At 43.9% G+C, this 144,179-nt stretch overlaps 1 protein-coding gene across 1 annotated transcript; it reads left to right on the top strand.

The window, feature by feature from the left end:
• Positions 1-74,302: 74,302 nt before the first annotated feature.
• On the top strand, positions 74,303-133,894 carry LOC130487682 (sodium channel protein type 2 subunit alpha-like). The gene is made up of 26 exons (XM_056861182.1): positions 74,303-74,572; positions 75,791-75,909; positions 76,265-76,354; positions 78,757-78,885; positions 79,482-79,573; positions 80,548-80,775; positions 83,693-83,756; positions 83,968-84,109; positions 85,301-85,507; positions 86,748-87,014; positions 88,614-88,946; positions 90,881-91,007; positions 92,761-92,999; positions 96,305-96,478; positions 97,824-98,180; positions 99,076-99,525; positions 107,050-107,167; positions 109,884-110,038; positions 112,201-112,374; positions 121,292-121,414; positions 122,941-123,219; positions 127,266-127,319; positions 129,268-129,405; positions 131,758-131,862; positions 132,049-132,319; positions 132,717-133,894. The coding sequence occupies exons 1-26, from the start codon at positions 74,303-74,305 to the stop codon at positions 133,892-133,894; spliced, it is 5,883 nt and encodes a 1,960-aa protein (XP_056717160.1).
• Positions 133,895-144,179: the final 10,285 nt, after the last annotated feature.

Raw genomic sequence — 144,179 nt, 5'->3', positions numbered from 1 at the left:
GATTAGAATTTACAAACTGAATAGAAGAATGCTTCCATTTGCTTTTTGATCTTAGAGCACGGCTCTATGAAAAGTCTTTAAGTGTTTCGCTTTCAGCGCCCATTTAGGACTATGCGGCAGGATGTAAATACTGAAATATCTGTTTGGCTTGTTCTCATCTTGTCACAGGCAATGGTATATATTCCGCTAAAGATGTATGTGTGATTCATGAATGAGCTCTTTGCTTTTCTGGGGGGATGCTGAGTGATCCATCACAATGTTGCCTGAGTTCCTAGGGATATAGAATAGGTCCTGCAGCTTGTATCTTGGCTTGATTCCTGGATTCTTGCTTTTCCTTTATGGCCCACTGATGAACATTTGGTTAGACAAATAGCATTTGAGCAGTTTGATCATTGTAGGTCCTTTATGCCTGGAAGTTTTACCTGAGGTTTGTTGCTCGCTGGACCCACACTTTCCAGTTGGGAATCTACGCACCAGCAGTCTCCAAGCTCAAATCAAGTTCCCGCCCCTTTAAATGCTTCTTTGTAACTGGCTTACTTTGTAGTGTTTACTGTGAGCGAAAATCTCCCCCCCCCCAAAAAAACCCCACCCAATTGCCAAATAAAAAAGCATTTTAAGAAGAAAAAACAAAAAACTGAGCAATCTGAAAGGGGGGAGAGAGAAATCCAAACCTTATTTTTAAAAAGCCTTTCTTCTGCTCAGAAAGAGTTCCCAGGAAGCATTTGAATCCCCGCCTCTTTACATGCCGCTTTGTCATTGGCTGCATGCTTTCTGTGATGGAAACCAAGCTTGGGTGTCCCGCGGTTTGCATTATGCATGGGAATTTCACCTGGGCTGAGCTCAGGGGAGAGGGAAGAATCAGGTTGACAAAGGAATGGGAAGTCCCGGGATTTGTGAGGGCTGGCAGCAAGGTCATCTCTAATGGATGGAAAATTCATGCTTAACTCCAAGGAACAACTGAGACAGACAAGGGGCGAACGTGAGTGAAAGTACCCATGCATAGATGACCGTAGATTCTGATACAGGGTGTGTTGATCTGCTCTAGCTCTAGGGGGCAATGTGAAGTATGCTTTCTAACTGTTCAGAGATCATTGAAGAAAAAGAGGAGTTGGTTTTTATATGCTGACTTCCTCTACCTTTTAAGGATAATCAAACTGGTTTACAATCACCTTCCCTCCCTCTCCCCACAACATACACCATATGAGGTAGGTGAGGCTGAGAGAGCTCTAAGACAACTGTGACTAGCCCAAGGCGACTTCATGTGTAGGAGTGGGGAAACTAACCTGGTTCTCCACATTAGAGTCCACCGCTCTTAACCACTGCACCACGCTGGCTCTCTATTGAACGCTTCTCTTGTTCTAGAATAGATCCAGGAGCTGAATGCCTCTGCCTTCTACTTCAAATAAAATTACATTTCTCAGTAGCCCCAGCAACAGACCTGGAGTTGAAAGTTTTGTGGTATACTTTCCTGCTTGTTCCAGGCCAGTGATATTGAGTCTGGCTGGCACTTGTGCTGTAGGGAGGGCGATATCAGGTTCAGGTCTCTTGTGCTGGATGAATTGCCTGAGCCTGCTGGAAGTAAGTAGATAAGGTGTGAGAGGCAGAAGGTCCTCAGCCACACCGAGACTCAGTTCTGGAGGGGGTGATGTCTTACAGAAAAAACAAACTCAGGTAAAAAAGCCTAGGAATTGTACATTTCCCAGCGTCTCTGCCCTCTATCTCTGTTGACTTCTATGCCCAAATAGGTACTAGTTCCAGAGAAGCAGTTATGTTAGTCTGTTGCAGCAAAAATAAATAGGACACATCACATTTTAAAGATGACCAAGTTTTTTAAAAATTCTAGCATAAGCTTTTGTGGACTGGGTAGAGCCCATTTTGTCCCCAAACTGAGGTTCTGATGCCTGGTTAGGGTATAATTAGCAGAATCTTCATTTGAAATCATAATGTGGGTTATTGGGCCGTAGACACTGCTGAAAGGCACCCAATACATCAGGGACCATTTTCTCTATTGTGCAGCGATTTTGTAAATTTATTAATCTTTTAAAGGTATCCTACTAGGGCCAGAATTCATTGATACAGCAGCGGTGGGGGAGGAGAGGGCTGCATGGATTGTGGCCAGAATGGCTCTCTCCACATACAATCATAGAGGGGAAAATGTAAAGAGCAGAATTAAAAGACGATCAGACGGTTCCTGAGCCATGCCGGCATCCAGGGCGAAAGGCCTTTAGGAGGCAGGGCAGGGCCCGTGCCGGCGTCTGGCCCCCCCACACCAGTGCCCGAGCAAGTAACACCAGCGTTAGTAGCCCGCACGCCGGTAGCCTGCCACTACCATGGCAGCGCTGCCCTGGGATGCTGACGGGGTCTTCTGGCAGCCTCCTAAGCCGTCTCAGCCTGGGAATGCCCCCCCTTTTTTTGCCGTGTATCTCCCGTGCAACCCTATGAGGGTTGCACATATTATTTGCACCGGGAGGAGGTTTCGGCAGGGCCAAAACCTCCTTTGGAGGCAGCACAGCCACATTACCTCCTAAGCCCGGCACAGGCCTTCCGCTCAGGAATGCACTGTTGGAAATGCAAGTAGCACAGTCTGTGACTATATCTATGTAAAAGTTAACTATGGTCACAAGTTATTGCTGTTGCAGCTGGGCACTATGTCAACGCTATGTCAATATGTATATTGACTGTTTGGTCTAGGGATACTCCAACCTCACTAAAACTTTCTCCTACTGTGTTTTCTTTTCAGGCTCAAGAACCTGTTGCTTGTATTTCTCACATTTCCCCACGGAATACAAAAATACCAGATACCAGTAGAGGGGAAAGTGATGCAAATACCAAAATGTTTTCTGAATGTGTTTCAGGTAAGATACACAGTTTCCATTGTATTTGAAGTATGGATTTCAGATATCTGAAAGTTGAATACTGTCCGGTTTGGGCTGTTTGCGACACTGAAGGTAAATACTGTGCTCAAGATTGTGTAGACTGTCAGTTAATATGGCCTAAGCTATATACATATTGATTGCCTTCTTTAGAAGCTAACCAACATTTGCAGTCAAGGAATGAAAACTGGAACTCCGGGAGGCATTGTTAAGAAAGCCTAAGATAAGAGAAACACATTCCTTGTAACATGAGCTCATTGTGTAAGCCCTACTTAGGATCAAGACCGGGCATGTTTTTTTTAACACATCTTGTGAATAATTCATGACTTACTGCAGATATAAAATGTGTCGTAATTGCTAGGCTGACAATATTAAATGATGCATTCGTTCATTCCCAGCATTTAAGTAAATGGATAGACACTTTGTGACGATGAAAATGTATAATCTCTGACAACTTATACTGCCACTGCTGATCTTGTTAATGTTGTCGTCAGTAACAGATATACTGGCAGTAATTACCCTGCAAGTCACAACTAATGATCTTGTCAAATATGAGTTTCATGGCTCCGAACTGACCTTGGGAATACCTTTATGCAGGTTTGGATTCAAAATTATGATTTGTCTAACACCGGGAACATCTGGGTTAAAACAGTAAGCATACCAGTACCAAAACACATTTCGGTTATTGAAACTGTTGAGAAGTTTGCAATTAATCTGTGTAGCTGCCATGTTTAGGTGGAGTAACATGACAACACGTTTAGGTGAAATAACATCACAACAAAGCAAAACAAAAATTGAATAAATTGTAGTGTTTTACAAAAATATAGCAATGTCATTTATTTGCCAATAGCCTGACAAACAAGAGTTACCTTATCAGCACAGACTGTCTTTGACACCCAGAAACATTCTCCATAAAATTTCCAGGCACCTGGTTATTCAGTGGGTTTTGTCTAATACATGGATGCCCTCTTGTGGATGTTACCAATAAAACTTTCCAATTTCCTTATTCTGGCTGAAATAAACAGAGCAGAGTTATGCCTTTCTATACCAACTTGACTTTAATGGACTCAGAAGGGCAGCACTCTGCTTAGGACCGCGCTGCAAAACATGTTCAAATTGTTACCAGTGTAACTAGGCAGTCCAGCCAGTGTTCAAAGTATGAAAAATACAGATTATCTGAATATCCAGGAATTCAAGGAAGATAAGGGAGCCTAAACAATTAAAATGTAATTTGGAGTGGTGGAGTCTGATCTGGAGAACCGGGTTCGATTCCCCACTCCTCCACATAAGCAGCGGAGGCTTATCTGGTGAACTGTTTTTGTTTCCCCCACTTCTACACATGAAGCCAGCTGGGTGACCTTGGGCAAGTCACAGAGCTTTCTCAGCCCCACCTACCTCACAGGGTGTCTGTTGTGGGGAGGGGAAGGGAAGGTGATTGTAAGCCGGTTTGATTCTCCCTTAAGTGGCAGAGAAAGTCGGCATATAAAAACCAACTCTTCTTAAAAACTAAAAACAGTAGCACAGCTAAAAGAAGCTATTAATCCATCACCATCGTGTCCCTGACTCGTTCAAATATTTAAATATGAAGGGTTAAGAATAAATGGGGCTGGTGTAGCTTTGTAAGTAGCCAAGTCCATTAAATACACAACAACTCATAGTGGTAAGGTATTCATGCAAAGAGGGTACCCGCACATTTAATATGTGAGCCGTGAGCCAGAAAGCCTTCAGATGAATTCTCACCTTCCTTAGCCATAAGCCTTGAGGGGTCTTCAGCAGCCCTGTTCTCATGTTACAGTGAACAGATGATCCCTGTACATTTGGCCCTGCTGCACACTGGCTGAATGCATGGCCCTTGCCCCTACCTCCACACCATCAGTGTGTCATCCACAGAGTGTGGAGGAAGTGTCCATGTACATGCTTTCTCCCTAAGGTTGCCAACCTCCAGGTTGGAGGGGCTGTGGCTCAGTGGTAGAGCATCTGCTTGGCATGCAGAAGGTCCCAGGTTCAATCCCCAGCATCTCCAGTTAAAGGGACTAGTCAAGGAGGTGATGTGAAAGACCTCTGCCTGAGATCCTGGAGAGCCGCTGCCGATCTGAGCAGACAATACTGACTTTGATGGACCAAGGGTCTAATTCATTATAAGGCAGCTTCATGTGTTCAGGAAATAGCTGGAGATCTCCCACTATTGCAACTGATCTCCAGCAGATAGAGATCAGTTCACCTGGAGAAAATGGCTGCTTTGGCAATTGGACTCTATGGCATTGAATTCCCTCCCCTCCCCAATCCCCGCCATCCTCAGGCTCCGCCCCCAAAATCTCTAGGTATTTCCCAACCCGGAGCTGGCAACCCTATTACTCCCTGTGACCGGAGACTGCTTTCCAACTGTTGCAAATCATGTGGAGTGAGAATATGTGCAGTGACACTTTCTCTGCACGTAGGCACTGCGTTCAAAACCTGGCTATCATCCCGAGACAGGATGCAGGATCAGCACACTGGTGCTTACTCTGCCTTTCTGCGTGTTCGGTTAACATGTAGAGTGGCCATGTGCACACGGCTACATCCAACCTGTGTACAGTGTACATGTGTGTGTGGGGAGGGTCTGGGATGTGTGCACTGAGTAATTCTTGTGTTACATTTAATGTGTGTACAGCTGATATTTGACCCCTGCTTTTATCCAGGTGCTAGTCCCAATTTTATTTTTGAACTGAAAACATGTGGGCTGCTTCTTATAAACAGATGTGCATGCAGGATCTACATGCACTCACTGTTAACATGTGAATGGGGCTCATGTCAAGCCTTCTTTGACCATCTGCAGTAAGAAAAGTGGTGATAATAATGGGCTATATTGCATAGACCTGTTTTGAGTACTGCTGAGATAATGTATGTAAAACAATTTGGTCACTAGCAAAGTACAATAAATGTTCCATATTATCCATTCCTTGTTAGTGTCTGCATTTCCAGCCATTGTGGATGCGAATATGGAGATACACATGAAACTGGAGGTAAACATAGTAAATTAATAGTCCTATCCTAAACAGGATTGGTTTTACAAAACTGTGGCTTTGTTTAGGATTGCTCTGTAAAAGACCTGAACTGCGGTATGACGAATGGGCACAGCATGATGTAGTGGTTAAGAGTGGTGGTTTGGGGCAGTGGACACTAATCTGGTGAACCAGGTTTGATTCCCCACTGCTCCACATGAGCGGCAGACTCTAATCTGGTGAACCAGGTTGGTTTCCCCACTCCTACATATGAAGCCAGCTGGGTGACCTTGGGCTAGTCTCAGCTCTCTTAGAGCTCTCTGAGCTCCACCTACCTCACAAGGTGTCTGTTGTGGGGAGGGGAGGGGAAGGTGATTGTAAGCTGGTTTGATTCTTCCTTAAGTGATAGAGAAAGTTGGCATATAATAACCAACTCTTCTTCATCTTCTTCTTTCTGTCTATATACTTATCTTAGTCTATTTTGTTCAACTGTATGTTTTCTATGTTTTCTATGTAGGAAGTATTAACATAGGGGAACATTCCAAAGTATAAGTCTCCACAAGGTGTTCAAAGTGGTACGTACTGGTTCCTGTGAATCCCCAGCTTTCATTTTTTTTAAAAAATTGTTTCTAGCCCTTTTCATTGTAGAGGTATAAGGGGAAAGGTGTGTATTTGCTATGAAAGGACTAAAAACTAACTTTTAAAACAATGAAAGCTGGAGATTCATAGAAACCAGTAAGCTGTGATACTAGATCATTATAACACTGTAGCGATGTAGCAATGATCAATGTTGTTAAAAGTCTGGAAAATAGTCCTGGAAAATAGTGGGGCACATGGCAGCCCCAGAGAGCTGAGGGAAGGGTACTGTTGCCTGTGTGGGTGATACTTGGATAATGCTTGCCATGGTTGAAGGAGGAACATGTGTGAATGTCCCACAAAGGCACCATTTCTTCTCTGCTTATGATAAACCTAATGTTGCAAATTAAAAGTCATACTGACTGCATTGAAAGGGACCTGGCCTTTGTATTAGGATCACTGCAAGAAAAAAGCATTGGCCTAGGATTCCCCTAGATTACTTTATTTTCACCTCCAAAAGATTACTTTATTTTCACCTCCAAAAGAAATGACCGTAGCTGGTATAAGATGGATGTACACCATCTGCTGCCAAACCCCCAGGCACCCCAGCAATGCTTCATGACTGACAACGTCAAAGCACTTTGGTCCTATTGGTCTGTAATGGCTCCTCTGCTCTAGGGGAAATGTGCATTAGCACAGCAAGCTCCATTTCTTCCCTTTACATGCACAAAGGCTAAATACATCTGTAGGAGGAATGCTTTATTTCCCCCCCCCAAAAAAAGGTCGGCTCATGGCAACCTTGAAAATCTGGCCTAGAAAGGAGAGGTTAAAAGGTCATAAAATAATTAGTAAGTCCTTGAACAGGGATGTATTTTGGGGGCATTGTCCAACTCCGGGGAAGGCAATTATTGCAAGAGGGATGGTTGTTGGCAGCCAGATGTGTCGAGCAGGGTTGATGTGAGGATTTCTGAAGCACTGAGAGCATTTTTGATATTCTGGAAAATGTGCCAGATACATGCTTATTAATATTATTATGTACTTTTTAAAAGCGTCTCTTTCTCAAAATCCTTCAAGAGCTTTGCCTGAAGAGGAATATCCAAATTCATTTTAAGTTTAACTTCTGTTACGCATTTCAGTGGCAACTCTAAATTTGCTTTTACAGTAACAAAATTTGATAGCTTCTTAGGGCACATCTGGTTAATATTTGGAAGAGTTCTTTCATCACTCATGCTTCGGCCTTCGCATTTCATTAATGAAAAAACATTCACTGATATTTAACTTGTGAGAGAGAAAAAGTTTCCATTAATAACTCTTGCCATTGTGCTGAGAATAGTATGGCATCAATTGACTGGTCAAATATTGTCAATCAATCCCAAAGCTCCCTTGTATTCCAGACAGAGAGATGCAGCAGCTGCAGCAGTTCCCACCTGAACACATGAAGCTGCCTTCTATTGAATCAGATTCCTGGTCCATCAAAGTCAGTATTGTCTACTCAGACCGGTAGCGGCTCTCCAGGGCCTCAAGTGGAGGTCTTTCACATCACCTACCTGCCTAGTCCCTTTAACTGGAGATGCTGGGGGTTGAACCTGGGGCCTTCTGCATGCCAAGCAGATGCTCTACCACTGAGCCACGGCCCCTCCCCATTATGCACCTGGCTGTGCATAATGATTCTTCATCTCCTGTACTGTGTCAAAGCCTGATATCTGCCACATAGCAGGTATGGGAGAAAGCAGATGACAAGACTGTACAGCGGCAGGTCTGAGGGCCAGAGGTTGTCTCTAGGTTCAGGTTCCAAGCAGCAGTACCAAAAGCATAGTCCAAACAAGGGGACAGGGTCCACTTTCCATAGTCTCAGAAGCAGCCAGAGTTCACAGTCAACACAGAGTGGTATCAACAAGCTATTCCCACAATGAGTCAGCCACAGTGGCCTGCTTGAATAGCTCTGAAGTGCCACCATATTGTATGTGTGTGTAAAGTGCCATCAAAATGCAGCCGACTTATGGAAACCATGTGGCGTTTTCAAGGCAAGAGACTAACAGAGGTGGCTGGTCTTTGCCTGCATCTGCATAGCGATTCTGGGGAATCATACCCGGTTCTCCAGATCAGAGTCCACCGCTCCAAACCACTGCTCTTAGCCACTACACCACTACACCACGCTGGCTCTACCACCATGTAAGACCTTTTATTAGGACCAACCAAATTAACACAACACATTGTGCAAGCTTCCAAGTTTACCAGGCCTCTGCATTAGGCTGGAAGTTACAAATTTACAAAGAGACAAAGATATTTCAAGCCATCATGCTGCAACCTGATATTGCAGGCATCCCTGGTGAGATGAAAGCAGGCAATTCGCTTAACTTAACTGCGGAGGTATCAATTTACAGCAGGCAGGGGAACCCTTCTATCACCAGTGACCCCTTCCTGCCTAGAGTTGCTGTCCAGCACACAGGCATGCTAGTTATTCATTTTAGCTAGCAGAGTGAGTAAGAACCTCCCCTCTCCAATTCATGCAATACTACATATGAACACTAAGGGGTGGTGGACAATTATTTTTGTGACTATCGCTAGTTCTTCTTGCACAGATTTGATTCCTGACTCTTTAAATGAGAAAAAAAAAAACACGATATTTCATTTTGTGCTCCATGAACCATATCATCTCGCTGGACTTAGTCGTTAATTATTAAATTATCCTTTGCCTTGCATGAGTTCACCTCTATCGGCACAAATTGTCTGAATCTCTAATGATGAAAAACATGTTTGTTTGTTTTGAACAGAACAGACCTCTGTAGTTAGCAGGGGAACAAAAATTAATTGGCTCTATTGTTTTGAAACTCTCAAATGTGGCTGTATCGACGAAAAATAATTTGTATCCATGAGATTTTTCTAGGGGGATATTTACTTCAGCCTTGTTTTACAATGTATTCACGAATTCCAGGGTGGAGACACACTACACGTGTGAAAACTACATATTAACCTTTTCCTATAAGCCATTCATAAGGTTACAGTGATAATTGATGCTTTTACATATAAGAACATAAGAAAGGCCCTGCTGGATCAGACCAAGGCCCATCAAGTCCAGCAGTCTGTTCACACAGTGGTAGATGCTATGGCGTGCAATTGGGTTGGAACATTCGGCCTGGTGGAACTCCCTCCCCAATGAGATCAGGGCCCTGCAGGACCTTAAATAATTCTGCAGGGCCTGTAAAACAGAGTTATTCTGCCAGGCCTACAATTGAGGGCAGCTACGGGTTTTCAGCGCTGGCCTCCCCACTCTTCTCCTCTGTTTAGCTGTTGCCAACTAAAGTATGGGGGCCCCTGTCTTATCAGAAGAAGAAGAAGAGTTAGTTTTTATATGCCGACTTTCTCTACCACTTAAGGGAGACTCAAACCGGCTTACAATCACCTTCCCTTCCTCTCCCATAACAGACACCCTGTGAGGTAGGTGAAGCTGAGTATGACTTGCTCAAGATCACCCAGCTGGCTTCATGTGTAGGAGTGGGGAAACAAATCCAGTTCACCAGATCAGACTCCACCACTCCAAACCATGCCTATTATTTTGGGTGCGGTGGAACACAGGCAGGATGGTGCCGCTGCACTTGTCTTGTTTGTGGCTTCCTAGAGGCACCTGGTTGCTGTGTGAACAGACTGCTGGACTTGATGGGCCTTGGTCTGATCCAGCAGGGCCTTTCTTATGTTCTTATGAGAAGGGAATCAAACCCGGTTCTCCAGATCAGACTCTACTGCTGGAGTCCTGCAGTGGTCTGTATGTCTCAATAAGGAGCGCCAGTTATCTGTTTTGTTTAATTCATTGTTTTATGGGGCTGTTTAATTACCTTTTATTCTTCAATATTGCAATTTTATTGTATTGAATGTCATGTTGTAAGCCGCCCTGAGCATGGCCTTGGCTGGAGAGTGATGGCGGGATAAAAATCAAAATGAATAAAATAAATAAATTCTGGTAATCTTTATGGACTGGGAAGCAAGTCCTACCACATTCAGTGGAGCTGACTCACTACTAAGCGCACATAAGATTGCAAGCACAGAATGACAACCCATTGCCCAGTGTTTCTCTAACAGCATTTATTAAAAGATGGGGAGCCTAAGAACATGTGTGTGTTAAGTGCCGTCAAGTCACTTCCGACTCATGGTGACCCTATGAATGAAAGTCCTCCAAAATGTCCTATCTTTGACAGCCTTGCTCTGATCTTGCAAATTGAAGGCTGTGGCTTCCTTTATTGAGTCAATCCATCTCTTGTTGGGTCTTCCTCTTTTCCTGCTGCCCTCAACTTTTCCTAGCATGACTGTCTTTTCCAGTGACTCTTGTCGTCTCATGACAGGACCAAAATACGACAGCCTCAGAACATACATGAAGCATAAAACGTGACCAATAAATTGCATACATGGCTTATCCTCGCTGGAAGGAGAACCTGTATCATCCTTCCAAGACTGTTCTTTTTCTCAGAAGCCAAGGCTAATATTATCCTGAAAGTTACCTCTTGGAGGACAGAGGGATAAAGTATGTCCAGGTAATGCAGAAATGCAGAATAGGCCATAATTAATTTGTGTAAGCGTTTCCTAGAAGGCACTGCTAGAGACAGTAGCCATTAATTGACTTCCTGCGAAGACAATGAGGTGCACGTTGCTTCAGAGCACAATCTGCAATTTGTAAACCACAAAGTAATCAGGGTTCAAAAATAAATATTGACTGAAGGTACCTTTATATGACTGCCTCAGGCTTCCCTGCTCCCTCTTCCCCTTGCATTCTCCAGTTCATTTAGTTACTTCCTGCTTAGTGCAAAACCACTGTTTGCCTCTACAAGTTGATGATTTGTATTCCCACATCAAGCAAGGCCGGTTACCCAGCTTCAAACCATGGTGTGTGAAAGGCAACCAGAAACCACAGTTTGACATCATTGAGGTAACGGCAAAGATGAATCAATTAAAGCCCTGTGCAGATGACTCTTCCACAGGTTAAGTCACTCTGCTGAGCGGGAGATCAGGCACAGGTGTGCTGGCCTTGTCCCCCACCCCCCACCTCTGCACGATTGCCAAGCCATCTGCACATTGCAAGAGCCCATGCCTATGCCCCACTCCTTGATCAATGACACTGGTGTACTGGCCGGGCAGGCTGGTGGGGGCTGCTACTGCAGCATGGTGCAGAGGGAGCTGAGAGGGGGTGTGTGGCAGGAAGCAGTGGAGGGTACAGAAGCCAAGGCTTCTGCAGCCTGGGCGGCTGCACAGAAATAGCTGGGTCAGCAGTGGTAAGGCAAAGTCTAGGAAGCAGTACAAGAAATCAGGCCAGGGTCTCTTACGTATCATGGGCTAGGCAACAAGGGTCGTCGTTAATCAGTCCAAGGTCTGGGTCACAGGCAAGGCGGTAGGCGTCATCTTTAAACAGTCCAAGGTAGTTCTCTGGCAAGATAGCAAACAGAGTGGAGCTTGGCTGAAACTGGAATTCAGCATTGCTTCCATGCCTAGGCTGATTTTCACTGCTCCTTAAATCTGGCCAGTTATCAGAGTGAGGTTGGTCCTGTCATCACTCACTGTCATTCTCTACAGCTGGAATGCCTCTCCGGCTTTGTAGCCGAGCCGATCATCTTTTTTCATTCAGCAGAATTCGGAGTGTCTGTCTTCGGTGAACCATGGGGGAGGATTCTTCTTCTGAGTCTCTGGCTGGCTCTGGCAGTCGGGCCTCCAAGGGGGACTGGGATTCCTCAGCCTGGCTAGACGTAGAAGGGTCTGATGGCCCCTTTAATTCATCATCTGGTTCAGAAGGCTCTTCGGCTGCATTCCCAGGAGGGTCAGCTGCCGATGGGACGGCCAACTGCTCCAGTTCTGCATCTGAGGCCTCAGACTCAGCCACAGGGGGGCCATGACAGTGGTTTCCAAACATTGCTGTTCACAGGGAAGGAGCATGCGCAAGGTCTGCATGCCTGCACTGTGCAGATGACTTGGCAGTTGCAACGAGCCAGCATGGAGACAGGCCATCTGCGCAAGGCATAATCGAATCAGAGAAGAATCATGGAAGTCCTGATCAGTCACATAATGTCAAATCATTATTTGGTATTATATGTGAGCAAATACACAGGGATGGATCCAACCATCCTCCTGGGAGCCTTCTTCCAGCCTAAGGAGCCCTCCTTCAACTTCTCGAAGAAACAATCGCTTAAGTTGGAGGAAGACTCCTTGAGCCGGAGGAAGGCTTCCAACTTTGCCTAACGGACTGGTCAGAGCAGGGTAGGATCCACCTCAGGGTCTCTAAAACAAGAATGTTGGAAGCACAGACATCCATTAATTGCTGTTTGTGTTGTAAGAACCACTGACCAACAACCCATACTAAGAAAATATGGTTTTATGAATATCTGTCTCATACGCTGGCAAAGTATTGGATAATACCAGTTGCTGTAATATGAAAAAAACAGCCCTTTCCCTCTGGTACAGTCTGTCTGGTATGATGCATTTTTTCCATAGGGAGATGTACAGCGCATTCCTGAAAGGAATGCTTGCACCGGGCTTAGGAGGCAAACTAGCGGCGTTGCCTCCTAAGGAGGTTTCGACACTTCCGCCCGGTGGAAAAAACTCATGCAGCCCTCATAGGGTTGCACAGGAGATATGCCAGCAAAAAGCTGGCGTATCTTGCCTCCCCAAAAAAGGGGCGTTCCCGAGCCGAAACGGCTCACAGCTCACTGCCGCGGCCTGTGCTGGCGGCTGGAGGCCAGTGGTACGCTGTGGCAGCATCCTGGCCCAGTGCTGCTGAGGCGGCAGACGGGGACCGGTGGCTGGGCCTGCACACCAGCACTGGGGCCACTCACACCAGTGTGCACCTTCCGGGCGCCGGCAGTGTGGGCCCCTGTGCCGGCGGAGGCCTTTGTCAGCCTCCTAATGCCTTTGGGTCAGGCTGCCGGTGCATTTGAGGAATGTGCTGTTAGAAATGCAACTTTTCTACAACCTGCAGTTTGAAATGATTCAGTCCTTTCTATTTCATCAGAACTCCATCATCTCATTACCACCACCATCTCCATTGCATTTCTCTTGTGGCAATGACTTCTCTGTTACCGATTGGCTGAGCTGTTCTGTGAAAAGGGATTACATTTGCCTGGGGTGACAACTTCATAAAAGGCTGTCTAGAGGGACAGTTGTGTGCGGCCAACTAAAGCTTAAAAAGCTCATGGGAATAAGGCCCCAGGGTGTGTGTGTCTGTGTGCTGTCAAGTCTCTTCCAACTCATGGCGACCCTATGAATTAATGTCCTCCAAAATGTCCTGTCATTAACAGCCTTGCTCAGGTCTTGCAGACTGAGGGCCATGGCTTCCTTTATAGAGTCAATCCATGTCATGTTGGGTCTTCCTCTTTTCCTGCCACCTTTAACTTTTCCTTGCATTGTTGTCTTTTCCAGTGACTTGTCTTGACCAAGGTATGACAACCTCACTTTAGTGGTCCCAGGTATAGGGTGACCAAAGGAACGTTTTGAGGTGAAGCCATAGCTCAGTGGTAGAGCATCTGCTCAGCATGCAGATGGTTCCAGGTTCAATCCTCAGCACCTCCAGGAATAGGTACTTGGTGATGTGGAGACTGGAGACTTGCTACCAATCAGAGAAGACAAAACTGACCTTGACAGACCAATGGACTGACCCAGTATAAGGCCAGTTCACGTGATAGGGGCAGAGGATACCGCGGAGTGCTGATACATAAGAGAGCAGGTAGAAGAAACAAATATCTGAGGAAAATGTCTGGAGACTGTTGAGCGCCAGCATGGTGTAGTAGTTAAGAGCGGTGGTTTGAAGTGGTGGACTCTGATCTGAAGAACCGAGTTTGATTCCCCACTCCTTTATATGAGCGGCGGACGCTAATCTGGTGAACTGGATTTGTTTCCCCACTCCTACACACGAAGCCAGCTGGGTGACCTTGGGCCAGTCACACTCTCTCAGCCCCACCCACTTCACAGGGTGTCTGTTGTGGGGAGGGGAAGGGAAGGTGATTGTAAGCTGGTTTGAGTCTCCCTTAAGTGGTAGAGAAAGTTGGCATGTAAAAACCAACTCTTCTTCTTCTTAAGGGAGGGCCTTAGAGTTGTGAGATTTAGACTCTCTGAAAGCACTTATGTCTTTAAGAGTTGCACAGACAGATCATTCTTACAGTTGTTCCTATGGCCATGCCCCAGTAATCTTAAGGGGTCAATGAGATTGAAGCATTGATGTGGCTGGTTTCTCAATCTGACACCTTGTTTTGAACTAACCAGCCAATAGTACCCTGCTGGATCTCCTAGAATTGTTAAATGTAGCAGGTTCACCAAATCAGGAGCAAGTGACTGAATGCATAAGGGTTTAGTATTTTGATCCAAAGATGAACAAAATTATCCTGATTATAGGCAGCCTGCCCTAACAGGTGTTCTTTCATTGTGTTTTTATTTGCTTTTAACCACACTAGCAACAATAGAAACTCACCGCAAAGAGCAGGATTGTATGGCTCCAGCCCCAGCACATCGGCTTGCAGGTGCTCCTTACAAAAGAAGAATATACCCTGTCCTTGACAAAGCATGAGAATGTGGAAGAAGCCAGCTCTGAAAAGATATAATGAAGATAACAGAGGAGAGCAACATCTTTGAATCTGCCGTTTTTTAGAGGACACTTTCAAATTAACCATGTCGCAACAGAGTAGTCATCAAAAAGTCCATTCCATGCTAGGAGAATTTATAGGACTGATAACAGGACATGGCGTGGTATAGTGGTTAAGAGCAGCGGACTCTGGGGAACTGAGTTCAATTCTTCATGCCTCCATATGAAGTCTGCTGGGTGACTTTGGGCTCTTTCGGCCCACACAGAGGCAGACAATGGCCAACCACATTTGAACATCTTTGGCCTTGATCTCTGTCCCCTGGAGATCAGTTGTAATAGCGGGAGATCTCCAGCCACCACCTGGAGGTTGGCAACCCTACGCATCATAAGTGCATCACCCTCAACTCCTATTTTGTTTGAAAGGCAGGCAGTGTCTGTAGATTCTTCCCTTGTGGAGGCTGCACCTGTACCAGGTGCAAAGGACCCTGCAGCACAGAAAAATGTTTACCCAGGATTTGCTTAGAGAGGAGGGACTGTTTGAACAAAGGCATGCTATTGAAGAAACTAAAACAGAACGGTATACATTGTAGTTTCCCCTATTCAGTCTATTTTCCGGGCGTTTGGTTTTCTGCACGCAAGTCTGGCCCCCTCCCATTTTCCCCCACTCTCTTGTCACCTGTCACTGATAAGTAGGGTTGCCAACCTCCAGGTGGGCCCTGAAGATCTAGCGGAATTGCAACATCTCCAGGTGACAGAGAACAGTTCCCAGGGAGGAAATGACTGGTTTGGAGGGTGGGCTCTAGGGCATCACATCCCTGACGAACTACCTTCCCTCCCCAAACTCTACGTTTCCTAGACTCTGACCCCGAATCTGCAGGAATTTTCCAGCCTGGATTGGGCAACCCTACAGCTAAGAGCCTCCTTCGGGCATCCTCTCCATAATATTGCATCACCCTCTGCCTTGACCATTGCCCCGCAGGAAGAATAGGGTTGCCAACTAAAAAATATTTAGTTCTCAAAAATGTTCTTTTCTTAAAAAATGTTTATGCTTAAAAAATTGCCTAGTGCTTCAAGCATTAGAGTTGATAACATGGATGTATTATATGTATTATTTGTGTTTATTTAAATACGGGGAATGGCATCACTGTAAATATCTATATATCTCATAGAAACAGCACCTATTCAACTGGCATAATGAATTTCCAAGACTGATGAAGCAGCAAAGCGAAATGGGACAATACCAGAAGCTAGTCTCTGCTTAAGCCTTGGATTCCATTGTCATTGTGACTGCTACAGACAAAATCAAATGGTGCTATATCTGTTTTGATGGAATATTGAATTTCATGTACGAAAAACATTGTACGTCTGATAATTGTGCATAAGCAACTGGCATCACAGAATGCATGAGCAACTGTAGGCTGCAAGTTTGTATGTTATATGCTTCCAGAATATAACTACATTGAAAAGCACTTGTTTTTGGTCATATGTGCTGATAATTTTGTAATAACCTCCAGGTACTAGCCGGAGATCTGCTATTGTAACTGATCTCCAGCAGATAGAGATCAGTCGACCTGGAGAAAACGGCCACTTTGGCAATTGGAGTCTATGGCATTGAAGTCCCTCCCTTCTCCAAACCCCACCCTCCTCAGGCTCCGCCCCCAAAACCTCCCGCTGATGGCAACGAGGGTCCTCCTAGCAACCCTAAGCAAGAACCCCCACACACCTCCAGCCCCCGTCTGCAGCCAGCTCTCTGATCCCCGCGCTGACTTTATGCAAAGTTAGCAGATTTGAAACGACTACTGCTGAAAGTTAAAAGAGAAAGTGCCAAAGCAGGACTACAGCTGAACATCAAGAAAACAAAAGTAATGACTACAGGAGAATTACACAACTTTAAGGTTGACAATGAGGAAACTGAAATTGTTCAAGACTTTCTATTCCTTGGCTCCACCATCAACCAAAAGGGAGACTGCAGCCAAGAAATCAGAAGGAGATTGAGACTGGGAAGGGCAGCCATGAAGGAGCTAAAAAATATTGTGAAGTGTAAGGATGTGTCACTGGCCACCAAGACTAGATTAATTCATGCCATCGCATTCCCTATTACTATGTATGGGTGTGAAAGCTGGACAGTGAAGAAAGCTGATAGGAAGAAAGTAGATTCCTTTGAACTGTGGTGTTTGAGGAGAGGGTTACGGAGTCTGTGGACTGCCAAAAAACAACAACAAATCAGTGGGTTATAGATCAAATCAAGCCTGAACTGACCCTAGAAGCTAAAATGACTAAACTGAGGCTGTCGTATTTTGGTCATGTCACGAGACGACAAGAGTCACTGGAAAAGACAGTCATGCTAGGAAAAGTTGAGGGCAGCAGGAAAAGAGGAAGACCCAACAAGAGATGGATGGACTCAATAAAGGAAGCCACGGCCTTCAATTTGCAAGATCTGAGCAAGGCTGTCAAAGATAGGACATTTTGGAGGACTTTCATTCATAGGGTCGCCATGAGTTGGAGGCGACTTGATGGCACTTAACACACACACAGGGTAGATTCACGTTTTCTGGGTTCCCAGGGGGGGATTTTTTCCCCAGATCACAGGAGATGCTGCTGCTGCTGCCTTTCAGAGCACAGCTCAATCTAGCACTCTGCTGTCTGTCCTGGCTGGCCGCCTCTCTCCAGAGTCTCACTGGTCTTTCCTGGCCCTTCAGAACAAGAATTCTCTTAGCTCTCTCCTTCTCAAACGTTTGGAAGTGAGACCCCCTGTACTGGAGAGCCAGGGTGGTTTGGTGGCTGAGAGCGGTGGTTTGGAGCAGGAGACGCTAATCTGGTGAACCGGGTTTGATTCCCCATTCCTCCACGTGTGTGGCGGACATTAATCTGGTGAACCCAGTTGCTTTCCCCACTCCTCCACATGACGCCTGCTGGGTGATCTTGGGCTAGTCAAAGTTTTCTCTGAACTCTCACAGTCCCACCTACCTCACAAGGTGTCTGTTGCAGGGAGGGGAAGGGATGGTGATTGTAAGCTGGTTTGATTCTGCCTTAAGTGGTAGAGAAATTGGCATATAAAAACCAACTCTTCTTCTTCATCATCTCCATCCTGGGAAAAGTTGTGTGTGTGTTAAGTGCTGTCAAGTCGCTTCCGACTCATGGTGACCCTATGAATCAATGTCCTCCAAAACGTTGTATCTTTAACAGCCTTGCTCAGGTCTTCCAAACTGAGGGCTGTGGCTTCCTTTACTGAGTCAATCCATCTGTTGGGTCTTCCTCTTTTCCTGCTGCCCTCAACTTTTCCCAGCATGGCTGTCTTTTCCAGTGACTCTTGCCTTCTCATAAGAAAAGTTACATGGGCTGAATAGGTCTTCCTATCATGCTGCCGTTAAGGTTTATAAAATTATGCATGCGGTGGAGGAAGCTGTCAGAGCTTTTTCTCCCTTTCCCAAAATACTAGAACTCAGCAGCATCCAATGAAGCAAATACTGCACAGCAAGTGATTAAAATGTGGAATTCACTGTAGAGGAATTCACTATGCCACAGGTGTAGACAGCTTTAAAAGGAGATTTGACAGATTCATGGAGTATAGGTCTATCAGTGTCTACTAACTGTGGTGGTTAAAGGGAACCTCCCCGTTCAGAGGCAGTAAACCTCTGAATACCAGTGCTAGGGGGCAACATCAGGGGAAGGCCTGTGTGGGGTAGGAAGATCCTATTGGCAATGTCATTGTTTTTACAGGCATAAAGTGTGGCACTGTAGACAGATTCTCAGCATGGAAGCACAACATTTCAGGGACCTTCATCTTCAAATAACCCTTAGACGAATGTGAGAAGTTGTTCTTTCAGATTGGTACATCTGATGTTATGTGAGACAGAACCTTCATGGTTGTCTTCCTATGGCTGTGAAATTCCCTCCTCACGTCTACCCATCTTATATCAAGTCTTCTAAGGTCCCAGCGCTAGATCAAAACATATTTATTCTCCCAGGCATGTGGTTGATTTTTCTTTCATTTCCCCTCGTTTTTGTCTACCTTGGGTTTTTTTGTTATATTGTGTATGTGTAGGGTTGCCAACCTCCAGGTACTAGCGGGAGATCTCCTGCTGTTACAACTGATCTTCAGCCAATAGAGATCAGTTCACCTGGAGAAACTGGCCGCTTTGGCAATTGGACTCTATGGCATTAAAGTCCCTCCCCAAGCCCAACCCTCCTCAGGCTCCACCCCAAAAACCTCCTGCCAGTGGTGAAGAGGGACCAGGCAACCTTATATATTTGGTCTGCTGTCCCCTCCTTATATTTTATTTGTTCTTGATACTGCCTGGATATTATTATTGCTTTACTGTTTCAAGATAATAGGATGGATCCTATGCGCGGCCGGCATAAAGCTGTGGGCAGAAGTAAATCCCTCACTCCTCCTTCCCTAGCAGTCCCGTGTTAGTCCTCGAAAGGCAGTGCTGAGGATTGTATGACTGAAGTCATGTAATTTGGGTGGCCACAGTGAGGAGGAGGGTGGTGAAATTGCCTCTGTTTTGTGTTGTGTTCCATTAGTGGTGCTTCTGGCACAAGAAGCTTTATTGGCATAAGAAGCAAAGAGAGGAACCACAGTCCTTCCCCCCACCTCCTGACTAACCACCTGCCTTTCATGGCTTTTTGTCAACGCCGATCACCCAGTTCCTGGCATCACCTTTTTTGGCACTCACAGTAGGCTGCTAGGGAAATGGAAAGGCAGGAAAGATCCCGCCTATTTTTAGTGTGTAATGGTTAGGAGATCCGAGTTCAAATCCACAACTCCGCCAGGGGACCTTGGGCTACTCAGTCTTTTCCACCCTAAAGTATTTCACAGGGCAAAATGTTGTGACGGCAAATGCAGAATGGGAAAACCTCTGCCCACCACCCTGAGCTCCTTGGGCGCAAGCACAGAATGGCTGTTGCAGGAGGCAGAGCCAGACCCAAATGACCAGGAGGGAGGCCATAAAAAAACTCTAATATTAACTCTTTCACATTTCAGGCAGAGCTCTGTTTAACAGGATGGCTTTTAAAATCAACATATTGTTTAAAAATATTTTCTTGTGTACACACAGGTTACCTTCGTTCATGCAGTGAAGATCCGTGTGCTGTGGTGGCAGCTTCTGCCAAATGTACTTTTTAAAAAACACAGTGGGTAGCCGTGTTAGTCTGTCTGCAGAAGTAGAAAAGGGCAAGAGTCCAGTAGCACCTTAAAGACTAACAAAAATATTTTCTGGTAGGGTATGAGCATCTGAAGAAGTGAGCTGTGGCTCACAAAAGCTCATACCCTACCAGAAAATATTTTTGTTAGTCTTTAAGGTGCTACTGGACTCTTGCCCTTTTCTACTTTTAAAAAACAGCCAATCTTATCTCCAATAGCCAATCAGAAGTCCTGCTGGGCAGAGGCTTCACCTAGCCCTGCCTACTTTCTAAAAACACTTGGCAGGTGCCAGGAAAGGAGTAGGTGGGTACTATGGTGCCCTCTAGCACCATACTGGGGACCTCAGTTTATTGTTACCTGATTTCATCACATCTTCTGGTTCTGTTAAAAGATTTTGAAGTGTAATTCAGAGTTTTTAGAGTGCTGCTTGTTTTAAGTATACTAAACTCTTTGGCTGTTGTTGTTGTTTAATTGCTAAATTTTATGTTTTATTTCATTGAGCTGTTTTTTTTTTTTATTTATGAACCCTGCTGTAAGCCACCTCGGGAACCATAATTGATTGAGGGCACAAAGTATAAATATTTTAAATAAGGAAATAAATGAATTGTGTCTCTCCAAAGCTGGAGAAAACCATGAAGGAGTTTGGTAGTGTTTGATATTCTGAAGTTGTCAACCTGGACATGCATATCCCTTGTTTGTGGGTCAGCTAGATCACCCATATCTGGCCCATCCACGCAATCTGAAAATTCTTTGTAGAATTCATAACAAAAAACACAAACCCATCAAATCCAGGCACAGAAAACATATTGTCAACATACATATTGTTTCCATTCTTTGAATAACTTAATCTGGCTTTCCATGTTGCTTGGATATTGCCGCAAACAACAATCAAGACGGATGGACACAACACGGCTACCAAAACGTGTGTCCACTCCTCTAAACATAAACTTGTGTTGGAATAGGTAAGGCTGCCTCCATAACTGTACCCATGCATGTAAAAAGAGAGTTGGTTTCACGCATCGACTGAGCTATGAATAATTCAGCCCCAGGTTCAAATCTCCCCACTCTGCCAGGGATGCTTCAGGCCAGTCACTCTCACAGCTTAACCTTGCCTCACAGGGTTGTCATGAGAACAAACTGGGGGAGGGGAGGATGCTGTTGAAAACCTCTTTTGGTCCCCACGGGGTGGGAGGGGGGGGAGAAAAGTGGAATATAAAGAAATAAACACTGCTGTTGCCAGGAACTCATTGGGTGACTTTAGACAAGCGGCATTGTCTTAGCCACTTTCCCTTTCCCTGCTGGCCCAGTCTGCAATGGTAAAAACACCTATTTTATAATGTGGCCGCATGGATTAAAAGAAGAAAGGAAAACTTGCTGGAAAACCTGCTTTGTGGAGCTCTGGGGACAGCTTTATTGAGTCCTCAACAGCCTGATAGGTTTGTTGGGTATTCTGTGGCTAAAATGTTTTGCATTTGATATGGTCTGGATGCAACTATGGATGCTGTATAATTGCCAGTTGCCCCCATAGCTCTGGATTTAACCCTTTGGCTTGGATGAGTTTCAGCAGTTGCAGCCCAAGGATGTTGACGAAGTGCTTGGGAGAGGTTCAGCCTGCCAGTCGGCTTGGTCTACCCTTCTCCTTGGTTGATTTTTTGCCAAAGGAGGAGGACCAGTTGGGTCCGCGAGGAGGTATAAATGTCTCCTTGAGAGACAGAATTGCCCTGACTACCTTGAAGGAGGCAATTGCGAGTCCGCTTCTAAAGAGACTCTTCCTGGATCCTGATAATTGTTTAGACTGTCAAGCCATCTCCAGCCATTCTCCTCAGCTCATGCAAACTGGGAGCCTGCCTGCTGCATGTATCAAGAGTGTGATATGTGCGCGCACCATATTTTGTGAACTGGGTAACTTGCTACAGTGTTGACATGACAGTGACCACATACATCAAGAGTCCAATATGCTCAGCTGGTGGGCTACTGGTTTGCACATAAAGAACGGAACATTGGCAGAGGGTTTCAGGAAGCCAGCATGGTGTAGTGGTTAAAGCGGTGGGTTGGAATGGTGGACTCTAAATCTGGAGAACCGGGTTTGATTCCCCACTCCTCCACGAGTGGTGGATGCTAATCTGGTGAACCGGTTTGGTTTCCCCACTCCTCCACAGGAAGCCAGCTGGGTGACCTTGAGCTAGTTGCAGCTCTCTTAGAGCTCTCTCAACCCCACCTACCTCACAGGGTGTCCGTTGTAGGGAGAGGAAGGTGATTGTAAGCCGGTTTGGTTCTTCCTTAAATGGTAGAGAAAGTCGGCATATAAAAACCAACTCTTCTTCCTTTTGTAGGCAAGGTGTTTGAGTGACAGGAGTTCTAGGTGTCACAGGCCAGCTATTTTTGGCTGCAACAGACTACCTTTTTGTTAAGAAAAAGAAAACACAGTTGCTGGTTTTTACGGTGTAGGCCAAGTTGGTTCCCCCACCACCACCACCAAGAAAAGTGGGTGATCTTACATGTGCTTATACGCTGCAAGTATGTACAGAACAGAAATAAAAACCACTTGTATGCATAACCTTTTTTGAGGAGGATCGTGGTAAGATGGTTAAGAGCGGCGGACTCTAATCTGGTGAACTGGTTCCATTCCCCACTCCTCCATATGAAAGGCGGACTCTAATCTGATGAACCAAGTTTGTTTTCCCACTCCTACACACGAAGCCAGCTGGGTGACCTGGGGCTAGTCACAGCTCTCTTAGAGCTGTCTCAGCCCCACCTACCTCATAGGGTGTCTGTTGTAGGGAGAGGAAGGGAAGGAGATTATAAACCGGTTTGATTCTCCTTCAAGGGACAAAAACGCATGGGAGGTTTTGCCTTGGATTTGCCGCTCTCTAGATGCACATTTTCCCCAACCAAATTCTCAAAACTCAAAGATAAGCCCCCATGCAGAGTTTTGAGACTTTAGACGGGGGGAAATGCACAGCTAGAGAGCGGCAAATCCAAGGCAAAACTTCCCATGCGTTTTAAAAACAGTAGCGAAAATCGGTATACAAAAACCCTCTCTTCTTTTGGTATCATCTTCCTTTAGGATAAATAGGGGTGCAGAAGTTCTTGGGCAAAAACTGCAAGAACGGAAGTGATTTACTCTTTTCTTTAGAGTCCTCACACCGATTTCCTGGGGAGTCAAGCCCACCCAAACCCCAGCGCCTCCTCGAACGCGCAACGAGCGCGCGTCTCCGATCCTGGCTGAGTCCTGGCTGAAACAGGGATTAAAGGAGGATAAAGCGACCATGCGTTTTCGCCCCAAAACTCTTGCAAGCGCGTTTATGCACGGGAGGTTTTGCCTTGGGTTGGCCGCTCTCTTGATGCGCATTTCCCCCATCCGAGTTCTCTAAACTCTACAGGGGGGGGGGGGGGTTCCTGTTGAGTTTTGGGAATTGGGCTGTGGGCAACGTGCATCTAGAGAGCGGCCCACCCAAAGCAAAACCTCCCCTGCATAAAGGGCCCCAACGGCGAAGGGGAAACTTTCTTTTCTTTTTTATAATTTTTTTTAATTTTTATAACATTAAACAAAACAAACAAATACAAACAAATACAATCATCATCATAATAAAAAATAAGAAATAAAAAGAAAATACAAAAGAGTATCAATCATATGCTCTCATTAATACAGTCATAATTACAAAATTGTAAAGTTCAGAAAACAAAAAAAAATGCCCTCTTTTTTATTAAATATTTTTATTGATCTATAATATTAAATAGGGATGCAGGAAAAAAAGAAAAATGCCCTCTTGACCCTCCACCCACCTTAAAAAGCGACCCCTCGCCGGACTTCCGAAGAAGCGCCTGAACAGTTTTTAAAAATTCCCATTAACAGTATAATAATAATAATAATAAAGTAATAAAACTTGTTTCTATAACTCACTAACTAAAACAGTAAAATCCATTTTTTTTTTGGGTGCCAAAAACAGTAAGATCCATTTTTGCCCGTTTAAGCGAAGGAGCGCTTTCAACAGGCGCCTGGCAGAGCGGGAGGGCGGCCGCCGCCCCTTTCCCTCCCCCGCGCCATGACCCTCCCTCCGGCCGCCGCCCCTTCCCGGCCGCTCGCCGCCCCTCCCTGCCTGCCTGCCTCCCTCCGCGCCGAGCCCGCTCTCTCCCGGGCAGCCTGCCTCCCTGCCTCCCGACGGCGCCGCCGCTCCCCTCCGCGCTCCTCCGCCGGCGCGCCCTGCACGGGGAGCGCCGCCGAGCCGCGCAGCGCTGCCGAGCCGCGCCCTGCCCGCCGCCCGGGGGCTGCCCGGCTCCCCAGAGCCCCGCAGGGGGCCGCGATTGGCTCACGTCGGGCAGCCGGAGGCGAGGCTGTCGGGCCGCCCTGCAGCCGGGCTCGCCTCTCTCGCCCAGAGCCAGCCGCCGCCCCGGCCCCACTCGCTCTCCGGAGAAGGAGGGGCTGGAGGGGCAGGAAAGGGACCCGCACCGGGGCAGAAGCTTCGGGTGGGGGCAGTGTTGGAAAAGTCCACCTGCGGGCCATGGGGGCAAGTACGTGCTATTATTATTATTATTATTATTATTATTATTATTATTATTATTATCATCATCATCATCATCATCATCATTATTATCATCATCTTTATCATTATCATCAGCATCATCATTATTATTATTAAAGATTTTTAATAAATGCTTTCATAAGTGCTTTTCTGTGGCTCTTGGGGCGGGGGGGGGGAGAATCGTTTGCAGCGGGACGCTTGCTTGTGCCTCTGGAGAAGACGCTTTCAACTCAACCGCCTGCTCAGCGGTAGAGCACCTGCTTGGCACGCGGAAGGTCCCGGGTTCAACCCCCGGCGTCTCCGGTTCAAGGGGCTGGGCAAGGAGGTGACGGGAAAGTCCTCTGCCTGAGACCTTGGAGAGCCGCTGCCGGTCTGAGTAGACAATACTGACTTGGATGGGCCAAAGGTCTGATTCAGAGGCCGCTTGATGTGTTGATGTGTGATTCTGAGGCCGCTTGATGTGTTCATGTGAAACTTTTGGGGAGGGGCTGTGGCTCAGTGGTAGAGCATCTGCATGGCACGCAGAAGGTCCCAGGTTCAACCCCTGGCGTCTCCAGTTCAAGGGACTAGGCAAGTAGGTGATGTGAAAAACCCCTGTCTGAGACCCCGGAGGGCCGCTGCCGGTTGGAGTAGACAATACTGACTTTGATGGACCAAGGGTCTGATTCAGTATAAGGCAGCTTCATGTGTATATGTGCTTTGGCTGATGCATCCTTCTCACTTCAGTACATCTTCCGTGGACATTTGGGGATGAATCCGGGTCTGAGCAGCTGTGAGGACAAGGCTTGGCTTCATTAGGATGTTTCAAAGTTCGAGATCCGGCTGATGGATTACCCAGCAAGGACTGAGAAAGCCAAAGTCAGCCTAATTTTTTGGTTTGGGGTGGGGGGAAGAGAACTAGTCCTGCTATCTCCCCACTTCGAAAGGAAACAAAACAAAGTTTCCTTAAAATGTTTTCCCATTTGTGATTTGCCAGTCTCTGCCTGCTACCTCCTTCCCCGGTAGCTTGGGTAGATTTAGATTGGAAACGGGAAGTGGAAAGACTGAAAGTTTTAAGGAATTAATTTTGTTAAAAGGGGCGGGGGACCAGGAGAGCCGATCATGGAGCCTCCGCGTCAGGTCTGGTTTGGTATCCTAGGGAGAGGTAGAGAGGATGGCTGTGGCTTCTCATCCTCCCTCTCTGGTTGCTAAGCACTAGAGACTATGTTTCCTGGAAGACCTGGGGACACAGGCAAAAAAGGACAGCAACACATGAGAGAGAGAGAAAGAGGAGGCAGGGCTTAACCTCCCTCCATCTCTCCTTCTCCCCCACCTATCTTTACCAGTAAGTTACAAGTGTGAAATGCAATTTCTTTATTTCAGATGAAATCCACACTAAGATAGTTGCAGCGATGCACAAGTGTATATGTCAGGCAACGATCTTTGCTGTCTCCTTCCTCTTGCTGGGAGGGAAGGGGGGTTGATTTTACCAGTAAGTTACAAGTGTGAAATGCAATTTCTTTATTTCAGATGAAATCCACACTAAGATAGTTGTGGCGATGCACAAGTGTGTATGTCAGGCAACGATCTTTGCTGTCTCCTTCCTCTTGCTGGGAGGGAAGGGGGGGTTGATTTTACCAGTAAGTTACAAGTGTGAAATGCAATTTCTTTATTTCAGATGAAATCCACACTAAGATAGTTGCAACGATGCACAAGTGTGTATGTCAGGCAACTATCTTTGCTGTCTCCTTCCTCTTGCTGGGAGGGAAGGGGGGTTGATTAGCTGTTGAAGGAGAGTTCAGGTAAAACACCGTAAAAAAGCATGCGTATGACTTCGTGTTTACAACTTTGTCCTACTCAAGGAGTTGCTCTGTTTCTGCTTTGCTAGGTTTCCCTAGTGGTCAACACTGTATTTTGTTTTCTTTGATAGCTTTTGTTCGGTGCTGTGTTTGCAGTGGCATTTATGGACGCTACCTATTCCTGAGCCTTTCACATAACTTGAGGCTTCTGTAGTTATACCAGTATACAGTTTATTGGAACAGTCCATGACCAGTAAAATATCCATCACATAGCTTCTGTAGTTCTGTAAGCCTTGCCCCTTTCCACACGCTCATCCCCAAAATCCATGTATCCAGTGGAATGTTTCACAGGATCGTATGTGTGTCGTAGTGCTTCTGAGCAAACATTGCACTACACATGAGATCATTCAAAGAGTAGGGAGATAGGGCCTGCCTCCACAATAGAAACCCCCCCCCGACACACACTTCAAGGGGGGATATCTGCTCATCTGTAATACAGTATTAGCTGATCTTATTACACTTATGTCTTTTCAGAATTTTATCGGCAAATGTATTGGATTGATGTCTCAAGTTTAACAACTCTTTATTTGCGATGCACGAGCCATACAATATAGCACGCTCAAAACTCAGTTTAGTCCGAATGGAACTAAAACCGTAATCCAATTTATGCTTGCTTAATATGAGTAAGCATGCAGAGACTCCGAGCACGATTGCAGTCTCATCTGTCATTTTTGTTAAATTGCGCCCTTCCTTCGAGGAGCTCATGACAACATACAGAATTCCCCCCTCCTCCATTTTACGTTCACAACAGTCTTGCAAGATAGGCTATGCTGAAGTCACCCCGGTGAGCTTCATGGCAATTGGGGGATTTAAACCTGGCCTTCCCCAGTTCTAAAGAAACACTGCCTCATGCTAGGTCTTTTGCATTGTAATTATATGTGCTGTCAAGTTGCAACCAATTTATGGTGACTTCATGAATTGTCAAGGTTTTCAAGGCAAGAGGCAACCAGAGGTGGTTTGCCATTGCCTGCCTTCCTCTGCGTAGTATTACTCTGCTGGTCATTGGTGATCTCCCATCCAAGGACTGACCAAGGCTGACCTTGCTTCGTTTCCAGACTCTGACAAGCTTCGGCTAGGCTGGGCTATTTAGACTGTCTGTATCTTTTGCATACTAAATTTCAGTAAACTTGCTGAGTATTTCTTGTGCGTAAACATAGGCTTGGCCTGTCATCTGGCTCAATTGTAGAAATGATAGATAGTTTGATGGGGAGATCAGTAAAGCTATGCTACCCCCGCAGAATCAGATGGGCTTTTAATCTAATTTGTCTTGATCCGTTCTTTCCGTCACCGGTAAGGAGCAAGGACTGTAAGTAATTTGCATTGTGCATGGAAGTCAGGGATGGTGACAGAGAGCTTGGTCTCAGCTAATGGCCATAGGTTGTTTATATTAGTTTTTTCAATATTTGTACTCTAGAGTGGCTCTTACAATGTCATTGGTCCCCTCTTCATTTTTATCCTCACAAGGTTGTGTAGAGAGAACGACTGGCCCAAAGTCCACCTGCGAGCATCCGTGGCAGAGTTGGGATTTGAACCCAGGTCGCCTGGACCCTAGTTCAGGAGTCTGCTACATGGCACCTCTTACGCGGGGCCGGGTGTGGCTTCCAATTGGCCACTGGACAACTGATTGGTTGTGCAGATTTTTAGAAAGTTTTTCAGCAACAGTTGCCACCACATCACAAGAATCTTCATTGCAATACTGTGCGTGCGTGCGAGGAAACGTTTTTGAACAATATGTTCTTTTTAAAAGGCAGGCTGCGGAACAGAGCTTCTGTCTGTAATGTTGATCAGTTGCTATTACAGTTTATATATATATAAAGTTCCTAATATTTTTGTGGTTGGCTCCACTTTTTGTAGCAGCCATTTTGTCCTCGTGCAAAAGGTTGGGGACCCCTGCTCTAGTTCAACACTGACTGCTACCCCACACATCTGACAATTAGATGCAAGCATCTTGTCAGGACACCACACAGATCTCAATAGAGGACCTCACTGTTGCTTTCTGTTTTTTGGGTGGGGTTCACATGAACACATGAAGCTGCCTCATACTGAATCAGACCCTTGGTCCATCAAAGTCAGTATTGTCTACTCCTACCGGCAGCAGCTCTCCAGGGTCTCAGGCAGAGGTCTTTCACATCACCTACTTTCTTAGTCCCTTTAACTGGAGATGCCAGGGATTGAACCTGGGACCTTCTGCATGCCAAGCAGAGGCTCTACCACTGAGCCACAGCCCCTCCCCAACTAACGATATTTCTTGATTCAGACAAAACATAAAGCCATGGTTCATCCTAACTGTAGTTTATTAGTGAAATTAGGATTCAATTCACAGGTGACTATTTGGTTCCTGGTTTGCCTAACAAATGCTTATTTCTTTGATCAGGGAAACTTCTAGATAGAGTCAGGGAAAGGCAAGAAAATCATCCACTCTCTGGGTTTTCCCTTGCTTTCCCAAATCTGGTTTGATATCGATTTAGAAAGATTGCAGTCAAATCATATTTGCATGCCATGCGGGCAGGGGCTGGGTGGAGGTGTGCATTTTTTAAAAGATCCCACCTAAATTGGTGCCATTTTTCTTGCCTGAACTGCTACCCCCTCCCCACCACTGGAGGATGTTTTTGGGATTTGTCAGCATTTCCCAGAGTAGTGGGCTGCAGCAGGAGAGGAGAGGCTAGAAAGTCCAGTTTGATTTATTATTTAAAAATCCCTTATCCTCTGCTATGAAGAAGAAGAGTTGGTTTTTATATTCCGACTTTCTCTACCACTTAAGGAAGAATCAAACCAGCTTACAATCACCTTCCCTTCCCCCACCCACAACAAACACCTTGTGAGGTAGGTGGGGCTGAGAGAGCGCAACTAGTCCAAGGTCACCCAGCTGGCTTCATGTGGAGGAGTGGGGAAACAAATTCAGTTCACCAGATTAGCCTCCGCCACTCATGGAGGAGTGGGGAATCAAACCCAGTTCTCCAGATCAGAGTTCACCGCTCCAAACCACCGCTCTTAACCACGCTGGCTATGACAAGGATCCACCATTCTTCAAAGAAAACCCTCTCGCATAGCCATATTTATGAATTCATACCAAAAAGTACAGCAATGTAAAATGCAACTCTCCCATCTACCAAACTCTAGCCAACAAGTTCTTATGTTGGGGCAGATCCAAACACCTTTTCCATTCAGTGTTTGTCTTATATGGCTTCTGTCTATGCAGCCCCCATAATCTGCAGCATATCCTTTGTGGGATTGTCAGGTGGGACCCTTCCTCCCTTTTTCATTAGTGGGAAAGCTGGTTGGATCCACTCCAATGATTCCAATAGAACCTCATGCTCAGGTTTTGGCAGATATCCAGAAAAAGACTTATACTGTAGGGGAGGGCCCAGTGATGGAGCATCTAGCTTGCATGCAGAACATCTCAGGTTCAACCCACAGTATCTCCAGTTATAGGATTTAACTAGTATTTTATTTTCTTAATTATTTATAACCCCCTCCCTCCTCCCATGGGCCAGGCCCCTAAAGCAGTTTACATCATCATTTCCCCCTCCACAATTTTAACTTCTCAACAACTGCCCTGTGTGATAGGTTAGGTTGAGAGAGAGAGAGTGACATGCCCAAGGTCACTTAGTGAGCCTCAGAGGCAGAAAGGGGATTTAAAACTAGGTTTTCTGGATTCTGGTGCAACCCTCTAAAGACTTCACCATGCTGTATTTCAGGGGGGGCCCAACCTTTTTGAGCCCACGGGCACATTTGGAATTCTGACATGGCACAGTGGGCGCAGGAACAAAATGGCTGCCACAGGAGGCGGAGCCAGCCACAAAATGATTGACACAGCTTAACTTTAGTAGCTCAGTGCAGATCCTGTGCTATGGTGACAGCTTCTGCCAAAGCAACATTTTTTAAAAATTGCCCTAAAAACACTCGGCTGGCACCAGAAAAGGTGTTGGCAGGCACCATGGCACCCACGGCTACCGTGTTTCGGACCCTTGCTGTATTTCTTGTGTTTCTTTCCTTGTTGAGTTCTATATTTGGATGAAGGCATGGTGATGTGTGTTGGCATTGGCATCATTAACTGGCTATCTCCATATATGGCTGGTAGGGCACTGTCGTACCTGTCTGATTGGTGGATGTCAGCATAATTACTAATGATTCTAGTGCAGTTACTACAGGAGGGGCCATGGCTCATTTGCCAAGTGTCTGCTTTGCATGCAGAAGGTCCCATCATCTCCAGTTAGAACAAGGAGGTAGTAGGTGATATGAAAGATCTCCACCTGGGGCCCTGGTTTAGAACTGCTGCCATTCAGAGTAGGCAACACTGATCTTGATACAGCAGTGGTTTGGCTGAACCTAAGTCACCTTCATATGACTTCACAGGTATAGACCCATCTCCTGGAATGGTGCCCCAGCAGAATTGTTAAGGTATAGGAAACTAGTGCTAACTTTGCCATACTTAATGAACTCAAAGCAGCCCCCTTTGTCAGCTGGTAGGCCATTGTGGTCAAGGATGGTTTGATGCAAATTACCTGCAGAATTCCTCCAGTTTAACCCCATGGGTTTAGACTGGCATTACTCTATATAGGATTGTACTGTTAGTGACTTAAAAAAATTGATTTCTTGAACAAGCACGGTTGCTAAAGCAATTAGAATATGTTGCGTCCAACTAAACAAAGTCGTTTTGCTATCTAAGAGCATATGCCAAAATCTTTGATTTTCCATTACAGGATTGTATCTGCTTAAGACACAAGAGAACAATTTTGAAATGAATAGATTTATGTTTGGCTCTTTTTATGCATATGCATGGGCAATAAGCAAAGCACTTTATTTGAAGAGAAATACCAGAAGTTGGGTGAGACTTGTTCCATGAGCTGGAGACAAATTTCAGTATTGGGGTGGGTTGCCCTGCAGTGACCACAGTGCCTTTCTAAAACAGAAGGAAGTTTCAAAGTAGATTTTTATATTTCATGATTATCAGTGGGCTAGTGGAAACCAGAGTTACCAACTTCCAGATAGAGCTCAGGAGTCCTCCAAGAATTACAACTGACCTTCAGACTGCTCAGATCAGTTCCCCTGGAGGAAATGGCAGCTTCAGAAGGTGCGCTCTGTGGCATTACATCCACTGTGAGCTCCCTCCCCTCCCCAAATTCCACCCTTCCCAGGCACCACCCCCAAATCTCCAGGAATTTCCCAAGCTAGATTCGGCAACCATAATAGAAACAGTTCTTTGGATCCTAACTTCAGTAAGAACATAAGAAAAGCCATGCTGGATCAGACCAAGTCCCATCAAGGCTAGCAGTCTGTTCACACAGTGGCCAACCGGGTGCCTCTAGGAAGCCCACAAACAAGACAACTGCAGCAGCACTATCTTGCTTCTGTTTCACAACAGCTAATAGGCATGCTCCTCTGATACTGTAGAGAATAAGGATGCATCATGACTAGTATCCATGGATAGCATTATCCTCCACGAACAGTCTGTTCCTTCCCTTGTTGTGTTTTGCATGTGGGTGAGGGCATGCAGATGTCAGAGGTGTGCTGGCATTGGTGTGTGTTGGTTGGCTACTTAACATAAAAACATAAGAAAGGCCATGCTGAATCAGACCAAGGCCCGTCAAGTCCAGCAGTCTGTTCATGCAGTGGCCAACCAGGCGCTTCTACGAAGGCTGCAAACAAGACAACTGCACCAGCGTTATCCTGCCTGTGTTGCTCAGCATCTAATATAATAGGCATGCTCCTCTGATCCTGGAGAGAACAGGTATGCATCATGACTAGTAGCCGTTTTGACTAGTAGCCATTGAATAGCCCTCTCCTCCATGAACATGTCCACTCCCCTCTTAAAGCCTTCCAAGTTGGCAGCCATCACCACATCCTGGGGCCCACATATGAATGATGGGGGGGTGTTTTCATGTCATTCTGTGATTGGTGGGTGCTAGAATAATTGCTATGGATTCCAGTGAAGTGGCTATATACTTATCTCCATGGTGCTAGGTCTTTCTATATGTACATGTTCTCTCCTGGGAGAGGATAGCTACACGGGAATCACTCTAGCGTATGCTGCACTGGCCTTAGAACTGCTCTGTCAACAACATACTTGGGAATTAATCCTGTTCAGAATGCACTGAAAGATTTCATGAGGTCTGTAGGGATCAGAAAATGGAACCTCCAAGGATCCAGTTATCACCAGAATAACTGCTGCAAGTCATATGCAGAAGAAGAGTTGGTTTTTATATGCCGACTTTCTCTACCACTTAAGGAAGAATCAAAATGGCTTGCAATCACCTTCCCTTCCCCTCCCCACAACAGACACCCTGTGAAATAGGTGGGGCTGGGAGAGCTCTTAATAGAACTGTGACTAGCCCAAGATAACCCAGCTGGCTTCATGTGGAGGAGTGGGAAAATCAACCCGGTTTACCAGATTAGCATCCGCCACTCATGTGGAGGAGTGGGGAATCGAACCCGGTGCTCCAGATCAGAGTCTACTGCTTCAAACCACCGCTCTTAACCACTATACCATATAGATGTAAGAAGTCAGAATTCACAGCCATTAAAAAAAAACACACAAAAAACTATACAATGTCTATTCAATTCAAGCATGTACAAAAGATGTTAAACAGATAAGCAGAAGATCATTCTCCAGGACAGGCATCTAAGAAATCCACCAACCTCTTCTAAATTTTTGCTACAACAGACTAACTCAGCCACCCCACTGGAATTTGTTTCCATGGAAGGATGCATATTCAGCCATATCACATGGAAGCCCATCAACCTCCTAAAGATTTTTGCAGTAAAGGAAAGAAAGCTTTGGATACCTTTTGTCTCTCCATCCCACACCCCCTTGGAAAATATTCTCTATCCTGCACCCAGCCCTCATGCATGTATGATCTAGAATGCTGTTTTCCTGGGGAAAGCAGGATGAAGCACAAGAGAAAGGTCACTTCTAAATGAATCAATGTATACAAATAAAACTGCCTATTGCCAAACATTAAGGCTGAGCTAAGCGCCAGTATTTCATGCTGTTGTGTCTGACTGCATCAGCTATCTATAATGCAAAGCCTTAACATTTAAGGCATCTCTTTAAAAGTTTAAATAAATAAAAGTGCCAACCAGAGGAGCTGTTCCAGTTACAGAATGAAGACCATACGGACTGCTAAAGTACACCCAGTGGCGATACATTGCAACGTCACCAGTCTGCCTTTCTCATCAAGACACAGGGTAGTTGCAACATTTACAAAGGTACCTGTTTTAAAAGGTAAAGGTCCCCTGTGCAAGCACCGGGTCATTCCTGACCCATGGGGTGACGTCACATCCTGACGTTTCCTAGGCAGACTTTGTTTACGGGGTGGTTTGCCAGTGCCTTCTTCAGTCACCTTCCCTTTACCCCCCCAGAAAGCTGGGTACTCATTTTATCAACCTCAGAAAGATGGAAGGCTGAGTCAATCTTGAGCCAGCTACCTGAAACCAACTTCCGTTGGGATCGAACTCAGGTTGTGAGCAGAGCTTGGACTGCAGTACTGCAGCTTACCACTCTGCGCCACGGGGCTCTTCAATATTTTACAAGTAAATATTTCACCAAGATTATAAAATCTGAATTTGGAAGCCGACATCAGTAAATAAATGGAATGGAATGGATGGAAGCTGACATCTCAAATAATAGTCCAGAATCCTGATGTCTGAGAAAATCGGGCAGGTATTTTCAAAAGGTGTCACTTCCCTCTGGAATTGGCTTGCGTTATTAGAATACAGTGCAAACCTCTCAAAAGACAGTGTACGCAACTTGAAACTGTTCAATGATTCTCTCACACAAGTTCAACAGGAAGATCAGAAAGATCAAACCTTGGATAAGTCTTTTTTTAATCTATACATGATGGATACCCACAAATATAACATCATAGATTGCAATTCTGTGCACATTTACTTGGAAGTAAGCCCCAAAAGAACTCAGTTCTACCATTCTATTTCCAAGTAGTTATGCTTCGGATCAGGCTGATAGTAATATTTCTACATCGAGTTGAGTTGGAACTCTGGCTCTAACTAGATGAGATGGGTATCCTGGGTTTGCACCACCATTTAAAAAAGTGAGTTCCTGCCCAGGAACTCCTTGAAACTGTGCTGCAGCAGCCCAGTTCTGATTGGGACCACTGCCATACAAGGATGAGATTCTGTCTCCCTCCACGCCGTTTTCCCTCACCAAGCGGCGTTATTTCCCTGCACGGTTTCAAGGAGGAAAAACAGGGCAGGGACAGGCCGGATCCCCTCCTCCTCCTCCCATGCCACAGGGGTCCCAATCAGAATCGGGCCCCTGCAGCACAGTTTCAAGGAGTTCATGGGCAGGAACTCACTTATTAAAATGGCGGCGCATTCCCAGAGCAAACGCGGGGGTACCCATCCCATCTAGTTGGGGCCTCTGTCTGTGGCTTCTGCTGGGGCTGTGCCCAGGGGCTCAGGTCTGTGCAGAGGCTGGAAGTCACCCAGAAACATGGTGGTGCTTCCTAGACATTAGGAAGAATTTTCTAACAGTTAGAGCGGTTCCTCAGTGGAACAGGCTTCCTTGGGAGGTGGTAAGTTCTCCTTCCCTGGAGGTTTTTAAGCAGAGGCTAGATGGCCATCTGTCAGCAATGCTGATTCTATGACCTTAAGCAGATGATGAGAGGGAGGGCATCTTGGCCATCTTCTGAGCATGTAGGGGTTTCCCAAGCTAGATTTGGCAACCATAACAGAAACAGTTCGTTGGATCCTAACTTCAGTAAGAACATAAGAAAAGCCCTGCTGGATCAGACCAAGGCCCATCAAGTCCAGCAGTCTGCTCACACAGTGACCAACCAGGTGCCTCTGCAGTATCAGCATGATGTCATGTAAATGTAATTTTATGCAAACGGGGGACACAGGAATCATAGAATCATAGAGTTGGAAGGGACCGCCAGGGTCGTCTAGCCCAACCCCCTGCACAATGCAGGAAATTCACAACTCTCTCTCCCCACCCCCCACACTCCCAGTGACTCCAAGATCAGAGGAGCATGCCTATTATCTTGGGTGCTGTGGAGCACAGGCAGGATGGTACACTAGATGAGCCTGGCGGTCCCTTCCAACTCTATGATTCTATGATTCCTGTGTCCCCCGTTTGCATAAGATTACGTCTACATGACATCATGCTGATACTGCATTGGCATCATGCTGAAATTGTGCCATCATAACAGCAAGGGGTCCCCACTATCTGTACTGTGCATTCTTACTCTGTTCCCCTTGTGGGGGAGACACTGCTTGTACATACTTAGAGAGGAAGGGTTGTTGAGCCAAGATACGGTGGGTGCATGTAGCTCTGTGAGGAAACTTGCTAGCTGTCACAGTTGGAGGCAGAGATCCCTTTCACTGCTTAGCTGTGTGGAGTTTACTTTACTAGCATCCTCCAGGTGCCGGTGGTGAGCTCCCCCTCACTGGCAGTCTTTAAGCAGAGGCTGGACAAACACTTGTCAGGGATGCTCTAGGCCAGTGGTTCCCAAACGTTTCGGGCCACCGCCCCCTTGGTTCCACAAACTCAACCCCAGCGCCCCCTACCCTATGCAACAACACAGTTGAAGGGGGCCACCTCTAGCACCCCCCTGCTGCCCCCTTGCCTCTTAGTGCCCCCCTAGGTAATCCCACTGCCCCCCAGGGGGTGGTATTGCCCACTTTGGGAACCACTGCTCTAGGCTGATCCTGCGTTGAGCAGGGGGTTGGACTACATGGCCTGTATGGCCCCTTCCAAATCTATGATTCTAGATGCAAGAGTGGTGGCTTCTATTTGATATTTGTGTCTGGAAGTTGGGTACCTGTGAGGGTTTGGAGCAGAGCATTGTTAGCAATATGCCACAATGTTTTCCCCCCTGAACTTTGTATGCAAATTTCCCTTTCTCTGGGGTTCCCATCACCTACGTCCACCCCATCACGTGCGTTATAAGTGTGCACAACATGAAGCAAGAGAGATATAGCCCCATGCCACGTGTCCTGTCGTCTGAGATGGGTTTACTGGCTAGGGGTTTCAGTGCTTAGGAAAGCTGTGATTAGCTGCAGCCATGGTTGGTACCCTAAGCTGTATGTGGCAATGTACAATATACCTGAGACCATGGAGAGTCACTACCAGTCTGAGTAGACAATACTGACTTTGATGGACCAAGGGTCTGATTCAGTATAAGGCAGCTTCATGTGTATATGTGGCAGAGGACAGTGAGGTTGATCCAACCATCCTCCAGGAAGCTTTTCCCCAGCCTAAGGAGCCTTCCTTCGACATAGTGGCTCTTCAAGAGCCAATTACATTGGAGGAAGGCTCCTTAGGTCTGAAGGAAGTCTTCAAACTTTTGTCTGTTGGGTGGGAGAATAGGGGTAGGAGAGGGGTGGATGCATGAATGACAGGTCCATCAATGGCTACTAGCCACGGTGAGTAAAGGGAACTCTTATATACAGAGGCGGCAGGCCTGGGAGGCCATGCCAAGGGAAAGCCTTGACCTCTTATTTCCTGTTTGCTAGCCCTCCATTTCAGCTGGTTGGCCACTATGTGAATACGGTTGATGGGCTCAGTGGGCTACTGGTCTGATCCAACAAGGCTCTTATGTTCTTAGGATGTAGGCAAACCCCAAGTGCAAACCTGTTGGGATGAATATGGGTTAAGTCCCTGCTCCCTCTCTTTTAAGTTCTTTGATTAGAAACCTCAAAGCACTCTGTCACTAAGGTTTTCTTCCCAGGAACGCACAAAGCTACCCTGAATCATTATATGGAACAGAGGCATTACTTAAGAAGGTCCAGTTATGCCAATAACAAACTAAATTAACCATAGTCGATAAATACAGAGACGGGAGGTTCTGTGAGCACAGATGGAAAACAAGCAACAGAAGAACAAGGTTTCTGAATCAAACAAACCTTCTCAAAGAAGAAAAGCTACATAATTATAATGCTGATGGTTCAGAGAACTGAAAGAAATTCTTAAAGTTTTGGAACACTACAAATACATGCAATATAGTATTAATTTCTAACCTCACTAGCCTGTGATGGTCAAAGGGCTACCATTCCTCTGAGCTCTGTTCTCTTTATCTTTAAAATCTTTGACACCTAACATTAAAGATAAGTAAAAAATGGTAAAACCTAGCAATAATCACACGCTAGTATGTTGTTCTTGCTCTCTGAACTCTTCTCCTGGTATCATGGGTATATATTTTTTCACTTGTGCTTTCTTACAGATACTTGTAAATTGTTGTTAGCGAGGGTAAAAGCAGCTGGGGGTGGTGACTTTTGATGGGACAAGGAGAAAGTGTTGAACATCTCTCCCCTGCAGTTCTGCCTCTTTGAACTGCAGCGTTGTGTAGCATTTAGGAATGTTAGACTAGGATCTCGGAGACCCTGGTTCAAATCTACTCTTTGTCATGGAAAATTTCTGGATGGCTGTTGGCCAGTCATGCACTCTCAGCCTAAAGTGACACATGGGTTGTTGCTCGGATAAAACGAAGGAGACGAGAACGGTGTTTCAAGCCTCTTTGGGTCCCCGTTGGGAAGAAAAGTGCTGTATATATAAATAATCTCAGGGCACAAGTAGACTATATGGTATCCCTGAGAATGATCCAGGGGCTCCTCAGCCATTTTACAGCAGGGATTCCCTTGCTTTAAAAATGCCACAAGGTCCCAATCCTGCTCAGTGCAGATAGAGGAGGGGCTGCTGTCTCCTCCTCCCCAAGCCATTTTTCAAGAGTCCAACTGCCAAGTCTTGAAAAACTCAGCGAGGGGGAGAGATAGGAGCCTCTCCTCCCCTCATGCTGTGGTCCCAAGCAGGATTGAGTCTCCATGGCATTTTAAAACCAAGATAATTCCTGAAGTAAAATGGCTATGGCACCACCAGCTTGTCCCCACGAATGCCATGTCATGTCGTTGTGCTCTCAGAACTAAACATATACTTCCAGCCTCACTGTGTGTGTGTTTTTTAAAAAAAAATATTTTTATTGAGTTTTATAGGATACAGAAAGGAGAAGCGTGTGTGTGAAGTGCCGTCAAATCGCTGCCGACTCATGGTGACCCTATGAATCAGTGTCCTCCAAAATGTCCTGTCTTTGACAGCCTTGCTCAGATCTTGCAAATTGAGGGCCGTGGCTTCCTCACTACTTGCATCTTTAAAGCAATCCTCAAGTTGCTGCTTTTCTGCTTTCCATTTCTTTGCATGGTCATAGCCGCTCCCTGAAAAGGATGTTGTGCTCATGAGAGGTTTCTTCCTGTTAAACAGGCATAATAATCCTCTTGTTCAATTTGATTATGTATTAGATGCTGTTGTCAAACACAGAGATAGGCATGTGTTTATCATTGCTTGCAATACTGGAACTGATGAGTCGCAAGTAGCTACAAGGGAGGAATTGCCTGCAAATAATCGTTTTTTAAATCTGGGAGCCTCCCTTTTACTGCAGACTAACCCCTTTTACCCTCTGAAACTCCCTTTTACTGGAATAGGGTTAGGAATCATCCAAATGACATTTAGGGAGATGGAGCACTGAAATATTTGATTTGGGTCTTGGTTAACAATGAATGACGTGTGCTGGTTTTTGACAGTCTTTAATGGGTTACAGTTTTGCTGGGCACTCAGGTTCAGATCCACATTGATCAATACACGTGGCCAGAATTCTGCTATCCAGGATGAGCATCTAGAAGTACTTTCCTGTAGTTAACATCTGCAGAATCTTTCTTTTGAATGGATACCTGTGCATTTCTTTGGCGAGATTTTGCTTATGCAGAGGTTAAGAGCTATTAGAGGTTTAAACTACTGGAATTTGCAAGGCTGGATAAAAAAACCTACAGCTGATAGAGCACGTAAGGGTTCTTCTGCATTTTACGGCTGCTGCTAAACACGGGTTTTAAAAAAGAAGGGCATGCATCAGACAACCCATGAAGCTGTCAGACCATTGATCTATCCAGGTCAATATTGTCTAATCTGATTGGCAGCGGCTCCCCGGGGTCTTGGGTAGAGTTCCTCTTTGTAGGAACAGCAGCTGGCCATTTCCCCTTTATTTATTTATTTACTTACTTACTTACTTACTTACTTACTTACTTACTTACTTATTTATTTATTTATTTATTATTTCCTTCATTTATACTCTGCTTTTCTTCCCAATTGGGACTGAAAGCAGCTTGCATTGTTCTCTTCTCCTCTGTTTTATTCTCACAACAACAAGCCAGGTGGATGCTGGAACGTGCACTGAAGAAGAATAGTTGGTTTTTATATGCTGACTTTCTCTACCACTTAAGGGAGACTCAAACTGGCTTACAATCACCTTCCCTTCCCCTCCCCACAACAGACACCCTGAGAGGTAGGTGGGGCTGAGAGAATGCGACTAGCCCAAGGTCACCCAGCTGGCTTCATCTGTAGGAGTGGGGGAAACAAATCCAGTTCACCAGATTAGCCTCTGCCCGCTCATGTGGAGGAGTGGGGAATCAAACCCAGTTCCCCAGATCAGACTCCACCGCTCCAAACCACTGCTCTTAACCACTACACCACACTTGGTCCCACTTGGACCACACTTTGATTGTGTTTTGAGAAGGAAGAACCGTGTAGATTGGATCTCCATCTGGCATGTTTAGCTCTGATATTACATGATGGGTGAAGTAAATGTGACAGAGGATTCTGGGAATGCTCAGGTTGTGTGATACGTGGCTGCCTCTATACTAATACACATACAATTCCCATACAATACACAAAATCCTAAATATTCTTTCATGTATCGTTCTTCAATTAAACTTGCTGTAACTTGCTGTCAGCAATGTAGTTGTCAACTGTAGGAACAACTTCATAAGCTCACGACGGCAGTCTTCCAAAGCACACAGACAGTCTTCTCGAGTAATTCTACCATTTCATAAGCAACTTCTTCAGTGTGGTTCACATCAGCTCATCATATGGAAATACAGCTTATTCAAAAGTAGGAAATAACATCCATACTTATTTTCACCCAGCTACTATTTATAAAATATATATTCATATTTTCAGTCTATTGGCCGCCTATACTAAGTTTTTGCTTGTATCTGTTTATATAAAGGTGGTTCTTTTGTACCTGGTTGAAGAATGGCATGGCTTCTCATGCACTGGAAGAGGAGACCTGATGCAAAGATAACCCCATGTATTTGTTCCCTAGAGACTGTGTCAGTAGTGTACCAATGGGTGTATGTTCTTCTGTTCTCTGGAGTTGGTCCCAAGCAAGCTACAGTCCATTCCCACCCCCACCCTCCAGTTACAAGTTTCCAGCTAGGAAGGGTACGAATGATTTAGGCACGCTTCACCCAACACTTCCTTCCACTAATCTCTTAGGCTGAAGACATGTGAGTTAAGTGAAATTAGCCTTTCATGGCATTAAACCTGTGCATAAAGACAATTGCGCTAGTGACCAAAAAAATAAATAATAATCCTTAGCTAATGACCGTGCAGTCTTTTTTCATTACCCCATTACTGTTTGTTCTGCATTTGCCGATGATGACCATGTTAACCTTGTTCATAAAATATCACAGTAGTCGGAATTCTCAGAGTTTTTTTTAAAAAGCGCTATATTTTTCATTTGTGTCAGTTAATACTTTTCCTCCTGACACCATTCCAAAAATACGTCCTCTGACGACTGACTCTGAGTTTAATTTAATTTAATTTAATCTTTGAAGGGAACAGCTACCCAAAAGGGCTCGCTGCATGCTGCTAAGCAGAAGCTGGTACTTCTTGTTTTGCAAATGCTCAGTTACGCTGCAAATGTTTCCCAATCCGACTATTGAGCTGAAATCAAAGAAAGAAAGATTAATGCCCAGGATCCCATTAACCTCTTAGCCCCATCTGGTCAGGGAGTTCTTGAGGATCTGTGGCACCACTCGCAAACCATCTCTTTCCCTTTGCTCTTTCAGCATTCTTTGAGGGCTGATGCTCATGGTTGGTACTCCTGCACTAAGATAATATGATTATTTATTGACATCGGTTTCAAGTGGTGAAATAGGAAAGAAGAGAAGCAATGTCCAGAGTAGTTTGACAGGATCTGAAAGAATAGAAATGCAGTTGGACAAAATGACAGGCTGGCCGATGGTATGTTTTTATGCTGCTCTGTGATTTTGTGTGTGTGTGTACCAATCATCCTGCTTAATGATGGTCAGCCAGTCATGGTCTTTGCTGGACTCTAATCTGGAGAACCGGGTTTGATTCCCCACTCCTCCACATGAGTGGCAGGTGCTACAAACCAGATTTGTTTCCCCACTGCTACATATGAAGCCAGCTGGGTGACCTTGGGCAAGTCAGAGCTCTCTTAGAGCTCCCTCAGCCCCACCCAACTCACAGGGTGTCTGCTGTGGGAAGGGGAGGGTGATTGTAAGCCAGTTTGATTCTGCCTTAAGTGGTAGAGAAAGTCGGTGTATAAAAACCAACTCCTCCTCCTCTTCCTCCCCCCCTCAAGCAATAGGTGGCCATTGTCCCACTCCCCTGGAGGAATTTGTTCCTGATTGAATCTCTTATAGGGTTAGGTCATCTTTTTGACCCAAGTAAGGTAGAAAAAAACTCCAAACATTCAATGTCTACCTGTGAAAATGGTGATGGCTGGTAAATGGAGTTGGTGTTGCCACTGCATCAGGATCTCACCTCAGTTGCTTGATGAGAGAACCATCTTGAGCAAAATGTTCTGAGCTGCTGCTTTTCAGGACATACACTTTCCCTCAGTCTATCAGATTCCTACGCTTGCTCTTGCACAGCAGTCTTGCATTAGCATTTTCTTCTTCAGAGAATGCCTTGGCATCCATAACTCTGCTGCCGGGAAATGGCATGGGGGGGAAGGAAAGGCAAAATGCTTGTGAACCCAGGATTGAGCAACAAGCAAGGTACCTTAGTAGCAACAGGCAGTAGCAGAGGAGAAGAGGAGCATCAGGGTCCTGGGGGTGAGTGATGGGTGGACGGGCTACTGCAGTCCATTAGGAGCTGAGAGTTAAAAGGCACAGAGAGGAGGGGGTCACACTGCCCAGTCAACTGAGAAGATGGTGGATGAATGAGTTAAGACGGTCAAGGATGCTGGGCTAAGTTAGCTGAGCAGTGGCCCCCTCATCCAAAGGAATATTGCTGTTTTGGCTAGAATCTAAACATCCTGACGTGTGGTCCTAGCTGGAAGCGGACAACAAGTCATTTCGCTGTCTGATAGCGTGCTCTCAGATATATCATGCACACAGATGCTCCTGTTATAGCATCTTATGAATTCCTTGAAATAGATCATAAAGTCTTAAATACATCCTCCAGATATCCAGTATTTAATCTAAACATTCACATGTTATTTAGTTTGTGGGTTTACAAGATGTGTTCTTGTATACTGTGAAGTTAGACTCTCTGCCTTTTTTGTGTTGTCCAGACCATCAATTAAAATCATCATCCCAAGTCCTCCTCTGTCTATCCCTACCTTCTGTGGTGAGGCAGGTGGCAACCAAAGGTAGGGTCTTCTCAGTGATGGCACCTTGAGGTTCTCCAGTGGCACCTCTATTGAGACACCATGCCAAAACATTTCATGTTGGGTTTTCATTGCCGTTTCTCCTCATCCTGTTTTTGCTGTCTGTTTTTGTAGCCTGTATACTTCTGGAGTGTTGTTTTATGGTTCCTGTTTTATGATCTTTGCTGAAATTGCTTAACTGCTGCTTTTATTCTATTTTACATGGGGTTTTATGCCCCTTAATGGTGGTTTTATTGCTTCATTGTTGATGGATTTGACAGTGCTTTGTGATTTTATTGTTTTATTTTGCTAGCACCCTCAAGCAGGTCTCTGAAGAGGTGGCCTGTAAATCTTCTAAATAAATAAAAATATTCAGTTAAAGCAGTTGGCCCATTTATCTGCATTTTTCACTGTCACATGATTAGTGGGTGCTAATTCGAATGCTGCAAGTTGATTTCTATTCAGCGCAGTAATTTTGTATTATACAACACCTTTCAAGCAAACTCGCAGTTTTAGTCTTTCGTAACAGTGTTGCCAGTTACCTTTGTGGCTACTGCATTTATATATTTTTCTGGAATCCCCTCACAATCATTATGGCACATGCCATTGGCAAAGATTAATATTTAGGGAAATATTCTGAATTTTGCTTTGTAGGCCCACGGAGCTCTTTTCGCTAGTCTGTAGAATGAGCGTTTTAAACTGGCAACCTGAAAGAAGCCTTCACGTTTCTGCGACGCCTAGATTAGAGATTGCACTGACTGAAGGAAGCAGGAGGAGAGGGATGTGCTTGGGCTAATGGGTAGTCCTGCCCTGATTAGTGATTCACTAAATAATTTATTCTTTCTGCATAGCTGAATAGTACTGGGGATGGTGTTCTGCAGAAGTTGCTTTGCTGTGACTGTAGAGAAAAGATTCTTGGTGGGCCAGTGCGAGACTAACAGCAACTTTGCTTTAACATGTAATAGTGGACAGCCCTATTATCTGGAGTGTTTCCCCCCAAAAAATGTAGCACTGGAACTAACAGCAGCTCTGTTTGAGCTGCTCCATGAGGCTGTGGTCCTGCGAGACTAGGGTTGCCAGCCTCCAGGTACCAGCTGGAGATCTCCTGCTGTTACAACTGATCTCCAGCCGATAGAGATCAGTTCACCTGGAGAAAATGGCCGCTTTGGCAACTGGGCTCTATGGCATTGCAGTCCCTCCCCTCCCCAAACCCCACCCTCCTCAGGCCCCGCCCCCAAAAAACCTCCCGCCGGTTGTGAAGAGGGACCTGGCGATCCTATGCAAGACAAAAGGCATCATGAATGTTTGGCCAGCGGTAGCAATGGTAGGCATGGCTGGTAGCCTCCCAAAAATGGGCATGTGTGCCCCTGTTTCCTCCACTTTTATTGGAGTCTTACATTGGCATGACATTGCACCAATATCAAAGTGATATTCTGCCAGCATATTTCTCGGGGGTTGAGGGGTCCTAGGCCTCCTGTGTGGAAGATCCTGCTAGCAGCTGTTGAGGGAGACGTTAAGCTAGTATATAGTAGATACATATTGCTGGGCAAGGGGAGATTGGCAGCATTCCATGTCTGAGGCACCCTAGCTACCAGTGGGGAGGTGCATTGCCCTGGCATGCCCAGTTGGAGGAGTGGAGGCTTCATGTTGGTGTTCACTTTAAATAACAGAGGTTTCTGATGCTACAACAACAACAACAAAAGAAACGATATGAAGTCAAGACCTCATCAAAAATTAACACTAATTAGGATAACATGTAATAAATAAACGTAGAAAATTGGTGTGCCAATATCAATATCATATCACAGAAACAACTTGATTACAGTAGATATATCTGGATTACAAGACTGAAAGTTACAATTGCTGTGAAATGACCACTTGGTAAGAATCTGAAGGTTGTATTGTCTGTACAAACAGGCAAAGCTCCAGGGTGTAACTAGTTTTGAGGGGAAATCTTCTCTTACTGTAATCTCTCATTATTTAGAGACAGAAAAGTGGAATGGTCTGAAGACAAACTGCTTAGAGGAAAGGCTATCTACTCAGCTGATGAGTCGTCCTTGTTGACTACATTGGCATGTGCCTCTTCATTAATTCTAGATCAAGACTACATGACTTTATCTAGCTGTATCTGAAGAAGTGAGCTGTGGCTCACGAAAGCTCATACCCTACCAGAAAATATTTTTGTTAGTCTTTAAGGTGCTACTGGACTCTTGCCCTTTTTGACTACTACATGACTTTATGTGAACCACTTTTGTGTCTCTAAATAACCTTGCCTTGAAAACCCTACTGCTGCAACTTGACAGCATTTTCCACCACCATTTTCCCATTCTTTGTACAATGACTTAGAATAATTTGTATTTAGAATCACGTAGTTATTTGTAGCAGTTCATTTCACATTTGAATTCAGTTTTAATAAATACACAGTGCAATCCTAAACAGAGTTACACCCTTTTAAGTTTGGTAAAGTAATTGGGCTTAGAACAGCATAACACTGTTTAGGATTGCATTGATAATTGCCTAAATCCTGCTTCTTAAACCAACAGTTTTGAAACAGGGAAAATAATAATCACCAGTGTTGACATAAGACGACATGGTAGCATCCTTCATCATGGTAGCATGGTAGCATCCTTCATCCTTCACAGGGGCTCCTGTGTCTTAGTTGTAGTTGTTATGCAAAGTGCCATGTATCTGGAAGCATTACAGGTAGCAATGGACATTTTTGTGGTGAAACGTCATTTCCAATAGCATTGAGAGAAGCAGCAAAGTGGTTCCCCCCTGGAATCTGCTGCCTATTTCACATTGCTTGGTTGGTAAGGCTCTCCTTGGTAACTGTGGTCTGAGAAGGACAGCTAGGACTTCTGGAGAGCTCCTATTGCAGTTTCTTAAATTGCCTGATAAAAGTGGACATTGGTGGATGTAGCTGGGGATTGCATGGGACAAGCACACTTCTGGGAAATGAGAAATATGTTTTTGTTGTTCTAGAACAGACAAGTATTAGTGACAAGTATACTATTGACGTTTTGATTTTTTTTTTTTTTTTGGATGAGCGAGGCTTCTGGCTAGGCCAATTCATTCTATTATTTTTGTTTTCTTTTCATAATGTACAAGATCTCTTTGTCAAGTGTTGATGCTGGGTGAATTGTGAATTTGGCTCGTTTGTGTGCCTGTTGGTCTGGCAATAAGACCAACAGGATCTAACGTAAGGGGATCAATAGTGTTGCTATGCCAGCAGTCGCTTTGCTGTGCTTTAAAAGTCCATTTTTTATGTGGCAGCCCTATGCAATATTTAAATCAATGCTTCAGTGTAGTTCTTAATTTAAGTATCCATATTTCAGACAGGACGCTGGGTTTTAGACATTTCCATTCACTAAATAAGGTTTTGTTCAAGACTTCCTCCTTGTTCTGTATCTCTGCCAATATCTAGCAAATTGTATTTCCAGATCTCTGTAGATCCCCAGTGACATGGATACACTGAAGGTGAACAAACAAGGAAGCGAGCAAATCCAGATGCTGCTGCCCGTAAAAGACATTTGTGGTATTGTCTGCACTACAGGAAAAAATGGATTTTTCCAAAGAGTTGCATAAGGAATATGGCTTTAGGGACTAGGATGTAAATTAGCGACTGACAGTATTTTCTCATTTAAACATGTGAGGCCTTTCCTGGTGGATGTTGCAGTGAACAGCAGAATTAGCTCAGAGTAGCTATTAGTTGAAATGTTTCTGCAACGTAGGAAAATTTGTGGTTCTCTCCAGTGATACCGTAAATCCGCACAGAGGTCCAGAACTTGTTTATTTATATCCTGCTTTTCTCCCCAAGTACAGACACAAAGCAACTTGCAACATCATCCTTTCCTTCATTTTCCTTCATTTCCTTAATTTCTCCCCAAGTACAGGCCCAAAGCAACTTGCAACACCATTCTTTCCTTCATTCTTTCCTGTGAAGTAGGTTAGGCTGAGAGAAAGGGACCAGCCCAAGGTCAGTCAGTAAGCTTCCATGGCACAGTGGGGATTTGAACCTGGGTCTCCCAGGTCCTAAGCTAACACTGGCTGTCCATGCAGGTTATATCTTGTTCGTGATGGCACCCTGAAGCTTGCTGTCCCAGAAACAGGATCAGAGACAATGGAGTCATCTTAGAATAAACCGATTGGCTGGAATGGTCTCTCCACCCATGCTGTCTTTGGTCACATAATCATAAAACTAGGCATGGACCTTGTATAGTGCTTGTTACTTGCTGTAGGAAGTTGTGGATGCTCAGATTTATATGCAGTGTAGCTGTTATTATGCCAATAAAGGTCTATGTATGTATGTATGTATGTATGTATGTATGTATGTATGTATGCAGTGTAGCTGAAGTGCCATGAAGGTTTTAAATACCATATAAGCCTAAGCGGTCTTCCAAATAAGTCCGCTTACAGCGCATTCCTGAGATGCGCTGGCGGCCGCACCGAAAGGCCTTTGGAGGCCAGCGATGGCCTCCACCGGCACAAGGGCCCACAGCGCCAGTGCTCGAAAGGTACACGTCAGCATTGGTGGCCCCAGCGCCGGCGTGCAGGCCCGGCTGCTGGTCCCCGGCTGCTGCCACAGCAGCGCTGGGCCTGGACACTGCCAGAACCTCCCACTGGCATCCGGACGTCGGCACAGGCTGCGGCTGCGCCCTGGGAAGCGTTCCGGCGCCGGCTGGGGGGCGGGGCCGCCATTAGGCAGCCTCATGAGCCACCCCCTTTTATTTTTAGTGAGATATGCCACCTTTTAGGTGGCTTATCTCCCATGCAACCCTATGCGGGTTGCACGGAGTTTTGGCGCCCGGCGGAGGTTTCGGCCAGGCTGAAGCCTCCTTAGGAGGCAACGCCTCTGGGTTGCCTCCTAAGCTCGGCTCCCGCATTCCTCTCAGGAATGCACTGAAAAACTACTACCCTATAAACATTTTCCGTAGTAGCCTATCTAGCCATGTTAGTCATTTGTGGCATACTGTGTAGAGTGTTGGGCTAGCATCTGGGAGACCCAGGTTAGAATCTCCACCCTTCCATGGAAGTTTGTGAGTGACCTTGGGCCAGTCACACATCCTGAGCCTAACCTACTTTACAGGGTTATTGTGAAGATAAAATGGAGGAAAGGCCAGTGATTTAAGCTGCTTTGGGTCTCTATTGGGGAGAAATATGGAGTATAGATGAAGTCCTGAAGGCCTGTCTGGGTTTGACTACACCCCACCCCCTGCATAGGCAACAAGCATATTTGGGCTCACCCATGGTGACTTTTGGATCCACGTGGTTTCCAGAATACTCTGCGGAATCCAATTCCCCCTGGAAATTCTGTAGATGCCCTCAAAACTGATCGGCATCAACTCCTCCCAGAGGCCATCAACAGGATCACCGCCTGACACCCTCTTTGCCCCCATACTAAATTAGCTCCTTGGCATACTGAAGACCTATGGTATAGAAAACAGGAGCTTAGACAGCTAGAGCGAGTTTGGCGGCATACTCTTGACGAGGCAGCAAGAATGTCTTATGGAGTGTTTATGAAAACCTATGAGATGGCAGAAAAGGCCACTAAGAAAGTTTTTTATTCAATATATTGTCGAAGGCTTTCACGGTCAGAGTCCATTGGTTCTTGTAGGTTATCCGGGCTGTGTAACCGTGGTCTTGGTATTTTCTTTCCTGATGTTTCTCCAGCAGCTGTGGCAGGCATCTTCAGAGGAGTAACACTGAAGGACAGTGAGACACTGTCCTTCAGTGTTACTCCTCTGAAGATGCCTGCCACAGCTGCTGGAGAAACGTCAGGAAAGAAAATACCAAGACCATGGTTACACAGCCCGGATAACCTACAAGAACCAATTTTTTATTCAACCTCTGTTGCAGCTGCTAACTCTCACCTGGTTCAATTGTTTAGAGTAATTCGGTCTCTAACTTCCCTTTCGGGGAATGCCCAAAAGATCAGCAATTCAACTTTTAGCTGTGAGGCTATTGTGAGCTATTTTGCAGGAAAAACCTTGTCATTCCACCACAACCTTCCAGCCAATCTTGACATCCAGTAAATGAACTGGAGGCCCCTTGGCTGTCTTTTGGCCCTACGTTGGACCAATTCAGCTGGCTCTCGCAGACTGACATCGACAGGATCCTGGTTGCAGTGAAGCCAACTACTTGCCTCCTGGATCTGTGCCCCTCCTGGCTGGTTAGGCCAGCGCAGCAGGGGTCCGAGCTCCCCTCGAGGCTATTATCAACTTATTCCTTGGCTCTAATGACGATGTTTCCCCCTCTTTCATTTTGTCCCCACAACGATAGCTGAGATGCTCAGGAGAAGGCAGCCATATAAAGATTTGAAATTAAATAAATAAACAATGTGAGGTAGTTTCGGGTGAGGGTGAGTGTGACCGGCCCAAGGTCACGCCGCAAACTTCCACAGCAGAGTGGGAGTTCAAATCCAGCTCTCCCAGATCCCTAGCTGCACTCTCTAACCACTATACCATGCTGGTTTTGCCAGTAAGAGTGCAAATAAGGATGTATGGTTGGTGGTGGTTTTATGATTTTAAGACAGTTTATTCCACACAAGACAATAGCTGCACTCAGATGTCATGTTATGCCTCTGTATGTAGATCCTGGATTGATTTGATGCCTGAATGCAGGTTGACCAACAAACTGGTTTGTCAGTGGGTTGCTGGCGGGTGCTAAACATGGGTACAGAGTTATATCCTAAGTCCACTGAAGTCTAGCGTGTAACTCTGTTTAGGATTGCACTGTAAGCCGCAGTGTGTATCTTTCATGTTAACTGTGGTTTATGCTAACTGTGGCTTGCTTTGAACGAATGCAGAAACACCACTTAGTTCAGTGTGAGTGCCCCTCTCAGTCTGCTTCACACAGAAGCACAGACCAACAGAAAGCCTTGCTGCTCCGGCTGCCTAAAGCTGTCCGTGCTGCTTTATCAGAACTCCTCCTCCTCCCTTCCCTCCCTCTGCCTGCCATCTATAATCCCCCTCCCAATAGTGATGACTCACCAAGCAGGAATGTGCTTAGGAGACTTAGGCTTCTCCTGGGGGAAATTTTTTTTTTTTAAGGCAGCAAAACATCAAGATAAAAAGGGGGGGAGGGCTATTAGAGGTTTAATTGGTTTCCGAGTACAGTCTAGCGGATGCATTGAGATGAAGAAAGGGGGTAAGGGCAATAGGTCAGTTAGCAAAAGGGAAAGGGAAAAGGGCTAATCTCTGTTAGAAGGGCTTTCCCCCTTCCTCATCTGTGACATTTTGTATTCAACCTCTACTATGAGGGACAAAATGGCAAGTATTTTGCTAAATGCCTGATTTGATTCATGTGCAGCTCCTTCTTACTGCTGGATGCCAAGAACTAACTACAAAGTGTTCCAGTCAGAGCCTCAACAGGGCTGTGCAGAGATGAGGAAGAGCAGTAATAGCTCATAGGAGGGTAACACGGAGCCAAGACATGCATTTGCTCTGTATCTGTCACATTGCCAGATCATTTTTAAATTGCTGTTCAGCTGTGATGCTCGGTTTCATTGTGTTGCTGCTTTTCATAGATATGTGTATATTTTTCATACCAAACTATCCTTCATTGCAAAGCTCTTACCAGAATTAAATCTCCCTCCTTATGTCGGTCTTAATTCATCTTAATTGCCAGTGATCCAGTGCAGACGTATCGCTTGCTTGGTTGCCAAACCTTGGTTTCGCAGTTGCTAATGTGCCACTGGTGGGGTCATAATCCTCCCCTCCCTCTTGAGGAGGCATTTTTGGAGTTTGCACCAAGGTTTTTGATAACTACAGTAAGTGTCAAACCATAGTTTGTAAGCACAATCTGAAAATTCTTTGTACATTTGTAGTTTAGGCTAACTGTGGTTTAAGTAGGAATACCAGTGCAGATGAAACAATGGCAGAATGGGAAGGGGAAAACTAACACATTCAGTATATACAAACATGTACAACTGCAATGTACATTCTTTCATTGACCAGTATGAGATCCATGGATACATCAAGCAGTGTATTTTGACTTAATACACTGCTTGATGAATCCACATCCTTAAGAGCCCGGCATACAACAGAAGGCGAGACAGTGAAGCCAGGTTTTAACATATAAGAAGTAAAGAAATTTACAGGGAGCTTCACTGTACTAGAAGGGCTTTTAGATATTTCTTACTGCCCATAATGATATAATTGTATTATTAGGATGTATGATGTTATAATTTTATACTATCCCCTGAGGAAGGCCTTTCCAGGCCGAAACGCATCTGGTCCTTTTTGGATCTCATATTGGTCAATGAAAGATTGTACATCGCAGTTGTACATGTTTGTATATATTGAATGTGTTCGTTTTTGTCTTTACTAGGAGTTTTATGCTTTTAATCTATATATGCACCTTATTAAAATTTATATATTTGTAATTTTAGCATTTTTCAGCTCAACCTCTTTGGTTTGTAATTAGCATTTTGGTTGAGTTCCATCAGGATTCCCCCCCCCCTTTTGGTGTTTTTTTCAGAATGGGAAGGGAGCCAATCCACTGCGGAGGCCCAGCTTGTTCCTTGCCATTGGTGCCATGGGATGTGGCAGGCATCACCTCCAGGGCCCCTGCTGCTGTTGGCGGGGGTCCAAGCTGAGCCTGCTGAACTCTGGTAGAAACCTCCAGTGCGATTGCCTTTTGAGATTATAGGGATTTCAGGATAGCAAGATGCACAGTAGTGCTGTGGCACATCCCAGTTTGTTCATAGCACCACCGAGGGAGTGCATTGTTTGGAGAAAAAGCCAAAACCCATCTGGGCCGCCCAAGCTCTTGGCAAGCCTGGAGTTCCATTGACAGTCCTCTTCATTCAAGAATCTCTGAAGTTGGCCAGCCACCACTCATTCGATCGCCTTGCTCAGGAATGGTACAGTCATTATTTTAGTCTCCTGGTTCTACAGTAGATTTCTTTAGGAGTGGATGCACCACTGCCTGCTTCCAGGTGGCGGGACCACTTTATCTATCATATGGACATTTACTGTCTTCCAGATTCAGTCCACCAGCCCCATTCCAGCAGATTTAAGCAGCCAGGAGAGGCAAGGATAATGCAAGCAGGTGAGAGGTATTGAACTTCCAAGAAGTCCACACCCTCTGACTGGACAAGCTGAAAGGGGTCCCACGCAACTAGAGAAATTAGCACCCTGGGACCATATGATCCTGTCACTGCTAATATAGAGTCCAAGAATGGCTTTTCTGTCTGTGGAGGAGGGGAAAAAAGAGCTGGAGACCAAACCACCAGGAGCCCCCACATGTTCAGTGAGAACCTTTTGTTTTTTCCGAAGTCCCTTTTGTGTTCTGAGGAAACTGATCCTTCTCTGACTGGCAAAAAAAACAACAACAGAAAATGTGTGGCAACGTGATCAGGGACAACGCAGAGAAGCAACAGTTTGAATAGCATTCAGCCATTAAAGCTCCAACATCCGTGGCCGCTGGATCCTGACACTGCCGTCAAAACTGGCACAGATAAGCATGGAAATTAGAAATGGCGCAGTATATGATTTTGCAGGCAGGCTGATGCATTACGCATGTCAAATGTGATGCCGTGACTCAGGGAAATTTTGTTGACATCATGTTTGTTTTCTCACTTCAAGGTTTAGACAGCTTTTTGGTTCACCAACAAAGGCATTTATTTGCATAATCTTTTCAGTGTAATTTGCCATTTCACCTCCAGCAAGGACACTTGTTACCTTGCAAGGCTATAGCGATTATTAAATCAATAGCAATAATCGTGCTTATTAAAAAGACCACAGAGGCTCCTGCTATTTTGATTCCCGATATACTGCAACATACTGCGTTGAAGTCATAAAAGAGCCATCCCTTCTGCATAAGATCTAAAATACTCAACTTTTTTTGTCGCAGGTAATAGATGTGAATTGATGTATGAACTACAGAAATGTGGAATGGCATGACTATAGAAGTTGTATACTAAGAGCGCGATCCTAAAAGGGGGGTTGTTGTGGCAAGCTTGGGGGTGGCACAGCTGCACCACCTCCTGAGCGGTGTGCCGCCAGGTGCAGCAAGCTGAAAGTGCTATTAAAAACACCCACGTGAAACCGCTACATAGGGTATCACAGGGCGGCACCATCAATTTTGCAGGCACTAGTTGGTGCCTGTAAAAGGGGGCATTCCTGGGGCGAAAGGGCTTAGAGCTGACTAAAGTGGCTGGAGAGCCAGCGTGGTGTAGTGGTTAAGAGCGGTGGTTTGTAGCAGTGAAGTCTGATCTGGAGAACCAGGTTTGATTCCCCATTCCACATGAGCGGCGGGCGCTAATCTGGTGAACTGGATTTGTTTCCCCACTCCTACACGTGGAGCCAGCTGGGTGACCTTGAACTAGTCACAGTTCTCTCAGCCTCACCTACCTCACAGGGTGTCTGTTGTGGGGAGGGGAAGGGAAGGTGATTGTAAGCCGGTTTGAGTCTCCCTTAAGTGGTAGAGAAAGTCGGCATATAAAAACCAACTCTTCATCTTCCTCTTCTTACTAAAGTCAACTCTGCTCCCAGGCTGACTAAAGTCAGTTCCATCCCTGGGAATGCCCCCCTTTGCCACCAGCGTGAGCCCCCTGTGCCAGAGCTATGCCTCTGTAGTGGCCTTATCCTGTCTTTTCTCCATCAGTAGTAATAAGAGAGTGTTACCACCTATGAGCGCTGCTAATGGCAGTCTAATGGCATTTTTTATTTCAGTTCTTAATAGGAATCTACAGTACACAAAGCCCATATGTTATCTGTCAGAATGATTCAGGAGTCTGGATCCCTGCCAGGTTCCTTTTGATGCAAGTTACAGAACACAAAGACATCAGCAACATGCTGTAGTTTTCATTTTTTTTTTAAACTCTGATTTCTCTTCAGATCGTATACATCTTTCGCCTTTTACTCTCATTTTTTTAAGGCTTGTGATAGGAGCAGAGGACACAGTAATTGTTAGACACTACCTATCTATTGTATAGCTGTGGAATTTGTCACATTTTTTTACCTAAAGTGGAGACTTCACTAGTGGTTGTAGTTGTATTTCAAGTGGTAATCAGAATCTGGGGAACGAGATATGGGTGGGGAGGGAGGCTTTACCCAAAAAGCAAGCCTATTACCATGGAAATGATCATATTTATGACATTTCAGAAATGAAATATATATTTTTCATTTCACTTTTAACCCTCCATTCTCATTTTCCACTATCAAAATGACTTCCGTCAGTATGGTCAAAATAACTACAAGCTATACGCAGCAGTATAGAACACAGTCCCAATAATTCAAGTAAGCTTGTGAACCATTTTGTACAGTGCAACTGTATTACCTGTGCAGAAAAGTACCCCTGGAATAGTTCAGTTTTGCATAGTTTGTGGAAAGAGTGGGAGCTTTCCTGACCTCCTCGGGCAGGCCATTCCACAAGGTGGAAGCCACAATGGCAAAAGCCTTAATATATGTCCAGAGCTGAAAGAATTATACAATTAGCTGATGTTATGTATTTATTTTGTCTGCGTCATCTATATTCTGCCTTTCTCAAAAGGGCTCAAGGCTATGCAGCAGTATAGACCACAGTCTCAATCATTTATCCAAGTAAGTTTGTGAACTGTTTTGTATATTTAGTACAAGGCACAAAAATCCACTTAAATAAATGCTGCCTAAATTGAAGATAGAAACATTTATTCAGAGTCACCAAAAATGTGTATAGGAGCAGGAGGAGGGCAGGGAGGAAAAGAAGCAGCCTGAGAGAATAACAGTGTCTTTGCTTCATGCCTAAAAACTGAATAAGTTCAGCAGCAGGGAAATGGGGGAGGGGTTTCCACAATAGGGGTGCCATGACTGGGAAGGCCCTGCCTTTGATGCTTACCACTCTGTGCTGGAGAGAACACATGTTGAGAGAACAGCTGGGCCTCAGAAGATCTTCGCTGACAGGCAGGTTCATGTAGGAATAGCTGCAGAGTTCCCACAAATTTTAAAGAGTCCATGTGTCAAAATTTGTGTGTGCCATTTTGAAATAAAATTGGGCGCCCGAGGAGCCAGCGTTTTGAAAAAAAACTAAGGGGTCAGCTGAATTTTCTAGGAAACACGCCACGCGCAAAATGCTAGACCCAAGCATCAAAGGCCTACTGGGTAATTAGAGTGCAAAACCAACACAACATCTCAGTGTTGTCCATGAAGCATCATATTTTGTGTTGGTACAGCACCCTGTCAGGAGCCTTGTAGTGCAGAGTGGTCAGCTGCAGTCAAAAGCTCTGCACATGACCTGAGTTCGATCCCGACAGAAGTTGGTTTCAGGTAGCCGGCTCAAGGTTGACTCAGCCTTCCATCCTTCCGAGGTCGGTCAAATGAGGACCCAGCTTGCTGGGGGTAAAGGGAAGACGACTGGGGAAGGCACTGGCAAACCACCCCGTAAACAAAGTCTGCCTAGTAAACGTTGGGACGTGATGTCACCCCATGGGTCAGGAATGACCCGGTGCTTGCACAGGGGATCTTTACCTTTTTTTTACAGCTCCCTGTGATGTACTTTTTCTCTTCTATATTAGTACAAGCACTTAATTTGAAGTAAAGTAAATTTCACAAAGATCTCTGACCAGGTGCTGGCTTCTTGCCTCATTTACATGTATTTCAAAGCTCTCGGACGCCTCCCTTATATGCTGTACTTTCAGTGTGCGTAATGCATACAGATGGAAATGTAGCATGTAAAGTGGACACAACTTGTACAAACAATCTGTAAACAGCATCAGGGCAGAGCATAAGTTTGAACTGTGAAACCGATGCCGTAAACTGTTCATTCAATCACACTTGTACAAAAAATAGTGTTTTATCCGAAGTATATAATTGCATTACAGAAATAGTGATGCACCCTCTGTATTTTGAAGATGGCTGTCCTTATCGTGACATAGGGTACAGCTTCAGCTTGGATTATGTTGTGAGTTGTTTCACATCTGTCTCCTTGAATCACTTTAATAGCCTCCCTTTGTAATTATACAAGGCGAGGGTTGCATGATCCACAAAATATTATGTTGGCACAGCTTCACTGGAGCTGATTCACAACAGCAAGGGAGCAGTTTGCTGCAGAGAGGCAAATCAGGACTGCTTTATGTGGTGGTAATGTTTGTCTCAGCAATGACGGTGTTACATGAATGTTTGCAGTGTTAAAACATGTAAAGTATGAAAGAATGATGCATATCTCCAAACGTGAAGTGGGCACACACAAGAGAGTCTCAGCCACTCGCAGATCCCTATGTGTGCCCCTGTGTGTTTGGAGGTGTGCACCTGCCTTTCACAATTTATATGATTAAAACAGCAGGTTACACTGTAATGTTCGTGTATCTATAGCAGACACTGACTTCCCTTCAGCCGTTCTACTCAGCAAAGTTTGGAGCCTTCTTCCAGCCTAAGGAGTCTTCCTCTGAGGGAAATGGCTCTTCCTCAGGTGCTGAGCAGAGTGGTTGGATGCAAGCCAACATTACCACATAAGCTGTGATGCATCCCCTAGTTTACTTCTATAAAGTGCTGTCATGTCGTAAATCGGCGAGATCTGTCAAGGGAGTAGTCCAGTGTTCATGCTCTCCTATCTTTCTACAGTTGCAGAGGGAGTTGGCTCTTAGAAACATGGAGAGCTAACGTGAAGAGTTTAGGTTCGATAAATCCTAAAATTAGCGTAAACTATTTGCTTAAACTGGAGGTGTAAATAAACAGATCACTTTGTTCTACCATGAAAGAAGAATTGATAGTTGAAGAACTATGAATCTTCAAAAACCCATCCCCTTCAGTGCATTCCAGAATTAAAACCAATTGATACATAAAGACATGGAAACAAATGTCCAAGAATTAGTAGGCCATGGACCAGGAAGAGGTACGGAGGGGAGGAGTGGGATTCAGAATTGTGAATGTGTGTTGCATTCTCATTAAACGTTAGGGGGTATTGAAATCAGTCACAATTTTATGTGACTGCCTCAAAGAGTCTGAGAGCCTTGTGCATGATTCTCTCTCCCAGCTCCATTTTATTCTCTCAAAAACCTTGTGAGGTACATTAGGGAGTGTGTGTGTGTGTGAGAGAGAGAGAGAGAGAGAGAGAGAGACTGGCTTGAGGTCACCCAATGAGCTTAATAAATGGGGGTTTTAAACTTAATGAATGGGGTTTTAAACTGTAGTTTCTCTACTCCTAGTGTGATACTCTAGTTGCTACTTTACCCTTTCTGAAAGCCGTAGGGTGTCTGAACAGAGATTTGAATGATAAGATGTATCTATGTAGAAAATTAGAGGTAGCTGGGGGGTGGGTTTCTGTGTTGCTTTCACCAAATAATATCTCAGCCTGCATTGTGATAAGAGCAATACTGGGGAATGTGCCATTATGAAGAAGAGGAGGGAGTTGTTTTTTTTTATATGCCGACTTTCTCTACCACTTAAGGAAGAATCAAACTGGTGCGGTAGGTGGGGCTGAGAGAGTTCTAAGAGAGCTGTGACTAGCCCAAGGACACCCAGCTGGCTTCATATATAGGAGTGGGAAAACCAACCCGGTTCACGAGATTAGTGTCCACCGCTCATGTGGAGGAGTGGGGACTCAAACCCGGTTCACCAGTTTTGAGTCAACCACTCCTAATTATCGCTCTTAACCACTACGCTACTAGGATGTCTCCTGGTGGTGCTAGGATGTCTTCATCTATATATCACACGAAGCAATAGCTGAGACTAATTGTAGTTAATAAACCAGCATCAAATCATGGATTCAGATCCTGGTTCAACATACTGCAAGGGCTTCTTGAGTTTAACAAGTGCTTCTTGAATGGCCTGTAATACAAGGGTTATCAGGTCCTTCCTGGCAACTGATAGGAGTGGATGGGGGGTTTACTGGCAACAGGGGGAGGCCTAGGCTGGTGTTGCTGTGACATCACTGGCAAAGTGGCAACTTCACTTTTGGTGCACACCAGAAGTTACATCATTGTGTTTCCAACAACATGGGATGCTCTGGTATTTGGGCAAAAAACTTTACCTTATGGTAGACAACTTTTTACCATAGTGTTTTGCCCAAATATCTTACTGTGCTGTGTCACCGGTGACACAATGATGTCACTTCCAGTGCACACAGGAAGTGACACCACCATATCACTGGTGTCATTGCTGCGACACTGCCAGTAAGACCCCAGCCACCCAGCTGATTGACAGCTGGGGGCGGGGCCTCGTATATCACTAACCGTAATTAGTTTTCCTGTCCTATCTTGAGTTTCTGAGTGAATTATTTTTTAATTATATTCCATCTCAAAATAATTATTTCAGTTGCTGATACCTCTTCTTTGACTGCTCTGCTAGATAAATGAGAAAAGGGCACTTTCGGCAACAAGAGAGGTTGAATGTGTCTAACACAATAGGTGAACCTCTTAGTTCAATTAATAATTCAGAAATATTGCACTGTATACATCTCTGCAAATCCCGTACATGCACAGTGCATCTCAGAAGAACCCACATTGGGTGGTGTTAAATTATTCATGGATAACAAATGTTTTCTTCAATAAAATTGTTGTTGGATAAAGCATACTGTGGCCTTCTTCGTGGGTATGCAGAACTCTGTGATTTTGGGTAACAGGACAGGACATTCTTTGGGTTTTGCTTTCCTTTTGGCCAACCTATGTATTTATGAGTCTGTGTGGGTGAGATGGGCATCACAAATCATCACTGGAAACATGGATACGGTCTTTGCCTACCATTAAAAAGAATTAAAGTGGCCCTGGCCGAGCTCCAGAGTCTCTCTGCCTGTGATACTCATCTGGTGCTCAAGGCAGAGCTTTTCCCCTCCTTGCCCTGGCAGCCTGAAGTAGAACCTTGTTTGAGAGAAAAAAAGCACAGAATTACCCAGAGACTTTGTTCTGTATGTTCAAGCTCTTATTGGTTTTTTTAAAAAAGGCAACTGCTTGTTGTCTATCCTTAGTGTTGGCACTAGCATATATGTTCCTGGCAGATGCAACCCACACAATTCTCTTCCACTCAAGGCTTTTTTGCATCTCAGTCTGCATCTTAACTTTTGTTGAACAACTAGTGGTGAAACGATTTGTTGGGGGTGTGTGTTTGTTTTTAATACTCGGCAGGTTACCCTTAGCATGCTTGACTGTACAAACGTTCCCCAAATCTTGTGCCTAAACGATTTATAGATGTTGTGTTGGACCCAAAGCTGGACAAATGGAACAAAGATCACAGAATGGGACTTAACCCTTGTTGCAGCCCCCTACACCCCCTCCCAAATTCTGCTGTTGGGGGCCAAGGGACCCCCCCTCAGACAGTGGGGGGGCACTTGTGTAGGATTGATAATTGGGGGAAAAATCATACTCATCTATCAGTAGCACTGTTTTTAAAGCATTGTGTTACCCTCTTTTGACCCAAAAGGAGATGCTATAAATATTTTCTCCCATCTCTTTTATTTACAAAACAAACAAAAAAGAGGATCCATGCTGAAAATAACCAGTGTGATAGAACAAACAGCATATACGGCTAAATGAATATAGTAACAATAGAAAACATCCAGGCAATAGCTACAGTTAACAAAATAATTAGTAACTTGTAATATGTGCTTCAAACATGCATAGAAATGCCATGTAAGAGTCAACAGTATGTAAGTAACTACAACAACTCTACCTCATGGGCAGATGTAAAAACAAAGTGAAAACCAATAGCAACTTGACAGAGTATTTAATGGTAAATTATATAGACATATTTTCAGTACTACATGTAATAGAATACATTCCAATGATGTGTGTGTGTGTGTGTGTTAAGTGCCGTCAAGTCGCTTCCAACTCATGGCGACCCTATGAATGAAAGTCCTCCAAAATGTCCTATCTTTGACAGCCTTGCTCAGGTCTTGCAGATTGAGGGCTGTGGCTTCCTTTATTGAGTCCATACATCTCTTGTTGTGTCTTCCTCTTTTCCTGCTGCCCTCAACTTTTCCTAGCATGACTGTCTTTTCTAGTGACTCTTGCCTTCTCATAATGTGACCAAAATACAAAAGCCTCAGTTTAGTCCAATGATAATGTAGTATAATTAAACAGTCAAACACTGGTGATGTAGATACAAATGTCCATGTAATGAAAATATATTGTAAAGATTCTGAATGTAGAAGATTTTTAAAGATGAAGAATGTAGAATCTAAATCAAAATGTCATCTGTTTGTGTATATCTTCAGCATTTCTTTGTCCAGATGTACCCTGTCTAGATGGAACACATACGACAACTTTTGTGAATGTGCTGATAGAAGCAACCCTCTCCCACATACACACCCCAACTCATTTTTAATGCACCACAAACTCTCCTTTGGCTATTGTCCAATAAATATGTTGAGTTGTTATTGGTGATCTAGCGGAATACGGCATTAGTTGGACATATTTGCTGCCTTGTAGAATGCCATTATCCTCTTTCATCATTAGCTCTGAGAGTTCTGCACTAATTGTTGGCCTCTGCCTCTAGGGACATTTCAGCCCTGGAGGTACCACTGAAGCATTGTTGAATGAAACAGAGGAGAAGCTACATTTAGTAGGGGTGCTGGGTTCTTGTTCTCTTCCCCTCTCCTGTAGCCACAAAAGTTCAAATCATTGGAATCCCACAGTTGTATTTATACATTACAAATAGTCAATAAAATGTATCTCCATTCTGAATGGAAAGGGTCCTTACCTTGGGGGAGGAGGGGGGTTGTAGCTTATCTGAGACTTAATCTGAACATCAGCCATAAACGCCACTTCCCTGTGCATCCTCCCCTAGGCTGTTTATCTCTTCATGGTAATAGTACTTCGGCTACTGAGGAAATAGTGATGGAGCATGATCCCTTTGTCAGATACCAGAAGGGGGTAGAACTTCTGCCCATCTGTTACAGCATTCCAATGGTGAGGCACCACCACTGGAAAAAAACACTGTCTGGTTGCCACTTGCTTCACCTCTACAGCAGGAGACAAAAGGATCGTAATTTGCAGGCTGACCAATACTGGTGGAGGGTGGTCCTTCAGTGACTCCCAGGTAAATGTAGACAGGACAGTGACCCCCAGGTATCATACAGGGCCATGTGATAGAAGGAAATCCATGTAACACTTTTTCATTGGGCCAACCAAACTGACATAGAACATTGTGCAAGCTTCCAAGCTCTCCAGTACTCTCCATCAGGCTGCATGTCGCAAAATTTATAGAGAAAGGTGGAAAGCAGATTCTTCAGGCCATTGTGTTAAATGTCTGGTCTTGCATGCATCTTCTGAGGGGTGCTGGAAAGCATGCATGGGATTATGCTGTTTGTCTAGACTTGGTGCTTACAGGTGTAAAACTGGAAGGCAGACAATGGACCCATGTGCCATCTCAAGAGAACATCCTTAAATGGGACTGTTACCAGGGCTGAAAATGGGACCATGAGATATAAGTCTTCCCTGAGGTCCACCTGGCTCACCCAAACTTCTAGACCAACCCAATGCCAGATGGCTGGCCAAATGCTATGTGTGGCAGCTACTTCCCTTCAGACAAGAGCCTACCTGGGCAATGACTAATTTTTGCTGTCCCGATCCTGGCTTTCTCCTCTTAGAGCTCAATAGGCACTTCTGCTCATGGCAGGCAACCAGATATTTTTTTGACCTGTCATCCCTACAGAGAGTTAATGCAATGTATAACACAGCTGGTTGGTTCCAGGTATGGTAGAACTAAAAGTGAGGCCTGGCACAGGGAGAGCTGAGGGATTATTTAATGCCCATGGAGAATATTTAGAGGAGCTACCAATATTCCCCATCACAAAAAACCCTCTCTTTTTCAACTCCTACAAATCTAAACATTTCTTCCTGTTCATCACCTTGACAGCACTAGTTTTGTGGTGTCTGACTGCCATCTAAAGGTACAGACGGTATTGTGTTAAAAATATTTTTGGCAATTGTACATCTCCAGTTCATTCCTTTGCTTCTTTAGACTTTTGTGGAAACGGGTACGTTTTGGCAGTTGAAAGTATGCCCTGGTGCAGGTAGTATATATCTTACCCTTTACTGGATATCTTATTTAAAAGTAAACTTTGCTGGGGAAAACATTCTGTGGAATTTCCCATGAGGGTGCAAGACAGTAGGTTTGATCAAACAGTAATTCATCCCCAGGATCATAATTTGGAGCAAAGTCTTAAGTTTGCCCACTACCTTATTTATTAAAATACTTAATGCCTTTCCCACCAACCATGGTGGTTCATGTCCCACAGACTGCAGTTAAAACAAAAAACCAAAAAAAATAGACAAGAAGAGCTGCCTATCTTCCCTTCAAGATAATACTCTCCTCATAAATTACCTTACAAATGCCCACCTGTTAAAAAAAAAGATCTTACACTGGATAGCATGGGGGGTCCTTCATCCCTCCTGAGGGAGAGTGATCCATAATGCTGGAGCTGCCATCAAAACAGAGCAAACCCATGTTGTGGCCAGTCAGACCACAGACCAAGGGGGGCTCAACTGGGGGGGGGCAGCCATGGGAGAATTTGAGCAGGCAACCAGACTCATACCTTCTCCTCTCTATCTTCTGCAGGGAACAGTAGACAAAAAAATCAGGTGATCCCGCGTTGATTTGAATGCCAAATGTCCCTGATCTTGTTGTTTTTCAAGAACTGAGCTTTTTTCCTGCAGTGAGAAGGGAACAATTCCTGAATCCAGATGATCGTATTGTCTGAATAGGCCTGATGAATTTAGATAGCAAGGGCTTATTTGTTATTCATAAGAACATAAAAATATATTTGTTATTAAAGTTTTATGAGCTTGAAATACGAGAAGGAAGAACATAAAAAGAGCCCTGCTGGATCAAACCTGTGGTCCATCTAGTCCAGCATCCTGTCTCACACACTGGCCAACCAGTTCCTCTAGAGGTCTAACAACAGGACATAGAGGCCGAGGCCTCCCCCTGATGTTGGCTCCTGGCGACTGGTATTCAGAGGTTGACTGCCTCTGAATGTGGAGGTTCCCTTTAGTCACTATGGCTTGTAGCCACTGATAGATGTATACGCCATGGATCTGTCTAATCCTCTTTTAAAGCTGTCTGTGTTTGTGGCCATCACTACATCCTCTGGATGTAGATAATTCCACATTTTAACCACTCGCTGTGTAAAGAAGTATTTCCTTTAGAAGTGTGAATCTTTAGTGCGGTACCTTGTCAAAATCCTTTTGAAAGTCCAAGTGTATAATGTCTGCCAGGTCACCGTTATCTACATGCTTGTTCACTTTCTCAAAGAACTCCAAAAGGCTGCTGAGGCAGGACTTCCCTTTGCAGAAGCCATGCTGATTTTCCTCAGCAGTCTTCGTTCCTCTATGTGCCTGATAATTCTATCTTTGATTACAGTTTCTATTAATTTGCCTGGGGCAGATGTTAGGCTATTCCTTTTTTTGGTGAATACTTTGTTGGCGCTTTGTGTTCATGTGTTCAAAAAAAAGAAAAGAAAGAAACTTAACAAGAACACTTCCAACCAAAACAATTGTAAAATGAATTGTAAAATAATCAAAGGCGAACCCTAAAGTAAACCTGTTATATAACTATCTCAGAATGCTATATGATTACCGTATATACCCGTGTATAAGCCGACCCGCGTATAAGCCGAGGTGCCCAATTTCTCCCCAAAAATGGGGAAAAATTAGGCACCCGCGTATAAGCCGAGGGTCGGCTTATAAACCCTCCCCCCCCCCGCAGGCTTACCTTCAGGCCTGGCGAAGGCGGTGGTGGCGGCGGCGGGCCCCCCGCAGGAGGCTTCCCCCGACCCTTTCAGGGCGGGGGGAGCCGGGTGCGCTTGGCGGCGGCGGCCATGCGGCCTTCCAGAGGCCACAGGAGGCCCTCACAGGGCGCTCCTGGCCAGGGGAAGCTGCATGGGCCCGGCAGCGGTGGCAGCGGCGATGGCGGCGGCAAGTTGCCCCTCCCTCCTCCCTCCTCCCCCCTCCCCTACCGTATTGACCCGCGTATAAGCCGAGGCCGGCTTTTTCAGCCCTTTTTTTGGGCTGAAAAACTTGGCTTATACGCGAGTATATACTGTATCTGTTTGACAGAAGAAACTGGTTTGTGACAGCTTTTACAATCTGGGGAGTTCTGCTATTTGAAACGAGTGTACAGTACAGGGAAACTCATAATTATTTATATGGTTGAGGTATTTTCAGATGGTTGGGTTCAGTTTTGATTATTTTACAATACATGTTGCAATGGTTTTGGTTTTAGGAGTCCTGTTTGTCTCATATTTTGATCCCTGGGTTTTCTAATGAACCCGCTCCTTTATGTTGTTGTTGTTTATACTCTGTATTCAAGAACAGAATCTTGTTCTTAAGAAGTAGCAGTGTTCAGTTAGGATGGGTTCTCATGTTACTCAGCCACTAGGGTCGCCATAACTCTTTTCCAGGGCAGCATCAACTGAGGCTTCTGAGGATTGCTTCTGGTGTGGGAAGGAACCATAGCACATGCTCTGGGGGTTCGCTGCAGCTCCCATACTTACTGGTATTAAGAAACAACTTCAGACTTGTACAGAGCGAACCACTGTTTGTTAAAAATAATTTTAAGATAATTGCACAGTTCGTAAGTATATCTCCCATAGGTAATAGAAGTTTTAAAAATCCAGAATTGTGTGTTGATTAACAACTCCATCTAGAGTGTTTTGGTTTAGCAGTAGCCAAGGAGGGAAGGGCGCAATACCACAGTATCAGACCTAGGGTTGCCAGGTGCCCCTGGGGATGTGGGGGGAGGTAGTTGTTAATTTCCTGCATTGTGTTGGACTAGATGACCCTGGTGGTCCCTTCCAACTCTGATTCTGATTGCCCCCTCTGCCCGCCGACCACCTGAGGGTCGGTGGGCAAACGTGCACGTGTGCGGCACTTTCGGTTTAGAACCAGACGTTCTGCCTGGCAAGGGGCCTTTACCTCTTAGTTTGAGTGGTAAAGGGCCGCTTTACCACTCAAACGAAGAGGTAAAGGCCCTTTGCGAGGTGGCACTTCCGGTTTAGAACCGGAAGTGCCGGGCGTGCGTTGGCGCGCGCGCGCGCACACTCACACTTAAACACAAAAGCCTCCTGCCAGAGGAAAAGAGGGAACTGGCAACCCTAATCAGACCCTAGATTATAGTATTTAAACAAGGCCGTCTGTTCCATTATATCTACTTGGGTTCACTGTCCTTTTATGGATTCTTTTAATTAAGAAGCAGAATTTGCACTGCAAAGCTTCACGAAGCTTCAGAGAGTACCTTTATTTTAGATTGTAGATTGTTGCCATGGGGCAAGCAGTGGCCTGTAATTCATGTTCAGAGAAACAAACAGTGCTGCTGCTTTAGTGGGAAGCACAAATTTTATCGCATTGCAAAGAGATGTGGCGCCTTTAAGAGAAGAGAGTGTATGCCAGTCCTGCTCATTTGCTGCCTAGCAACCAGATTTTCAGAGACTGTTCATCACCTTTGGCATTGGGAGAAAAGGTTACAAGGGAAGCAGAGGGAAGAAGAAAAGAACTCAAGATTGTGACCTCAGCCCCAAAGTGATTAGAGGAGTTGCTGCCTGAATTTTAGATATTTCCTTGAAATGAAATGGATGGTGACTGCGTGGCCTACATTTAAGATACTGCATACACGATTGAAAGTAAAAGATGGAGAACGAGGATTGGTTGAATTACGACAGATCCGTTGATTAGAGGTTTTTGAAAATAGTTGTACTTCAGGGGAATTACAGCTGTACCGTACAGTTACACCCTTCTGTCCATTAAAGGCAGTGGTCTTAGAAGGGTGTAACTGGTACTTATCCTTTTGCACTGTCCTTACGTATACCAACTTAGACTAAAATGGATTATACCATGTTTTAACAAATGGTCCACATCTTCTCAAGCAACTTTGGAGCAAAAGGTTCAGTTTCGCTTAGAGGACTCTGACCCTCAGCGTACCTATTTTGTTGCAGGTTTTTTGAGGCTGCAGAGAAGAGACGAAGGGAGATGTTTTTAGAGATGGGTCTTATTTAAGTTTTATGGTTTTACTGTTCAAGACCTTGAAAGAAAGAAAGAAAGAAAGAAAGAAAGAAAGAAAGAAAGACAGAAAGACAGAAAGACAGAAAGAAAGACAGAAAAAGAAAGAAAGACAGAAAAAGAAAGAAAGAAAGAAAGAAAGAAAGAAAGAAAGAAAGAAAGAAAGAAAGAAAGAAAGAAAGAAAGAAAGAAAGAAAGAAAGAAAGAAAGATGTAACTCTGTTTAGGAATGCACTGTTTGCCTCTGTCTTGTGTAGGCCAATCTAGGCATCTTTATTGAGAATTCTGAAAGATAAGTTCAGAGGGAGCCATTTCCTGCTCATTGTGCAAGAGCGCTCTTGGCTGTGGCCATAGACATCTTGAGGATCTGAAAGGCTTTTTTGTACTGGTTCCACTAGGTCAAAGATTGGCCTATTGTAATCTTATTGTAATCGACGACAGGAACAATAATGGTCAAAACAACAGGGCCAGGCATTTATCATGAGCGCAGACTGCAATTTCCCTTTTATGCCTTCCTCTGTCCTTTGTGTTTGATACCAAGAGAATCCAATCAGTGCCACCTGCTGAAAGGGGAAACATCCTGAAGGCACATGCCCGTATTTCTTCCTTGTTGCAGAAATCAGCTTCTCCCTCCCCACCCCACCCCCCTTCCCGGCCACCGTTTCTGTAAACTTAACATGCCCTGCAAGATATGAAAAGACCAGCTGCTGGTTGTACCTGAGCTGTGTGCAGCCTGTGTCGAATCAGCTGGGGACGGCATTCCTTTGGGATCGCTCGGTCTAATTGATGCTCTGAAGCAAGGAGCGTCCCTGGTATATTCTCTGCTGCGGTGATGCATGGGCACACCCATGGCAAGTTCAGCCACTGGAGGGAGTCCTCCACTAATGGCTTGAAATCTCCAGTTTGTTATTGAGCTCTCAGCAGGCAGGCAGAACAAGCATCGTTCAGGTTCAGCACTCTCCCTGTTGAGATCCTACCTTTTGTCAATCTATCGAACCTCTTTTCCCAATGTCCTGGGCCTTGAGCAGCCCTGCCAATCTCACAACGCTGTGGTAGAAGAGCTGCAAATGTGGGATCAATGCACCTTAAGGCAGAAAGTGTCCAAGCAAACTCAGGCCTTTGGAAACTGGAATTGCTGGGGGGAGGTGTTATATGTATTTTTGGTTAATGATCATGTTAAGTTCTCTGCTAAGCTCTTAAGGGTACGATCTGTTACAGTCTAGGGCCTTTCTGTTCCTGCCTGCCTGCTGTGGAACAAAATCCCAGTAGGGATCTCTTGGGGCCTTCTGAAGAGGCTGTATGACAGAACTATTTAAGAGACCTTATGAGGCACCTTGTGGGCTATAATTGCGGGTCATTTATGCTTGGGAGTTTTACCTGAGGTTCATTGCTCACTGGACACACACTTTTTTTATGGGGATCTATGCACCAGCAGTCTCCACACTCAAATTAAGTCCCCACCCCTTTAAATTCTGCTTTGTAACTGGCTTATTTGTAGTGCTTACTGTGAGAGAAACCCCCCAACCCAATTGCCACATAAAGAAGCATTTTACAAATATCAACAACGACTGAGCAATCTTAAAGGAAACCGGGGGGGGGGGGGATCCAATCCTTGGTTTTAAAAAGCTTTTCTTTTGCTCAGGAAGAGCTCCCAGGAAGCAGGGAACAGTAAGCAGGAAGTATTTGAATTCCCGCCTCTGTCCATGCTTCTTTGTAATTGGCTGTGTGTGAAACCAAGCTTGCATGTCCCACACTTTGCCTTATGCATGGCGATATCACCCGGGCTTTGCTCAGGGGAGATGGAAGAGTCGGGTTAACAGAGGAATGGGAAGACCCAGACATTGTGAGGGCTGGGCACAAGGTAATCTCTAATGGAGGGAAAACTCATGCATAACTCCAAGGAACAACCAATTCAGACCGGGGACGAATGTGAGTGAAAGTACCCATGCATAAAGGACTGTGGTCTCTGGCTTATATGGTAAATGATGTGGGTTAAAGATTTCAATAGATGATTATTTTCATATAGTATTTGTAGTTACCTGCCTTGGGTCCTGACAGTGTTAGAAGAAAGCTGAGGCATTTAAAGGCCCTAATTAAAAAAAATAAATGATGATGATATTCAAGCCTAGTTGTTTCCCTTGTGATGCTTACTACTGTGAACTGTAGCCTTGACCCAACTCTAGGTTTATTTAAAATGTATAGCCACATAAGACACATTGGCTTGTCATAAAGAAGGGATCTGATAGCCTGCATCTTGAAGCAAATGTATGGCAATTAAAGCCTTGCAAGCCGGTGAAATAAAACATTTTAGAACCAGACAAGTTAGGGTATATCAGGGAGAGAAATACTCTAACAATTGTGCCTGTGTGATGGCAGCACATCAAAGACTGTAGCATTTCTGTCTAACACAGCATACACAAGAAGAAGGCACTGTTTACTGTATGTGCCTCTTTGATCCTGAAATAGTGCTTTTGATTGACTAAAAAGAATAATTTAACAACTGGATTAAAATTTAAATCCATGTTTTAATATTTATATTAAAACTTGATAAAATTCAGTTATATTGGGTTGGATGCAGCCCTTGGCATGGATCTTGCCACCTTCCCTTTCCCTGTATCTTCTGAAAATCAGTTCTCAAAGGTCAGTGGGTCTACAGAAGCAGAATGGAGATTGTAGCACAGCAGGAGCTGTAGCAAAAAGAGGAGATGGGGAGCGATTCTTATTTGGTTAGGTATTCCTATGCGGAGAACTGTTCCCTATAGGGAGAAAAAGCATGAAAGGCTAATGTATATTATCCTGTGCAACAATTGGACATATTTTGTGTGTATATGTACTGGAATATGTACAGAAAAAATAATTGTCTGCGTGGGCTGGGTTGTAACTCTCCCCCCCCACACACACACACATGGAGTTCAGTGATAGACTGGCTTTAGGGAATAACTCTTCTTTTTCATGGTGTTGAATACAGGACCCTGGACAGCTCCTTGGCTCTAGCTCAGAGGCTGCAAATATTCCAGGCTTGTGGAGTCTTACGTTCTTTTTAAAAACGATGGTTAGATTGCTACTAGAAAATAAGACAACTGTTAGTTTAGGTTAGAAAAAGTTTGCATTAACTGTATTTAGACTTTGCAAATTAAGCTCTAGTTCAAACAGATGACATTGCACTTAACTACATGTGTTGTGGCTTGTAAAAGTTGTGAGCCAGAATGGATGTAGTTTTAAAAGACTGCCTGGAGACAGCACAGGAGATGGTTTGAAATATGCAAAATATAGGGGAATGTATAGGTGAAAAATCAAGATTTATTGGCATTTTTAAGAAGTGCTAGCTTCTTTTATGTTGCCATGTTTTTGTTCCTACTTTTTGAGTTCCATATGAACCTACCTGCTCGCTCTGGTCATCCTCAGAGGCCCTACTTCAGTTGTATTCACCATCTCACCATCCGAGGCTAGATGGGTGGCAACCTGAGAAAAGGCCTTCTACTTTCATGGCACCAAAACTTTGGAACTCCCTCCCCAAGGAGATTTGTCTGTCTCCCTCTATAGGTGTCATTCACCAGTAGAGGACAACTTTTTTGTTTTGTCTTGCACACCCCCAGTAATGGTTATTGGCCCTCCTTCTACCATTTGTTTATGTGCTTTAATTAAATTTTATACTTTGAACTGTATTTTAATTGTTTAAATGTTTTTACGTTTGCAACCTTTAGGCCTGAGTGAATGGAAAGGCAGCATAAAAGTGTTCTAAATAAAATGAACAAACAAATATCGTCTGTAACATATAACACAAGTGGGGACCTGCAAGAAACTTGTGGGAGGTGTCATGCCATTCCCCCACCTTTGATTTTTCCCTTCTCCCCCCTTCTTTCACTCCCCCACCCCCTTTCTTACTTTCTGTCCATCTATTGCCACTCTTCTCTTTCTGATCCCCACCCCATCATTCTTTTTTTCTCTCTCTTTTCCCTCCCTTCTCATAGCCCCGCTCTTGGCATCTCACCCAGAACTGCTCCAATGAACCAACCGAGGCCTCCTCCCACACGCACTTCCACTCTTGGCAACTGCTGAGGCCTCCCTCCCTCTCAGCCCTGCTCTCAGTGCCTCACCCAGAGCTGTGCCGATGGGCCCACTGAGGCCTCCCTCCCACAGCCCCACTCTTGACATCTTGCCTGGAGCTGTTGTGGCAGAGCCACCAAAGCCTGTCCTCTCACCAGATGTATCACAGCTCCTGGATGTGCTGCCTATCTGCAGATTTAGGTATCCGCAGATGGGGGTACACTTGGGAATTAGATATCTAGATTGCTTGAATGACTTTATGTTTGCTGCTTTGTGAGCCTGAGTGGATGGGAAGGCAGCATAAAAATGTTCTAAATAAATACATAAATATCATCTGTAATACAGAACATACTGCTTTCTGAGGAATGGCATATCCAAAAATAAAGCCACCGAGTGTTTTATGAAAACATGCATATTGGCAGAATGGTGTAGTGTTAAATTTGACATCTGGTCTAACACAGCATAAAAATACATTCAATATAAAAATACATTTTCATCCTACCCCAATGTCGGGAAACTAAGATATTTTCCAATAAATAAAGACTTGTAGGAATAAGCTGTTCTGGCAAGGGGAGTTTTCATTTCTCATATTTCTTTTTCTTTGTTCATTATTTTAAAATCCTGATTTGATTCCTGTATAAGAGCTGTTTAAGATGAATGAGGTTCACATAAGGACGAACATCCATAATGAAGAATCACATTTCCTGCACAGAGTCTTTCAGAAAAGATCAAGTGCGTGCAGTTTGCATTTTCTCTTATTTAGGAATGGAACCTGAGCTGCTGGTTGGATCTTGGCCTACATTTACATGTCTACAAGACCTTTTATACTTTTCTTTTGCTGAGGAATACCAGAAGGATAGAAAATCATAGATGATTACATTGTTACCCAAATTAGAGTATCTCTGCTTTGGTTGGGGGAGTTGAAATAAATGGGAGCTTTAATTGTAAAGTAGTTTCACGCACACACAGCAACACACCCAATTTACACAAGAGCTAAGAAAATAATGGAGGAAGGGTGGGATTTTAGAGTGAGGATTAAGACGGTATTTGCCAGTCCAGAAGAGGGACGCCTGTGTGAAAGCAGCGCTGTAGAGAGGGAAAAGAGAGGGGGCACACACAAGTGGGGTGTATGTGCGAGGATCCAGGAGACACATACACTGAGTGGCAAGAGGGCCAATATTTATAGTTAAAATGAGCCCTGCGGTAACTGGCAAAGAATAGCTCTTGCCAGGGACAAAGAATTTAGTAGATCCTCCAGTAGTCCAGACAAAGAAAGAGATAGAATATTGATATGTGTCATTCGAGTGAAGGTCTGAGTGATTGCTTTTATTAATTGCTGGTAATTGCTCTGTATAGATATCAGAATGTGGGGAAAATGTCAGAGGGGTTTTCTCAGCATGGGTGTGAGTCAGACAGGAGATGCTTACTTCCGTCTCCTCTGAGTACCTGATGGCGCTTGAGGGGTATCAGATATGCAAAGAACAGCTATGCTTGGGCTGAATAGCCCGGATTACTAGTGATGGGATTAATAGTTCACAGTGCTTTCCAGGTAGCTGCCAGGAGTACTTGGCTTAATACACAAGGGAGGCTTTGCTTACTCCCATTGTCTTCCACACCTTGGGCCTGAAGAAATGCAGAGTGACCCTCTCCTGCCTACCAACTCCAAGGTATCACACAGCCACACGGATGGATTCCAGATCCCTGGAATCTTTGGCTCACCTCTGTGGAGCAGTGCCCTGCCTTTTTTGTCAACCTTGGTCCTATATGTCTTTATGGCATACCAGGTAGCTGGGGCAGTCTGGGCACCAACAACATCATACTGGTGTAAATGACAGGCCTACTGATCCTCTCCTAAACAAAGCACATATTTGGCTCTTCTTCCCTTTCTAAGCTAAGCAGTCTATTTATTTATTTATTTCCTCCCTGGTGGGGGATCCAAAGCAGCTTACATTATTCTCCTCTCCTCCATTTTATTCTCATAGCAACAACCCTGTGAGTTGGATTAGGATGAGGGTGTGTGACTGCTCCAAGGTCACCCAGCCGGTTTCCATGGTGGGGATTCAAACCTGGGTCTCCCAGATCCTTGTCCAACACTCTGACCACTACAAAACACTGGCTGTCTAGGGAAATCTAGGAGTGTGCTTCTTTTCCAATCTTGGCCCTTTATTCAGCAGCTAGCAAAGTCCTGTTTGTGTGAACAAACAGTTGTGTGAACTTGCATGCTGATGGAACTACTCTGCCTATGCAATTGTCTCATGGAAGAAAAGAAAACAGTATGGAAGCTGAGCTTTTGGCAATCTCCAGTAAATCAATGCACAGAGGATAGCTTAAAGAAGTTCCATAGTCTATTGTCTATTTATCCTTCTCAAACATTTGGGTCACAGGATTGCAGTGTAAACAGAGGCCATTCAGTTTTATTCTGGTTACATTGTTTAAAATCCTCCAAAAGCAGTGACATATTTTCTTTACAAGTTAAAAAAATAACATATATTTTTTTAATTTATCTTTTTATTTATAGGGTATTTCTTATCGCTCTTTTCTACCCAATGGGAACCCAAAGCAGCTTACAAAAATAGCAGTGCAATTTAAGTAAACAAGCCAGAAGGAAAGGTATACTAAATAACTTCCTGGGCTGCTTTTGGTCCACTAGACTGGCCACTGAAGGCCACATGCTTACTTCTGTGGCCATGCCATACCTGAGAAAGGATGGAGACAGAGGCCTGGCCTAGATCTGAAGGAATCGTCAGCCATGTTCCCACAATTGTACTCCCTTGATTAAAACTGATACAGGCTAGATTCCAGCTATACATTATGTTTCTATATTGCTGTTACCGTTCTTTGTGATCTCTGTAGAGGCTCACAAATTGGTTTGGTAGTTCTGTAGAGGATCTCTGGAAGCTTCAAGCCCCACTGCAAGAGCAACAGTTCTATTTACATTCATCTTTGGATGGCAGCCTTCATTTACTGTGTAACAAAATGCTCACAAGAAATGTCCTCCTTGTATCTCATGGGAAAGCAGATCAGCGGGCATCCATCACAAGAGGCAGCACACCCCTAAATGCCCAGAACTGGGGCAATAGTAGTAGAGAGAGCCTTTGGATTCTACACTCTTGTGGGAAACAGGAAGGGTCTGGCCTGATCCAGCAGGGGTTTCCTGATTTTCTATTCAATGTGTAGTACTGAGAGAGCAGGAGCTCAAGCATCTGTAACAGGGCTAGCATAATTTAATTTGTTCATAAACAATCTGAAATTGGGGCACACATGAAGCTGCCTTGTACTGAATCAGACCCTTGGTCCATTAAAGTCAGTATTGTCTACTCAGACCAGCAGCGGCTCTCCAGGGTCTCAGGCTGAGGTCTTTCACGTCACCTAACTTGCCTAGTCCGTTTAACTGGAGATGCCGTGGATTGAATTTGGGGCCTTCTGCATGCCAAACAGATGCTCTGCCACTGAGCCACAGCCTCTCCAAGGCGAGCAGTGAAATGGCCAAATGTAAGAATACAGAATTATTCAAGGCAGTGAAAACAAAAGTGATGTCTGTTAAAAAAAATTATAATGGGGTAAAGGGAGGGGTAAGAGCCCCGTAGTGCAGAGTGGTAAACTGCAGTACTGCAGTCAAAAGTTCTGCTCATGACCTGAGTTCGATCCCAACGGAAGTTGGTTTCAGGAAGCCGGCTCAAGGTTGACTCAGCCTTCCATTCTTCCGAGGTCGGTCAAGTGAGTACCCAGCTTGCTGGGGGTAAAGGGAAGATGACAAGGGAAGGCACTGGCAAACCACCCCGTAAACAAAGTCTGCCTAGGAAACGTCGGGATGTGACGTCACCCCATGGGTCAGGAATGACCCGGTGCTTGCACAGGGGAGCTTTACCTTTTTAAAGGGAGGGGTCACCCTGACCAGGATGGCCCAGGCTAGCCTGATCTCATCAGATATCAAAAGCTAAGCAGGGTCAGCCCTGGTTAGTATTTGGATGGGAGACCACCAAGGAATACCAGGGTTGCTATACAGAGGAAGGCACTGGCAAACTACCTCTGTTAGTCTCTTGCCTTGAAAACCCCATAGGGGGTCGTCATGAGTCTGGTGCGACTTGACGGCACTTTGCACACACACAAAGGGAGGGGTATATTATTTCTCTGTAGATGATTTTAATGTAACATATTCAATAATCTTTTTATACAGAAGAGGTAAGAACTTAGTTGGAGCTGATATGTGTTTCTTTGTTCATGTGAAAACTTTATTTGTACTAGCTTACAGAAAAGAGCCCCCTAACTTCAATGGCCTAGGCTAGCCTGATCTTGTCAGGACTTAGAAGGTAAGCAGGGTGAGCCCTGGTTAGTACTTGGATGGGAGACACTCAGAATGTTGAGAGTTACTACCAATAAAGATTTTTCCCCTCTCTCCATAGGTAATTCTTCCATAAGAGTCAACCGTAACTAAAATTTGCAGAATGAAAAGATGGCACAAGCGCTGCTGGCACCACCCGGACCCGAATGCTTCTTCCGTTTCACTAAGGAATCCCTTGCAGCCATCGAGCAGCGGATTGCGGAAGAAAAGGCAAACCAAACAGAGCAAGAACCGAAGGATGACGACAGCGGTGAAAACAAACCGAAGCCAAATGCTGACTTGGAGGCGGGGAAGAAGCTGCCCTTCATTTACGGAGACATCCCACCAGGAATGGTGTCTGATCCCTTGGAAGACCTGGACCCTTACTACGCGAACAAAAGAGTAAGCATTTCCAAAGATGAAAGAAGTTCGGAGGCATCTTCGGATTTTGCACGGAAAGATTTCTGTGTCTGAGTAGCATGAGAGCCACTGAATCAGACACATTCATTTAGACATTTATTTAAATATTTATAATCCACTTTTCTTCCCAGTTGAGGCCCAAAGTGGCTTACAATGCCATTCTCACCTCCCTCTATTTTATCCTCCTGTGAATTAGGTTAGGCTGAAAGAAGTTGACTGTCCCTAGGTCTCCCTGTGATCTTCCATAGCATAGTGGAGATGTGAACCTGATCTTAGGCTGACATTCTAACCACCACACTATAGTGTCACAAATATGTATTTTGGGTCCCAATATATTCTTTCCCTAGATTTATCAGCCACTGGCTATCCATCAACCACTTTACACTTTTAAAAGGGGGAAATGGAATTTAATTTTTCCTTGACACTATAAAGAGAAAAGTTGCCACATCTCTCGCGCAATAATAAAAGCTTTAAAATCAGAGAGGTCTCCAGGACATGACTATATTCCACCTGAATTACTTAAACTTGATCCAGTCTGGTGGGCTTCCTTTCTGGCACCTTTATTTACTGAGATAAATCAGACTGGGGAAATACCTGATAGTTGGAAATTAGCAGTTACAGTCCCGTCTTTTAAAAGGGGAACAAAAACTATCCAGTTAATAATCATCCGCTAAGCTTACTCTCTGTCATAGGCAAACTTTATGCCAGCCAATATGTTCTTATTAAACTCTTGTTGCTTTTAAAGTCATGCCCCCCTTGCTGTATAAAATTGGGTGGTATATTTAAAAGTCAGGTGTCACAGCAGACAGCCTTATCTTATGATAAACACTTTCTTTTGGAGTTTCCTTGCCAATATTCTAGTACAGAGCAAATAAAGGCTTGCATTCCTAGAAGTGTGAGTAAAATTCTGCTCCCATGATGGTGCTTTCACATCCACCCTTTCCACTTTGGGCCTCTTGCATCTGCCCAAAAGGTATTCTTAAGGATTCCTTTGAATTTGCATTCAGTGGTGTAGTGAGGGGCTGTAACTGGGACAGATCAGTGGAAACTGGAGATCCCCTGCCCTGCTGCAGAAATGCTTTCCACTCATACTGTAGGCCCTGGATCAAGGTCAGATTTCACACATTTCATAATGAATGTCTTTAAAGATGTGATTGAATCGTATAATCCAATTTTTCTTGTTTTGTCCTCTGTTTTTAGACTTTTATAGTATTGAACAAAGGGAAGACCATCTTCAGATTCAGTGCCACACCTGCCTTGTACCTGTTAAGCCCTTTCAATATTCTTAGAAGAATTTCTATTAAGATTTTGGTGCACTCATATCCTTTCCCCCCCCCAAAAAAAGGGTTTGTTTAAAGTGTGTCTTTAGGAAACTACAGCTAGCCCAAAGTGCTAACTAAATATTTTGTTTAATTACCGTAGAAGTAAAATTTTACACGTAAGGAGAACAGAATTCATATTTTATTATGACCTTTTCCAAGTGGGGTTTAGGAGTGGGTCAATAGGTAGTCTATAGAGGTTTTTAAGAAAGAAAGAAATGAATAATGATTTAGAGCTTGTGACATGGATTGCATTCACAAATGCAAAAACCATATACTTTGGTGTGTGTATCTTAATGACTTGCATATGTTTGGATGACTCGGCTTGTTTGGAATTTCCTTGACACAATCCAACATTATTCAGCATGTTTATTATGTGCACTATTCTGTCAAACTGTGCAGTCATGACCATGAGTGAACCTCGTGATTGGACAAAGTATGTCGAGTAAGTGCATTATTCCTACTTTTTACCAGTGGCACATGGGTTTGAATGAAACAGACCAGGAGCCTGCAATCTTTTTGAGCCTGTGGGCACATTTGGAATTGTCACACGGCATGGTGGGCACACCAATAAAATGGCTGCCACAAAGTGGCTGCCACAGGAGCCAGTCACAAATTGGCTGCCACAGCTTAATTTCAGTATCACAGTGCAGATTCTTGTGCTGTGGTGGCAGCTGCTGCCATAGCAACATTTAAAAAATCTGCACAGCCGATCATATCTCCAATGGTCAATTAGAAGCCTTGCTGAGCAAAAGCCCTACCTGGCCCAACCCACTTCTGAAAAACACTTGGCAGGCACCAGAAAAGGTTTTGGCTGGTGCCATGGCACTCATGGGCACCATGTTGAGGACCCTTGAATTAGACTAAGGATGGGCAGCCTTTTTGGCCCAAGTGCCAAAAACACCTGCAACATGTGCTTGTGAAGATGGCAACCAAAACACATGAACACATGAAACTGCCTCATACTGAATCAGATCCTTGGTCCATCAAAATCAGTATTGTCTACTCAGACTGGCAGCCGCTCTCCAGGGTCTCAGGCAGGGGTCTTTCACATCACCTCCTTGTCTGGTTCCTTTAACTGGAGATGCCAGGGATTGAACCTGGGACCTTCTGCATGCCAAGCAGAGGCTCTACCACTGAGCCATGGCTCCTCCCCAAAAGGTTATCCTTAATCAGGAACCCTGGGAGCAAGCTGAGCCGCAGCAGCACTGCAAGTGCTCCAGGGGTTCACCCCAGATCTGTAGGAGCAGAACTGGCCCTGCATGCAAAGCAAAATGATCTTGTGTGCCACTACTCAGCACGTGTCCCAGGGATTGCTGACCCATCCCATTGTCAGACCCCAGTCAGGCCCTGAAACTATCTTGTGGTATTATTTTATGAGCTATGCGTACAATGCTAACCTTTTTCTGGCTTCATGGGTTGAAAAGTAGATTGAGGAGTTATCAGTGTAGAGGGGATAGCAGAGCCCATGAGAACGAAAGGGATCAAAGGAACAGATAAAAGGAAGTGTCCAAAAATGAACCCCTATGGAACTTATTGTGGAGAACAGGAGAGATAAGACAAACACCACAAGGGATAGGGGAAAAGATCATTCTGATGAAAATGACTTACCATACATATGTTGAAAGAGCAGAGTATTAAAAGAATAACAGCAATACAACTTGCTTTGGTCTTTTGTGTCCCCAGCTCTCCTTGCTCCAGACTCCTTTTCTTATCTATTACTTTATAATGCAGTATTACTTTACATTCTCATTCTTATTCAGCAAAAAAAAAAAAAGGAATAATTTTCTCTTTATTACATTTTTGGGATGCTGAAGCTGAATTCCTCTTGTCACCACCTGAACAACCTGATTCCCAAGGAAAGTGGAAACCATTATTTGCAGGTTCAGATAGAATATCAAAATAACAAAGTTTGTCATGAATTTAAAAAAAAATATCTGAGTAGATCACAAGGAGAGGAGGGAGTGCGTGAACAGTGGAGCTCTCCACACACACACACACCCCACACACCTCCATTCACTCAGAGTGACACAGAGGAGTAAACATGATGTGACGTCACCCCATGGGTCAGTAGGAGTGGGGAAACCAACCTGGCTCACTAGATTAGCATGTGCCGCTCATGTAGAGGAGTGGGGAATCAAACCCGGTTCTCCAGATTAGAGTCCATTGCTCCAAACCACCGCTCTTAACCACTACGTCACACTGGAAAGTCAGGAAAATCACCTCAGCGAGCAGAAATCCTTGTTCCCACAGAAATCTGTAGGGTTATTAATCCCTTTTAACTGGCAGTACCATGGAATAAATGGCAGATGCTCTGCAAATAAACATATGACCTTCCACTCACTATGGCCCCTTCCCAGTCCCTAACCTCCAGTGCTTAGAATCAAGGCATCTGAAGAACTGCACACAATATCCTTGCTTCTTTTGTGAGTAATGGGTTCATTCTTAACCAATCAATCAATCAGTCAACCTTTATTGGCATATACTCAGAAACATGAAGTAAACAATACACAAAATTCACTGTCCGTACATTTTCAATTTAAATATGGTTTAGTCCTTATATTGACAACTTCCATCAAAAATTTCACCACCTTTAAAGTGATTTCAGGAATAGTACCATTCATCAGAAACTGGGTTCGTTCTTAACAATAGCATAGAAGTAGTATGGAACACACACCCCCCACCCAACAAGAGGATTAGAGTCCTGTAAGGGAGTTTTTATAAGGTTTCTCTTCAACAGTGCCAGAAAAGAAATGGGAGTCCCTTCAGAAATATATGAATATTTATAACGAATGCTATGCGCTATGGAATGAAGAACTTACTTAGATTTTATCCTCATCTTTTCAGATACACTTTCACTGGAATTTACACATTTGAGTGCCTCATTAAAATTTTTGCAAGAGGTTTTTGTATAGATAAGTTTACCTTCCTTAGAGACCCTTGGAATTGGCTCGATTTCACGGTCATTTTATTCGCGTAAGTATTCTGCAATATTTTGAAATGGATAACCAAAGTGGTATTTTTAAAAAGCCATGGATATATTAAATTTGCACCCATATGATCCACAACTGTAGATGAGGCCCATATTTAAATGGTTATCAAATGTCTACTAGTGACAGAAAATGTAAAGCAGTAATTGGAATAAGTTAACTGAGATGAAAAGTTAATATATTTTATACATTCTTTATGTTCAGTTCACATTATTCTTGTTCCTTAAAGCAGGAATACACAAGTGTTCCCCCTGGGATGCATTTTGTGCAGCCTGAATACTTTTGTTTTCTTTTTAAAGTATACTTTACATTATTCCGATTGCAGATTTTGAAAAGGGATGCATAATTTGTGGTATGTAGCTGTAATGCTGAAGCTCATGTTGTATATATTTCCAGTGCAGTAATAATCAGCATTGCGTGGCCACTAGCCACCCTAACCACAGGCCCTTTTCATAAGATAAGAGAGCTATAAGGAGGCAAAGCACAATTATTTAATTACAAAAAAAAAGGATTGATTAAACATTCAGGTAAGTAGTATAAAGATATGCCAGAATTCTGAATAACTCTGATTTAATTCTGCAGGTATGTAACAGAATTTGTAAACCTAGGCAATGTTTCAGCTCTTCGAACTTTCAGAGTATTGAGAGCTTTGAAAACTATTTCTGTAATTCCAGGTAAGAAGCCAGCGGCATAAGGCTTTAGGTCCCTTGTGCGCGTTGACTCTTGATTTCGTGTGTGGTGTCATTTGTGTTTGTGTGTGGACTCCCCTATTACAGATATCTGACAGAGTTTGTGGACCTGGGTAATGTCTCAGCGTTGAGAACATTCAGAGTTCTCCGGGCATTGAAAACAATATCAGTCATCCCAGGTGAGAGCTAGGTTAAACACGGAGGCTGACTTTTTATACTCACCAACGCTGCTGCTGCCACCAAGCTTTGTTGGTAACCATCTGCTTGCTTGTTTAAGGAATCTGCATTCTTAGTTGCTGGCAAAATGATTCCTTGATTTTCTCTTGCATTAAAGAAAAAGAAAATCAGCCTTGGTCTTTAACATCTTCCTGCATGAGGCTATTTAAGTTTTTGTAGTCCCTATAGCACAAAGTCAAATTTTCTCTCCCGCGTCGATGTGAAATTTGAGCTGTGGTTTTCAACCTAAGAGAAATACATTGAAATGGCGGGATTGAAAATGTCAGTGTTTTGAAAGTTGAATTGCCAGTAATGGAAATAAGCCAGTAAGGGATAGCATGGGCACTGCATGAAGAATTTCCTCAAAGTAACGTTCCTCATCAAATCATTTTCTGGTTTGAAAGGACATGCTACTTTACATCATGTGTGGAAAAAAATGTACAACAGGTACATAGTTTTTCTTTCCATGAGATCTTTGCAGCTCACCAGCTTGTATACTGATAATTTAGAGTGTATGTTCTTTTTCCCCATTCTTTTTTGGAAAGGCTGCCCACTTATCATGAGTTTAAAAGATTACAATTTTTTTTTACAAAAATGGAGTTGCCTGCATGAAATCTTTAGATTCATCAGCCTTACCACCATCTTAAATTACTTGACACTTAAAAATAGAAATGACGATTAAAATCTCTCTCTTTCTGTCTCTCTCTCTCACACACACACACTCACCCACTCGTTCTTTTTAGGCCTGAAAACTATTGTGGGAGCCCTGATTCAGTCTGTGAAGAAGCTCTCGGACGTAATGATCCTGACTGTGTTTTGTTTGAGTGTATTTGCGCTCGTAGGGCTGCAGCTTTTCATGGGCAACTTGAGGCATAAATGTCTGATCTGGCCACCAGACAATTCTTCCGTAAGCAATGAAACAGAAGCCAACTGGACTGAGCATATTTGGACTGTGTACATTCACCAAAAAGGTGAGGTGTCATCAAAGAATCACTGTGGTTTAGTGTGATGCCTAGATATAAACCTAATGTGTGCCATGAATTTACTCTGTAGTTTGGGGGTAAGTCAGAATGAACTTACCCCCAAACTACTGGTTTACCCCCCAAAGGACATTAAGATTGTCCGATGAGAATCTACTGGTGGTCCCGGGCCCTAAGAGCATGCAGGTGTTCTCGACAAGACCCAGGGCTTTTTCGGCCCTGGCTCCGGCCTGGTGGAATGCTCTGCCAAGAAACATCAGGGCCCTGTGGGATCTGAAAGTTTACCACAGGACGTACAAGACAGAGCTTTTCCACCAGGCCTACAACTGAGGACAGCCGCTTATATCAGCTTATATCATCTTATACCATCTCTACTGGCCTCCCTCCCTTCCCTCCCTGAATGGGAATAATATAAATTGAAGGGTTGTCACCTTTATGGTGCCTACAGCTTATTTAGAATTGGTGCGCCATTGTGTTAAGGTTTTAGAGTTTTATTGTTAAGGATTATATACATTGTTTGTTGTGTTTTTAGTGATGTCACCTCCCCTGAGCCAGCTTGCTTGGGAGAGTGGGTTATAAATCAAATAAATAAATAAACATTCAATTGTTGATAGTTGAATGGCTTAATGTGTAATGAGGTGTTTATGGGGTGGTGCCATGGCTCAGTGGCAGAGCATGTGCTTTGCATGCAGAAGGTGCCACGTTTCATCCCACGTGTCATTAAGAGCCATTACGAGCAGGAAGGTTGGAGCCATTGCCCACATCTGGATGTGTACCCAGTAGACAGCAGGCCCTGGACTCTTCATGGCACTACCAGTCTGCCAAAATATGGGGGGGGGGAGGTGAGCCAAAAGTGGTGCAGGCTCGCAGTGCTGGCAACCAGAAAAGGAACACCTTAAAAGACACAGATGTTGTCCTCGGGCCAGAAAATTGGTCCATCCCTTGCTTAGATGAAGAGAGAAAAAACCGCACCCTTTTCCAAACAGGCAACAGTAGTAAATGCACGATTAATAACTCCTGTGTTATATTTGCACAGAATTTATTAATCTCAGAGGGTTTGATGAGTGATTGTTATTGTAGCATTAAAATATAGTCAGTCTGATCCAGAGTTCTATGGATGCTTCCATGTTAGCTTGATGAAACTAGTGAGTACTTTCCATCCAGACACATTGGTAACCTTATACTGGAAGAGGGGTGGTCACTGATAGTGTAATCTGACTGGGTTCTAGTCTGGCTACTCAGGACTAACCCATTGAGCTATTTTCTCTGAGAAGAAGGATAATCTTCTTAAGAGGTTATGAAACAACAGGTCAGAGTGTTAAATGGGTATCACTTTATATACATGTGCTGGAATGTAGGAACTACAGTTGACCCAGTGGTATGACAGATTGGTACACAGCTGTTATCAGCTTGAGATATTAATTCATGTGGCTTTTCATATGTAATAGTAGTCTAATGTAGAACCCCATGGCGCAGTGTAGTAAGCTGCAGTACTGCAATCAAAGCTCTGCTCATGACAAACATGTTAACAAGGTATAACATTCACAATATTGGCCTTCCTGTATGTTCTAGTGTGCTCTCCCAGAGAGGTTCACCTGGTGCCTAGCCTTTCAAATTTTAGATGCTAGGTGAATTTTTTTTATAATTTACCTTTGCAGTTCAGAAATTTTGACTTTTCTTGCTGATTATGTTTAATTATGCCTTATTTTGGCCCTTTTAATCTCTTTTTGATAGCTTTTATTATTACTAATTTATTTTACAGGTTTTTGTCATTTTAATGTTATGTTGTAAGTTGTTTTGACCCTGTTTTATAGAAAATGCAGCTAATAAGTAACTGAAATAAAACACAGGCTGCTCTTCAGACACAGAAAAAGGGGTCATACTAAGGCCTGGGTTTTCCACTATCAGCAGGCCAATCAGCTATAGCCAGTTGAGGTCTCCTGGAATGCACACATGTGTGTAGCACTGACACTGTCAGGTCAAGTTTATTAATATGGTCTATTTGACCAGTCAGAAGTTAATATATCATATTGTCCAACTTGATAAAGCTGTTAAAACTATTACAAATTACAAAAATTGATAAAAATCTGGTATTGATAAGATATACAAAAGTAGTGCATGGCACAAAAGTGGCTTGCCAATTTAAGATAACTAAAAATATAGAAGTATAAAAGATTTTAAACAGTTTGTTTCCACCCTATTTTTGCGTATTTTAATTGCAATGGCGCAGAATTTAGCAGCGGGGAGTGAAAGGTGAGGAATCTCCCCCATCAGAAGCTTCTTAGACAGGATCTCAGCCAACCTATCTGGGAATCCACTGATCAGGGGATCAATAAGTCTAATATGAGCCCCATGATAAAATGGACAGTTGAACAATACATGTTCGCTAGTTTTTATGTCACCTTTCCTACAGGGGCACAGCCTTTCAGATCTTGGGATCTTCTTATATTTTCCATTTAAAACTGCTGATGGCAGGGCTTGGTATCGGGCTAAAGTGTGCACTGACACTGTATTTTTCATGTACACCTAAATAATCAGTATGTGAATAAACCCTTATTGTATTGTGCAAAACATGGATTTCTTAGTCATAATCTAGGGAATCTTGCAAACAGCTTCCTACATATCTGTTTTTTTCCTCCAGAACAGCAGTTTATCTATGCACCATCCACAGAAATTGTTGCTTTTTTAGGATCAATGAAACAAAGCAATATGGATGAAAGGTCTATTAAGATAAAATAGGATAAGCCCTTGTTGCATGACTGTGTTCAGTGTGTTACATGCACTCAAAGGACTTTTTGCTTCGTGACCTTTATTTAGAAGATATCTGTTTCAACTGGTACAGTTTTTAAGAAAGCAATCATGTCTTGAATGATATCATAATAAGAATACTTCTTGTTTTACTTAACAGAATTCTATTACGTTTTGCCAGATGCAAAGGATCCCTTGCTTTGTGGTAATGGTTCGGATGCTGGGTAAGCAACTTTCAAAATGTTATGAACAATGGAAACTACCACTAATATTGGAACCTACAAGTACCCCTGAAAGATCTGTCATAGTTGTGGTTAGCCCCATTGTGCAGATTTTGCTATCCGCACCGGACCAGTCCTTCACAATTAGATATAGCAATGCTTTGTTTTGTTTAAATCCAAATTAGCATTAATGTTTCACTGTCTTATTTTATAGCCAATGTCCTGATGGGTACATGTGTGTAGAAGCTGGTGACAACCCCAATTATGGCTATACAAGTTTTGATTCTTTTCCCTGGGCCTTTTTGACACTTTTTCGGCTGATGACTCAAGACGCCTGGGAAAACCTTTATCAGCTGGTGAGAAAGGACCAAAATGAAATTCTATTGAATGTTTTGACTCTACCTCAAAAAATGTCCCCCAGAGCCTCGAAAAAGTCTCCATAGGATATAATGGATCTGAATTGGAGGTGGGGGGGGGGGGGGAGAGAAAATAGCCAAAATACATATTTACCAATATGGATATTCAGCTTATTTCAGTTTTTCCAGAAAAAAATCAGAACTAATAAACCCAAACCGAAAATTTACCTGCAAAAAAAAAAATGCACAGTCATAATATTGAGTAAAACTTTGTCTTAAAAAGCATTTCATAAGAACATAAGAAATGCCCTGCTGGATCAGACCAAGGCCCATCAAGTCCAGCAGTATGCTTACACAGTGGCCAACCAGGTGCCTCTAGGAAGCCACAAACAAGACGACTGCTACAGCACCATCCTGCCTGTGTTCCACCGCACCCAATATAATAGGCATGCTCCTCTGATACTAGAGAGAATAGGTATGCAGCATGACTAGTATCCATTCTAACTAATAGCCATGAATACCCCTTTCCACCATGAATATGTCCCCTCCTCCAAGGGATTTCCCCCAAAGGGTGGGGAAAATGTTTCATAGGTTTTTTTTTTTAGTTCTCTCCAAAATTTCTTATTTTGCTTCTCAGAATTAGAAAAAACATTCTCAGGGGAATTGTTTTTCTTATTTTTTTTCCTGCCCCTTCCCCCATGGAGACTTCACATCTCTTTTTTAAAAAGTATTTTGGATTTAAATGGATGTTTTTAAAGCAAGAATATGTACATTCTTGGTGTCATATATAATACCTAGTTGATCTGTATATTTGGTGAAATTAAAAGTGAATAATATAACATCTTTGTTTCATACTAGACATTATTACGACCTATGTTGGCTGGATTATGACCTTATTTGTAGCCTTATTTCAATGGAATTTCATAGCAGTAGTATTATTTGTGAAGTTTTTGATATACACTGGTATAGGATTAAAAAACAGCATCTTAAATTTACCATTGCCCTTATGTTTAAAAAATAGTATTAATGACACACTGAATATTTAATGCAGACTGTAGTCCTTTTGCCTTCTTACATATTTCATTGAGTCAAAAACTGTGGATGCAGCATACATTGCTAATGTTCATATGTCTGGCATTCAAGACTTTTATTGACCTGATTTCTTAAAATAATGTCATATGGTTCCCCTAGACATTGCGTGCTGCTGGCAAAGTATATATGATCTTCTTTGTCCTGGTGATCTTCTTGGGCTCTTTCTATCTGATCAACTTGATCCTGGCTGTCGTTGCCATGGCCTATGAGGAACAGAATCAAGCCACCATCGAAGAAGCGGAACGGAAAGAGGCTGAATATCAGCAGATGCTCGAGGAGCTGAAAAGACACCAAGAGGAAGCTCAGGTACAAGAAACCTGCCCGGCATTTTCCACAAATGTAACAGTAGGTTATATAAATATACAGCCAGGTCCAGATATGGGAGGGCTGCTGTTGCCTGTCCCTCTAGTGGTTGGGCTTCCCAGCACATCTCCCTGCTGGGGTTGCCAGAGGCCTCAGAACTGAGTCAGGGGATTGTCATCAATTGGTTCCTTCTTCTGTTGGCTGCCCTCTTCACTGTAGCCTATTGAAGGCAGTTGTGGACTCCTTTGTGGTTTTCACCCTGCCCCCTTGAATGGTACCACAGCAAGCTGCACGTGTCTCCTGGCCACTTCTAGCCTCTTGCAGTGAGAAAGTACCTCATGAGAGGCTAAGGGGCCACTCCAGTAGTCCCACCTCACCCCTCAAACTGCTCTGATATGCTCTGATATGATCAGCTGTGAAGTCAGAGGGGTACTTTAAGGAGTAGCAGTCCCGTAGCACCTCTCCCCCTCCCTACAGCAGCTTCCGGTAAGTAATTCTGGAGATTCCCTCAGTCCTGGACACCAGAGATTCCTAGAAGGGGTCAATGTACCAGTGTTTACCCAGGCTTCTTTATCTGTACTGGTTTCACCATTTATTCGGGGGAGGGGCCCTGGCTCAGTGGTGAGCATCTGCTTGGCATGCAGAAAGTCCCAGGTTCAATCCCCAGCATCTCCAGTTAAAGGGACTAGGCAAGTAGGTGAAGTGCAAGACTTCCAGTGCTAGGAGGCAGCTTCAGAAGGCGGCCTCAACCTCTGTGTCTATGTTTAGCCCATCGGAGAAACTGGTGGGCTGCTGTGTGGAACACTATGCTGAACTATATGGACCACTGGTCTGATCCAGCAGGATCAGCTTATGTCTTTATGCTTGAAAGCCATAAAATGGAAAAGGAAAAGTTACAGGGTTTGGGGAGGGGAGGGACTTCAGTGGGGTATAATGCCATAGAATTCACCTTCCAAAGTGGCCATTTTCTTCAGGTGAACTGATCTCTGTTGCCTGAAGATCAGTTGTAATCCCAGGAGATCTCCAGCCACCACCTGGAGGTTGGCAACCCTCTCTTCTGGTCACATCTTAACCATCTTAACCAAATCTTCAGATGAAAATTATTTTTAAGACTTTGGTAAACAAAATCATACAGATAATTATGCTTGCTTGTAAGCTTGAAGTCAGGAGGATAACTTAATCTGTTATACTGAGCATCTAGAAGTTAACGGGAATCATGGTGTTTAATTTCTTGATGCAACAGGCAATAGCAGCAGCGGCGGCAGAGTACCGAGACATCAGTGGTGAAGGTGGGGGTGGGAGACTTTCCAAAACTTCATCAGAACTGTCAAGACTGAGCTCCAAAAGCGCTAAAGAAAGAAGAAACCGGAGGAAGAAAAAGCAGAGAGAGCTGTCTTTAAGCAACGATACAGCTGATGTCAAAGATATCCCCAAATCTGAATCTGATAGTAGCATCAAAAAGAAGGGAGGAGTTACCTATGAAAAGAGGTTCTACTCTCCTCCTTACCAGGTATGTCATGGTGCTATTTGTGCTACTAAAAATGGAAAAGTTTCAGGCAGGGTCTGGAAAATGAGGTCAGGGAGATTACCACATTCAAACAAATGCAACACCTTCTGGTTCAGACATTTTAATCCATGTGTAGGAAAGGGGGAGGGAGAGCAAGAATTTCCAGAATGCATGACATTAATGTGGGGGGAACTAAAGTCGTTAAATCTAAATTCTAGAATTACCTAACTGCAGTACTGCTCAATGTACGAATGCATTTCAGGCATTAGTGTCATCTGAGAGTGGCTTGTCTTTATTTAGGATCTGTGCAATATCCTAGCAACTGGGGAAGTTGGACCTTCATTATTTGAGGGTCAAATGGCAAGGGGAGGCTGAAGGTTAGGTAGGTAGGGTACATCCCTTGTTCGACCTGCTGTTTCTCTCCTTTATGCATCCATTCCTCCCCTGCCAAATCCCATAAAATGTGTGAGTGTGAAGTGCCGTCAACTTGCTTCCAACTCACAGTGACCCTATGAATCAGTGTCCTCCAAATCATCCTATCGTTAACAACCTTGCTCAGGTCTTGCAGACTGAGGGCTGTGGCTTCCTTTATTGAGTCAATCCATCTCTTGTTGGGTCTTCCTCTTTTCCTGCTGCCCTCAACCTTTCCAAGCATTATTGTCTTGTCTTCTCATAATGTGACCAAAGTACGACGTTTAGTCATTTTCGCTTCTAGTCCATAAAATATTTACTATCTTTTAAAAGTGTCCCGCTAATATGTGAAACATCAGACGGTCACTGAGTCATTGAATTAAATATTAAGGAAAACTATCATCAGTTCATGTGAATGTTCATGACAGAATGGTTTTATTTCAGTGAATACTAACATAGCCAAGAGAAATAGAGACAGTGTGGTGGTTAAGAGTGTCAGACCAGTATCTGAGAGACTCGGTTTCGAACCCCCGCTCATGCCATGGAAGCTCGCTGGGTGACCGTGGGCCACTCTCACAATCTCAGCCTAATCTACCTCACAGAGTTGTTGTGAGGGTAAAATGGAGGAGAGGAGAATGATATAAGCTGCTTTGGGTCCTCATTGGGGAGAAAGGTGGGGTACAAATGGATTAAAATAAATGAATGTATTTGTTGACTTTACTGTCAAAAGAAAATTGAAGAATACAGAATGTTCACAGAACTCAGAGTTAGATCCAATGGAAATTTCCACTGGGAGAACAGGTAGCTGTTTTTTGCCAATTTCCCCCTTCCTGGAGCAGACCTCTGACTTACCCCTTATTGTTCCTGGGGTCCCCTGTCCCCAGGAGAAGAATTTATGGCTTCATTGAGATAGGAGGGATAAGGAAGTTCTGCATCACTGGTGGAAATCCTTTCTGTCACTGGAGATTTGGCACAGGATCTAACCCATAGTTTAGTGAACAATACCAAGTTATACATGCGGCCCAGAGCTTTGTTTTTCTCTACAAATTCACATAAAGTTTTAACAGTATTGTTTTGGTCCTCTGCCAAATACTTTCTTTTGGGGAAATTGTTGTAGAATTTCTTTAAAATTCTTTAACACTTAAAGTATTTGTTATTTTTCATCTAACAGTCCTATTTATATTCCCTCAGTCAACGTTGAGCGTGTTTTCGCCGAGTCGCCCTCGCCGAACAAGCCTTTTCAGCTTCAAAAGTCAAGTCATCGAAGTGGGATCAGAGAATGACGCCGATAGCGAGCACAGCACGATTGAAGACAACGGGAGCTGTAATGGTTCCTTTTTTGTCCTGCGGCGCAGCAGCATCCTTAGTCAGGCCATGAGGCCGTGGCCAGTTAACGGAAAGATGCAGAGCAGCGTGGATCGTAACGGGGTGGTTTCCTTAGTGGGAGGCCCGCCAGCGCTGCGGTCGCCCACGGGACAGCTTCTCCCAGAGGTGATAATAGATAAAGCAACTTCTGATGACAGCGTAAGGACGTTTTAAGTAGCACAGGCATGGTGGATCTAGAGAATGGAATCCCAGCTGTGAATGCTTCTGCATCTTGGGAAAGCTTTGATATTGTAACCATTCAGGCTTTCGGTCTGCGCTGTAAAGGATTTATTGGTTCAGCCCTCACTCTGTGTACTTGCAAACACGTACCAAGCCGTCAACTAAAAATTGATTTATATGCCTAAATTTAGTGAGAGCCAGTGTGGTGTAGTGGTTAAGAGCGGTGGTTTGGAGCGGTGGATTCTGATCTGGAGAACCGGGTTTGATTCCCCACTCCTCCACAGGAGCGGTGGAGGCTAATCTGGTGAACTGGATTTGTTTCCCCGCTCCTACACACGAAGCCAGCTGGGTGACCTTGGGCAAGCCACATTCTCTCAGCTCCACCCACCTCACAGGGTGTCTGTTGTGGCGAGGGGAAGGGAAGGTGATTGTAAGCCGGTTTGAGTCTCCCTTAAGTGGTAGAGAAAGTCGGCATATAAAAACCAACTCTTCTTCTTCTAAATTTACATTTGCCATAGTATCTGTTATGTGGGGATAGTTCTTTATTGCTGTGCTTAAAAAGTACCACTTATAGTGATGAAATGTCCCCTTTTGTAAAGATACAAAATCATATCAATCATGTTGTCTAATAAATGGGCCCATCTTGAGGACTACTCGCATCTATACCGTATGTGTGTGCAGGTGCATACTTTGTGTGTTTATGTTATTCATAGTCTGCCTTTCTCACAGGAACTCAAGGCGAACTATAGTAATTCTGTCCTTTTAAGTTTTTCCTGGTTCAGGGAAGTGCTGGCCTGTTTGAGCTCAATTAAGTCAGATTTTATTACAATTTCATTTAAGTTAGAAAAGAATGTAAATGGGAGAAAAACTAAGGTGTTCACTAGAATCGAAACTTTCATAAGGAGAAACTACCCTGTGTGGCTTGAGGAACGGAAGTGATTGCTGTATATTGCTCTTCACAAATTCGAAGTGGATAGGTGAAATTAGGTAGCTGTTGTTCTTGCATGACAATTTTTTTTTCTTTTCAGTCCTTTCCTCCACCCCATGTGAAAACTATCTGGGTGTCTGTGCATATGCAGCCAGAAATTTCTGGGTTGGATTATCGCATAGCTTCTTCCATTGCCCTGTTTGTTAAACGGATTCAGACATCTGGCCCAGCGTTATAGTTCTTGGGTGGGGTCGTAGCTCAGACGTATAGCATCTGCTTTGTGTGCAGAAGGTCCCAGGTTCAATTCCTGGTATCTCCTGGTTTTTTTTTTTTTAAAGGAATCAGATAGTAGGTGGTGTGACAGATCCCTTATCTGAGACCATGGAGAACCATTGACAGTTACATTAGACCTTGATAGACCTGCGGTCTGATTCAATATAAGGCATGTGTTCCACTTGAGGGGAAGGACAAATCCATCAATACCCATCAATATGTAAGAGATGTTACATGTTAGCCAGATGTTTGACTGGGTCTGTTATCCAGCCACAACTTTGGGAATGCAGAAACTGGTGAAACTGAACATAAAAATTCCAGGCCAGCCAATAAGACCATTCATGTCAGTGGCAATTAAGCATATTCCTTAGGTATGGGCCCACTTCTGATCATGTGTAGGTGCATAAAGCTGAGCCAGATGCCTAAAATATCCTTATAGAAATGCTGTTAAGAATTCAATTTGCCCTACACCGCACATATAAAATTGATTTGACTGTTTCGGTTATACATATTTGTATTTTTTAAGGACAGTGGAAAACCTAAATCTGAAATGCTAGATATTTCTTCCAACAGAGTCTGGCATAATGAAATGCAACAATATTCAGCTGCATGTGGCATGAACTTCTTGATTGCTTTGATGTTTGCAGGGGGGGTTATATGTGCTTCCATATTGTTTATGTTGATAATTTAGGCTGTTTGTTCACACCCTCAGAGCACTACTAGCGAAAGCAGGAAGAGGCGGTCAAGTTCTTTTCAGCTGTCAATGGATTTACTGGAAGACCCCACCTTAAGGCAAAGAGCAATGAGTATCGCAAGCATAATCACAAACACAATGGAAGGTGTGTGCATGTTCATGTGTGTAGCTAGCAGCTATGATCTCATTTGTGTCACTGTCTTACCAAAATAATTTTTGGGGAAGAAGATCTCAGGAAGAACATGTGCTGGGAATTTCATTTCCAGGCATATGCAGTCCTGATTCAAATTGGGGCCAAGGTGCACAGAGAGAAGGGCTAGACTTCCCCCTCCCCTGTATCATTTTTCTGATGTGAAACAGTCCAGAGAATTGCTGTTTGCCCTGTTGGTGGAATTTATAGGTAGCCATCAGTATGCATGAAGCTGTCCCAAAGGGGTGAATAGTGGCTCCCTAGGGCCATTTCAAAGGACCCCCGTGGCGCAGAGTGGTAAGCTGCAGTACTGCAGTCCAAGCTGTGCTCATGACCTGAGTTCGATCCCAACCAAGCTGGTTTCAGGTAGCCATCTCAAAGTTAACTCAGCCTTCCATCCTTCCGAGGTCGGTAAAATGAGAACCCAGCTTGCTGGGGGTAAAGGGAAGATGACTGGGGAAGGCCCTGGCAAACCATCCTATAAACAAAGTCTGCCTAGGAAATGTCGGGATGTGACATCACCCCATGGGTCAGGAATGACCTGGTGCTTGCACAGGGGACTACCTTTTCTTTTAGGGCCATTTCAAGCCAGGAAAAGAGCTCAAGAGAGAAGGCTTCAGACCCTTTTCTCCTTGCACCTTGGTCCCAATGTTAGCAGATAACTCTGGGCATACATCTGATCAAAAGTCCTTGTGGGGGCTCTCGAGTCTTATAACTGTGCAAGCCCCTCCCTGCCATACACACATAGAATCAGATGGTTGTACAGCATATTATTGAACCAGAACACCCAAAAGAGAGAAACTGGCGCACTTCAGACTTATGCAAGGCTCTGTGCATCTGTATTTGGAGGATGGCACCTTTCCGCAAATCTGATTCCTCTCCTTCCATCCCATAGTTAGAGGAAGGAGAACTTCTAAGGCAGCAGTAAGCTAGTGGGTGAGAGACTATTTGCATAGTTTGCAAGTCTGATGCTCCTGGAAAGCATCACTTCTTCCATTAAAGTTCCTTCTACCTGGAACTCAGAGGATGTAACTTTGTCCCACCCTGTTTAAAGGGAAGAGAGGCACCTGGGAGTTGGATCAAGGCACCTATCCTCTCCTTTCTTCACTATATGAACTTTTCTTGCTTGCTGTGTCAGTTTGTGACATTACTGCCGAGGCCTGTTGCCTTTTTTTCTGTTTCTCTCCCCCCCCTCCCCCCGATTTCACATGTTTAGCTTTTCTGAGCTAGCATAAGTAGGTTTTTCTGATAAACTGCTTATAAAGCTATGGAAGTCTCCAAACTGAAAGATTTGGTGGGCATGTCCTGCAAGGTCGAGACAAATGTCAGGAAACAACTTCTCTAGGATTGCTGGAAGTACCCATTCACCAAAATAATGTCCTTCAAGTGCCAGGTGGAAGGAACTTTCATGGTACGTTTCAACTTTCTGTTCTCCAGCACCTGGCCTTTAATATGGATCCCGGCCCTTCCTGTGACTGCTTTTTAGAATCAAATAACCTATCCTGCGGTTCAGTCACAAAAGCCACGCCCTTGGTGCACTTAAATATAAGGTATTTTATTTGCTAAGTAAATAAAACTGCTTAATAATAACTCTAATTAAGTTTGCAAATGTGCAGATTATATTTCATTTAGGTGGATTTTTTTCTTTAATTAATACAGAAGACTAAATGTCTGGTCTTTGTATTGTTTTCAATGTGCCTCCCTCCAGAACTTGAGGAATCCCGGCAGAAGTGTCCGCCTTGCTGGAATACATTTGCCAACACTTACTTGATCTGGAACTGTTGTGATACATGGTTAAAAATAAAGAAAATTGTCCTTTTAATTGTGATGGATCCATTTGTTGATCTTGGCATTACCATCTGCATAGTTCTAAACACTCTATTCATGGCCATGGAACATCATCCAATGGAACACTCTTTTGAAGACGTTCTTAAAACTGGAAACCTGGTAAGTAAAATTGTATCTGAAATCATTTACTGAGTCATACAGTTAAAACTGATTTTGTAAGATGTCCTTTCAAAAGAACTTCAGTCACTATTATCCCAAGATTTTTTAAGTCTTTCCTCAGCTCGGCTACCAGAGATCGTCGCAAGTGTTAAGGGGATTAAATGGGGTCTCCTGGTTTTAGTGGGGAATTTAGCCATGGAGACACTTTGAGCACTATGAGAGGTTTTTAAAGCTGAATCTTAGCCCAATGTATACGAGGGATGAGCAAGTCAGTGGGGAAAGCTTTCAATAAAGGAACATTTCTAGAAGGACTAGATGACCCTGGCGGTCCCTTCCAACTCTATGATTCTGTGATTCTAAAAGAAAGTACCGTATATACTAGAGTATAAGCCGAGTTTTTCAGCACATTTTTTATGCTGAAAAAGCCCCCCTCAGCTTATACTTGAGTGAGGGTCCCACTGTCCTGGGTCAGCGGCCAGCACCCCCCCCCCCGTTCTGGCTGCACTTACTGGGCAGCAGCTCCACGGGAGGCCCGGACACGGCGGCTGGGGGCAGGGCCGGCAGGAGGACAACGCCGCCGCCCGGCGAGGTGGGGCGCCTCCCTGCAACGCGCGCGGAGACGTGGACACCCCGGGAGGAGAGGCGCCCCCCCCCCGGGTACCCTGCAGGACCGCTGAGACTCTGCGCCACGGGAGGGGTGGGGTCGCCAGGAGCCGCCCAATGCCGGAGACGACGACAACGCCCAGAGCATGTGGGGGTGAGACGGTGCCGGCCGGGGCCGATGGGCAGGGGGCAGGGCGGGGCCGTCAAGCCAGGGAGCCCTGTGCCGCCGTGACAATGGCTCTGGGCCGGGGCTCCGTGACTGCTAGAGGCCCCAGCGCCGCCCAGCTGACGGGCGGGCGAGCACGGGCGGGGGCGCGCCCCGTGGCTGGCACAGACGGGGGAAGGAGGGAGAGGGTGGAGCGAGCCAGGGAGGACCTTAGGGCTTGGGAGGAGGGGCCACAGGGGCAGATGGGGAAATAAAGGTGGGAAAGAGTGGAGGCCGGGGAGGAGAGCAGCAGCACTGACAGCAGCAGCCCAAACCCTGTTCGGTGACAAGAGGGCAAGCTGGCTGCTACCGACGGGGAGGACAGTTCAGACTCCCCGTCAGATTGCTCTGACGCCGAGGAAGCTCTCCTCGACCTGCCCCAAGTACGGCGTGAGGGGCTAGGGTTGCCAGCTGCCAAGGTCACGCCATATACCCAGTACTTAGTCTGCTATATTTATTTACAGTACTTAGTCTGCTATATTTTATTTTTTATTTTCTTATTAACCCCTATCTGGACCCAGTGTTGACTATGCTTGCATAGAGCAGCCTGTGTTAGGGCTCATAATATACACGCTGCATTGTGTACGCACTGTGTTATTGCATGTGTTGCTTTAGCACTTCTTTTTCAAAGTCTTTTTTTTTTATCCTGTTACAAATGGATCCCAATACTTCTAATCCTGGAACAAAAGAAAAACGCAGGTCATACAAAGCTGGTTTCAAACTTAAGGTTGTGTCAAGAGCAGAAGAAAGAATTTTTATTTTGAAATTTACCAGTAGCTGCTGCATTTCCCACCCTAGGCTTATACTCGAGTCAATAAGTTTTCCCAGTTTTTTGTGGTAAAATTAGGTGCCTCGGCTTATATTCGGGTCAGCTTATACTCGAGTATATATGGGCAGTTTTATTGAAGGGGCTTAAAAGGGGCACAAGCACACACAAAACACAATATGAGAGCATACACACACAAGAGCTGATGGTCAAAGGGATAGAGGGAAGTTGTATAGCTACCTGTCAGAAGAGAAGGATGATGTCTGGGGGAGCAGCTGCTTGGAGCAATCAATGCCAGCATTTCTCGCTTGGAAGAGCTACGCAGTAAAGCACAGGGCACAACATTTGGATCCAAAAACGTGGTACAAAGAACCATGGCCAAAGGTGGCTATATTTATACCAAACTTCTGCCCTGGAGCAGGGTGACTACACTGGCAGTGGCAGTCATCGGGAGTGGACAAAGGCTGATTGCTCCTTGATTAAATTAATAGTTTGGGTAAGAAAAGTCAGGAGAAGAGGGAAGGTGTGAGACAATATCCTGGTGGTTATGATTAAGTATAGTTAAAGATCTGCCACAGATCGGTAGATGGAGAAAGACATTCTGAGATTTGTTCCCAGGAAAGACAGAGAGTGAGTCATGGGTGTGATGCTAAGATTACCTGCGCCTGTGGCCCAGGAGACTGAAGGGAGTTTGATTGGGTTCCAAACTCAAGAAAGACTCCTGATCTTGCCCTGTCAACCTGTTCAGAGCTATCCCCAATATGGGTGCAAAGTGACTTCCATGCGGTCCCTGGCAGCACAGCGGTGCCTGCTCTTGTGCTTCACTCTTTTCCTGTGCCACTCTTCAGTGGTTGCCAGGTTAGGCCTAGGGCAGGTAGGTGATCCAATAGAAAGGGCAATTGAACACGTGACTTCCTATCTGCAATGTCCTTGCTCTTCAGTGGGGCACCCTTTGGACTTTTCCCACAACAGCCACCCTCAAACACAGATCAACCAACCACTCACCATCAAACAGCTGCGTATTCTTTGTGTATGTTCAGTTTAAATCATAGACTTATAGAGTTGGAAGGGACCACCAGGGTCATCTAGTCAACCCCCCCCCCACAATGCAGGAAATTCCAAACTATCCCCCACACCCCCAGTGACCCATACTCCATGATCAGAAGATGGCCAAGGTGCCATCCCTCTTATGATCTGCCTAAGGTCATAGAATCAGCATTGATGACAGATGGCCATCTAGCCTCTGCTTAAAAACCTCCAGGGAAGGAGAGCTTACCATCTCCCGAGGAAGCCTGTTCCACTGAGGAACCACTCTGTTAGAAAATTCTTCCTAATGTCTAGACGGAAACTCTTTTGGTTTAATTTCAACCCGTTGGTTCCGGTCCGACCTTCTGGAGCAACAGAAAACAACTCGGCACCATCCTCTATATGACAGTCCTTCAAGTACTTGAAGATAGTTATCATATCACCTCACAGTCAGTTCTCTCACAAAACTTTGAGAATACAAGACCTAGTGTAAAGGAGCATGCAAATCCTCTCCAGTGGAATGTCACAGCAGTTTTCCTCTTGTAATGTCCTTTATGTTGGGGTCCGGATTGGTTCACCTCAGTCATTCCTCAGGATTCTGCAAATTCTTAACTCGGTTGGGGAAAAAATAAAACATCCAAAGTAAGGAGGAAAAAACCTGATATAATAAAGTGTACTAATCAACTGACTGAATTCCTTATTTAGGTCTTCACTGGGATCTTCACTGCTGAAATGGTCCTCAAGATAATAGCCATGGACCCTTACTATTATTTCCAAGAAGGCTGGAATATATTTGATAGCATTATCGTCAGCCTTAGTTTAATGGAGCTGGGTCTTTCCAATGTGGACGGATTGTCAGTTCTACGATCATTCAGACTGGTAAATACGATGCTGAACCCTACTACTTACTTGATTACAGAAAAGCGACGTTTAGTGATATATTTTGCACTCTCCCCAATGCCAGACCTGCTCCTGTGTAAACCCATTGTTAACTGGAGTTTAGTAGATACTGTCATGGGTCTGGAAAGTTTCAAGAATGCCTCGGTGTGTTCTGTGTATCTAGTGAGACCTGTGCCCTGCAGGACTTGGCACAGTTCCTCAGGGCCTGTAAGATGGAAATGTTTCGCCTGACAGTATTATATATTAGCTGGCCTCCCCTCCTTTCCCTATCCCCTCCCTCCACTTTTCTTCCCTCCCTTTCCTTCTCCTTTTTCTTTTCCTTCTTTCTGGTCCTAGTCTCCCCCCTGGAGCGACTGAGACTGCTTCATGCCTGGTTCACCTCACCATTTACCATCTTTAGCCCACCATTGCCATGTAGGAATGTAGTTAAGACACCATTTTATTGTAGTTAGTCTTGCCAAAAAATCTTGTTCTCCCTTGAATTTTGAAATTCCCCTAACCACTGGTCAACTGGCTCCTTATTTGTCTACCCTACATGCCCCGCAAATACGCAGAGCATTTGCACTAGCTAGGTGCAATGCTCTTCCTTCAGCTATTACTTTTGGCAGATATAACCAAACCAGCTACTCAGCGAGGCTTTGTCCCTGTAACTCAAATTCAATCGAGTCGGTTTCCCATATCCTTCGTTGTCCTCAGTATAATGTCATCCACTCCAATTTTCTTGATTCTATCTTAGCTAATATATCAGGCCTTTCGGAAGCCCTGAAAATTTATCATCTCCTTAATGATTTATCACCCAAAATAACTGGAAAAGTAGCTGTTTTCTTAAGCTTAATAATTAAAAACAGATTGGACAAGGTCTAACAATTTATGGCTTTTTAAATATGTTTTTGTTTCCTCTGACCGTTTATTATCTGTATGGACGATCTGTTGTATTACATCATATGCCAATAAAGGTAATTGTATAGTATTGTATTGTAGTTAGACTAGGACTAGGACTGTGGTCCTCCAGTGAATAGCAGACTTTCCCTGCTGCAAAACAAAAAAATAGTCTATGTCACAGAATGGCAAGTTTAGTAAAGAACAGATTTCTAAAAAGATGTGCCAGTTAAATCCAGGGATTGCAATGAGGAAACCCACAGTGGGACCTTGGCCGTGAATATTGATCTCTGGATTGACTGTAGTTTGCAGTCTTAAGCTTTCCTAGTAGTAAACCCTTTTGAATAAAATAGAACATAATTCTTAATAGACCTATCTAGCATTGTTCCTGTGTTGGTCTGATAACTTCTCTGTTAATACATACATACTTCATTATTGTCTTCAGCTTCGTGTCTTCAAGCTGGCAAAATCCTGGCCAACTTTAAATATGCTCATAAAGATTATTGGGAACTCCGTTGGTGCTCTGGGAAATCTGACCTTGGTCTTGGCCATCATTGTCTTCATTTTTGCTGTGGTTGGCATGCAGTTGTTTGGCAAAAACTATGTGGATTGTGTCTGCAAAATTGATGATGACTGCAAACTTCCACGCTGGCACATGAAGGACTTTTTCCATTCTTTCTTGATCATCTTCCGAATACTTTGTGGAGAATGGATAGAGACTATGTGGGACTGTATGGAAGTTGCAGGTCAAACCATGTGCCTGATTGTATTTCTGCTCGTCATGGTGATTGGAAACATGGTGGTATGTAATCAACAATATTTCAGCCATTATCCGAAAATTAAATGAGCAAAGGGCTTGTTGTTTGGTTTTTTTAAATGTTTTTAGACTATTATGGTCCTTGAGGAAAATCTGTCTCTATATACATTAATTACTTAATAGTATCCTCATGAAGGATTATGTTGTCCAGCTGTCTCCATCAACAAGATTCCTAGGGATTATTGGATTGCACCATCTCATACAGGATTTGATCCCTTTCCACTGCTGGGGGTTCAATCTGAAGATCTTACATCAAAGTTGGTGAATTTTGAGGAGCAGAACACCAGGTTTAGACAGGGAATGACCCTGTAGTCCCCCTTCTACCATGGAAGCTTGTTGATTGATTTTGGGCCCATCACAAACTCTAAACATTATTGAGTTGTCGTGTGAGAATGTAGTAGGGGATAATGATATTCTAAGCTACTTTGAGTCCCAACTTGGAAAGAAAAGCAGGATATACCTAAATAAACAAATGCATCATCAGATGCAAATGCATAGTGCTTTGAACTTTGGTCTCCCTAGTCCTACGAGTAATGATAATTATATAGAGGTTCTTCTTTTCAGCTCCCTGTCATATAAAAATGTAATGTTCAGTAAACACAAAATTAATCTTCTAATCATATTGATAACCAAAAGCCTGATCATGTGTTCAAAAACACAACACAACACATAAACACTACTGGAAAAGTAGTGTTCTATCCACTGACAGTGGAAACAGATGCTCACTTTTTTAAAAGAAAGGTATTTAGAAATTGAAATACAAATCCATGAACTCCAGTTTGAAAATACACAGCAACAAAACCTAATTGTAGCTGTCGGGAGTGATCTAACGAAAAAGACGTAAGAGAATTGTTGGACATTTTTTTCTTTTTTCTTTCAGGTACTGAACCTCTTTCTGGCCTTATTATTGAGCTCTTTCAGTTCAGACAGTCTTTCTGCTACAGAAGACGACACTGATGCAAATAATCTCCAGATAGCTATAGCACGGATTCATAGGGGGATCGATTTTGTGAAGAAAAAACTGTATGAATTTGTCCAAATTATTTGTTTTCAAAAAAGTAAGGCAGCCACAGTTATTAAATCAGCCGGCGAACAAAACAAGAATGGTGGAGGTATTCCCAACCATACTGTAGCTGAAATCAACAGAGCTCTTGAATATCATCAAGATAAAAGCACAGCTGCCATGTTTGCGGACAGCAGTGATCCCATGTCATTCATCAACAACCCAAATCTCACCGTGACAGTACCCATTGCTGTGGGAGAATCGGACTTTGACCCTGTAAATACAGAGGAATTTAGCAGTATATCTGAAGTTGAGGAAACTAAAGAGGTACGACACAGAATTCTTTTACACAGTTACACCTTCACGTTTTACTGCACTTTATTGACACATGAATGAACTTGTGTTCAGTTTTGCCCATAAATGTACACGTGGTGGTGGAAAGTGGCATCCAGGTGCAGATGATTTACGGGATTCCATAGGGTTTTCAAGGTAAGAGATGGTTTGCCATTGCCTGCCTCTGCATAGCAACCTCTGGAGTTCCTTGGTGGTTTCCCATCCAAGTACTAACCAGGGCCAACTCTGCTTAGCTTCTGAGATCTGATGAGATTGGACTAGCCTGGGCCATCCAGATCAGGGCAAATGTACACATACTTATTAATATCTTTAAATATAAATCCTAGTCCCTCACTCCACAATATTCCCCTTTGGGTTTTTTTGTTGGTCTGAATGGCTGTCAATAAGGTGGTGAAGAGGGTGGTATACTTGCCTCATCACCCTACAAACACAGGATTGTGCAGAGTTGTTTCATTAATCTACATAGCAGCGCTTACATATGCTTGTGGCATGCAAGTTACAGAATTGCTCCAAACTACAGTATACTCTTTAACAGGTAAGTCCTTTTGAGTTCAGCGAGATTTACTCTCAAGTTATTGTGCTCAAGATTGCAACTTTTAACTTCTGGGGATATGTATTTCACTGCACTGCTGAATGTGTGGGGCTGGACACTTACCCCGCATCAGGAAATATTGGCCTTGTCCCGGTTGCCATAAAGTAAAAGTTCTCAAGCTCTGGTTTAGTCAGAATTTGAAAGTCATGAAAGATTTTATTCAAATACAGCCACGATTAAAACAATGGTATGTGGCACAAATGATAGTCCTCTGACTTTTCCTTAATTAGAAATTGGAGCACACAGATTAATAGATTGGAGGGGGGCATAGAGCAGAGCTATATTAGTCCATGAAAGACTTTAATTTAAAGCAAAAAGTCTTTGGCCTCACTTAACCTGTAGGCTCTTTTAGAAGTTTGAGAATAGGTAGCGCACACTGCAACAAAATGGCTGCCATAGGGGTTGGGTCCAGTGACAAAATGTCGGCAGGTTGCACAAGGTTCCCAACCAATCACCTTTGTGTGATGAAAGCAGCAGCTTCCAGATGGGTTTTCCATACGCCCCAAAGGCAATGGCTCCTGGGATCTTCTGAAGCACCTCTTACTCCACTGAGGTGGACAAAAGCCAGAACTGTTGGTTGTTGGGGTTTTTTGCTTTGGGGAAGAGATGCTTTGAGAAAGAAGTAGGTGTATGGCGGGAAACACTTTGATGAGCACCATGTTTAAAGTAGCCAGGTAAGGGACAGTGATCGTTGCAGAGGGAGTGGAAAATTGCAACAACAACAAAAAAAGCCCCCCCCCCTTCTGCATAGTCTGCCAGAGCTGCAGGAGGCTGGTGAGTGCACAGTTGATTTAAAAGTGGGACTTTGGGGGAAATTGATTCTTCTCCTTGGGGCACAGGTCAGGAAAGCAGAGAAATCTGACCCCCATAATTGTAAAAGGTTCCTCACTAACCTGGTACTAGAACAGCATTCTCACCATTTATGTCATGGTTATTTTTAAATGCAGTTTTGTGTAAAAATATATATATATAATGCTATTATTTATACTACAGGTACAACTATACAGAAATGCTATCTGGAATCTGCAAAGATCCTCACTATTAATTTGTATGCATCCTCATAGATTCCTGAAAGTATGGGGGGTTTTAATGGTGAAATGGTCAATACATTGTCTTAAGTACTACATCAAGATAAAAATAGGCATTGTGTTGTTCACTGAGGGTTTTTAAAAACATATTGTAGTCATTTACATGCAGTCCTATGTGTATAGCCACTCCATTCTATGCCCATAGATTTCAGTGGGCTTAGACTGGAATAACTCTGCATAGGATCGTACTGTAGACTCCCTGACCTCTTGGGTGTAGAGTTTTGTTTCACCCTTTAATTCCACTTGGGGTCCAGAGTCAGCTTTAACCCAAAAGACATAGAAGGGTTTTAAATTTTGCAGTTTGTCATAAAAAAAAGAAGACTTGGTTTTTATACCCCGCTTTTCTCAACCCTTAAGGAGTCTCAAAGCAGTTTACAGTCGCCTTCCGTTCCCTTCCCCACAACAGACACCTTGTGAGGTGGGGGGGGGGCTGAGAGAGTGACTAGCCCAAGGTCACCCAGCAGGCTTCATGTGGAGGAGTGAGGAAACAAAAACCTGGTACTCCAGATTAGAGTCTACTGCTCTTAACCACTACAACACTCTGGCTCTCAATTATCCTATTAAGTAGCCATGGTTCCACAAGGAAGGCCTGTCAAGAACCCTAGTGATGTACAAGGGCAGAAAAGCTTAAGCTGCTGCTATTTACGCTTGTAGGAGTTAGAAAATGTAATGAACAAAACTATCATAGAATCATAGAGTTGGAAGGGACCACCAGGGTCATCTAGTCCAGCACCCTGCAAAATGCAGGAAATTTACAACTACCTCCCCCAACATCCCCAGTGACCCCTACTCCATGCCCAGAAGATGGCCAAGATGACCTCCCTCTCACGATCTGCCTAAGGTCATAGAATCAGCATTGCTGACAGATGGCCATCTAGCCTCTGCTTAAAAACCTCCAGGGAAAGAGAGCTCACCACCTCCTGAGGAAGCCTGTTCCACTGAAGAACCACTCTGTTAGAAAATTCTTCCTAATGTCTAGACGGAAACTTTTTTGATTTAATTTCAACCCATTGGTTCCGGTCCAACCTTCTGGGGCAACAGAAAACAACTCGGCACCATCCTCTATATCTTAAATATCATTAAGAACCAACTTGATACTGGACAGATCTCATTGCTAATATCTGACTGCTTTTGAAAAGATGAGGTGTGAGGGGGAGAAAATTAACTGAGACCAGCCTCTTACTTTACATATATATTTAAAAGGGAATATTCCCCCTTTCAGTATGTCTTTATGTAGGTCTTTGCTCAACTTGTTGATTTATGTTTGCCATGCTAACTTGAGTAATGTATTTGTAGATCACTTTGCTACTGTGTTTTTAGTTGATTTGAGTAACTTATTTGAAGATAACCTTTGCAACCATGTTTGTGGTATTTCCAAACCGTGAAACTAGATCCTTTCTACATCACTTCCTACCATTCTTACTTCTCACAGGACTAAAAACAATCGGGAGCAGTCAAAGAGCACAGCTCTGGCACTTTTTAACCAGGCAGAACAACGGGTGTCAGCCATTTTTAACAGGTTACCACAGCAAATCATGTGTACCCAATCACTGTTGGATACTACCTGACTGGCCTGCATGCTGCTGGAGTGTGTGCCATCATCCATTCAGTATCAGTCATGAGACTCACATGTCACATGTGACTCACAGCATAGCATGATGAGGGGAGGGCGACCCCAACATTCACTGTGTTGAATATTTTTACACAGCATTTTAGTAGGGTTGCCAACCCCCAGGTACTAGCTGGAGATCTGTTGCTATTAAAAGTGATCTCCAGTCAATAGAGATCAGTTCCCCTGGAGAAAATGGCCGCTTTGGCAATTGGACTCTATGGCATTGAAGGCCCCCCTCTCCCCAAACCTCACCCGCCTCAGGCTCCGCCCCAAAAACCTCCAGGTATTTCCCAACCCGGAGCTGGCAACCCTACACTTTAATATGTTAAATGCATGATCTTGGATTGTCTTGGATTATAAACTTTCAAAAATCCTTAAGTTTAAGAAGATCTCATAGCATTTAAAAACAAAAAAAAGGAGGGAAATATTTGTGATGGGTATTAATACCAATCTTACAAAGGTTATCTATTTTTTTATTACAAGTGATATTTGGTATATTTCTTGCAAATGTAATTCTTAAGGCAGTCCTGTTTTGAAAGGCTCTCTGCTAAACTGAAGCCTACTATTTCGTGTTATTGCTGATTGTGTTGGCTATTTGGAAGTTTATGATATCTAAATGATTACTCAGAACTGTGGTTTGAGTGTGTGGCTTGATGACATATGTCGGATGTCAGCCACTTTGGACCTCCTTTGGGAAAGGCAATGTAGTATATCTCAAAGTGATGAATAAATAAATGCATAAAATATTTATCATCCAGCCTGAGGAAGAGTTCTGGGAAAATTGAAAAGTTAGTTGTGGCTCGTAGCTGGTTCCAATACAGCATTGTTTCCCTTGCTGTTGGGATATTTTCAGAATTCCAAGGATAGAAGGATATACAGGAACTGAACATACTAGAGTAATAAAAATGCTATTCTGTTGCATACTACAAACACATAATTATATATCATTGTGCCAATGAGGGCTTTTGATGATCTTTTGTTTTATAATCCAGTGTCACAGTGTAAAAAAATGCTACCCATATTAGAATGATGAAAGCAAAAATGTGTTATAATTCATTTAGGATATAATTAATATATTTCAGTTCAGTACAATTAGGCGATTAATCCTGATTTTTATTTTATTCGTAACATTTCTTGTTTGTTAAGCGCTTTATAGTCACTAACAGTGCCACCCTAAGCAGAGTTATACCCTTCTGAGCCCACTAACTTAATTGAAGTTTGCTTAGAAAGGCAGTGTAATTCACACAACAACTTTTCTGAGCTAGATTGTCCAGAATAAAAGTAGCTGGCTAAGACAACTGTACCGTTTGCTACTCATCTGCCCACTTAGAACAAGTAGCAATCCAGCTACTTAGAGAAAGTACTAAAGTCCTAACCAGTGCAATCCTGTACAAAATTACTCCAGTTTACGCCCATTGAAACCAGTCTGGACATAGAGAGGGAATCTGAATTGCTTTCTCCAAGGAGCTGGGGACTTCTCATAGCATCCACTCAAAGGTGGAAGATGTATTTTGCTATGACACAGCACTGCTGCTAGCATTGCTTGTCCTGGTCAGCAGGAGACTCAGTTGGTGTCCTGAATGCCAGCAGACCTGAAGGCCAGAGGTAGTATAGTTGAATGGAGGTTTGAGGGTCAATACTGGGCTGTTCCAGGTTTGAGTCCAAAATCAGTACCAGAAGTGAAGTCCAAATGCCAAGTCAAAGGCTGTGTCAAGGCCACAAGACTATCAGGCAGTATCAGAGTCCAAAGAGACCACAAGATGGTGGTAACAGGTTGTTCCCACACTGGCCTGGATGCAAGTGCCTGCTTAAATAGGCCTAGCAGTGAACCCGCTGTTGCTTGTTCCTATGACTCAGCATTCCCTGCTGGGTGAAGCTCATTAGCCTCATATCTGTCAGCAAGGAGTGCTCTTCCCTCCTTCTATGCTCATGTAGGAGTGCTCTGAACCTTTGGCGCCTCTGGTCCAGTGATTTTGGAGGGTTCTCTGGTGACACTGTGCCTGGCCCTCTGACAGAGGTTAGTCTCCTGCTGTGGGCGGTTGTAGGCACAAGGGGAACTCATCTGTCTGTGATTGCCCAGCCTGCTCCTGTTCCTCCCTCATCTGTTTGTGATTGCCTGCTGCTTCAAGGTCCTGCTCAGCAGGCTGCCCCATGACAGTTGGCCTAGATAAGAAATGGCCAGAGATGAGGCTGTTTCTCCAAGATCCTCTGAAGTGATATGTTCACTTGCCACAGCTTGACCAGCTGGTCCAAAACTGCTGCGGATCTGACCTCAAGACCTCCTGCTACATCCTTTAGGAAAGGGGGTGTGGGTTGAGGCAGGGTCAGCCCCAGTTGCCTTGTCAGATTTCCCAGGTCACATAAGTAGGAAGACTGCTTGCTGTTTTCTGACAACCCATTCCACAGCTCTTGTTTGGCAAAGACTGTCCACTGAATCCATGGCAGATGCATAATTAACAACAGCGTATTGTAGATAAATAACATCTAGATGTTCCTTATGTTTTCAATTTTGTGGATAGACTCCCCCCCAAAAAAAATCACTATAAAATACAAGAAAAGCAGGGGAACTATTTCTGAATACTGCAAGTTGGAATACAAGAAAATAGCATTTTGAATAGTGTTACCTTAAATGGGCTTTCATCATTCTTTACGTTAATCTCGCTGGGTGTGGATGCTGCCATTGCTGATGTTATGCTCTAGCTGGTAATAACATTGTTAACAGGTTGGTGAACACCATGATCTAAACTATTTTGGTTTATTTTGTACTCATACCTGTCTACTGTTCTCATAGTTTGTGTCATTGATAGACCCCTATCCAGGGCAGTGCTTTAAATTATACTGACAATGTTGCCTTGGTTGTCAGACCTGCAAAATCAGCTTATCTTGAAGTATTCTTGAACACTGGAACTAGAAATTGCCTGAATATTTGACAAGGACTGGTATGTGTACCTAAGTCAAAAGTAGTTTGAAGCGCACAAAAATGAACACATGTATACACTACCATGGGAGAATGCAAAGCAAAGGCTATGGGAACAAGCTGAATATGCTTTTTTCGGTTTTGAAATTTTGGAAGCCCGCTTTCTGTTGTGTTTGCCATATGGTGTGTGTGTGTGTGTGTGTATGATTTTTAATATGTCCTGCGATACTATATCAGGATTTTCTCCTAACTTATTTCATTGAATTTCACTTCACAATTTTCGTAGGGTGAAAAGTGGCTAAGGGACATACAATATGTCAAAACAGTAGTCCTCTAAGAGGAAAAATGTATTAGTCTAATCCACGTTCTGGATCACATTTTTGAAGTTTTACTGTTCAGTTTGGTGGGATCTGCCTATTTGTGATCCAGTGTAAGATTGAACTTAGCAGTGTGAGGAATATTATGGGTTGTCTCCAGTGAATTGTCATGAAAATCAGCTAATGAAATTGATCCATCTCCCTTTCTCCCTATATACCCTGGGTGGAGAGAACTGCTCCCAAGGATTAGGGGACTCTCAGGAATAGAGAGGGAATCATCGCTTGAGGCTGCAGCTCAAGGAAAAACTGGCTGAAATCCCCCTTCCCCTCTTTTGCTAGCTCTCACATAAAAGCTCTTGCAAAGAGAGTGGATGGATTTCTGCCAATTCTTCCTTCTTGATATACCACATCCCACTCAGATCTGCAAGGTCTGTTGCCCTTCAGGAGCAGCTTTGGGGTAACGGGGGGTACAGGAGGTAGCAGGGAGTCACAGAGGGGAGGGAGGGGGCCTCGTTCCATGAACTTGTTTTATTCATAGGTCACTGGACCCAAACCATTCTATTTAGCTCTGCAGCAATGCTATTTCTGATTAGTTTGCTCACTAGTCTTCAACTAATTCAGAAGCCTTCACCATTTTAAAAGAAGAGTAATTGCAGAAAGAGCAGCAAATGAGAACCACATCTAGGCATTCATCAGGGGTTTCTAAATAGATTTTTATAATGGCATCAACCATTCCTGTTTACCACCACCACCCTGAAACTTAGAAGTTTCATTTCATAAGAAACAATGCAAATGCTTTAAATGCACAAGTTAGGGATCCACATGATATAGATGGTCCGGTGCATGCACTCTGTTGTAAATCTGGTTTAGATGTGTGAATATCCCACTATTGCATGCTCAGTCGACATGAATTTCAATTGGGGATAAGCATGTGTAGATGTTAAAAGGCACTGTGGGATCTTATTTTGCAGAAATTAAGTATTTCCAGCTCCACTGACTGTAGCACAGTTGAAATAAATCCCCTGGGAGATGAAGAAGCAGAAGCTTTGCTGGTAGACCCATCAGAACCAAAAGCTTGTTTTACTGAAGGTATGAGTGGGAATATTAATATTAGTGATTGCAGACCTTTAAAAAAAAGTAGTTGGTCCAGGCAGACCTTTAACAATCTAATTTGACATGCGTTTGCTGCTTACTTAATGAAAGTTTTTTTTAAAAAAACAACTAAGCTTTGTCAGGTAAACAAGATGAGCAAACCTGAATGTAGGCCATAGAAGTATAATGCACATTTGTAGTTAAATATGTTTGACTTGGTTTTTGTCTGGGTTTTATAAGTATTTATAGATCCGGCTTTGTGTGTGTGTTAAGTCCCATCAAGTCGCTTCTGACTCATGGCGACCCTATGAATGAAAGTCCTCCAAAATGTCCTATCTTTGACAGCCTTGCTCAGATCTTGCAAATTGAAGGCTGTGGCTTCCTTTATTGAGTCAATCCATCTCTTGTTGGGTCTTCCTCTTTTCCTGCTGCCCTCAACTTTTCCTAGCATGACTATCTTTTCCAGTGACTCTTGTCGTCTCATGACATGACCAAAATACAATAGCCTCAGTTTAGTCATTTTAGCTTCTAGGGTCAGTTCAGGCTTGATTTGATCTATAACCCACTGATTTTTTTGGCAGTCCACGGTATCCGTAACACTCTCCTCCAACACCACATTTCAAAGGAATCTGTTTTCTTCCTATCAGCTTTCTTCACTGTCCAACTTTCACACCCATGCATAGTAATAGGGAATACGATGGCATGAATTAATCTAGTCTTGGTGGCTTTAAAACCTACTTATTCCTTTTCTATCAGCCTATCTACCCCAGGTTCATAGACTGCATCTACAGAGTTGTGAGAACAGGCCCCTACCGTGGTGCCAGTATCAGCGACAGCAAATGGAGTATGCACTGGCAGAAACATCATTCACGTGCTCCATTCTGTCTCCACTTGCTGATTCCCCCAACTCTCCACTCCTTCCTTTGTGCTCATGCACATTTGTGTACAGGCGAGACACCAATTACAGTGACCTTCTAGTGGCTCAGAAACTCCTCTTTTCTTTTCCCTACCAAGCTATGCTGTACCACTACAACACAACTTTACAGGGAAAGAGGGAAACCCGCCTGCAGCCACCCTGCAGTTTCTCCTTTGAGCTGGAGAAACTGAAGCTTGCTGAAGTTCAAAGGAGAAAAACAGCAGCCAGATGAGCAATTCCCACATCATGCTTGGTGTCATGTGGACACTCTTTTTTTTTTTTTTTTTTTTTTTTACTATGGGGGCTTCTTGCTGCCCATGTGGGGAATAGGGTTACCAGGTCCCTCCTGACCACCAGTGAAGGATGGGGGTAGGGTGGCCAGAACCAGGTTGGGGAACTTCTGGAGATTTGGGAATGGGGCCTGGGGAGGACAGGGATCTCAGTGGGGTAAAATGTCAATTGAGTCCACCCTCCAAAGCATCCATTTTCTCCAGGGAAACTGATCTCTGCAGTCTGGTGATGAACTGTAATTCCAGGAGTTTCCCAGGTCCCACCTGGAGGCTGGCATCCCTATGTGGGGAATAATTCCCATGTGGCGGCGGCCTTAACCTGGTTTAATAATCCTTACCTCAAGGAGTCCTGGAAGCTTTAGTTCAGCGCCAGGGGTTTCTAACTGAAAATTCTTAACTCCTTCACCAAACTGCTGTTCCTGGGGCTCTGATATTTAAGCTCATTTAATTTAAAAAAAAAAAAAAACATTTGTAGTACAGAAACATCCAGTATCTCTGAAAAAAATACAGTCGTATTTATATGCTGTGGTTCTTAGTCATTGAGATTAGAAGCCATTATTTTAATATTCAGCTTTCCTACAGTTTTTGCAAGATCTGTAAGAAAGTGCCTAAACTCCCCAAGCAGCCTGTACTGTTGAGTTGGACAGCAGTAACCAGATCCATGTAATCACATTAGAACTGGCCTTGATGCTATTTCTTCAAATGAGTAGTTGTGGTAAAACATCTCTGATCGATAGGAGACCATCAGTCAGCTAGTGGGAAGCTGCTTGCTTTGGAGCCCGGAATCAATCCGTTCACCACTTCCACAAGAAATGATTCCAGACTGCAATTGAAAAGGCGCTCTGTCTGGGAGCTGGAACCGGGAACCAACAATCTATCACTCCACAAGCTCCAGTTAAAAATATGTTTCCTCCTTTGAGCGTAAACCCAACAACAGCACAACAGGCTAACAAGACATATAATCCCAAACACTCAAACACATAATGATTTCATTGTGAATGCATGATAGAAGGCATATCAACATGAACTATCGTCCATGAGCTAGTACTGAAAAGTTCAAAGTGAGACAAAATAGTCTAAAGCAGTCACTACTTGCTGGTCCTATGTGAGGAAGGTTGTTAATGCATATATCTCCTCTTTATTGCATGATATGTAGACTGATTAAGTCGTTCTTCAAAACAGCAGACATCCGGTTCTCTGTCTCTTCTATCAACATTATTATTTATTCACTATATTATTGTTTTGTTGGGGCTGTGATATACCCAGAAAAAAAACCCCTGTATTTCAAGTTGTGCAAGACATTCTACTTGTACAAGACATTAATTGCCAGTGTTGCAGCATATCTACTGCAACTGGAACTGCATTAATGAATTTGCGTTCATTTATCACTGGATCCAGTTCATAACCGGTAATTTGTCCAAAGAGATTTTATCATTTCAGATTCCTTGTTCTTTAGGATCCTTAACCCCAAAGATTTTTTTTTTATAAAAATGAATCTGATTTCTAGACTGTGTACGGAAATTCAGATGCTGTCAAGTAAGCATAGAAGCTGGGACAGGCAGATGCTGGTGGAACCTTCGCAAGACCTGCTTCAGGATTGTGGAGCACAACTGGTTTGAATCCTTCATTGTCTTCATGATTCTTCTTAGCAGTGGTGCTTTGGTAAGTACAATATATAATTTTACCATTGTGGAAACCCACACAATTTCTCAGGCAGAGGACTGTTGACATGACAGCACTTCCTGCCATCTAGGGTTGTCAACCTCCAGGTACTAGCTGGAGGTCTCCTGCTATTAGAACTGATCGCCAGTCAATAGAGATCAGTTCACCTGGAGAAAAAGGCCGCTTTGGCAAGTGGACTCTATGGCATTGAAGTCTCTCCCCTCTCCAAACCCTGTCCTCCTCAGACTCCGCCCCAAAAATCTCCAGGTATTTCCCAACGTGGAGCTGGCAACCCTACTGCCATCACACTTCCATACTGCCTTGTTTGGGAAACGGAATTTGTGAACCAATTGGATAGGGGAGCTGAGGTCAAGTCTGAGTTTGCTTCGTGGGATACCCTTCTGATGCTCATGGCCCCTTTGATGATGATTGAATGAATTTATTTTTACAACATTAGCCAAAACACATCAACCAAATTACAAACCTACAGGTAAATAAAATAATTTCTTTGTAATAAAAATAATCAATAAAAGATTTAAAAATTAAAAACCATAATTTACCAGTTAAAACCTTGGATGATGTGATTCTTTATCTTTGCTTGTTGACTGGAAATCCAAACACTTACTTGCCACATTATTTATTTTACAAAATTTATATCCTGCCTTTCTGCCCTCACGAGGGCCACCAAAGGCAGCTAACAAATTAAAGCACACACAATAAAATAAAATAAAAACACATTCTTCACCATGACATTGGGATGCCATGCTAATGTTCTTGCTTCTCTTCCTAATGATGACATTCTTGGTTTAATTGTTAATAATGCTATTAACCCGTAGTTGTTTGGCTTGAAGAGCAGTATTTTGTTCAAAAGGACAAGGATATTGAAATTGTTTCTAGAGGATATTGAAATTGTTTCTAGAGGATTGCTGATTCCTTCAAGAAGCATCTCATAACAGCATTTGTACGGGGAGTGGCATTCTTTATACTGGACAGCGCTGTGAAATTATATTTAAACAACGGAGAAAACATGCAAGCCTGCCCTTGTGTGGAAACCACCTGGATGTTTAAAAACACAAAAGAAATAAAATTGTATTTCTTATTTCTCTTCAGTCTTTGCATTACATCCAGCAACCTCTTATTCTGTTTTCTGAAAAGTCAGAAGGAGGATAGTATCATTAGTATATCTAATTCTCAATGTGGTCCATCTGTGGATGCTTAAATCAGGAGATTGGGACCATGGACACCCGAGACAGATCTTTCTGTAAACTTGAGGGGAAAGCCCCAGGTTTGCAGAAAAAGCTGAAATCTAAAGAGAGGGGGCTAAATCTCCCCAAATGATAAAAAGAGCTTCAAAGAACAGACACACTCACTGGCCCTCGATAGGCAGTTACAATAGTATTTCCAGCCTTGTTTTCTTTCAGAAAAAGGCAGAGGCAGGGGCAGGGGCAGGTCCATTTCCAGGACAGTTTTGGTCTTTGAGGGAACACTTACTGAAGCCAGACCCAACAGCGACCACCAGACAATTCACTACCATGTGACTTGCATAACTCAGCAAGGCCTGGCTGCTTGCTGCTGTTCAACAGCAGCTATCCCACAAAAGCCAGTGTGGTGTAGCACTTAGAGTTTCCGACTAGTAACTGGGTTTGAATCCCAGAGATTTTTGAAACTTAATTATCAGGCACATGGGGGCCTTATTTGGATGGGGAGCACAGCACATGACTTTGGTGCTGCACCATTTTTCTGACATGAAAAAGCCCTGGGGGAATCACAGTTTTCCCTGTTGAGGAAATGGACTGTAGCACATTAGTACACGTAAGTTTCCCAAAAAGGGCAATTAGCAGCCCCTGGGGGCATTTCAGGTCAGGAGGTCATGATTGAAAATTAAGTTCCAACACAGAACTTGCAGCACGTGTCTGATTTGACACAATATGGGGCAGATCCACCAACATGCAGTTAGGCCCTGAGATACAGAGTAGTGGTGTAGCATGCAGATGTTTCAAACGAAAGGTAGAACATTTTCAGACAGGTATCCAAAATGTAACTGAACATTATTGCAAAGTAATAATGCAAAGGAATATTATAAAAAGCAGAATGAGTCAAGTGTTGCATATTTATTTTGGCAGCCATTATGGCTTTATGTGTAGTGGCATTTTCTCTCATAGGCTTTTGAAGACATCTACATTGAACAACACAAGACTATCAAGATCATCCTTGAATATGCTGATAAAGTCTTCACGTTTATCTTCATTCTGGAAATGCTTCTTAAATGGGTGGCGTATGGCTTTCAAGTCTACTTCACTAATACTTGGTGCTGGCTGGATTTCATGATTGTCGATGTAAGTGTATTCTTTTTGTTTAGCATCCTTTAGATGTTGACTTGTTAGTGGGCCATAGGGTTGGTAGGGCTTTCTTCGCCACTGTTGGGAGGTTTTTGGGACAGAGACTGAGGAGGGTGGGGTTTGGGGAGGGGAGGGACTTCAATGCCATAGAGTCCAATTGCCAAAGCAACCATTTTCTCCAGGTGAACTGATCTCTATCGGCTAGAGATTAGTTGTAACAGCAGGAGCTCTCCAGCTAGTACCTGGAGGGTGGCAACCCTAGTGGGCCATGATTCCTCATCAGTAACATTTAAAGTGTGTTATATTCACATGTGAACTGACCAAATATGGCCATAATGTTTTATAAGGCCACATGTGACATATTAATGGCACACAGTTACCACATTTGTTTTATGCGTTATAAAGATTTTTTGTTTGAACAATTCTGTGTTTATGGGTGACGTGTGTGTGTAAAGTGCCGTCAAGTCGCAGCCGACTTATGGCGACCCCTTTTGGGGTTTTCATGGCAAGAGACTAACAGAGGTGGTTTGCCAGTGCCTTCCTCAGCACAGCAACCCTGGTATTCCTTGGTGGTCTCCCATCCAAATACTAACCAGGGCTGACCCTGCTTAGCTTGTGAGATCTGACAAGATCAGGCTAGCAGAGCAGGGGATCAGCTGGGAGTCAGGTTCCAGTCTCCAAGTTCTTCCCTGTAGGGATTCTTGAACACCTGCCAGTTCAGCTCACTTCCTGTTTGCCAGTGGTGATCAGGCAGGCAATGGATCAACAGGTGTGTATTCGCAGGAGCAAGCTACTTGCAGCCACAAGTCAGCTTCTGATCTCTTGCTGGGGAATTTTTTGCTCCAGATAAGGTATTTTGAGGGGAAACATGAACCACCAGATCAACTGGAATTTGGGTTTTTGGGATCTTCCATCCTGGAAACTTTATGTCCCAGATTTGCTGAGATACAGCAAATTGGGGGTGGGGGTTGGATCAGAAACCCTGCTGATTTCCATTTTCTTCTTGCCACCTTCTCCTTTCTCTTCTAAACTGTCATCTTAGGCTTCAGAGAAGAATAAGGAAATGAATCTTTTTCTCCTCTCTGTTTTGCAATGGTGAAATTAGAAGTATCACTTCTGTCATTCCGCCCCCCCAGCTTGGAAATAGAAGCAATCTGTTCCTCCCCATACACCCATATACACACCCCAAACTGAGAATTTGGACTGTGGATAACAGGAGCAATCTTCTCTAAAGACTAAGGTGACACATCGTGATGTAATGAAGAGAAGGGGGCTTCTGATCACCCCTTCCCCAAATTTGCTGCATTTCAGCAAGTCTGGGATTCTGCAAAGTTTCCATGTTGTAAGAACCTGACTTCCAGATGATCTCCATGATCAGCTGACATTTGGCTCCTGATTCCTCCCCTTTTAAAACATTGTGGGTACAGGGCAGAATTCCCCCAGCAGGAGATCAGAAGCTGACTCCAGCTGAGGATTAGCACATTCTGTTGTCTACAGGATATTCAGAGGTATGAAAACTCTCTGTCTTTTATCCAGTGACTATCCTCCTGACTCATTTCCTAGTAAATTGCTTCAGCCGGGGACTATGTAATTAATTCTAGTATTTAATTTATGGTGACAGACAATAAATTGGAATTTTGAGGTACAATTTACTGGGAACCTCTTGTGTGACAGTGCAAAACCCATCTAAATTGGATCAGTGTTGTGCAGTAACATTCCCGCTCTGAAGGAAGGGCATCTTGATCTTTGAGTGTTTCTCGCCTATTGCTCGGGGTAGGCAGGACTAAACTAACAACTTCCTGTCTCCTGGCGAGGAACACCTCCCCTTCCAGTAGGGCTGTTGAATTAAAAAAAATTCGGTATAGTTCGGATTCGGCCGAATTCAGCCCGTTTAGATTCGGGATATGCCGAAGTCCGAACTCCCCCACTTCGGATCCGTTCAATTCAGCGGGAATTCAAAGTTCGGAAAAAAAAATTCGGCCGAATAAAGCCATTAAAAACACAATCGCGCCTTTCCGCGGCTCGGGGGGGGGGATTTTTGGGTTTAGAGATCCCAAACTTTCAGCAGAGCTTCAAAGGATGTTTATTGAAAGACTCCCCAAGTTTTGTAAAGATTGGGTCAGGGGGGGCTGAGATATGGGCCCTGAAAGGGGTCCCCCCCACCCTTAATGTGCATCTCTCAGCAGAGCTTGCCGCCCACGCACAAAGCTCCCACCCCCGACAACAGCTGAGACGTTTGCAAAGCAACTGCAAAACAACACAACCTTGTTAAACAACACCTTTGCAACACAACTGAAACCTCCCCCCTCAAACCAGGGAGCGAGAGACTCGAGGGGGAACACACACCCCAGGCAGAACCGACGAAAGCCCCCTTTGGCTTCCCCCCCACCCACAGAAACTGCTCCCTCCCCACACACACACATACACAGGAGAAAAATTATAGATTAAAGCCCCCAAAGGGGTCTTACTGTGGCTGTCTTCTGTTCCATCAGAAGGGGCTGGGGAGGACTTGTAATCCAAGATGATTCCAATTAGGCACGGGACGTTTTGCTCTGGAGTGGAGATGCACACAGGATCGGCTGATCCATTCATCCCAATAGGGAAAAGGGGAAAGAAAAAGGGGAAAGGGGAAAGCCCATATCTCAGGACCCCCTGACCCAATGTTCACAAAACTTGGGTGGTCTCTTAAGAACACTGGTCTGAAACTCCGCTCAAAGTTTGGGATCTGCACCCCCAAAAATGCGCCCCCTGCAGCCATGGAAAGAGAAAAGGGGGGAGGTGATATTTCGGCCCCCACTGAACCCATCTTTACAAAACTTGGGTAGTATCTTAAGAATAAGTGTCTGAAGCTATGCTGAAAGTTTGGGGGCTATATCCCCAAAAAAGCGCCCCCTGCAGCCACATAAATGGAAAAAGGGGGGAGGGAAAAGGGGGAGAGCCCATATCTCGAGACCCCCTGACCCAATGTTTACAAAACTTGGGGGGTATCTTAAGAAGCTTCATCTGAAGCTCCACTGAAAGTTTTGTGTCCATACCCCAAAAAATACGCCCCCTGCAGCCACAGAAAGGAGCGAATGTGCACAAGCACCCCCCCCACACACAAGAGGATTTCGCTCTCTCTCTCTCTCTCCCTGGCCGGGCCGCACATTAGCTGATTCCTCCAGTACTCAATCCTGACTGATTGGCCAGAAAAAGACCCAGCTTGGCCACCGATTGGCCGGGGGAGGAGAATGCTGCTTACTGACGGTTATGCTGCTTACTGACGGCCCCGAATTTGCCGAATTTATTCGTGAACTCCCAAACTCGCTGAATTCGGCCCCCCCGGTTGCCCGCCAGTTTTGAGTTCGGTTCCTCCCGAACTAAAAACCACCGAATCAGGGGAAATTCGGCTGATTTTCAGTTCGGGCCAAACCAAATCAACAGCCCTGCCTTCCAGTTCTTCTCCTGCCTTCGCTGGGGTGAGAGCGTTGCAGCCATAGCTGCTGCCTAGGTCTAGTGAAATTAGGTTAGAATAGAGCATTTTCCTTACCTTGTCGTATCCAATCGCTTTTTAAATTTAAGCTCCCAGCTCTGCCGACTATCAGCTGAGCCGCGGTAGAACAGCTAAGCTGTGGGAAAGAGGCGGCAAACGAAATGGCTACTGGAGAAGCTGCATCGGAGGACATCGAGCTCCTTTCCGATGCAGATCAAGAATTGGCCTTAAAATCAGATCCTGCCATTAGCCGCCCTGGTGGACTATCGAAGAAGGAGACTGGAAAGTCGCCTCCACCATCTACTTTGGCTGGAAAATTGCAGAAGAAAAACAAGTCTAATGGCGGGGGGAAAGGCAGCAGCCGCAAGCGCCAGCTTAAGCAGAGTTCCGCTTCGACCTCTAAGGTCCCCTCCGGATCCTCTGCTGTGCCTTTGGATGTGGAGCCCAGGATACCTACAGAGGGTAAAGTAACCCCCCTTTCTGAGGAAGGGGGACCCCCAAGAATCCCACGTTTGAACAGGTATATAATATGATAGAGGGCTCCATGGAAAGACATTTTCAGAGGCTCCAATCTCTTATCCTCTCCTTCCAGCAGGGTTACCCTCCTCAAAGACTCCTTCAGCCACTTCCTCAAGGGTTTTCATATAGTTGGACATCTTCCCCTGGGTCCTCAGCCATATTTGAACCCATGCAGGAGGAGCCTGGCTACAGCCAAAGTGCCCCCTCTAGGCAGTGACCCACTAAGGCAGCTATGAAAGCAGTGCCAAATATCCAATAGCAGAGAAATGAAACTTACCAAGAGCAGAGAAATGAAACCTACCCTGTGGATAGGGATTCTGGGGCTGACAATAAGGAGGGAGAGTTCGTTTCAGATGAAGAACTCCCCATTGTTCAGGAACAGCAGCCTCGGCTGTTCTGATGATTTCCAGCTTCTTTTGGCCAAGGCACTTTTTGCTTTAGACTTATCTGATGAAGCTGAAGCACCTGAGGAATCTAAGTCTAAATCCAGACGTAAAGGTTCCAAGGAATATTCCCACAATGGAGGCCCAGACTATTAAGGTCCCCTTACCAGAATTCTTTGAGAAAGTTATTAGAGCTGAATGGGACAAACCCCTACATAATAAACAGTTCTCTGGCAATGCCAAGAAACTATATGGTATGGTCTCATATGCAATGGATATGTTGGAATTGCCTGTGGTAGATGCTCCTATCTCTGCCCTTCAATCCTCTGACTTCCTGGCGGAGGCTGGAGTGGGCTTTATTAAAGATCAGCTCGATAGGAAAATGGAATTTCTGTCCAGAAAGGTGCATGAGGCAGCTGCACTGTCTATTCAGGCCAATACCACTATAGCACTCATGGCTAGGGCTTCAAATGCCTGGATAAAAAAGCTCACTCAGCTTCTACCCACCACAGATATAAAAAAAATAGCCAAGGGCCTGTCTCGAGTGCTAAAGGCGTCCTCCTTTATGGCAGATGCCTCCTTGGACATAGTGATCTTCGCTGCTAGAGCTGTCGCCTCCAATACGGCCATTCGCAGGGCCCTATGGGTAAGGCCATGGTCGGCTGAGTCCAGGTCCAAGAACATGTTAATGGGTCATCCATACAAGGGTGGAAGGTTATTGGAGAGAGACTAGATAGGATGCTCTCTGAAATTAAGAATAAAATAAGTCGATCCTTAAATCCCATAAAAAGGAACCCCGTCCTGGCCAATACTCTCAGTCCTTTCGATCCTACCATACCTTATCCAGGTTCAGACAGGCTCAGAGATGTCCACACTGGACTCTTCAGAGAGGGTCCTTTCGACGTTTCAACAGATTCAACCGCCCCTCACAACCACAGTCCTTTAGAGCGGACAAACCTGACAAATTCTTCAAAGAAAATAAGCAGTGACGCCAGGGATCCAGTGGTGGGGGGAAGGTTACAATTTTTCCTTCCACAGTGGCACCGCTCCCAGACAGATGCCTGGATACTACAACTAATTCAGCAAGGATGTCTAATAGAATTTCATCACAAGCCTCCAGGTCGCTTTGTCACATCCCCATGCTACCACAATGCTGTAAAACATCAGAGAACGATGGAAGCATTCCTCACTTGATCCAGATCGGGGCCATAGAAGAAGTACCTATTCAGGAACATCTCCAGGGAGTTTACTCCATATTTTTCACAGTCCCCAAAAGAATGGGGACTGGAGACTATCCTGGATCTCAAATTTCTCAATTGATTCATCCAGGCCAACCATTTTCGCATGGAGACACTGTGAACCATCATAGAGGCACTGCGTCCAAACACCTTCATGACATCCATAGATCTCACAGAGGCTTATATGCATATCCCCATCCATCAGTCCCACCGGCGCCTTCTGAGATTCAACTATATGAACCTTCATTTACAGTTCAGGGCACTACCATTTGGGTTTACATCTGCCCCCTGAGTTTTTTTTCTTTTTTCCAAAGTGATGGTAGCTATTGTGGCTATGTTAAGGAAGGAAGGAATCCAAGTACATCCCTACCTAGACAACCTACTCATATGCACCGCCTCATACAACCTGGCACTTCAGCACTCCACTCGAGTCATTACGGCACTCGAAACACACAGCTGTCTTATAATCAAAGCCAAAAGCTTGCTAAGCCCGTACAGAGGATCCTATATCTGGGAGTGGTCATAGATTCCACCACCAGTATTTTCCTCCCAACAGACAAGGCCCGCAAAATTGCAGCGGTGGCCAAGTCCACGGTAAAGTCGTCATGACATCGACTGATGGCTCTGACAAGGCTCCTAGGCCTCATGGTATCCTGTCTAGGCCTGATTCCTTGGGCTCACTTCCACTCCCGACCACTCCAAGCAGCATTGCGTCCATTCCAGTTGTTCATCACACACAAGATAGACAAGACCCTCTCCCTCAGTCCGGTGGCCAGGAGGAGCCTCTTATGGTGGACCAAAGTCAACAGTCTAACAGTCGGACAACCGTATCTACATAAAGCAGCTGGTCCAGGTGTTTACAGATGCCAGCCTCGAGGGATGGGGAGCCACGGTGGCAGACTATTTGGCTCAGGGCATATGGAGCCAGTCAGAAACAACTCTCCACATCAATCTCCTCGAACTCAGGACAGTACGCCTAGCCCTCAACAAATTCCACGACCTTGTCAGAAACAAACACGTGCTAATCAAAACAGACAATGTGGCGACCAAGGCCCACATCAACAAGCAGGGTGGGTCTCACTCCTCTCACCTGCACCAGGAGTCTGGGCAGAAAAACACCTTATGGGGCATCCACAACATTCAGGCAGATTGGTTAAGCTGTCAGACCCTCCAGGAAGGAGAATGGATGCTGAATACACAAGTCTTTCAAGCCATCACCAGCTGGTTTGGAACACCCACGGTGGATCTGTTCACCTCAGTCCAGAATCATCAGGTGGATAGGTTCTTCTCCCGGTTCTACCATCCGAAAGCAGAGCAAGTGGACGCTTTTCTGACTCAGTGGCCTCCGGGTCTCCTATATGCCTTTCCACCACTGCCTATCCTTCTGAAGGTCATCAGGAAGATAAGGGTGGAGAGAGCGGAAGTCTTCCTGATCACTCCCAATTGGGCACACCGGCCGTGTTTTCCTGCACTCATGGGGCTCTCCACCAGGGCACCTTGGCAGATTCCGACATCCTCGGATCTCCTTCTACAGGGACCAATGATTCATCCAGATCCAGGATAGTTTCAATTAACCGCTTGGATGTGGAAAGGGCAAGGCTCTTAGTCCTTGGTCTTTCCACGGAGGTGGTGGGGACCATCCTTAAAGCCAGACGTCCTTCTACTACAAGGATATATCAATACACCTGGAAAGCCTTCTCCAGGTGGTGTCACCTGTAGACAATCAACCCTATCTCTCCTAAGCTACCTCAGTTACTGGACCTTTTACAGAACGGTGCACAGCAGGGCCTTAGAGCAGCAACCTTACGAAAGCAAGTGTCTGCTATTGCCTCAGTCTGTCTGGATATTGATGGGATTCCTCTGTCGTCGCTTCCTCAGGTTAAGGCTTTTATTAAAGGAGTAGCTCAATCTACCCCTCCGGTGACTCACTGCTTTCCTACCTGGAGACTGAACACTGTACTTTCTGCTCTAACCAAAAGTCCCTTCAAACCTATGAGGGAAGTTCCCTTACGATTAGTAAGGATGAAGATCTTATTTTTAGTTGCCATAACCTCTGCCAGGAGGGTTTCGGAATTGGGTGCCCTCTCTATTCGCAAGGACTTACGTATCTTTCACAAAGATAAAGTTGTTCTACGTACTGATCCTTCGTTCACCCCCAAAGTGGGTTCCCAGTTTCATCAGTCTCAGTGTTCCTTTTGTCCTAATCCTTCTACTCCCGGAGAGCGGAGTTGGCACACCTTGGACTTGCATAGAGCTAGTCATATTTATATATCTAGAACTGAATCCATTAGGAAAACGGAATTATGTTTATCTCCATTTCTGCACCCAACAAGGGACTTCGCATGTCGCAACCATCTATCAGCATATCCATTAGACAATGCATGAGAGAAGCCTACCTAGCCAGTGGTCTCCAAGTTCCAAATGGGATTACAGCCCATTCACTATGAAGCGCAGCCACGCAGGCCACATTTTTCAAACAAGCTTCGACTAAGAGATCTATAAACCGGCTACTTGGTCCAACGTGACTACTTTCATTAGACATTATCAAATCAATACTATGGCATCCGCTAAAGCAGCATTCGGTAGACGTATTTTACAGCACGTGGTGGAAGATGATGAGGACTGAGTTCCCACCCGTTATATCATTGCTCTTGGAAATCCCAAAGATCAAGATGCCCTTCCTTCAGAGCGGGAAAGGTACATTGTTTACTCACCGAGAAGGTCCTTTCCGCTCTGAAGTAGAAGGGCATCTTGGCCACCCGGAGATGGCAACATCATCTTATAAGCACACCAAACTGGCCTACTGATTCGATTGGCCTAATAATATTGTAGCAATACATATAGATTGATTCTAAGTTTATCGTTCAGTTTATTGGTTTTTGTACTCCTTATTTGTGAGTGCTTTTCCCTGTCTCTTTAGCTTGCTGTAGAATAACTGGAAGGGGAGGTGTTCCTCGCCAGGAGACAGGAAGTTGTTAGTTTAGTCCTGCCTACCCCTAGCAATGGGTGAGAAACACCCAAAGATCAAGATGCCCTTCTACTTCAGAGCGGAAAGGACTTTCTCGGTGAGTAAACAATGTATCTTTCCCCTGAGTCAGCATGCTGTAAACTCTATTCTGAATGGTGTTCATAATCTAGGTGATATTTATTGAATTTTATACATTGCTATATGTTGATTTTGTGTTTTTAAAAGCTGACATATGTGTTAAGAATGCCAGATTAGGTGTGTTTCTAATAACTAGATAAAATTTTATACTATTCCACTCATTTAAATAACCATACACTTTCTCTTTTTTGAGTAGGTGTCCATAATTAGTCTAACAGCTAACGCTTTGGGTTATTCTGAACTTGGACCCATTAAATCACTTCGGACACTAAGAGCGCTGAGACCTCTGAGAGCCTTATCACGATTTGAAGGAATGAGGGTAAGTGAAACAAAATTAGGTCAAAAAAATTGAGCATCACCCTGCCAACTGCTTTAGAGTTTCTCTTTGATTATTCATGCCCTTTCTGCCCTTGAGGTCGCCTCCCTCTCCCCGTGCATTTTGCCCACATTTAGCAGATGCTGTTTTAGCCCTAATCTAGAAAATGCAGGCAAAACACGCAGGGAGAGCAAGGCGACCTCTGACGAGTGGAAAGAGCATGCATAATCAAAGGGAAGCCCCGAAGCAGTCTGCAGGGTGACCACGGGGGAAACGTCCCTGCATAAAAGGCCTCTGTGTGCTGTTTATCTCCCACTTCGTTGTCTTCACAGCTCATTTCTTTGCTCCTCCACCCTCTCACGGAAAATTAGCTGCTGAGAAAAGGGATTAGGAGAGATAAATAGAACACAGAGTAAGGGAGCCAGAGGCTCCTCCTTCACTGATTGATTTCTGTCCCCTTCAGCTTTCTCTGCCTGTTGGTGGAAAGGACTTCAGAATTCTTCAGTGCTTTCACATAGGTCACATAGGGCTGTTTCTGCACTGTTGAGTGTAAAATGTAGTGAGACCAACCATCAATCCTATAGCAGTGTTGAAGGTCCGGCTTCCGATTCCAAACCTGATTTATCTAAGACAAAGCTTCTAAAACTGTGGGTCGTGACCCCATATGGGGGGGTCACATAACTGAATGTGGAGGTCACTAAAAATTTGGCAACAGTAAAAAGCTTCTTTATGATTTATTATCAGTAAATGTTTGATTAGTATACCTATTTTATATACCTATATATCCGGGGTTGCGTAAAAATTTCTCGGGCAAAAAGGGGTCATAAGTGGAAAAAGTTTAAGAAGCCCTGATCTAGGAGCACATTGGTTTTTGTAGAAGCTAGGGATAAAACCTAATCCTATTCCATTCCTTCTCATTCCCTCAACCATACACTCTTGCCTGTTAATTTCCCCCAACCCACCTTAAAGCTATGCCTTCCCATGTAGGATTTTCACTGTGTAGTTCAATTCACAATACCCTGAACTTGTCACAAATACATTATTAAGATCCTCCTTGCACTACTGTCAACACCTCCCAAGCAATTTATGTCTTAATGTTATCTTGAGAATCTCCCAAATTTTATGCCTCTTTTGTCCATAGAGAAGCTGGTGTGTTTATCCTTCATTGCACTTAGATCAGTAGTGTTGTCATCTGTCTCTAAGAGGGACATTGGCAGTGGCAATAAAAGGTGGGCGATCTCCCTCTACAATGAACCTTGTTTTCTGTAGCTGTGAACAGCTAAACATTTAGCCAATGTGTTCCTTTTATTGTTAAAACAATATTGTTAATTTTATCAATTGCCTGAATTCTCTGTTAAATTAATGCTATAGCTTGGTTGGTCAAATGGCAGTCTCGAGAACTAGTAAGCTTATGAAGAGACAATGGAGCATCAGAAACTACCTAAATACTTTCCTGAAACAAACCTTTTGACAAGGTCTTACAATCTTTTTATGCAGCCTTTACTCACTTCATTTATTTTTTTCACTAGGTGGTTGTGAACGCCCTCGTAGGAGCCATACCATCTATTATGAATGTACTTCTCGTTTGTCTGATATTCTGGCTAATTTTCAGTATCATGGGTGTAAATCTATTTGCTGGCAAATTTTACCATTGTATTAATGCCACAACTGGAAAATTCCTGGCGAACGCAACTATTCAGAACAAAACTGATTGTGAACATTTTAACATTACTAACAGTACAAGATGGGTAAATGTGAAAGTAAACTTTGATAATGTTGGAATTGGATATCTTTCACTACTACAAGTGGTAAGTAACCATTAATTTCATTTTAGCAATAACTTTTGCATTACAATATGCTGGATGTTAATTTCTTAGGATATAATCTCTTCCCCCACCCACAGGCCCCTGCTGGGGGTGGGAAATCCCCCACCCAATGGATTCTCCCCACCACCACTCAGCTGACCAGTGGGGGGAGGAAATGGCGCCCAACATATTGACATAACTCCCCGTGCGCTCGTGACGTCAGCGCATCACGAGGGGGTTCCGGGGATGTTCTGGTATTTAGGTTCTGTGGTTAAATACCAGAGTGATGCCGGCTTCACTGGTGATACGCTGACATCGCTTCCTGTGTGCAGAGGGCAGGACATTGGCTCGATGCCGGTGAAGGTCCTCTGGTAAGTCCTCCCCTGCCCCCCGCTGATTGCCAAGGGGACCTGGCAACCCCACGCACACCCCAGGATGTTATCTAATGTCAGCTCTCTTGAAATAAAAGATTGCTGGACAGGAGCCCTATACCTTGTGTCTTTTATATTAGTCTTCACACTCGTGCTTAGATTTCCACTTTTGCCCCAATGGAATCACGGGGATGTCAGTATAACTTTTCCCTTGATTTGATTTGAATTTTGATTTTAATGTCTATGTGGATAGGAGGGATTTTTTTGGCTGTTAATTGGTGTGCTCAAGTGGGAGGCAGGGAGAGGCATGACTGCTGGTTTTTAATATAATGGTTAAATGGTTTTTCTCTGGTTTTTAACACTCAGAGCCTAAGTTACGTATTGTGTGTGTGTGTGGGGAGTATTTTGCACTGGTACATTTTTTTAAATGCAAACCGTACTGGACAATAAGTAATAAATATTCATGCCCTTATTTTATTGCCATATTTCCACTGAAATAACACAAATTCTCCAGTGATTCTGGGGTGGATCAACCTGAACTACTGGAAAAGCATTCCTTCTGGTCACAGCTAGGGTCATTAGGCTTTTGTCAGCTCCAGAGAGAGAGAGGTTTCCTCAACAATCTCCAGTCCAGCTTTTTTTGGCTAGCAGACAGCAAGTCATAAGTCTTGGTGCTTACTAGAATAAGTTTTTTTTAACATCCTTTTGTTCCACCCCCACCCCCCACATTCATCTTTGTGTTGGATGAGATTTAGAGACGCAGGCAGACTTTTTCTGGTTGGCAGCAATCTGTTTCTGCAAGTAGCACTATGGATAGGGTTGCCAGGTCCCTCTTCACCACCGGTGGGAGGATTTGGGGGCAGAGCCTGAGGAGGACGGGGTTTGGGAATAGGGTTGCCAACCTCCAGGTACTACCTGGAGATTTCCTGCTATTATAACTAATCTCTAGCTAATAGAGATCAGTTCCCCTGGAGAAAATGGTCGCTTTGGCAATTGGACTCTATGGCATTGAAGTCCCTCCCCTCCCCAAACCCTGCCCTCCTCAGGCTGCACCCCAAAAACCTCCCACCAGGGGCAAAGAGGGACTTGGCAACTCTATTTGGAGAAAGGAGGGACTTCAATGCCATAGAGTCCAATTGGCAAAGCGGCCATTTTCTCCAGGGGAACTGATCTCTATCGGCTGGCAATCAGTTGTAATAGCAGGAGACCTCCAGCCACCACCTGGAGGTTTAGCAAACATACAAACAGTCACAAAACTGCAAAAACACTTAGCTTTATAATTGTAAAGCATAAAACAAAGCAAAGATACACCCAGTATCTGCTGCAAACATGGACAATGTCCAAAAATAATACTAATAATGTTTAGCAACAACGTATACAATCCTAGAATAATAGCTAGGAAAACGTCCTTCTCTCAAGGAGGTTTGACGACCATTCAAGAGGTAAGGTGATGTATAATTCAGTTTTCAACAGACTTCCGGTACTTTTTCTGTTTCGGCTTAAACCCAGCCTTCCTCAGGGGCCATTATATTTATAACATAAAATAACATTATGCAGTACACCGGCATAAAAAAGTGAACATAGTCATAATACACTACAAGAGAATACAACAAAATTCTTACTTACACGCTTGCTGTTAATTACAAAGCTTCCGCGTTGGCAAAGTTGCCATGTTACCGCCCCAGTTAAATACAAGATAACCACGTGGTACAATGATTCAGCAATTTACAACAATCTTAAAGGTACAGCGACACAATGCACCAAAAATGATTGAGTTACAACACATTGTGTAAACAGCATTCCCATTATAAATAACAAGACAAATCTAATGTAGTGTTTAAGCCTTTAGGATGTAGAGTATCAAAGAGCTGGATATACTTAGACTCCTGATGCTTCAATAATAATTCAAGATCTATTCTGTCATAATTATGTGAACTCTCAAAGCACCATAACACAAAAAAGGATAAGTCCTCATCGCTATGATTTTTTGCCAGGAAATGTGCAGTTAGGGGTGCCTCAGCCACTTTATTCCTTAATCTAGACCTGTGCTCACTAATGCGGTACTTAATGGGTCTAGATGTTTTTCCAATGTACCACTGTTGGCATGTGCAAATTACGCAATATATAGGATTGTGTGAGTCACAATTGTTAAAGCTGCATATTTTGAAGGTCTTCTTAGTAATTGGATTAGTAATTTCCTTTACTGTCAGCATGTACTTGCAACTTAAGCAAGAGCCACATTTGTAATTGCCATTAGGAAGGTTTGAAGCATTGCTTCTGTGAGGTGTGTTATGTGTCAGTATGTCTCTAAGGGAACGTGTGCGTTTGTATGCCACACGAGGCGGCAATGAGCATCCTGGCAAGTGCTGTACCAAATGCCAGTGTCGATACAGGACCTGTCGAATTAGTGGAGACATGGATGTATATTGTAGCACACAGGTGAGGCGTTCCTCCTTTGTCGTAGCGTCTTCTCCTTTCCATTCTGGCCGAGAAGATGAACCAAGTGCTTTCAGAGGAAGGCCTCACACAGGCCTGCTGCCCTCCATTCTCTGGTTCGGAGTTTGCAGTGGCAAAGTGCTCACAGATGAAGGCCTCAGAGAGGCTTCCTTCCCCTCTCCAGCCGGGACAGTTTAAGCAATAAAGTACTTGCTGAAAAGGCCTCATAGTGGCATGTTCCTCTTCCTACTACAGCTGAGAAATTGGAATGACAAAATGCTCATGGAGGATGCCCTTGCAAAAGTAGGCTCCCATCCCTTCTCCCCAGCAAGTTTGAGTGGCATACTACTTGCAGTTGTAGGACTCACAAAGAGGCTCTCGACTCCTTGCTCTGCTGAGAGTTTTGAATGACAAAATGCTCATAGATGATTGCTTCAACCGTTAGGGCCTCATGGAGCCTCCATCCAGTTGATGGACTGTTCTCTGCAGCCATTTGCTCCTGGGCTAATTGTTCGGTCTTTAGTAAAGCCTTGGTGTTCTATCAGCACACCGCTTAGTAGTTTAGCAGACCATTTTATCAGTAGCAACAAAAACCATTGCTTCCACTATTGATGATGTTTTGCATTTAGGTTGTACTGTAGGTTTATACTGCATCTAAACTAGGGTTGCCAGGTTCCTCTTCACCACCAGCAGGAGGTTTTTGGGGCGGAGCCTGAGGAGGGCAGGGTTTTGGGAGGGGAGGGACTTGTCATAGAGTCCAACTGTCAAAGTGGCCATTTTCTCCAGGGAAACTGATCTCTATCAGCTGGAGATCAGCTGTAATAGTGGGAGATCTCCAGCTAATACCTGGAAGTTGGAAACCCTAAGTTAAACCTTCTACTTGGCTACAGAACGTTTACATGACAATTTAATTTGAACCCTACTTGGAGGTATTCGTTGGAGCAGCATGGGGGTTTTTCTACTAAAACTTTTATTAAATTTCTTCCTAAGGTGCTATTCCTACACAGAACTTTCTTAACACAACTACAACCCTCGTAAGTAACCAAACTACTCTGGTGTGACATCTCCCTAGGACTATATCAGCCCAGAAAAAAGATAAAGAGGATTTTAACCACATATCAGATGCAGATGTATGCTTTAATGTAGTCTTCTGAATCATCTGTAAGATTGTGTCATTTGAACTGAAAGATTTGTATAGTACTTTGTCATCATAGATAATTTTAACATGTTCCCTCTTTACAGGCCACTTTTAAAGGATGGATGCCTATAATGTATGCTGCTGTTGATTCAAGAAAAGTAAGTACATGACATTTAAAAAAAAATGTGAACACTGAGGTGCTCATAATAACTCTCAAACTTACACTGGCAGGATGTAAGTACAAAGATGAAACAATGAAAATAGTTCTACCTCTTCAGTTAGTATTGCATAATGTATTTCGAGTCAGTGTTACTATTTAAATCAAATCAAGAAGTTTCCAGAATTACTCCAGCTAATCAGATGTGGTGAATCATAAAATGGATTTCATAAAATGGATTTCAGTGGGAAGAAGTGTAAAGTACTTCACCTAAGCAGAAACAACATAAGGCACAGGTACAGGATGGGAGAGAGTTGGCTTGACAACAGTACATGTGAAAGAGATCTGGGAGTCTTAGTGGACCACAAACTGAGCATGAGTCAACAGTGTGATATGGCGGCTAAGAAGGCCAATGCAATTCTGGGCTGCATCAATAGGAGTATTGTGTCTAGAGCAAGGGAAGTAATACTATCACTGTATTCTGCATTGGTCAGACCTCACTTGGAATACTGTGTCCAGTTTTGGGCTCCACAATTTAAGAAAGATGTTGACAAGTTGGAGCGTGTCCAGAGGAGAGCGACCAGAATGGTCCAAGGTCTGGAATCCATGCCTTATGAGGAAAGACTTAAGGAGCTGGGTTTGTTCAGTCTGGAGAAGAGAAGGTTAAGGGGTGACATGATAGCCATGTTTAAATATTTGAAGGGATGTCATGTTGATGAGGGAACTAGCTTGTTCTCTGTTGCTCCAGAGACTAGGACACGGAGTAATGGATTTAAACTAATAGAAAAGTGATTCCACCTAAACATTAGGAAGAACTTTCTGACAGTGAGGGCTGTTCGACGGTGGAATGTGCTGCCTCGGAGGGTGGTAGAGTCCCCGTCTTTGGAGGTCTTTAAGCAGAGGCTAGATGGCCATCTGTCGAGAGTGCTTTGATTGTGGGATCCTGCATGGCGGGGGGAGGATTGGGGTCACTGGGGATGTGGGGGGAGGTAGTTGTTAATTTCCTTCATTGTGCAGGGGGTGGACTAGATGACCCTGGTGGTCCCTTCCAACTCTATGATTCTATGTTAAAGGGTTGGTACATTAATTAAAAGTTTGTCAGTAGATATGGGCAAAGAGACATTCCAGAAAAGAGGAAGACCCATTCCTCAAAATTGAGAGTTAGGAAATTGGCTTGAGGTAGGAAGCTCTCGCCCTAAATGAATCCTCAGCCCAGTATCTTAAATATATCCTTCTTTTCTCTCTTGTTTCTTTCCTCTTCCCTTCTCCCCTGCCCCTTCTTGATCCTAGTTACAAAGTTAATTCACAACAGTTCCAAGAAACACAGGCTTCTAGGACAGCTTTATTTTTCTCTGCTGCCCCAGCATATTTACCATATATTCTTTTCCCAGCCTCTTTTGTACAGGTTCTAAAATCAGATGAGAATTCCCTGCAGGGGTTAAGATAACTACTAATATTCTCATGAGTAGTCTCTATTACCTTCCTAAACACATTTCTAATATTATGTATGTTCCCAAGGCTGACTGCTCTTCCATGGATAGTTTGAGGGAAACCAAATGAACAGTCTTGTGATTTATCAGATGATTATAAGGAATTATACAATCTTTTCAAAGGGTAAATCTTTAAAGGTGTCCTTGGTTGAATTGTCAATATAATCTCTGGTCAGCCAGATCTATTTTAAAGCAGCTGCAAGAATACATTTTCCCAGACTTAACATCTAATAGCTGATCCATTAGACATTTTCACAGAATTTTCGGTTTGTATGAACATGCCCTAAGAATTCTAAGATCCTGTGACAATTTTTTTAAAGTGATCTTCTTCACATGCATCTAGAAGCATCCTTGTATCAATGACTGTGTGAGCACCCACCAAGATTTTAGCCTGCAATCTGTGCAACTATTCTCTGAAAATTCTCTGGTGTTGATATCTTGTCATATCTTCTTTTACAGCTTAACGAACAGCCAATCTATGAGGATAACCTTTACATGTATCTTTACTTTGTCATCTTTATTATATTTGGTGCATTCTTCACCCTGAATCTTTTCATTGGTGTCATAATTGATAACTTCAACCAACAGAAAAAGAAGATAAGTGTTCCAGTTATCCATGTCTATAGCATACAGAAAGCCATGTATAAGAGAAATGGCTAAAGTAGCAAAGTTGCAGAGGATCCAAGAAATGAATATCATGATCTTAATACTGCAGTATTTGCAGGGCATGTATTCCAGATTATGGCATGTATCCTACCACTCCACTGGGCAAAGCCTTCCTCCAGCCTAGGAAACCATTCTCCAGCTTAAATAGCTCTTCCTTCAGCTGAAGAGAAGTTGGAGGAAGACTACCTAAGGCAATAGGATAAATGTCTGTAATCTTTCATTTACATCATTAACTGAATTTATACAATAAGATTTCCCAAACCGTTTACTGGAAAACAAACATTACAGATCCAGTGTCTGTTTTATTATTTATTATTTTATTTACATTTATAGTCCATCTTTCTCATTGAGAATCAAAGCAGATTCAGTGCAATCAATAAAACATCTCAAAAAAGAAGTAATAAAACTAGGATTACAGAAATCTGAAAACAAAGTATAAGAATTAGACATGACATGTAGGGGACCCACATCTCATTTTCCCCTCCCCCACTATTTCCTCTTTTACTTCCCCGAAAGTCCTCATAGCCTGTCCCCTTTTTCTGCTTCCTTCTCTCCTTCCCATCCACTAGCCAACCTACCTTTATCAGCCCCCATCTTCAACTTGCCCTCCTTCACTCCCCTGGCAGCCTTTCCCCAGGAAAACTCTAGCTCAGTTGCATAATGGGGAACTTGCACGGGGCTCCTTATTTCCCTCTTTATCCCTCTGCCCATACTGTTTCCTCTTTCTGTCCTCCTGGCAACCCCCATATCCTCACCTTTCCCTGTGCAGTGCAAAGTTCACAGAATGGGATTTTCCCATGTTTCACCTTCCAGTACAGCTCCCTGAAATAATGCTCATCACATACAACATGGAGGGCAAAGGAGAGGAGGGTTGCAGTGGGAGGAGTCTCCAACCTTTACAAGCCTGTGGGCACCTTTGGAATTCTCGACAAAGGATGGTGGGTGCAACCAGAAAATGGCTACAGCGGGAGGCGAAGCCAACCGCACAAAGTGAGGAAGTGTGGTTATATCAAATCAAATCACACCTTTATTTGGCATAAAAAAGAGTACATATTGAGGTAAAAAGGAGATTTATAAACTTTTGATGGAGATCTTCCTTACAACATTAAAAGTTAAAACTTTAATATAAATCCCAGGAAGCTAGCAACCCCTGCAGTAACCTGGGGATAAGTACCACTTAAAAGAAATCGAACTAGCTCCTTATCAGTGCCACCAGGGCAATCTGTCAGTAGGAGTTCGATGACCTGTTCCCGTAAAGGTGAGCCATTCTTGCAATGTAGTAGTACATGGGCCACGGTTTCAACCTGTCCAGAGGCACAAGAACATAGCCTTTTCTCATAGGGGACTCTGGCATATCTGCCCGTGGTCCAGGCCATGGGGAGAAAATTTAGACATGCTTGCATAAAGAGACGTCTCAAAAAAGTTGAGGTCAGAGTGTGGTTATATATACATCTAAGAGCAGCTCCTCAACCTTTCAAGTAGAAGCTCTGCTTAACGGGACACCTTTTTAATAAAGAACATTTTATTAAACAATAAAGACATTATTTAAAAATACTTTATTGCATACACATAGCTTACCTTTAGTCACACAATTGAGATCCTCGTGCTGTGATGGCAGCTGCCGCTGAAGCAATTTTTAAAAATCTGCAATGCCAATTAACTCTCCAGTGGCCCGTCAGAAGCCCTGCTGGGCAAAAGCCCCACCAAGCCCCACATACTTTCTAAAAACGGTGGGTTTCAGGAAGGGTGTCGTTTGGCGCCATGGTGCCCACAAGCACCAGGATGGGGGCCCCTGGTATAGACTTACCAGGTTGCCTGCGGTGGGCAACCTCCTATTCCAACACTATAGTCCCTGGCCTCATTCAGTAGAGCAATGGAAGCAAAAAATGGTGGGGGGACAGCATGCAATGCCATGACATTACTTCCAGTACATGAAGTCTCAGAGTTGTGCAGTGTTCTAGGAATTCCCAAAATCGCTATGATAAAATCCATAAAGACTGGGAGAATTCCTGCAGCGTTGCACAATACCATCCAGTCTCCTCCCCAAATGTCCCTCCCCCCAAATACTCCTGATTGGCAACCCTAAGGAGACAATTGATGCAAATTGCCTTCCTCCATTAGTTGAAGTGGTATTCTGTCTGCAGAAAGCAGTGATTAGATACAGCCCTATGTTTGTAGTTCATGTATGCCTGTGAACAATCATTTCCTTGTAAACCCCACTGAAATCAATGGGTCTTGTGAGTCTAGTTATGGTTGTAACCATTATTTTTTTTACTTCTTTACTTTGGAGGTCAAGACATATTTATGACAGAAGAACAGAAGAAGTATTACAATGCGATGAAAAAACTGGGGTCCAAGAAACCACAAAAGCCTATCCCTAGGCCTGCAGTAAGCATAGCTTTTACAATTAATTTTTGCATGTGCAAATTGTGCCATTTAATTTAAGGCAAAATATTTTTTTAAAAAATCAACACCACAGCATTTCATCCAAATTTGAAAAGAAGTTTATCAAGGGAAACATTTTAATTCCCAGGAAATAACCAAATACTTTTGTCTGTTTTTCACCCCCTGCAGAATGCATTCCAGGGCATTATTTTTGATTTGGTTACCAAGCAAGCATTTGACATTGCCATCATGGTCCTTATCTGCCTCAATATGTTCACCATGATGGTAGAAACCAATGACCAGACTCAAGATATGACAGATACTTTGTATTGGATAAATGTGGTTTTCATTGTCCTTTTCACGGGAGAGTTCATCCTGAAATTGATTGCACTCCGTTATTACTATTTCACGATTGGTTGGAATATATTTGACGTCGTGGTGGTTGTTCTCTCCATTGTAGGTAAGAAATATTTGGGATTCAAAAGGGGAAATGCATGTAAATAAAAACATAGGCCTTTTATGCAGGGATGTTTCCTCACGGTCACCCCCGCCGACTGCTTCCGGGCTTCTTTTTGATTATGCATGCCTTCCCCCCCCCCCCCCCCATCAGAGGTCCTCTTGCTGTCCCTGCACTTTTTGCCCGCATTTTCCAGCTTCAGGCTAAAACAGCATCTGGATTGGGGTCCGCAAAATCAGCCGGGAGAGCTAAAATCATCTAAAAACAGAACCAAGGCTTGTGATTCACCATCTCATCTTCACAGTACATTCCCTGATTTAAAATTCTAACTGTAATGAGGCAATATGATTATGAATATGTAAGATAAGTTATAAAATGTTTTATCTTGCAATTTTTACAGGTATGTTTCTAGCAAAGATTATTGAGAAATACTTTGTGTCCCCCACCTTGTTCCGAGTTATCCGACTTGCCAGGATAGGTCGAATCCTGCGGCTTATCAAGGGCGCTAAAGGGATCCGCACCCTGCTTTTCGCCTTGATGATGTCTCTGCCTGCCTTGTTTAACATTGGTCTCCTGCTTTTCCTCGTCATGTTCATCTATGCTATATTCGGAATGTCCAACTTTGCTTATGTTAAGAAGGAAGACGGGATTGATGACATGTTCAACTTCGAAACCTTTGGTAACAGCATGATCTGCCTCTTCCAAATTACCACCTCTGCTGGCTGGGATGGCTTGCTAGCACCCATTCTTAATAGTGGGCCCCCAGACTGTGACCCTGACAAAGATAATCCAGGAAGCTTAGTCAAAGGAGACTGTGGCAATCCTTCCGTTGGGATTTTCTTCTTTGTCAGCTACATTATCATATCATTTCTAGTTGTGGTAAACATGTACATTGCTGTTATTCTGGAGAACTTCAGTGTTGCAACAGAAGAAAGTGCTGAGCCTTTAGGTGAAGATGACTTTGAAATGTTCTATGAAGTCTGGGAAAAGTTTGATCCAGATGCAACCCAGTTTATTGAATACTTCAATCTCTTTGATTTTGCTGCCTGCTTAGATCCTCCTCTTTTGATACCCAAACCAAATAAGATTCAGCTTATTGCAATGGACTTGCCTATAGTAAGTGGTGACAGAATTCACTGCCTTGACATCTTGTTTGCCTTCACAAAACGTGTTTTGGGTGAAAGCGATCAATTGGATACCCTTCGGGTTCAAATGGAAGATCGGTTTATGGCAGCCAATCCTTCTAAAGTCTCTTATGAACCAATCACAACTACATTGAAACGGAAACTTGAGGAGGAGTCTGCTAAAGTTATTCAGCGAGCTTTTCGGTCATACCGCTTGAAGAGAACAGTAATCAAAGTTTCATTCATGTACGAAAAAGATGAGGATGACTTTTCTATCAAAAATGAAATGATTATTGATAAATTAAGTTTGAACTCAACTGTGCAGAAGACAGACAGGAGCTCCTCCACAACTTCTCCTCCTTCGTATGACAGTGTAACAAAGCCAGACAAATATGAGCAGGAAACACCAGAAAAGGAAGATAAAGACAAAGTTTCCAATGGCAGGAAAAAGTAAAAGAAACAAAACAATTCTGTTCACAACATATTGTTTACAGCATAAAGTAACGCTAATGCCAACAGGGATCCTGTTGAAAGTTAATGCCAAACTGACCATTTCTGTAGCTATCCACTATCATACATATATGCACCTAAGGCCAGCATTTAATACAAAGCAGTTCCATCCTCCTGGGGACTTGGTAATAAGATAACGGGCTCATCCGGACAGTACTGTTCTTCTTACCAGCTGGCATGGATGAAGAAGGATGCACAAAATGGCTACAGACTGTCAAAACGTACCAGTCATAGTGTGTATGTTAACCAAAATACCCCAGTGCTGCAGTAATTGTACGAGTGTGCTTGTTTCAACAGCCACACATGTCCTGTCTGACAAATGTCTGTGGGTGCAGTTATATTTCAGATTCCAGATCACTGTTTCTGATTATGTTGAGCAAGGGAGCGAAGTGCTCTTTCTCAGATACTTGTTTACATATCATTTTTTTCCTTTTTAGTACTTAATGATAATGTAACACTTAGGCGCCTTATTCATTGTGGGCTTGGCTCAATGCAAACCATGCAAGCGGAAATCTTGGCTCTGCTGCAAAAAATTTCGTTCTAATGGTAAAAAGTGTGACTGGTAGATAAACTGACAAAGGAATTTTTGAGAGTCTGCAAGTGACATCAGGATGCCACCTCTATCAAGATTAACATTTTGAAAGGACGTGATAGTAAAATGTAATGTTAAAACATGGGGAATTTGCAGATTTGGTTTAGAGCTTTAATACCCTTCGGGTTCAAATGGAAGATCGGTTTATGGCAGCCAATCCTTCTAAAGTCTCTTATGAACCAATCACAACTACATTGAAACGGAAACTTGAGGAGGAGTCTGCTAAAGTTATTCAGCGAGTTATTAATAAGGCTGCACTTTTCTATGGACGTACTTAAGACTTTTGTCCTAACTTTTGTCTCTAAAGCCCCTAGCCCACCCCCCACCCCGCAAGAACAAGACACTTTTTTGAAACGAAATGTCTTGGAAGTTGGAGTTCCAGAGACCCTTTGGGAGTTCCAGAGTGAGAGAAGATATGAGGGAGTGAATTGGATTACTTTTCATGTGGTTAACTGAAAGATGCCTGGCTCCTAAGGAAACTCTATAGGAGAAAAGCATTCTACGTAAGCTGTTACTAGGTATTCAGTGTCACAATACAATTGATTTGAAGGATCAGGAATGTAAGGCATGGCACATGGCAAGCTGATACGTAGTTACCTGGTATGACCTAAACCAATGCTTGTCGGGCTAGAGAGGAAGAACCCAGGGCCAAACTAGACATGACGTCGGCCATGGAGCCAACCTGTGGCCACTAGTACTGTTTTAGAGGAGAATTTAGCCAAGCAGCAGCAACAGGAGATCTTGATTTCCCCCCCTTGTGCCTTTTAGAGTGTTGAAACAGGGTATGGGGGAGGAAACAAGATCACCTATCATGCCCTTGTGACAATTTTTAAATGGCTGAATTCTTCTCTAAAATGGCATTGGTGGCCACAGGTTGGCCCTTTGGCCACCATCACATCTAGTTTGGCCCTAAAGTCCCTGGCAAGGAAGGAAAACCCCACCTCAACATTTCAAATGGAAAAGACAACCTGATAAGCAGAACCATTGCCCGCGGTGAGCTATCTGAAACCTGTGCAGAGGTTTACAAGTGAAATTGAAAGATTTCCTTAAAGCTAGGAAGCCATGTAGTAGTATGTTGACCAGGTAGGTACATAATCCATATGTGTTCTCTTTTTGTGAAAAACTCTTTGTAGCTCCATCAGCTTTAACCAGGTCTACAGTTTCTCCAATCCTCCCAACCCTCTCTATAATTTTGTTAGGCTTAAAAGTTTGTGTACATTCTGAGATGATATTTTTCTTCAGAAGAAGATACAATCAAGGATAACTGTGAAATATAAGAATGCAGAAGCCACATGGATTTTAAATTTCTGTGACCCCCCCATCTGTTCATCCATTGCTATTTCTACATGGAGTAACAGAACCAGTCCAAACTAACATACACATATGCTAAAACATGCCACAGTATCATGCATCATCCATTCCCCCTTGTTTGTTCATTTTGAAGATTTATAGGGTACTGTCATAAAAAAGATTTCTCTCTCACACACAGACAGAACACAAACAAGCATATCCCATAACTGGTAATGGCAAAACATGGCCAGAAGCCTGAGTTCAAAACAACACTACTTACTTCTGATAATTTATTAGTCCCATGCTTATTTTGATTGGATTTTATAAGGTATTTCTCACTTCTGCATTCTTTACTTGAAGAGTTAGTTTACTCTGATACTTTTCTGTATACAGATAAAAGATCTGCATGAAGGCATGCTGTACTTTATAGCTCATGCATGGAGAACAAAACTATGAAGTAACAAAGAGCAGCAGAGTCACGGTGGCATAATTTTAGGTATTCATGCTATGAAATACCAGAAGAAAGCTAGATGCACCTATATAATTTGCAATGAGTATGTAAACTTTAGAGCAGCAAGAGGATGATTTTTCTTTCTGCTTTCCATATGGCTAGCAACCAGCACACTCCACAATGAATCGATTGAACTGGACCCAGTAAAAAAAACCTCATGCTCGCCTTATTTAGCAAAACTTATTTTCATTTGGTATACTGAGGACAAACATCACTTTAATATTCTTAAGTCCATAATCTTTTTTTTTGCTGTCAAATCACATCTGATTTATGGTGACCCTGTAGGGTTTTCAAGGCAAGAGACATTTGGAGATGGTTTGCCATTGCCTGCCTCCATGTCAAGACGCTGCTATTCCTTGGAGGTCTCCCATCCAAATACTAGCCAGGGTCAGGGCTGAGAGTGTGGCCAAAAATGCATGGTCCCTTAACCCACTTTATTCTCCGTTTCAGCCAAGATCAAATTTTCCCAAGCTGGGGGTGGGGGGAACTGTACATATTACCTTGAAAAGCAGGGAAGAAACTGTGCCAATCGATCCATGTAAACAGGAAGTGCGGAAGACATGAAGTTCCTGTTTAGTTTGGCACACACCCCATGCCCCCGGTGATTGGTCATTTCAAATTGACCAGAGAGGGCCTTCCCTGCCCCGGGAAATGACCAAACACCGGGGCCGGGGGTGTTGCAAGCTAAACAGGAACTGTGCACGTCTCCCGTACTTTGTTTACATGGATGGATTTGCACACAGTTTCGTCCCTGCTTTTCAAGGTAATGCGTACAGTTTCCCCCCAGCCCGGGTCAATTTGATCCTGGCTAAAACGGGGAATAAAGTGGGTTAAGGGACCATGTGTTTTTGGCCTGTGAGACTGGCCCAAGGTCACCCAGCAAGCTTCCACGGCACCAGTGTGTACTTGAACCTGGGTTTCCCAGGTCCTAGTCCGACACCTGAACCACTACACCATGCTGGCCCTAATATTTACCAAATGTTAAATCCCTCCAAGTTATTTAAAAAAAATTACAAGGGGGAGTCATCCACCTTTGGTCCCAGTTCGGTCTTAGCTGTTTCTGACCTGTACCATACTGGAGGAAATTAAATCATTGTTAACACCCTTAGCTTTTGTTCAGAAACAACACCTATCCACAACCTTCCCTCTTCCAAGCTGATATTATGTGTATCAATAACTGCCTCTTAAATAAAGATGTGGTTCCAAAAGGTAGCATTGGGTTTGTGCAAAGAAGTAACGACCCTGAGCACAAACAGTATTTACTGCAATACATGTCAGCCTTCTGTTTGAATGGGCATGCTTTCTGCAGATATTAATGTTCCATTCTATACCATTACAAACTGAATAATAAAGCAAGGGTTGCATACACTCTGTGCTACTATGGGTTTGTAACTGAATTGTCTAATGTGGTGTGAGGCTGAAGAGCAGGCATTTTATGTATCCCAGCATTCTCCCTCCCTTTCACGATTTTTTAAAATAAATGGAGCACCTAGCAGGATTTCCTTTGGTCAGAGGGTAGCGCGTCAGTGCCTTACATAGCTCTTCCACATGATAATTCTGTGTATCCCTTCCCTACCAGTTTTCACTCCCTCTTCTGCTTCATGTCCTCTACCATCCTAGGGCTGAATACAGCCAGCATTTTTGCTCAATCTTGCCCAGTCCCCCTCCTTATTATACCCCCATCTTACATGGTTTTTGTGGGTGCAGATCCTATGATCTTTCCTTTTTCAGCAGTGGGGAAACTACTTGTATCCAATCCATAGTCTTTTGCAAAAGTCAAAATCCTAACTGCTTTGGAAACGCAATTCTTTAAAGATGAATAAATATGTACTAAGTTAGTCGTGCTTTATAATTATCCCATGCACAGAAGTTGGGTTTTGTTGATGTAGCATCTGGATTTTCTCGTTCAGAATACATACAGACCTGCATAGGATCATCTTGTGCTGATGCACCTTCCAGTAGCCTAATATGGGAAGTTGTGTGTCAGTGGCAGAAAGAAATGAATAGTAAAAATACAGTTTTAAGTTCGCAGCAGCTTGATGCTGCTTATGTGTCAGGTTTTTTTTTAATGTGTAGCCTGTAAAGTCCTGCTGTTGACATCTTAATTTGTTTTTTAAATGGAATTTCTATAACTTTTTATATAAACATGTCAGTACTTTTTCAAAAAATTGGTTTTTATATTATCAGTTTGCAGCTATAATCAGAATTATAACTGCATTGTTTGTTTGCTTATTTATTTATTTGAAGTTATATTGTACACATGAGAATATTTGACACACACATTGGGGCAGAAACCTTCCAGGTTGCAGCTACAAATGTTTTTTTGTTTTTTTACTTGGATGCTTCCTCTCCTATTCCTACTGCCCTCTCACTGAGAATCATAGGGAGCAAACTTAAGCAGGCCTACTCCGAAAGTAAGTCCCATTTTATTCAGTATAGCTAGCTCTTGGGAAAGCATTCTTAGGATTGCAACCATAAAGAGGAAAAATAGATTCTAACCAGTTTTAATGTAAAGTAATTTCAAAGAGAAGGAGCCCACGTGTCACTTGCTTCTGGATGGGTGACAAAACAAAGACCACCTTTGATCTCCTAATGCTCTTTGCATTGGACATTCTGGACTTATATTTCAAGGACTATTTAGTCTTTTGCAGTATTTTTTTTTTTACAGATAGTTATTCTTCTTGATCTGTACTTCATTAGAACTGTCTTAAATATAATACAGGGCCCAAGGGCTGTCCTTGTTTTTCCTCTTTCCTCAAGAACGTAGTAGTAAATTCATAACCAGCCACATCAGCATATTTTGTGTTTTTAATTGCGAGGAAACAGAAATAAACTTATTCTTTTACTTTGGCTATTGACTAGTAATATATAGATTGATGAATTGCATGGTGGAGAATATTTTAGCACAAATAACAATAAACTACATTACTACCAAGCCAAAAGAATAAAGCTAATAATTTTTTTGTCATACGTACTGGTTTATTTTGTGTGTTGGTTATCTCAAAATATAACATGCGTAAGATCAAGTGCTGATCTTCCATTTCTAAACAGCGTTGACGTGTTCAAAAATCAAAAGGCGGTTTGATACAAACGTTCAAGTTCAATGTGGGGGTGCGATAGGGTTGCCAGCTCCAGATTGGGAAATACCTGGAGACTTTTGGGGCGGAGCCTGAGGAGGGCAGGGTTTGGGGAGAGGAGGGACTTCAATGCCATAGAGCCCAGTTGCCAAAGGGGCCATTTTCTCCAGGTGAAGTGATTTATATCAGCTGGAGATCAGTTGTTATAACAGGAGATATCCAGCTAGTACCTGGAGGTTGGCAACCCTAGGGTGTGATATGATTCTGGTTGAAGACCTGCCCTGTGCCTTCCACAAGCAGAAATAGAAGATGGATATAGTCAAGATGGATACTGTTAAGTTGACATAGTACAAGGGCTAGTTTCGATTATTTTCTAGTCCAGGGGGGCCCACCCTTTTTGACCCTGCTGGCACATTTGGAATTCTAACACAGCATGGTGGGCGCAGCAACAAAACTGCTGCCACAAAATGATTGCCACAGCTTAACTTCAGAAACAGTGTAGATCCTTGTGCTGTGGTGGCAGTTGCTGCCAAAGCAACTCTCTAAAAAATCTTCATAGCCAATGAAATCTCCAACAGTCAATCACAAGCCTTGCTGGGCAAAAACCCTACCTGGCCCCACCCACTTCCTTAAAACACTTGGTGGGTGGCTGAGAAGGTGTCGGAGGGAACCAGGCCTATAGTTGAGGGCAGCTACGGTTTTGTCATTGGTGCTGGCCTCCCTACTTTTCGTTATGTTGTTCCATCTAAAATGGGGAGGGACCAAACTGTTACCGGTATTTAACTCTGCAGGAGTCTCTATACCTTAAGGTTCAGCGCCACCTGTTTATATGTTCAGTATTCAATTTTAATATACAACTGATGAAACGGGGTTGTTCAAATTATTGATCCATGTCATTGTGGTTTTATTGTATTAGTATGGATGATGCTAACTGCCCTGAGCAGTTATGAACTTCAACCACTGCATTGGTCAAAACTAGGGTTGTCAACTTTGGCTTCAGAAATTTCTGGAGATTTGGGTGGTGCCTGGAGAGAGTTGAGTTTGGGGAGCTCACCAGGGTTGTCCACCCTCCAGAGTTGCCATTTCCTGCAAGGGAACTGATCTCTGTAATTCAAGGAGAAACGCCTGGCTCCAACTAGATGATGTCATCTCTACGCCAAGCCCCATCCCAGCCATTAAAAAGTTTGCAGCTGTGTATTTTTCTCCTTAAAGTAACTGTAATAACGAACTAAGTTAATAGCATGCTTAAAGAAGAAGAAGAAGAGTTGGTTTTTAAATGCCGACTTTCTCCACCACTTAAGGCAGAATCAAACCGGCTTACAATCGCCTTCCCTTCTCCTCCCCACAGAGAAAACTGCTGAAGGGCTGGTAGCTTCTGTCTTAGACTTGTTGGGTTCCAACAGCTGCAATGACATGTAATTAAGAGCAACAAATGCTTTACTGGGGTAGATAAACAGGGAAGCTTAATCCAAGAAGGGGTGGGAAATAACTGAGTTCCCAGGGGTGAATCTTTAACTAGCCTTGTTGTGCTGACTACTAAAGTAGTACTCTTTCTTCTCAGGGCTCTCCTAACACCATCCATACTTTAGTCTCTGCCTTGAGCTTCGACCTGATAACAGGACTCCAGGTTCTTTGTTTCAGCTTCTGCAGTCCCCAGCCATGTCCTTCCAGCTCTTGTAAACCTGTCCCTGGTTGCAGTTCTCTGACAGACCTGGACTTTCTCTGTTCTTTCCTTTCCTCTCTCCTTAGGAAAAAGGGCAGTGTGAGGTGCTACTGGGAGTTGTAGTTCCTAATCTGAGAATTTGCATTACATAATCTTACCGTAACACAGTCTGTGTTGGGCTGCCTTTTACAATGGTCTGGAAATTTTAGTTGGCCTCGTGGTGCAGAGTGGTAAGCTGCAGTACTGCAGACCAAGCTCTGCTCACGACCTGAGTTCGATCCCAACGGAAGTTGGTTTCAGGTAGCCGGCCAAAGGTTGACTCAGCCTTCCATCCTTCTGAGGTCAGTAAAATGAGTACCCAGCTTGCTGGGGGTAAAGGGAAGATGACTGGGGAAGGCACTGGCAAACCACCCTGTAAACAAAGTCTGCCTAGTAAACATCGGGATGTGACGTCACCCCATGGGTCAGGAATTATCCGGTTCTTGTACAAGGAATACCTTTACCTTTTACCCCCCTTACTTACCATGGAGGTTGGATCCAGCAAGCAGCATCCATCTGAGCGCCTTGCTGTTCAGATGCATGCTGCTAGCCAGCTTTGACCTCCAGGTGGAGGTTGGAGCCAGCAAGTAGCAGGGGTCTGAATGCCCCAGTGGCGCAGAACAGAACAGCTCTGTGCCATGTATTTTTCAGGTTTGGGTTTAATAAACCTGAACATTTTCAAATTATTTGAGAAGCTGAATCTATTATATTCGGTTTTTTGAATTTTTTGTAAATTTCAGGATATATTGGACCCAAACCCAAAAAATATCCCGGGGTGTGGGGGGGTGCACAGCCCTACTTAGAGGTTTTTGCCCTGCCCTCCTGTTCAAGTTTTTTTTTAAGTGCTGATGCTCTTGATTGGACCTGAGATCTTCTTTATGGAACACATGTGCTTGGTCACTGAGCAGTATACCATCTTATAAAGTTGGCTCTAAAAAGGGTTCTTAAGGTCCATGGTTCAATCCCCAGCATCTCCAGTTAAAAGGATCAGGTGGTAGCTGATGTGAAAGACCTCTGTGTGGGGCTTCAGAGAGCCTCTGCCAGTCAGAGTAGGCAAGAGTAAAGGTGATAGTCCAAGGGTCTGACTCAGCACAAGGCAGCTACCTATGTTCACATATTCAAAAACCCATCCATCCAAATGGTCGTGCAAGGTTCCACTTGCAACTGGGTTTGCCTGTTACAAGACTGCTGCCCAGGAAGAAGCATCAGTGGGATGTTCATAGGTTAGAAACCAGGGTTGCTTTGGATGATTTCCCCTTCCCCTGGCAACAGCTCCAAGTTTACTCCTTCTTGTGAATTCATTCCCACTTTCATTTCCTCACTTACCCAGGCAGTCTGTTCCACTGTTTTTGTTCACTCTTGTTGGTTCATCTCTGCTTTTACTACCAATTTGCCTGGTGCCTAGAAGAGATAGCACAGAATTAGTAGTGTGATAGGGGAGACAAGCATAAGTCTTGTACTTTCCATAAGGATTAAATCTCACATTTTATAGTTTTTTTTCAAGGATGTAATTGCCACTACTTCCACAATATAACAGCCAAAACATGAGGTGGGGGAAGGGCCTGGCATCTTAGGCAGATCATGAGAGGAAGGGCGGGAAGGGTTGTGTCAGTGTTTGGCTCTCATGGCCCTCTCTTACAAGCCCAAATGCCTTTGGGGTCAGGAAGCCAATTTCCTCCAGGCCAGGTAGCCAGATATCCTGAAGGGTTTTTTTTTTTTTTTGCCATCTTCTGGGCATGGAGTAGGGGTCACTAAGGATGTGGAGGGGGGGAGATAGTTGTTAATTTCCTGCATTGTGCAGGGGGTTGGACTAGATGACCCTGGTGGTCCCTTCCAACTCTATGATTCTATGATCTCCAGTTTAAAAGGTCAGGTAGTAGGTGATGTGGAAGTCCTCTGTCTGAGTCCCTGAACAGCTACTGCCAGTCAGAGTAGACAGCACTGACCTTGATAGACCAAGGGTCTATCAGTATAAGGCAGCTTCATGTGTTCATTGACATCCATCTCTGGACATAGGCTTGAGTTTTTCAGCAGAACGTGGCTTCATTACTGTTTTGTATGGATCAGCCATTAAAAAAATAGCATTATTTAGGATCTTGCTAAAATACCCTCCTTTGGGGTTCATTCAGGAACACACTAAGAGATGGCATGCATTTTTTTAAAAATAGGTGGAAAGAAATGCATACATTTTCCATATATCAATGTAATAATAGACCACGGTGTGCTAAAATAGCAACTGGAAATGTTCTGCATAAGCAGAGGAAGGAGCCAGCTAACAACACAGAAATACCTCTAAAAACTAGCCACCAAGGACCCGGGTGAATTGGCTGGAGCATGCCTAGCAATATAACTGATTGCTCTTGTTGTCAAATGCATCCGGAAAGAAGCATCAGCCTCTCAAGTGCATTAGAAGCAGCCTCATAGCAAAGGCTGCAGCAGAAGAATTAATCACGGCTGGCAAACCTCTGCATTATTCACAGCATTTTCGAGAGCGGAATGGTGCAGGCACGTTGCTCCGTTTTCACCCTCTCGCCAGCCCCCTCCCCAATCAAGTTTCATTTCAGTGATGCAGGTACCCTCTTAAGAGTGTGTGTAGGTGGGTGGGTGTCTGTCCGGATGCTGCCCAAGTACCCTCTCACTGTTCAGAGAGAGAGAATGCTTTAGCACTGCCTGCCTCGGAAATAGATCACACTGCAGTGCAACCCAGGCATAGTAAACTGCGGTACATTCCCGTCTCTCGGGAGACAGGGGGAAATTGCAGGCAGGCAGGCTCTCTCACATGGTTCCTCAGCAAGGAGTGCATCCCATGGAAACGGGGAAATGCCTTGTAAACAATTTATAACCACCCCCCAAAGGCAGAAGCTGTTTCCTCGTTCAATTGGTTGACGCTGCGGGTCTGAGTCACTTAAATCGAGGCCAAGGTATCTGAAGCCCCACTGTGACAATAGCTGGTTTAAGTAGTATTAAAGGTACCTTGATATCTTTATACTGAAAAACATGCAAATTATTTGTGTTCTGAGAATGAGCAAAATATGAATGGCTAGGAGCTCCTTCCCT

Source organism: Euleptes europaea, chromosome 15 (genome assembly GCF_029931775.1).
Source record: "Euleptes europaea isolate rEulEur1 chromosome 15, rEulEur1.hap1, whole genome shotgun sequence".
NCBI classification, from domain to species: domain Eukaryota; kingdom Metazoa; phylum Chordata; class Lepidosauria; order Squamata; family Sphaerodactylidae; genus Euleptes; species Euleptes europaea.
The sequence above is the reverse complement of the archived record's forward strand: the minus strand, read 5'-3'. Positions and strand labels throughout refer to the sequence as shown.

Bases quoted from the DNA above. Each gene is read 5' to 3' on its own strand.
- LOC130487682 (XM_056861182.1), top strand. From the start codon at position 74,303: ATGGCACAAGCGCTGCTGGCACCACCCGGACCCGAATGCTTCTTCCGT. The intron at 96,479-97,823 runs GTAAATACGATG...TATTGTCTTCAG, and splicing joins TTCTACGATCATTCAGACTG to CTTCGTGTCTTCAAGCTGGC. The intron at 110,039-112,200 runs GTAAGTACAATA...TTTCTCTCATAG, and splicing joins TTCTTAGCAGTGGTGCTTTG to GCTTTTGAAGACATCTACAT.